This window comes from Homarus americanus, unplaced genomic scaffold, assembly GCF_018991925.1.
Source record: "Homarus americanus isolate GMGI-L3 unplaced genomic scaffold, GMGI_Hamer_2.0 scaffold36504, whole genome shotgun sequence".
NCBI classification, from domain to species: Eukaryota; Metazoa; Arthropoda; class Malacostraca; order Decapoda; family Nephropidae; genus Homarus; species Homarus americanus.
In genome coordinates, this window is record NW_024737088.1 from 98,783 (window position 1) to 242,961 (window position 144,179).

At 45.5% G+C, this 144,179-nt stretch overlaps 1 protein-coding gene across 1 annotated transcript; it reads right to left on the minus strand.

The window, feature by feature from the left end:
• Positions 1–26,089: 26,089 nt before the first annotated feature.
• On the minus strand, positions 26,090–61,729 carry LOC121873083 (flocculation protein FLO11-like). The gene is made up of 2 exons (XM_042376393.1): positions 61,698–61,729; positions 26,090–27,860 (listed from the first exon to the last, which is right to left on the minus strand). Exons 1-2 carry the CDS (start codon positions 61,727–61,729, stop codon positions 26,090–26,092), a joined length of 1,803 nt encoding a protein of 600 aa, XP_042232327.1.
• Between the last annotated feature and the right edge of the window lie 82,450 nt (positions 61,730–144,179).

Sequence of the window (144,179 nt, forward strand, 5' to 3'; positions counted from 1 at the left end):
TAAAACAAATAATATTTTAGAACAACATTATTATATAGCTCAGACATCACGTTTTTCGTCTAATATTGGAGAGGAAATGTGGCTTCGTTCACCGACTTTTTCTCGATTTTAATATAAAATCGACGAACAGCATTATAAAATATTCGACTTTTCAACATTGGACGCCGCGTTCCTACTAATGAAAAGGTAACAAAACGCTTTTTCCTGTAATGTGTAATTTTACAGATATTTTAATTGCCGTACAAAGGGAAAGTACAGTATTACATAATGATAATACTGTACTATAATAATAATAATAATAAGAAGAAGAAGAAGAAGAATAATAATAGTAATAAGAATGATAATAGTAATAAGAATGATGATGATAACGACAACAACAATAATAAGAAATCATTAATAATAACTATACAACTGACAGAGACAAAACAATAACATCTCTTCACTTGAATTATCACGCACCGTTAGGAATCCGGGAACACAACGGAAACTCACAAATGGAAGGCGGGGATGGTTGAGTTAGGTTAGGAAATTCACATCCGGAGTTCTCGACCACCCCAGCGAAGTGGTTCGGGTAGGTTAGTGATGGGTTAGGTTAGGTTAGGTTATTGTTAGTGTTGGGCTAATGTTTAGTTAGGTTAGTGTTTCTTTAGGTTAGGTTATTGTTAGATTAAGTTATTGTTAAATTATATAAACATTAGGTTAGGTTAGTGTTAGATTAGAATAGGTTAGTTGTAGATTAGGTTAGTTTGTTTTTAGATTAGGTTAAGTTTGTGTTAGATTAGATTAAATTAATGTTAGGCTAGGTTAGTGTTTCGTTACGTTAGGTTAGTGTTATATTTGGCAAGCCGACAGAAAACATAGACGCTCCCCGAAGAAAATAAAAATAAAAACAAGAGTGACTTGACACCTAGTGAAGCGGAGAGTCGAAACAACACGAGTCGTACTGATACGGAGACCAACATTCAAAGGCCCACACAACCACAGTGTAGGACAACAGACAAAACCTTCCCAATGTTTTAGTTTTTTGGGTGGGGGGGGTGGGGGAAGGTCGTTATTTTCTTGGTATTATATATGGGTGGTAGTGGTCGTGTTATATATTTTTTAGGGGAAGAACAGAAAGAACGCAGTTGTTATTGGAAAGAGCGGGAAAAACAAATTTTATCCTCTTCATCATATTTCCATTTTCATCCTCCTCCAATCCTCCGTTCTCCTTCTCATTCTATTATTAATCATCTTGTTCTCGTTATTCCTACTCCTCCATCATCATCATCCGCATATTCTCTCTCTCGACTATTCTAGCCCGGAACACAGAAAATTGACAACAATAGCCAGTCTCTCTCTCTCTCTCTCTCTCTCAAAATGAACTGACAACTGAATTTTCTGTACCGTACCGTCACTCAGCTGAGTAGTGTCACGCGTTGCCTTGATGATGTTGACGTATGGCTTGAAGGCAATTGGTGGAAATTGTCGACGTCACTAATGATGCTGCTAATGATCAAAATCCGATCTCCTGATTGGTTATGGAAATGTATGTCGTTAAGGATTGGTGGAGATTATTGAAGTCACTGGTGATGCTGATAGTGACATAAGGAAAATACGAACAACTGATTGGTCGTGGAAATGTACAAGCAGTTCGTTAATGATAATCTTGGCATTAAAGTTACGATTAGTGCTGTGAAGATTTGAAATAGGTTTTACGTAGAGAAAGAATTACCCAATATAGAAAATTAACACTAAAAGATCTGGGGGAAATGAATGTAAGAATATTTTGAGAAACGGGAGTGACATCACAGGTGGATGACGTCAGAAAATTGTTACTCACAAGGGAAACGACGAAGCTCACTCAGAGAAAGGAAGGATGTGAGATCATTGTGTTATCATTGCTGTTTCTACACGTCTCGCCATGTCCCTCCTTGTGTAACCGTGGTCTCGCATCCTGTCTTTTATTACATCAAACTTTGTATATATATTTACTAACAGATGACGTCACCTTGTTGTGTCATGTCAGGGGTAAAAACAAAGAGGGTTAAAGGGGTTATTTAAGGGTTAAAGGGGTTATTTAAAGGGTTGAGAGACGCTACGATACGGTTTAAGGGAGTGATGTGTGTATGCAGGAGATGTTAACAGTATTTATGTATGTATGTATGTATGTATGTATGTATGTATGTATGTATGTATGTATGTATGGAGAGGATGGGAGACGCAATTAGTGTGTATGTATGTATGTATGCACGTACGTATGTATGTATGTATATATGTATGTATGTATGTATGGAGAGGATGGGAGACGTTATTAGTATGTATGCATGTATGTATGTATGTATGTATGTATGTATGTATGTATGTATGTATGTATGTACAGGAGACGTTAACAGTGAACTCATGAACCTAGCAGTTGTGTCCCTTTAAGGTGACCCCGTAAATAATGTAAACAAAAAACAAACAACCACTCACCAGAGGCAGGCACCTGTACATTACCCCAGCCAGGTGAAATTTTGTGCCGGGGGTCACCTTAAAGGTTCACAGTTGACGGGACAAGATTAACGTCTCCTGCACACACACACACACACACACACACACACACACAATTAACGTCTTCTGTACACAAGTCGCTCTGAAAACAATATCGCGCCAAAGTTGATCATATGACTTGACTATTAAACATGTGACGCCATTGTATTTGATGTACAACAGCCAACAGTGAACATGTACAACACCCAACAGTGAACATGTACAACACCCAACAGTGAACATGTACAACACCCAACAGTGAACATGTACAACAGCCAACAGTGAACATGTACAACACCCAACAGTGAACATGTACAACAGCCAACAGTGAACATGTACAACACCCAACAGCCAACAGTGAACATGTACAACACCCAACAGTGAACATGTACAACAGTGAACATGTACAACAGTGAACATGTACAACACCCAACAGTGAACATGTACAACACCCAAACATGTGAACATGTACAACAGCCAACAGTGAACATGTACAACACCCAACAGTGAACATGTACAACACCCAACAGTGAACATGTACAACAGCCAACAGTGAACATGTACAACAGCCAACAGTGAACATGTACAACAGCCAACAGTGAACATGTACAACACCCAACAGTGAACATGGACAACACCCAACAGTGAACATGTACAACAGCCAACAGTGAACATGTACAACAACCAACAGTGAACATGTACAACAGCCAACAGTGAACATGTACAACACCCAACAGTGAACATGTACAACAGCCAACATGTACAACAGCCAACATGTACAACAGCCAACATGTACAACAGCCAACAGTGAACATGTACAACACCCAACAGTGAACATGTACAACACCCAACAGTGAACATGTACAACAGCCAACAGCCAACATGTACAACAGCCAACAGGGAACATGTACAACACCCAACAGTGAACATGTACAACAGCCAACATGTACAACAGCCAACAGGGAACATGTACAACAGCCAACAGGGAACATGTACAACACCCAACAGTGAACATGTACAACAGCCAACATGTACAACAGCCAACAGTGAACATGTACATCAGCCAAGAGTGTACAGTAGATGTCAGAAGATAATCGTGGCGGCACAGACGGGTAATTAGTAAGTCTTGTTAATTTAGCTCCATTACTGAACACTGATAAAATGAGAAACGAAATTATAACCACTTTACGAACTGTTACGGAATCTGTGCGAATTTTAGTGAATCTATGCGAACTTTAGTGAATCTATGCGAACTTTAGTGAATCTATGCTAAATTTAGTAAAGATATGCGATCTGTTGAATTATATATGAGCCTGAAATACTGTACATATATACGTATATATCTGCTCCTGGGTTTCGTCTCCCAGCGGGATGAGTGACTCATTAGTGTCGCGAGGCTCAAGTAGCGTTAATTGTGGTCGCCTCTGTCCTTCCTAGAAAAACAAGAGTCACTGTATTTGATAAGAGTTGCGTTTACTCAGTGTTGATAAGAAAATGTTGATGCAAGTGTTTTGGTAATGGTAGGGTGTGTGTGTGTGTGTGTGTGTGTGTGTGTGTGTGTGTGTGTGTGTGTGTGTGTGTGTGTGTGTGTGAGATTGTACAGTATATATGTTTTGTGTTTTATAAGAGTAATAAGAGTATTAATGACAGTAATAGTAGTAGTATAGTAGTAGGAATAGTACGTTAGTAGTAGTACTCGTATAATAGTAGTAGTAGTAGTAATAATAGTTTGTAAAGAATAATAGAAAAATAGTATTAGTAGCAGAGTAGCAGTAACAGCAGTAGTAGTAATGATAGCAGTAGTAATAGTTGTAATAGCAGTAGTAGCGATGATAATACAATAACCAAATCAAGTGATAATAATAATAATGGTAATACAAAATAATGCTGGTAATGAATATGAGAAGAAGACGAATTACTAAAAAGACTTGTTTAGGACACGTACTACACAGGGCCATTACAATACACGTACTAAACAGGGCCATTACAAGACACGTACTGCACAGGGCCATTACAGGACACGTACTGTACAGGGCCATTACAGGACACGTACTGCACAGGGCCATTACACAACACGTACTGTACAGGGCCATTACACGTACTGTACTTAGACAAGGGCCATTATACGCACTGGACAACACGTACTGCACAGGGCCATTGCAGGACACGTACAGGGCCATTACGTGAGATACTTACAGGTGCACGTACTGCTGTACAGGGCCATTACAGTGTTAAGGAGACTGGTTACGTACTGCACAGGGCCATTACAGGACACGTACTGCACAGGGCCATTACAGGACACGTACTGTACAGGGCCACAGGACTACTGACAGGGCCATACACACGTACACACCATTACAGGACACGTACTGCACAGGGCCATTACAGGACACGTACTGCACAGGGCCATTACAGACACGTACTGCAGATACTGTTACAGGACACACGTTACACAGGGCCATTACAGGACAGTGACTTAGAGGACACTATTACAGGACACGTACTGCAGTTACACATTCAGGACTGTTTACTGTACTGCACAGGGCCTGTTCACCTTACAGGACACGTTTACATTGGACAAGAATTGGACAACGCAATAATGACGTGATACTTGGTTAGAGATGGTATGATACTGAAGCCGGGTAGTGACAGCTAGACTACACACACACACACTGTTCTATTTAAGAGAGAGATACTGTTCTTCCTTCCAGTGACTCATATCTTGAGTTATTCGCTGTTTTGTTCACCCTGTTCACCTTTTTCATTGACTTGTTGACGATTTATTATGAGACTAGCGAGGTTATCCTAAAACTATATCTTGCGGCGCTTATGAGACCTCACTTGGATTATGCAGTTCAGAGTGGATATTGAATTCCTAGAAAACATACAGAGGAGGATGACAAGACTAATCCCGGGCATTAGGAACCTTGGGGATAGAGACAGATTAAAACATCTGAATTTGCACTCCCTCGAGAGACGTAGAGTGAGGGGCGACATGATAGAGGTGTGTAATTGGAAGTCAGGGCTAAACAAAAGTGATATAACAAAGGTACTCAGACTATCCAACCAGGAGCCAACTCGTAGCAATTTAGATTTAGGCACGAGGTAGGTAAACATTGGTTTGGAAATAGAGTAGTGGATAAGTGGAACAAGTTACCAAACATCATCATTAACTCGAACAATCTGGATAGCTTCAAACATAGGTTGGGTGGATGTATGAGCGATAGGGGTTGGGTGTAAATGGGACTGCCCAGTATGGGCCAATAGGCCCGCTGCAGTTTCCTCCATTCTTATGTTTACTGTCTTGTTCATTTTGTTCAATATGTTTACTTTGTTCATTGAATTTTTCATTTTATCCACTTATTCATTTACTTGGTTTCTATTCACTGGTTTCTTCATTGCTTACTAATTTGTTCACTGTTTGTTCTCTATGTTCAAGGAATTGTTCATGATGTTCACTGACTAAGCTCCCTAATTTCTGTTCATTAACTTGTTCACTGACTACTTATGTTCACTATATCCACTTAGTTGTTCATTGACTTGTTCACTGAGTTCATCTTCACTTGTTACGTTATAACCGGCGTCTAGAGAGTTTTGCTCGCTGTTGACTTATAATTATCTATCTGACTGACACATAATTATCTATCTGACTGACAGGAAAGAGAGATAGAGAGAGACAGGCAAAATAAGATCTCGGAATAAACAGACAGAGACAGGCAGACAATGGGACGGATGGACAGACAGACAGACGTAGGAAGGGACGGAGGGACAGACAGATAGACGGAGGGACAGACACAGACAGACAGACAGGGAGGGAGGGAGGGGGAGGGACAGTTAGGAAATAGCCTTTTAAAAGTTGAGAAGGGAGGCGCGGCTATGGAGACTTCCCCTGAGAATGATATGTCTTGTCTCAAGCTACGAGTGTGTGTCAGGTGGAAATGTGGTTGTCATACCGGTGTGATGTATAGCCTGGCTCCTCTCCCTCCCTCCCTCCCTCCCTGCTCCCTCCCTCCCTCCCTCCTCCTCCTCCCTCCCTCCCTCTCTCCCTCTCCCACTCGCTCTTATTCGTCCCTCTATTACTTAACTTCCCTCTCTCTCTCTCTCTCTCTCAAACACACCTTCTACCTCCTCCCTCTCTCTCTCTCTTATAACCCACCTTCTCCATCTTCTCCTCCATCTCCTCTAACCCACCTCCCCTCCACCCCACCTCCCCCTCCACCCACCTCCCCCTCCACTCCACCCCCTCATACTCCACCACACACCCCTCCCCCCCCATCCAAAATTCGCACTTTGGACTCAGTAAAACAAGTACGAAGTGTTTTTCTCTCGTCACGTGGAAACAGGAGGAGGTTGGATCTCAAAAGTTCTGTACGATAATTTCTTCTCATAATTTCCTACAAGAGAATTTATTTGGTTAACTGAATTTCCAAAGGTCTTTCCGTATTTACCTGACTCACATGAATTTTCCTCCCGTCAATTTATTTTATCAGAAATGTTAATCATCCTAACGTTAAGCTAACCTATCCTAACCTACTGTACCCTAACTTATCCTAATCTGATATATCCTACCCAAGCATAACCTGGTTTAAACTAACTTAACCTAATCAAACCAAACCTGACCTAACCTAACCTAGAATGTATCTTAAACTAATCTAACCTAACTTTTCTTAACCTCCATGTAGCGTTATGGTGTTTAATCATCAGTTGAAATAAGTTGGTGGCGTTAATCTGCAAGTAATTCAATTTTCTTTTCCTAACTCATTTACGTACAATAAGATTCACAAAGGTTCGTATATTAGTGTTAATCTGATTTTCAAAGATTTTTACATTCATTTATATTCCCTTAACTGGATGCAAGAGAATGATAGAGTTACAGCGTAATGTCAATGCCATTTGGAAAGTTATTTTTAGTGTCATGGGTTAAGTGAGACGACTAGTTACTCTTTGGTATCTCACATTAGAAGGAATAAATAATGTCACGGGCCTCTGAGAATCCATCTGTGTCAGAGCTTAAGTTAAATTCGTTTTATGCCATACGAGGAGAAATTCAACATACACTACGACGAACAGCTAAGGATTCTCGGTTGGATGGGGGTGGAGTGGGCGTGGGCGTGGGTGGAAGGGGTGTGGGTGGGGATGGAGATGGGTGGGGGTGGAGAGGGGTGGGGATGGAGGGCGTGGGTGGGGATGGAGGGGGTGGGTGGGGATGGAAGGGGCGTGGGTGGGAGTGGGAGGGAGTAACTGGTGGGTGTTGTACAGTACAGGTGTTGGCTGGTGACCTGGGGCATCGGTCTTTGATCAATAGTGCACAAAGTCATTTACTGTATGTGGTTGAGAGAGGGGAGGTTAACACACACACACACACACACATACACACACACACACACATACACACACACACATACACATACACACACATACACACACACACACACACACACACACACACACACACACACACACACACACACACACACACACACATACATCGTACCAACTCTTAACCTCTACAATACTATTGATTTTAGGATAGGTCATTGTAGTATTTTTGACTTTTCATTATATTACAACAATCCACCACGTGCCACACATCGATAGGTCAGGTCAGGTTAGGTGAGGGTGAATTAAGGTAAGTTAGGTTGGGTAAATTTGGTTAAGTTAAGGTATATTAAATTAGGTTAGGTTAAGTTTGGTTAGGTTAGATTAGATTAGATTAGATTAGATTAGGTTAGATTAGGTCAGGTTAGGTTAGATTAGGTTGGATCAGGTTAGGTTAGATTAGGTTGGATCAGGTTAGGTTAGATTAGGTTGGATCAGGTCACATTAGGTCAGATTGGGTTGGATCAGGTCAGTTCAGGTCAAGTTAGGTCATTATATTTGGTTAAGGTAAATAAGTTTAGGTTTGATTAAGTTAGGACAAGGAAGGTTAGTTTAGGTTAAGTGAAATCAAAGTGTTTAACAGGATAGGTTTAATCGGTGAAGAAATTTGTCTGGGTTACACGGGATAGGACAGGATAGAACAGACAAGGATAGGTTAGGATAAATTAGCAGATAGAGCATGGCAGGTTAAACAATGGCTTGGACGCTAATTGACACCACGACGGTCGAGAGCCAATCACGACTCGGTTATGCCCAGGAACGCGGGAATTCAACCAGAATCACATGTGTGTGTGTGTGTGTGTGGGGGATGGTATTGCTATGACCCCTGTGTGTGTGTGTTGAAGAGATATGTAAGGTCCTCCACTTAGCCATTGTTGTGTGTGGGAGAGAGAGAGAGAGAGAGAGAGAGAGAGAGAGAGAGTCATCACCAGGAGATTATCGTAAGCCTTTGCCATGGTCCTCCCGCCACCATAACGACTGTGTAAGTCTTTGCTTGAGCTGCCGCAACACAGGTAACTACGGTTCACATGGGGTAACCACACACACACACACACACACACACACACACACACACACACCAGATATGATCCTTCAAGAAGCATAATAGAATCAGAGGAACCTTATCATGACCTGCTTAATATCTTACCGAAGGTGTTGTGTCCTGGCTAGTGTGAAGACCACCTCAAGGACACGGAAGGGAAGCTGTGGAAGAATACAAGGTCTGGTTTTGTTGACAATACAGAAATTAATTTTTGGAATTCACTTAAATAAACGTACATGTGTGTTGCTCTCTCTCTCTCTCTCTCTCTCTCTCTCTCTCTCTCTCTCTCTCTCTCTCTCTCTCTCTCTCTCTCTCTCTCTCTCTCTCTCTCTCTCTCTCTCTCTCACAACAATGGCTATGCGGAGGACCTTGTACATAACTCTCTCTTCAACACAGGGGTCACAACAATAGCATCCACCCCCAACACACACACACAAACTTTCAATTTAATATTCAGTGGGAAAAAATACCTGTTGAAACAAAAACACGTCTTTGTCAGGGGTCGTTCACTGTTCGTACTGGGACTCTGACACAAATTGGTGGACAGGAAAAATATGTAGAATAGTCCTCCGTGTACCTATTGTTGTGAGAGAGAGAGAGAGAGAGAGAGAGAGAGAAGAAGAATACTTTCCCATTCATCAAACACACAGAATGATCCAACCTTGTTTTGAAAAATTTATCTTAACACACACACACACACACACACACACACACACACACACACACACACACACACACACACACACACACACACACACATACACACACCACACACACACACACTACACACAACTGAAATACGGGTAGACAACATCTTACAACCTCTACACCACAACACGGGACCACCACCACTACCACCTTCATCCTCCCCTAGTAATAATGGGTCAGTTCTTGTGGGGTCTCATAGTTCTATCGGAGGTGAAATACGGGTTAATGATACCAGCGGGGATTTGTGATTCTCGTAACATTGAAAAAGTTTATGTCGTAAAGTTTGACGTGAGGGAAGTGTTAATGTTTGGCCAGGTGGTGAGGGCCAGGTGATAGACTCTTTCTGATGTGTTGGCCTGTTCATTTAGGTTGTGAATGTGTTACGAGTTGTTTTTGTGTGAGCGCGTGTGTTTTTGTGTTAAGTGTTTGTGGGTATTTGTTAAGACATATAAATACATCAGGGGAAATCTTTTTACCTGCATTGTATACGTAATTGTATTTCTATCTGTTTCGTGAATAAACTCTCTATCCAATTCTGAGTTTGTACCTGATGATGGAGGAGGCAAAATCGTGACATCATCCCCTTAATCTACACAAACAAGAGAAACATGTGTGTGATTCCCACTGGCTAGATTGAAACCATTTTGTACAACACAGAAGAGAGAGAGGCTGCAACTTTTTCACTTGTCTATTGTAAAATATTTTATTTAGTAAGGGAGAAATATTGGAGCAGTTTTAAAATATTGGTTGGCGGATTGTTGTGAGGGTAATGGTTTAACCCCTTGAGGAGGATGGTTTATAACCCCTTGATGAGGATGGTTTAACCCCTTCAGGAGGATGGTTTAAACGGGTAATGATTTAACCCCTTTGAGGATGAAAACTTAAACCCTCATCCTCAATGGTTTAATTTTAAGTGTTGAAAGTTGTCATACACTTATATTCATTTTTTATTCTCAGTATAAATATGTTTAGTTGTGACATTTCCCTTGGATGGAGTTTATTAATTTATCTGTTTGGTAAAAATGTTACAAATTCCACTTTACGGTAAAAAGATGAAGAATGTGTTAGTGTGCTCTCTCTCTCTCTCTCTCTCTCTCTCTCTCTCTCTCTCTCTCTCTCTCTCTCTCTCTCTCTCTCTCTCTCTCTCTCTCTCTCTCTGTTTTTTTACGCTAAAGTTTCTAAATATAAATTAAGCAGAGTTACATATACGGTGTCCTTGAATGGGAAGCGCAGTGTTTTGGTGACTTTGCAATATTAAAAGACAACTTTGTAACTGCTCAGTTTTGATATACAGATGCCCTTCTGCGCAGTAAAACAAATACATTCACAACTGCTCACTAATGTTGAAGAGAATCCCACCTGCGCAGTATATTTACATCATAAGTATAATATGCGATCTTCTTAGATAAGCGTATAACTGCGCAGTGAAGGGAGTTTTGATGTTGGTGTGCTGTATTCGTTGGCGCACCTGGAACTACGCAGTGCAGCACGCGGAGAAGCGCTCATCTTAATATACAGTATTGACAAGATATAATAATTATTTACACGTGCTTGTATCTATACCTGTAGTAATGCATGTAACTATATACACCTGCACAAATACTGTATCATTTCCTTGTACTCTTGTGTCTGTAACTGTACCTGTACCACCTTTACCTGTAACCCATAACGTTGGTTCTAAATTGATATAAATCGATTGAAATGAATCAAACGAATTTTGCCCCAATCTCTCCCCTCCCACCACCACCAGGGAGACCCCACCCCACCCCACCCCACCCCGCAGGATTTAGGGAAATCCAGGGGAATTACGGAGCTGCAGGGGGAAAAATGTTAGTCCTGAGAAAATTAGGGAAAAGTTTGGGGGAAGAAAAGATGTGGAGTTAGGTCAGGGGTGAGGAGGATGGGAGGGGATGAAGGGGAGGGAAGGTAGGGGATGAGGGGAAGGGGGAGAAAGTCGGGGGAGTTGGAGGAAGGTATGGGAGGTGAGGGCTGGGAGAAAGAGAGAGAGAGAGAGAGAGAGAGAGAGAGAGAGGTAAACCCATGAAATATAACAGTAAAAATATAAATATATCCATCGTAGTTTCAACCAAAAATAAATAATCTTGTTGTGAATAGAATTTTATTAATTGAGAATTGTTCAATCAAGGAATATGAACTAGAGAAGAAAAAGAAAAAAAAAAGTCTGCAAATGATTTATAAAAAAAAAATAAAAAATAAATAAATCACAATATTTTATTTCCATGTAGATGAAGGTTTGAAGCTGAACACCAGACTGGGTAAACCAAAGTCTTCTGGCTTAGAAAAAGTATATAGAAATAAATATGTCTGAAGGTCGCGATATTACCTGGTGTAGACGTGGAGTGTAAAGGTTAATTGTGTTGAATGGGGTAAACTGACAGACAGATGACAGACAGACAGAAAGAAAGATTGACAAAAAAAAGACGGACAGAAAGATGTTGAAGCCAGACAGACAGCAAGAGAGATACATGACAAGCAGACTACACAGATTGACGCCAGACAGGTCACAGACATAGTTACGAAGACAGATGGACAGACAGACAAACAGATAAACGTTAGAGAGACAGGAAGACAGACAGACAGACACCAAGACAGATAGACAGACAAGCAGATAGACGTTATAAAAACAGTCACGAAGACAGACAGACACATACATACACACAGACACGTACACACGAGGGGTAACTAAACAAGACCCCTTCCACTGTTGGTTGCGGGACATAAACAGAGTCAAGGGTGTATGGAGGTAATGTGGCAACACTCGGGGTAATTATTCATTCAGTAAAAAATGGAATGAAATAAATTGTCTATATTTTATATCCATTTATATGAAGGTCAAGGGTGAAGCCGCAATACCGGGGTCTTTTAACGAAATGGAAATACCGTAGCGTAGTCTTTAATATATATATATATACCGGCCTTTAAAGGGGAACTACGGTATAGTCTTTTAAGAGGAAACTACCATAATCTTCAAAAAATATACAGATTTAAAAATATATCTATCCTGCCTTTAAAGAAAAAACATTCAAAATTTATTAAAAAAAATCCTCTTTAAAACTACAAATCAAAAAATTAAGAAAAATAATCAGCATCACAAGAACTTTAAATTCCGATTTTTTTCATTATTATTTTTGGTTTTGATTTTTTTGTGAATAATTATAAGTGAACGTTGATAAAGAGGGGGGGGGGTGATAGGTAGGGAGTGAATGATGGAAAAATTATAGATAGTGAATGATGAATGATTGATTATAGGTAGTATAGAGAAGGTTAGGGGAAATAGAGGGTAATTGTAGGTATTGTTGGGGAGGTGGCGGAAAGTAGGGGTAATTACAGGAGAATTATATTAGTGTAGAGGAGGGAAAAGGTAATTAGGAGGTGATAATTTTAGAAGAGTATAGTATAATATGGAAGGATGCGGGAATAAATATGGGTTTTAATTATAGGGAATTATAGCCAGTGTAAGGGAGGCTAGGGAGACAAATGGAAGAACAAGAATTATAGTAGCATAAGGAAGGATTATAGCCAGTGGGTAGGTGGGTTACAATGAATAAAGGATTTAGAACAAAAAAAAAATTATAAATGGCCTAGTCAGTCAGGGCCAGTTGGAGAGTGGCCTATAATTGGGTAAGCATCAAAGGGTTAATTGGACACGTCCCCAGAGGCCAGGGCAATTCTAGACAGTTATAGGCAGTCGGTGCTGGCTATATGATATTACTCTCAGGTGAAAGGCAAGTCGATTATAGTACTGAAATATATTAATTAAGAATCTGTTATAGTACTTTGGGGTAAAATTTATGGCGATTATACATGTAGTAAGTTATGAAACACTCACTCTTGTAACAGGTGGGGAGGGGTAGAGGTGATGTAGAGGTGTGGGAAGTGGGTGTGAGGTGGGTGGAGGGCAGGTGGGGTGAAGACATGAGGGTGAAGGTGGAGGGAGGGCAGGAGGAAGCTCTCTGAATAGTGGCCTGATGGACGCTAACACCGCCACTCCCACCCTGTCCCTTGTGACTCCTGGGGGGGGACTGGGGAGATGGAATGGAGATTTTGGGAGGAGGGAGAGGAAAGGGAGGCAGGGGGTGAGGAGATGGAGGAAGAGGAGTGGAGAGACGATGGGGGAGTTTAATGGGTATTGTGAACTGGGTTGAACAGGATGGTTGAGAGAGAGACTGGTGTACATCACTCACTCACACAGACACAAGCGTCTTTATCTGTGTGTGTGTGTGTGTGTGTGTGTGTGTGTAATAGGGCAAGCATGAACTCCGCTGCTTCCCTGTTTGACGCTGTAGTGCCTTTGTCTTACACTAGATGTAAGGGGGTGCCCAATAAACTAGGTGAGGGTCGTGGGGTGGTGAGGGAGGGAGGTGTGCAATGGGTCTCGAGTGAGCAGGTGTTGATGTCAGTCTATCTGGGTACATCTTGACTCACCTGTGTGGACGCCTTCCACCTCTGCCTCTTCCACTTCCCTCCCCAGCTACCAAACAGGGAGGTACTACCGCCTGGGAAGATATTGGAAGCATAATGTGTTGTCTAATGGTAGACCCTGCTGCCATATGGCATCACGAAAATTGTGACCAAGTCCCAGGTTGGTGATCTGACTTCTGCCACATTCACACACAGTTGCAGGGTCTCAATTGTTTCTCTTACTTTGACATCACAACATACATATATTGTTTCTCACTCTTGATCTATTTTAAATGTTGTATTTCTTTATGGTTCTTTATTATTATTATTATTATTATTATTATTATTATTATTATTATTATTATTATTATTATTATTATTATTATCAGTGTTATTATTATTATTATTTTATTATTTTTTATTATAATTTTTATTTATAATGAACAAATTATTATTATTGTTATTATTATTATTACATTTTCGCCCCCCAGGCCCCGACGTGGGTCAGTGACCTGTGCATGGGTGGCTTAATCCCCGTAAAAAAAAAAAAGCCTCCCTCTTCCACCTCCCACCCCAACTTCCACTTCCCACCTCCCTTCCACTCCCTATTCAGAATTTCCCCAATGTTTCCTATGTCCCAGGCCAGCTTGTGGTAGGGTTGGGTATGTGGACATTAGCTCCTCCCCCCTCCTGTACCCTCTTCCCTTCCCTTTGTTGTTCTGAAGCCGTTTGAGGACCGAGATTAAGAGATGATTGTTTGTGTGACTGTGTGTGTGTGTGTGTGTGTGTGTGTGTGTGTGTGTGTGTGTGTGTGTGTGTGCCTTGTTATGGTCACCACTAAGGTTCTCAAGTGACTCATAAATCATCTTAGTTCAAGGTTGTGAAATTCCCTGAACTCTAATAAGATTCACTGTGGATGTGCGTGCGTGTGTGTATAGTGTATATGAGAGAGAGAGAGAGAGAGAGAGAGAGAGAGAGAGAGTAACGTACAACGAACAGCTCAAAAGTGTCAGTGTTGGAGAAGCTCAGAACAACGAGATTTACTGAGGCATTAGATGAGATTTGTGTGTATATGGTCTGGCATCCTTATATGTGTGTGTCGGCAGGATTCTTGAGTGACACGTAACATAGTCTCCAAGGCCGTGAAAATCAGTCAACCTCCCCCGACCAGGGTGTGTGTGTGTGTATGTGTGTGTGTGGTCTGTCAGCCATGAGCCTCGTAACATATTCATGACTGTGTTGGTCTGACAAGTTGCCGGGATGTGTTGCTATATTTATAACATGTCTCGCCATTCCTGCACTCATCTTGGTTCAAAGAGAATGTGATGAAGTCTATATATATATATATATGTGTGTGTGTACTTTCATGAATGGTGTCAGCCTCCTTTGTCAGCTACACCTTGAGTCCAGGAAGTAGAGCGATCATCACGAGGGTGTTGTGGGTGACGGAGGGGTCGACACCGCTCCCTGTTATGTTGTCAGTTACTGGATGTGCCAGCTGACTCACGCTCTGGCGGACAGCTGGGGCAGGCGGTGCTGGACTGGCTGGCTGTCTTAGCTCGTTGGTGCAGATGTTGTTGTGTGTGTTAGGGCCGTGTCATCACTCTTATTGCTTTCACAGGCTATTACGTCATGTTCCCGCCATCGTGAGGGATGCTGACCCATCCTCTCTGACCGTATGTTGTGTGTGTGTGTGTGTGTGTGTGCGCGCGCGTCTCATTTACTATCCCTGGGGGAGTGGGGAGGTAGGTAGTGAGGAGGGTATTAGAGGCTGCGGGGAGGAGGAGGAGGAGGAGGATGAAAAACAAGAAACAGCTGACGACGGCCAATAACACTGGTTGATTACATCTCATCAAGGCTCCGTGAACACCCTCTACCCCCCTCCCCCCACCTTAAGTCATTGTTTTCGAGTGAGGGCGAGGAAGAGGGAGGCGGGCGGGGGGTGAGAGTGCAATGAGTAAAGAGGGTACTGGAGGGAAGATAAGAGAGAATCAGTAGATTTTCCTTCTTCACCACCCCACCCCACACACACGCCCCTCCCTCATATCATCTCCCCCCCAGCCTCCCCCGACCCCTCAACTATACAATGTTACTGGGCAGGAAGTATCTAAGTGTTGTCGTGGGGAGGAAGGGAGGGTTTAATCAGGGGAGGTCTGGTGTCACGATTCACCCCTCCCCACCCCTCATTTATCTTCTCACACACTCAACATCACACTCAACACACACACACACACTTGAAAAGTTGTGTGTGTGTGTGTGTGTGTGTGTGTGTGTGTGTGTGTGTGTGTGTGTGTATGAGGTAGAGGTATGACCGTTTCACAGTGGCCTCAGACAGGACCTGAACACCACAGATCTTCAGGGGCTGATGATCTGTGTGGTGATACTGATGGGTGGTGTGGTGGTGGCGGCGGTGTGGTGGTGGTGGTGGCGGTGGTGTGTCGGCGTGGTGGCGGTGGTGGTGGTGGTGGGCGGTGGTGGTGGTGGTGGTGGCGGTGGTGCGTGGTGGTGGCGGTGGTAGTGTGGTGGTGGTGGCGGTGGTGTCGGCGGTGGTGGTGGTGGTGGTGGCGGTGGTGGCGGTGGTGGTGGCGGCGGTGGTGGTGGTGGTGAGTGGGAGGGTCTGGAAGGGGAACTCAGGAGGATTGGAATACTGTGCCATGGGAAAGATGATGATATGAGGAGGTATAAATGAACCCGAAAAGACGAGAGAAACAAAAGATAGATGGAGTGAAGAAAGATACATGACGTCACTTCTATCTTCTTTTTTTTTTCTTCTATAGGTCTGAATAAAAGGATGAGGTGTGTTGTTGACCCCGTGGAGATGTTTACCTGTGTGATGCTGCCGCTGCCACCCCACCAAATTCTCTCTCTCTCTCTCTCTCAATTTTACCTGTTGCCTAGTGAATCTATTTAGTTAACGTAGAGTCTCGGTATAATATTATTGTTCTTTCTGTACCATGTTTCTATATTTTTAGCTCAAATGAAACACTTAAGTGCATCCGTATATCATTCACTTAGGGAGAAAATATTCATCTTATAAACCTTTGTAAACTCGACTTGAGATCTTAAGAGATATTAAGGCTTCTGAAACGTTGCCCTCGTCTGGGTATTTTATGAGCTAGTGAAGGGAGTGTAATTTGTTTTCTTTGAGTGGCCGTTTTGTAACTCAACAATTTCCAAGGCAATAAATTATGAGATAGCTAACAGCAGGGCAATATTCCTGGCCTGGAGTTATAGGCGGTATAAGATATATTAAAATTGGTTCTCTCGTTCCACACGATATATCGCTCTAGTTATAGTAGCAGATAGTCTTTTTATCATAGAAAGCAGAGTGATCGACTGATATTGTCATCTTAGTAGTTGTTCTTCGTTTTAAGCTCCTCCTAATTCGACAGCAGTGGTGTGTGTGTGTGTGTGTGTGTGTGTGTGTGTGTGTGTGTGTGATAATAATAATAATTAACGGTTTATTGAAAGAGCATGGCAGCCGGAAGGCTGAAAATATACAATTACATAATCGGGGAATGGTTCTCTTGATTTACAAATGATGTACAGGTAACATAAGTAATACAAATATGATATATAATAATTAGGTGTTGATAATTTGTACAATGGTTGGGACTGGGCTGTTCTTGTAGCAATCAGTTCGTGCTCGTATGGGCTAGATGCGGTTGGGCAGGTGTGTGTGTGTGTGTGTGTGTGTGTGTGTGTGTGTGTATGTATGTATGTATGTATGTATGTATGTATGTATGTATGTGTGTGTGTGTGTGTGTGTGTGTGTGTGTGTGTCATTCTGCACACGACGCACACGACCCTCTTCAGTAACTACACATAGCACAGGTGTGAAACTTTTTATACCAGGTGAACTATACTAGAACTATTACCATCTCGATGTTTGGCCGTGATTGTTTATATCATTCGTGAGTTAAGGTCCCATGAAGTTTGTAAAGGTAGATATTGACACAGCTCATTTTTTTTACAGGTATTCCAGAAATTACAAATAAGTGGTATGAATTTATACACGCTTTATCATCGATCTCAGAACTATTTCCTCACCATATTATTCTGACTTACTGAATATACCACACAGGAATTATTTATGCCTCTTGATAATTGAGAGAATTGAATTACATATTTTTCAATCGAATCTCAATAATCACCAACAGTAGAAGTTCATTGATACTTGAGTTATTGCCTCACAAAGTTTGCGCAGGAGAGAGTAAACCACAGATGAATTATATCCCTTTAAATTTTTAGAAAGTGCAAATCAGTATTTTTAGAAAGGTCAAATTCTGTGTTTGGTAGAGCTTGCCACACTTGGTATATGTCTTAGGGAGTTTGAGATGGTGAGTGTTTTGTTTTGGGTCACGATAGGAGTTGGGATTCACTGGATTTACTGTCAATGTTTTGTTACCAATCTTGTTTCTTTTGTTTTTTTTTTGTTTTTTTTATGTTTACCTTTTTGTTTGTTTTTGTTGTGATTTGTGGTTGTTTTGTTGCCTGAGTTTTGTTTGTTTTTCTCTCGTTTGTTTGTTTGTTATCTTCTTTGTGCTTTTTGTCAGTCAAATTTCTCTTGTTTATAATTGATTTTTCCCTATTTTTTTCTTGTATTTATCTCTGTTGTGTTATGTTTTTTGTAATATTATTTTCCTGACTTACCTGTATGTTACCTGTGTTAAGGGTAATTGCCCTTCACAGCCAAAACGAGTATTCAGCTTCATCATAATTAAGGCCTCAAGGTGTTGGTTCGTTCCTCGTAAAACTTAATTCACGTTCAGGTGTAGGCGGGTGAGTGATGATGATGGTAATGGTGGTAATAATGGTGGTAGTGATGGCGGTAATAGTGGTGGTGATGATGGTGGTTGTTGTGGTGGTAATGGTGTCGTTAGTAGTGGTAATGGTGGTGGTTGGTGGTTGTAATGGTGGTTCTAGCAATGGTGGTAGTCGTGTTGTTGGTGGTGTATGTGATGGTGGCGCGAGTGTTGGTGTTGAAGGTGTTAATAACGGTGGTGATAATAAAAGTGATAGTGGTGGTGTTGGAGGTGGTGATAGTGGTGGTGTTGGAGGTGGTGATAGTGGTGGTGTTGGAGGTGGTGATAGTGGTGGTGTTGGAGGTAGTGATAGTGGTGGTGTTGGAGGTGGTGATAGTGGTGGTGTTGGAGGTGTGATAGTGGTGGTGTTGGAGGTGGTGATAGTGGTGGTGTTGGAGGTGGTGATAGTGGTGGTGTTGGAGGTGGTGATAGTGGTGGTGTTGGAGGTAGTGATAGTGGTGGTGTTGGAGGTGGTGATAGTGGTGGTGTTGGGGGGTTGGTGATAATGTTAAAGGTGTGGCGTGTTGTCATGACGATCTAAAGTTGTGAATGTGGCATTGCGTGGTGTGGTGACGACCTGATATGGCGAGACATGGCGTGGTGACGACTCGGGGATGTGGTGAGGTGAGGCGCGGGGATGATAGAGGATCAGGAAATACATCCCCCCCTCCCCTCCCCACCTCCTCCTCCCCCCACCGTTGAGGGTGTGGTCACCTTGCTCTGGGCCACACACCATGACCTCCTCCTCCTCCTTCTTCACCACCCCATGTCGAGAAGCAGAGAGTGGGGAGGGTATTGTAATATGCGCATGAGTAAACTGCGTCAGTCAAAAGGCTCACAATGAACCCCCAGATGGTGTAATAGTCGCTAAACTCTACGGTCTGAGCAGCCATTGTCTCACCCGTCCTAACTCACTCTTTATTGGTTCTTAAGAGACATAGAAACTCCTTTAGAGGACTGTTGATATATACCTGTTGGATCAGACAAAGGGAGTTTTGTTTTTCCCTTCTCGCTACATTTCCTTTGTTCTTCTCACTCCTCTTTTTATTTCTCTTTCTTCATTATTTACCCCATCTCTCCCGTGTTCGAGCGTCCTGTTCCTCCACCTCTTCATCTCCCTGTTCTCCCTCGCGTACACTTCTCCCTGACCGCCAGTTGTAAACAATAACATTACAATGCCGGCGCCCTGGACCAACCACGCCATACATCACACGGTGGTTGGCCTCCTCCCCCTTTTCTTTCTCCCTTTCCTCCGTTTTCTTCTCTGTTTCTGTCCCCCTCCTCCTTTTATTTCTCTCTCTCCCCTTTCCTTCTCCTCCTTCTTCTCTCTGTCTCTTTCCTTTTTTTTTTATCTTTGTCTCATCCTCTCCTCCTCCCTCTTCTATCTCTCTTTTTCCTCCACCTCCTCCTTACCTCTCTTTATCTTTCTTTCCTTCTCCTTTCTCTCTCTCCCCCCCCCTTCTCTACTCCTCTCTCACTTCTTTTTTCCTCCCCCCTCCTCCTCCTCTCCTCCTCCTCCCTCCTCCTCCTCCTTCCACACCCACAAATCCTCCTTTGCCGATTCCGTTTTGTGGTGCCTGCCCTGTGAGGTGGACCCTCCCTCCCTCCCCCTCCCTCCCTCCCCTGTACCCAACCCACGTCTCAGGAGTCCACCACCACCGCCTCAGGTTGTGTGTGTGATGAATTCAATAAGAGGTTTTATCCTGGTGGAGTTCTTGTATTATTTTCCTTGGTCATTTTACTCGTTTATGGGATGTGTTGAAGATGTGCTGTTTTGATGTGTTGAAGATGTGCTGTTTTGATGTGTTGAAGATGTGTTGTTTTGATGTGTTTTGAAGATGTGCTGTTTTGATGAGTTTTAAAGTTATTTGGTGTTGAATTTTTTTTTTGGGGGTGTTTTTTTAAGGATAACCTGAATATTAGCTCTTATAGTTTAGTTCATCTGGTGATTAAATATGTTTTTGATACCTAGTGAAGGGGTATTAGGTGGGGTTAGGTTAGTGCTAGATTAGGTTTTAGGTTAGGTTAGTGTTAAGTTAGGTTCGTGTTAGGTTAGGTTAGCATTAAATTAGGTTGGATCAGTTCATGTTTGGTTTGTTTAGGTTAGTTTGGTTTACGGTGGTTAATCATTAGGTGAAATCAACTAGGGTGTCTAATCTTCAGGTGATTTGATTTTTAACCCCCTCCCCCCCAAACTTTGACAAATACCAAATATCTATGGTGACGCTTATCAATATTGACATAGGTTCTACTTTTCACCAGGAGCCAATATCTCTCTTCCTGGCAAATGATTCATGCTGCTTTTAAATCCTCCCAACATCACTCTTCTGTCTACAACCTTTATCATTGTTTATTTTATCCATGACTGGGATAGATTGTACCAGCTTCCCCAGTAATTGTTTAACCACGTCCTTATTTTATCTGGTGATTAAAGTTACGTTAAATTGGGCTTGGCTGGGCTGGGTTAGGTTAGGTTAGGTTAGGTTAGGTTAGGTTAGGTTAGGTTAGGTTAGGTTAGGTTAGGTTAGGTTAGGTTAGGTTAGGCTGGGTTAGGTTAGGTTAGGTTAGGTTAGGTTAGGTTATTCTTGAGGTTAAATAAGCAGGGGGACTAATCCTCAGGTGATCTTGATTAACTTGGTAAATAGGAATTAACTGAAAGACAAACGTAAGTTGTGATGAACTTTTACACTTAGGTTATGGTGAACCATTTAATGTGTGACTTATTTCTCTTATGTCTCCTTCTTTTCTCTCCTTCTCATCTCCTTTCTCTTCTCTTCCATCTCCTTTCTCTTCTCTTCCATCTCCTTTCTCTTCTCTTCCATCTCCTTTCTCTTCTCTCCCGTCTTCTTTTTATTCTTTTCCATCTCCTTCCGTCTCTCTATTTTCTATCCCATGTAATTTCTCTTCTTCTCCTTCAACATTTTCCCACCTCCAGAAACTCACCTCCGCTTCCCTCCCTTCTTCCCTTCCCTCCCTTCTCCCCTTCCCTCCCTTCTCCCCTTCTATCTTCTTTCCCTCATCCCCCTCACTACCCTTTTCAACACTCTCCTTCTTTCTACCCCCCCTCCCACAAGGCCCCAGGGAGCAGTGGCCTCACTCAACTGGCCACTTCAACTTGTTGCTGTGGTAATTATGTGGTGGTGATAGTTGACCCACGCGCCACGCCGAACTGCCTGTCACCCTCGTTATAGTGATCAACCTGACTACACCTCCTCCCACACCTTCACCCGTCTCACAGAAAACGGGAGGGTGGAGCGTAGCTGTCTGTTTCCGGGTTATATAATGTTTGTTTGTTGTCGTGGGGATACAGCGTTCGCCTGTTCCTTGGGTCGGTGGTTCGATCCCCTGGCACCTCTCTCCTTGTGTACCGAAGGCTTAGTATACAGTGTGTTGTATCCACACACTGTTCCTAGCGGGCTGTCTTGCCTATGGGACCCACTTTCTTTTCTTTGCTTGTTTATGCTGCCATCAAATGTTTTATGATTACAATATATGTAAATGATTGAAAATAAGAAGAAATATAGACCACCTGAAGATTAGACACACCTGCCTTAATCTATCTAAACATTATTATTTAGATGACTCGAATAATTGGATTTCTATGTTTATTTGTGTATCTCTATGGCAGGTGTGAGGTGTGTGTAGGGGTGGAATATTTAGCCAAGAATAAATGTGGGCTGGTGATGGGTGGTGTGGGCTGACGATGGGTGGGTGTGGGCTGACGATGGAAGGTGTGGGGTGATAAGAAATGGCCCAGATGAATATTTATGAGTCTTGTGAGGGGTGGGGGTACCACAGCTGAATACTTCTTTCACAACAGTTAGAGCGAGGATGAATGACAGTGAATGTTAAGAGAATGAATGATAGTGAATGAAGAGAGATTCAATGGTAGTGAATTAAGGCCTAGAGAGAAACATTGAAACAGTGAATAAAGATAGAATATAAATAATGGTGAATGAAAAACGCTCGTGGGAGATAATTAAGAGTAAGAATGAATGACAGTGAATAGAGCGAGAGAGAGAGAATTAATGAAGAGAATCCTAGAGAGAGAGAGAGAATGAATAACAGTGAATGAATAGTCACATCTGTGTTTGTGGCTGACTGCGACCATCATAGCGGAGAAAAAATTCATAGGATTAAAAAAATATGATGGAAAAATATATCCCGGTATATATACAGTATATAAAAACAGGAGACATTGAAGAGACCATTGGTAAGAGTTATCGCGGGAGGGGGAATTGAGGGCGTGTGGCGAGGCTCGGTGGTACACGCCTCCTACCACCCTCCCCTTTACCCTCCCCCTACCCCCTCCTCGTGAATATATAATTGTTTTCACCAGCGAATTTTGCCCCGAAAAATACCTCGTTTTCATTCTGTCTGTATTGATAGGATAATAGACACGTTCTTTTTTTTATAATATAAGAATAATTATATATATATTTTTTAAGAACCTCCGTAGTAATTGTAGCTATCATTAAGGAATCATTTGATATCATAAGTTCATCAAACCTTATGTAAATTAGTTACCTAGCTTTACTTAAGATAGGTTAGGTCAGGCTTGATGAGCTGATCAACTTGGTGTTTAAAGTAAATGTAAGTATATCTTTTATTATGGGAAAAAATATTGATATTCATTATTTTAATTTATTCCTGAAAAAGTTACCATCACAAGCCGCCATATAACACCGCTACCATCACAAGCCGCCATAACACGCACATCACAAGCCGCCATAACACCGCTACCATCACAAGCCGCCATAACACCGCTACCATCACAGCCACCATAACACCGCTACCACAAGCCGCCATAACACCGCTACCATCACAAGCCGCCAACACCGCTACCACCACAAACCGCCATAACACCGCTACCATCACAAGCCGCCATAACACCGCTACCATCACAAGCCACCATAACACCGCTACCATCACAAGCCGCCATAACACCGCTACCATCACAAGCCACCATAACACCGCTACCATCACAAGCCGCCATAACACCGCTACCACCACAAGCCGCCATAACACCGCTACCATCACAAGCCGCCATAACACCGCTACCATCACAAGCCACCATAACACCGCTACCATCACAAGCCGCCATAACACCGCTACCATCACAAGCCACCATAACACCGCTACCATCAAAGCCACCATAACACCGCTACCATCACAAGCCGCCATAACACCGCTACCATCACAATCCGCCATAACACCGCTACCATCACAAGCCGCCATAACACCGCTACCATCACAATCCGCCATAACACCCCTACCATCACAAGCCACCATAACACCGCTACGATCACAAGCCGCCATAACACCGCTACCATCACAAGCCGCAATAACACCGCTACCATCACAAGCCGCCATAACACCGCTACATCACAACCGCCATAACACCGCTACCATCACAAGCCGCCATAACACCGCTACCATCACAAGCCGCCATAACACCGCTACCATCACAAGCCGCCATAACACCGCTACCATCACAAGCCGCCATAACACCGCTACCATCACAAGCCGCCATAACACCGCTACCATCACAAGCCACCATAACACCGCTACCATCAAAAGCCACCATAACACCGCTACCATCACAAAGCCGCCATAACACCGCTACCATCACAATCCGCCATAACACCGCTACCATCACAAGCCGCCATAACACCGCTACCATCACAATCCGCCATAACACCCCTACCATCACAAGCCACCATAACACCGCTACGATCACAACCGCCATAACACCGCTACCACCACTAGCCGCCATAACACCGCTACCATCACAAGCCGCCATAACACCGCTACCATCACAAGCCGCCATAACACCGCTACCACCACTAGCCGCCATAACACCGCTACCATCACAAGCCGCCATAACACCGCTACCATCACAAGCCGCCCCATACCGCTACCATCATAAGCCGCCATAACACCGCTACCATCACAAGCCACCATAACACGCTACCATCACAAGCCGCCATAACACCGCTACCATCACAAGCCGCCATAACACCGCTACCATCATAAGCCGCCATAACACCGCTCTGTTAACGAGTATACAGCCATGTCAGTATTGTTGTTATAATTCACTGTATTTCCTGGCTAAATAAATTGTCAATATCACCTCCGTCACGGGACACAGTTGATGGTTACAGTTTCACCTTTATCACAGGATACAGTCGTCACGTGGTACCATTAGGATGTTAATGGTAGTGTGGTGGTGATAGTAGTGGTGATTGTGGTGGTGTGGAGGAACAAAGACAGTAATACCTGCCTTATGCAATAGTCTTGTTTACTTTGCTATTTTTTACACCTGCCTCATATACCAGGTTGTTTGCATTAATTATCTATCAACACCTGCCACATATACCAAGTTGTTTACATTAATTATCTATCAACACCTGCCTCATATACCAAGTTGTTTACATTAATTATCTATCAACACCTGCCTCATATACCAGGTTGTTTACATTAATTATCTATCAACACCTGCCTCATATACCAGGTTGTTTACATTAATTGTAACATTATCAACACTGCCTCATACACTATCCATATTTTCACAGGTAATGGCCAGGTATTCACCAGAGAGACGCTGGTCATTATTTATTGTTAATTTGGGCCATAAAGTAATGGAAATATTTGTTTATATAAATTGACTTGTTTATTAACGTTTTTTGTCATTTATTTAGTTAATCTCTCTCTCTCTCTCTCTTTAGCTTAACAGAGGAAGCTGTGGTCTGTACTAACATGCTCTTTTCTCTCCCGCAGGTTAGTATGCGACTGACGACTTGGACGATGAGCTGTATCGTGTGTGAGTACGTTTTGTGTGTGTGTGTGTGTCTCTTTGTTTGCTTTTTGTGTGTGCGTGTGTGTGTTCTGTGTTTGCTTTGGGGTGTGTGTGTACGTTAGAGTTGGTTAGGTTAGGCTAGTAGACTTGGTAGACCCCGGCACTGTTAGACCTGGCACTGGTTGACCTGGCACTGGTAGACCTAACACTGGTTGACCCTGGCACTGGTTGACTGGCACTGTTAGACCCTGGCACTGGTTGACCCTGGCACTGGTTGACCCTGGCACTGGTTGACCCTGGCACTGTTAGACCCTGGCACTGGTTGACCCTAACACTGGTTGACCCTGGCACTGGTTGACCCTGGCACTGTTAGACCTAACACTGGTTGACCCTGGCACTGGTTGACCCTGGCACTGGTAGACCCTAACACTGGTTGACCCTGGCACTGTTAGACCCTGGCACTGGTTGACCCTGGCACTGGTTGACCCTGGCACTGGTAGACCCTAACACTGGTTGACCCTGGCACTGGTTGACCCTAACACTGGTTGACCTGGCACTGGTTGACCCTGGGACTGTTAGACCCTGGCACTGGTTGACCCTGGCACTGGTTTGACCCTGGCACTGGTTGACCCTAACACTGGTTGACCCTGGCACTGGTTGACTAACACTGGTTGACCCTGGCACTGGTTGACCCTGGCACTGGTAGACCCTGGCACTGGTTGACCCTGGCACTGGTTGACCCTGGCACTGGTAGACCCTAACACTGGTTGACCCTGGCACTGCTTGACCTTGGCACTGGTAGACCTTGGCACTGGTAGAACCTGCCCTGGTAGACCTTGACTGGTAGACCCTGGCACTGGTAGACCTTGACACTGGTTGACCCTGGCACTGGTTGACCCTGGCACTGCTTGACCTTGGCACTGGTAGACCCTGGCGCTGCTTGACCTTGGCACTGGTAGACCTTGGCACTGGTTGACCCTGGCACTGCTTGACCTTGGCACTTGTAGACCTTGGCACTGGTAGAACCTGCCCTTGTAGACCTTGGCACTGGTTGACCCTGGCACTGGTTGACCCTGGCACTGCTTGACCCTGGCACTGCTTGACCTTGGCACTGGTAGACCTTGGCACTGGTAGAACCTGCCCTGGTAGACCTTGGCACTGGTTGACCCTGGCACTGGTTGACCCTGGCACTGCTTGACCTTGGCACTGGTTGACCCTGGCACTGGTTGACCCTGGCACTGGTTGACCCTGGCACTGCTTGACCCTGGCACTGCTTGACCTTGGCACTGGTTGACTTGGCACTGGTAGACCTTGGCACTGGTTGACCCTGGCACTGCTTGACCTTGGCACTGGTAGACCTTGGCACTGGTAGAACCTGCCCTGGTAGACCTTGGCACTGGTTGACCCTGGCACTGCTTGACCCTGGCACTGCTTGACCTTGGCACTGGTTGACCCTGGCACTGGTTGACCCTGGCACTGGTTGACCCTGGCATTGCTTGACCCTGGCACTGCTTGACCTTGGCACTGGTTGACCTTGGCACTGGTAGACCTTGGCACTGGTTGACCCTGGCACTGCTTGACCTTGGCACTGGTAGACCTTGGCACTGGTAGAACCTGCCCTGGTAGACCTTGGCACTGGTTGACCCTGGCACTGGTTGACCCTGGCACTGCTTGACCCTGGCACTGGTAGACCTTGGCACTGGTTGACCCTGGCACTGGTAGACCTTGGCACTGGTTAACCCTTTCGCTGGTTGACCTGGCACTGCTTGACCTTGGCACTGGTAGACCTTGGCACTGGTTGACCCTGGCACTGCTTGACCTTGGCACTGGTGACCTTGGCACTGGTAGAACCTGCCCTGGTAGACCTTGGCACTGGTTGACCCTGGCACTGGTTGACCCTGGCACTGCTTGACCTTGGCACTGGTAGACCTTGGCACTGGTTGACCCTGGCACTGGTTGACCCTGGCACTGGTTGGCCTTGGCACTGGTAGACCTTGGCACTGGTTGACCCTGGCACTGGTTGACCCTGGCACTGCTTGACCTTGGCACTGGTTGACCTGGCACTGGTTGACCCTGGCACTGGTTGACCTTGGCACTGGTAGACCTTGGCACTGGTTGATCCTGGCACTTGTTGATCCTGGCACTGGCAGTAAAGGCACTCAACACGGCCAGAGCAGTAGGAAAATTGGTGGCACTGGCGGGGTTTCATGCCCTCGTGAATTATTGACCCTGTGTCGACCAGCCGTCCTCTCCTACCACCAATGTCCACTCGGCCACGGCTCCCTCCCACTATCCACTCGGCCACGGCTCCCTCCCACCACCACTATCCACTCGGCCACGGCTCCTACCCACCACCACTATCCCTCAGGCACGGCCACACGTCCAGGGTTCCCCACCTCCACTATCCACTCCTGCCAGGGCTCCACCCACCTCCACTATCCACTCGGCCACGGCTCCACCCCACTTCACTTATCCACTCGGCCAGGGCTCCCACCCACCACCACTATCCACTCGCACGCTCCCACCCACCTCCACTATCCACTCGGCCAGGGCTCCCACCCACCTCCACTATCCACTCGGCCACGGCTCCATCCACCTCCACTATCCACTCGCAGGGCTCCACCACCTCCACTATCCCTCGGCCACGCTCCCCAACCACCTCCACTATCCACTCGGCCAGGGCTCCCACCCACCACCACTATCCACTCGGCCAGGGCTCCTTCCCACCACTACTGTCCACTCGCCCATGGCTCCCACCCCCACCACTATCCACTCGCCCATGGCTCCCACCCACCACCACTATCCACTCGGCCCGCCCCCCCCCCCAGGCCCACCCACCCCATCCACTCGGCAGGCTCCCCCACACGTCCACTCGCCCAGCCCCACCCACCACCACTATCCACTCGCCCATGGCTCCCACCCACCACCACTATCCACTCGGCCACGGCTCCCATCCACCTCCACTATCCACTCGCCCATGGCTCCCACCCACCTCCCATCCACTCGGCCACGGCTCCCACCCACCCCACTATCCCGCAGGCCCCACCCCTCCACATCCACCGCGCCACCCATCCACTGGCACCCACCACCCACCCAACTACATCCTCGCAGGGCTCCCACCCACCACCACTATCCACTCGCCCATGGCTCCCTCCCACCTCCACACACTCGCCCATGCCACCACCACCACTATCCACTGCCCATCCCCACCACCACCTATCCACTCGCCGCTCCCCCTCACTCCCCCACCACCACTATCCACTCGCCCATGCCCCACCACCACCACTATACACTCGCCCATGGCTCCTCCACCACCACTATCCACGCCCATGGCTCCCTCCCACCACCACTATCCACTCGCCCATGGCTCCCTCCCACCACTACTATCCACTCGCCCATGGCTCCCTCCCACCACTACTATCCACTCGCCCATGGCTCCCACACGCCGCATTGTAGACAAAATCAGTTTAAATTTGGGGAAATTGTTTCTGATAGCTGTAGATTTCTTTCTATTTGTTTCCCTCTGCCTTATAACACACCTGTATATCTCACCCTTCCCTCCACCTGTCTGTCTATATGTCCTACTACAGTATCTATCTATCTATCTATCTATCTATCTATCTATCTATCTATCTATCTTTAGCTATATATCACCTATGTTATGTATCTGTTCTTAGGCAGCTACCAAACAGGGAGGTACTACCGCCTGGGAAGATATTGGAAGCATAATGTGTTGTCTAATGGTAGACCCTGCTGCCATATTATGTGACCAGGTCCCAGGTTGCTGATCTGACTTTCTGCCTCATTTACACACAATTGCAGGGTCTCAATTGTTTCTCTTTCCTGGACAACACAACATATATATCGTTTCTCACTTTTTCCTTTTTTTTTCATTTCAATATTTATTTTTGGTTCAATTTTGTTTTTATTATTTCTCCTCCCGGGCCCTGATGTGGGTCTGTGACCTTTGTCTGGGTGGGATAATCCCTGTATCTATTAATCTAACTATTTTCTCTACTCCCCGTTGACTCTTTTAGATATAATTATGGAAAATTAAAATTTAAATATTTAACACAAAAAGTGATCCACCAGCCACTGAACCCCAATAAAGAGATAAACACACACACACACACACACACACACACACACATTATTTCTCTACGGTAACTGCCCTACTGACTGTTACAAGTGAACATATACGGTGTAGGGTTGTATTAAGTTATCCAGTTAGTGCGTTCTTATATCTTCACTTACAAGGGAATTATTTAAACTTACGAGCATTCAGAATTTCTGCTTGGTATTGTTAGGTAAGGTAGTATGTACTGTATATAACATTGCAAGGTATTCACATTATTCTAACCATTGTAAACAAGACCGTATATGAAGTTATTGTGTTGTATTTTAAGTGTACATTTTTTACGGGGATTAGCCGACCCGGCACTGGTCACCGACCCATAGCGGGGCCTGGGGGCCAGAACAAACAAAACATAGATAAATACAAAATAAAACAGGTAAAGAGTGAGAAACGATATGTTGTTGTGTTGTCAAAGGAAACAATTGAGACCCTGCAATTGTGTGTAAATGAGGCAGAAAGTCAGATCAGCAACCTGGGACTTCGTCACAATTTTCGTGATGCCATATGGCAGCAGGGTCTACCATTAGACAACATTATGCTTCCAATATCTTGCCAAGCGGTAGTACCTTCCTGTTTGATAGCTGCATTGGTGACTACGTAGTGTTTCATCGTGAAGATGTTTTAAACCATCCGTTCCAAAAGCAGATTTAAAGTAGCCTACACATTTACACTGCAGTTACCTTTATTTTAGCTGATGAATCTTGAGGTGAAGGACGGTAGAGGCTGCCTACACCTAAGGCGCAGTCACACTTGTCAAGTATCGGTTAGAAATTAACAATTCCAGCAACTTCGACTGTCAGAACAGACAAACACCCAGTCGCCGCAGCGACAGTTGGTGCTCAGACTAGTCAAAGATTCTCATCGTTCGAAAGTTGCCAATTCAGACGAATCTCCGTCGCCCGTATTGATCTTTAGAATTCTAAAGTATTATTTCAGAAAATATCCACAACAAATTATTCACGTTTATGCCTGAAACGTGTTAGTTTGAGTCTTCTTTTCTATATTACATGTATGAAATACAAACTAAAATTATGAAAGTGTTGTTAAAATAGAAATCACGACCAGGCGACATTTGAGACGACGATTCGGCGACGCGGGAATCTGATCTTCAACTGACATTCTCCAAATATGATTTCTTGGCTGTGAGTGGCATCACTAGGCGTACTAATTCCTGAAACGTGGCCTTGCTCATGCTTTAACAATCATAGAATGATTGGAGGTGTTCCAGACCGACTTCTTATACTAGATTATGGTAAACACTCTTGCTGTCTCTTCCTGCCAACCAGGAACGTGTCCATACCCGATTTTTCTTGTTTTAACCTTCTTTAAGCTGTAGCCTCCTCCTACTAATGGGAGTCTCCGACTTAGAGGGGTCTTATCCGTTTGTTATTTATTTTTATTTTCGGTTTGTTTAGTGAGTTTTGAGTATATACTCTCTCTCTCTCTCTCTCTCTCTCTCTCTCTCTCTCTCTCTCTCTCTCTCTATCTCTCTATCGTTCAGAACGATTAAAATCAGTTCATTTGGTGTTTATGTTTTAAGATTATGGGTTAAAAAGGACGTACCGCTTTATTTATTTTAGAATTTCATAAGTTTATGTAATACCACAGCATTCATACTTTTTCGTGGATATTTGTTCACTCTTTTCTTATATAATACTCGTAAAAGATTTTCCTACTGTACCTGAGAGCCTTCAACAACAATTAATTATATTTGGCATCGGCATCAGTTGGTTTCTTTATTTATATTACCTGAATATTACAGTAGACTTCCTAGCTTATTTCGCCTGATGATTAATAACCCTAATGTTACCTTTTTATTGGGGTATAGCCCACCTGGGCATGGGTCACCCGCAACATGGGGGAAAAAAAATTGAGGAAAAAAAAATGTTAACCTACATCACGAAAATTCCGGAAAACCAGCTTTTTGAATTGTAAGAGGATGGAAACACAGAAGGCAAATAATTCCACTGTTTGGCTGTGTGAGGAAAGGAGCTACTGTAACGGGTTAGTGGCCGACATCCGCGCAGAAACGGTGGTGGTACACAAGATGCCAAATCCACTGAACATTGTCCGCGAAAGTACCTGGAAAGAGAGAGTGAAGCAACATTGCGGCGAAGAGAAAGGGAAGACAGATTATCAACTAAAGGAGGAGAGTTAATAACACGAAATGCCTTTGATTCCACCCTCTCTAACAGTTGGACAGAAGAAGAGCCACCCCAGATATGAGAGCAGTACTCTTAAGTTAGGACGAATAAATCCCTTATAAACTTGAAGCAATTGCTCAGGAGTGAAGTAGCTACGGCATCTGTACAACCTGGGGGGTAGACTCGTTTAAGTGATGTTAGGTTAAGTTAGATTAGGTTAGGTTCGGGTAGGTTGACGTTAGGTTAGGTTAGGTTAGGTTAGATTAGGTTAGGTTCGGGTAGGTTGACGTTAGGTTAAATTAATATAGATTATCTTGGGTTGAGTAACGTTAGGATATGCTAGGTTTGGTAATTTAATCATCAGGTGAAATAATCGCCAGGTGAGTTGTGTCGAGGCTGACCGCACTCGAGGTCTTCCGTGTTCGACACAGCTCAACCCCGAGTAACACTATACTGTATGTTGCTACCTGGGTTATTTAGTCTAACTTGGTGGTCTGTTATGCTGGCCTGGCTGAACTTGTGCCTTTGTGAACTTCTGTGTCTCTCTAAACTTAGTGTCTCTGTAAACTTTGTCTCTGTTTAAACTAAGACTGTTAAAGAAGTAAACTTAGTATCTGTAAATTCAAGGATAAACTTACCGTCTGTGTAAACTTAGTATCTGTGTAAACTCTAGAATGAACTAATCGTCCGTGTAAACTCTGGCCCAAAGGCTCTATGGTCTGAGTAGAGTTAGTGTCTTTGTAAACTGAAGCAAATACCTTAATGTTCAAGTAAACTTACAATGTATTTATAATCCCAATAAACTTCGCATCTATGTAAACTCTGTAGCTAAAAAAAAATATCGATGAACCGTGACGTCACTAGCAGTTAGGGGTCAAAGGTTTACACTAAAGGAATATTTCGTGTCGACCAATTTAAACATGACCCCGGGGTTAAGACCTTTGTGCGAACATCATTGTCCGGCAGGATGGTATATTGCTGTGTCCATCTGTCGCTGTCTGTCTCTCTATCCCATTCTCTGTCTGTCATTCCTTACAATTTTGTCTCTCTCTTTCCTTACCAGTTGGCGTCTGTCTGCCTGTCTATTTAATTTCTGTCTTTCTTCCTGTGTATCTGTCTGTCTTTCCCAAATTCTGTCTATCTGCCTGACTATTTTTCATTCCCAATTTCTGTCTGTCTGTCATTGTGTGTGTGTCTGTCCGTCCGTCCGTCCTTTCCAAATTCACTTTAATACGACTGTGTAAAAATCTGTTCCGTGTTGGTAAATGAAATAATTGAGAGTCCCGTGTACCTGAGCCTAATAACATTTCAGTATTGTTTTAGCTGGGGGAAAAAGTGACCAAATTTGGGCTATTTATGGATATTTATTAACTCAATGTTCTTTTTTGATACAACACACAAAAATAATTTGACTTGGGTGGTGTGGGGGCGCGTCCGTCGTCTATAAGTGGTGATACGATTATGATTTTAGTGTTTTTGCAGCTGCTGTTTTTCGCCGTAATGTTCAGCGAGATGTATACCATGTTTTACCACTTGTGTTTCTGTGTCATTGGCGCGAAATGTTGTTTGAAATATTTCGTTAGTGGACGTTCGTGTTTTATTGCCCGAGTCCTGTGTGTGTGTGTGTGTGTGTGTGTGTGTGTGTGTGGTGTGTGTGTGTGTGTTGTTGTTGTTGTGTGTGTTGTTGTGTTGTTTGTTGTTGTTGTTGTTTGTGTGTGTGTGTGTGTGTGTGTGTGTGTGTGTGTGTGTGTGTGTGTGTGTGTGTGTGTGTGTGAGATACTAACATTCCGGTTTATTGAATGAACATAGCAGCCAAATGAAGGTACACGAGTACAGTCAGCAGAGATGATGAAAGTTGCATCATTGGGGAATGGCTCACTTGTTTGACGTATATTATACAAGTAACGTAAGTGGTACAAAATGTCATATAATAACAAGGGAAGGAGAAGGTCATTCAACCAAAGTTAGATTGGCTCGGTGTGAACTCACTGGTTAACTACGAGTTGCTGATAATTTTTACCATACTGTGGATCGGCCTGTTCTTATAGCGATCATTATGTGGTCGCATGGGCTGGATGCGTAGGATTTGACAACTGCTCTGACATGTGCTTTCTAATTTGGATATGTGATCTATAGTGACTCCGAGGAGCTTGGTGGAGTTCACAACAGGTGTGTTGGAGCCCAAACTAATGAAGGGAGGTGGGACAAGGTCGGAGGAGAGTTTGATAAGCATAACCATGGTCTTGGTATAGTTGATGGTGACGTGGTTGTTGTTGGCCCAATTTTGGAGACTATTCAATATATTTTGGAGGGCGGTTTAGAATGGGAGCCGAGTTGTTGACGCTGATCACAATGGTGGAGTCGTCGACATATTTCCAGCGGGCGGGAGTTTATCTCAGGCACCATTGATAAGCATGAGGAAGCAGAGCGGTCCCTTAGTACCCTGGGTGAGTGACTGAAAGGTGGAGACAGCCCCTCGGAAGCGTACGGCTTGGCGTCGGTCACTAAGGAAGTCTGTAACCCGAGGTCAGTAGCTTTTTTATTAATTTGTGGTTGACTAAGTTAAATGCCTTGGTGAAGTCAATGAAGTGTGTGTGGATGTCGTGTGTGCGTGTGTCTGTGTGTGGATGGATGTCGTGCGTGTCTATGTGTGGATGTCGTGTGTGCGTGTGTGGATGTGTGTGTCGCGTGTGTGTGTGTGTGTTTAGGGGACTGCTAATTTTACCCCCGTTTGTAAAATACATCATTTTTTTGTTTGGTTTTAATATCTAACAAGAGTTGCGACTCGTTCCGTTCATTTTTTCTTTTAATCATTGACTCAAATTACGTTTCGGCTCAACATTACGTCAGATGTTTTATATTATTGTGATTTTGTTGTCCAAAGTGTTGCGTTAATATTTTTGTTTTGCATCAGATGTTTAATATTTACTTTTTTAATGTTTTCTCCAGTTACATGAATTACAGTTTGGTTGTAATATTGAACAAGTTATAGCTTAACCCGTTCTTGTATTTTTGTAACGTTGACACAAAATTAAGCCTCAGTTCTGTATTACGTTACAGCACAGATGTCTTTATCATTAGTAATCTTTATTACCCACTACAGTTTATGTAACATCCAGCAAACCTATATTTTTTTTAACACTTGACGTCAAATTGCTCTTTAGTTCAACATTCCATTACAATACAGATGGATGTTACAGCAAAAGTTTTTGTATTTTTACTTCACATGTGTAAATAATAAAAAATATATGCAATGTTTGACAAGAGTAAGTTACAGTTTTATGTATTCCCTCGTGTGTTTTACAGCGCCCTGTCCCTCGTGTGAGTAAGTTACAGTTTTATGTATTCTCAGGTGTTCAGTTTTTGTAAGGTCGTCTTTGTGTTGTCTGAGTTACGGTTATTGATATTTTATGGCCACAGCGATTTGGTGTGTGTGTGTGTGTGTGTTTTTTATGGTGTTTGATATTTTTTGTGTGTATGCGTTTGTGTGTGCGCGCGTTTGTTTGTTACTTTTAGCATTTGTGTATCAGGTTAAATGGCACCAGAGACTGGAGTGTTTAACAGAACCTTCCAATACAAGAAAGAGACTTGGAGTTATCTATGAATCACTGATAATTTGGTGTTGTGGAGGATAACACGTGGTTGTAGTACTTCCCTCTCTGGTGGTGTTGTGGAGGATAACACGTGGTTGTAGTACTTCCCTCTCGGTGGTGTTGGAGGATAACACGTGGTTGTAGTACTTCCCTCTCTGGTGGTGTTGTGAAGGATAACACGTGGTTGTTGTATTTCCCTCTCTGGTGGTGTTGTGAAGGATAACACGTGGTTGTTGTACTTCTGTCTCTGGTGGTGTTGTGAAGGATAACTCGTGGTTGTAGTACTTCCCTCTCTGGTGGTGTTGTGAAGGATAACACGTGGTTGTTGTATTTCCCTCTCTGGTGGTGTTGTGAAGGATAACACGTGGTTGTTGTACTTCTGTCTCTGGTGGTGTTGTGAAGGATAACACGTGGTTGTAGTACTTCCCTCTCTGGTGGTGTTGTGAAGGATAACATGTGGTTGTAGTACTTTCCTCTCTGGTGGTGTTGTGAAGGATAACACGTGGTTGTTGTATTTCCCTCTCTGGTGGTGTTGTGAAGGATAACATGTGGTTGTAGTACTTCCCTCTCTGGTGGTGTTGTGAAGGATAACACGTGGTTGTTGTATTTCCCTCTCTGGTGGTGTTGTGAAGGATAACATGTGGTTGTAGTACTTTCCTCTCTGGTGGTGTTGTGAAGGATAACACGTGGTTGTTGTATTTCCCTCTCTGGTGGTGTTGTGAAGGATAACTCGTGGTTGTAGTACTTCCCTCTCTGGTGGTGTTGTGAAGGATAACACGTGGTTGTAGTACTTCCCTCTCTGGTGGTGTTGTGAAGGATAACACGTGGTTGTAGTACTTCCCTCCCTGGTGGTGTTGTGGAGGATAACACGTGGTTGTAGTACTTCCCTCCCTGGTGGTGTTGTGAAGGATAACACGTGGTTGTAGTACTTCCCTCTCTGATGGTGTTGTGGAGGATAACACGTGGTTGTAGTACTTCCCTCTCGGTGTGCATTAAACATTATAAACACACACCACTCACCGTGATAATATAGTGTGGCCGCCGACCACTTCACTGTTTCAGCACCATTTCATTCCTTTTTTAATCGAAGCTGTCATTTTCACATTAGTCATAAATTGATCGTCAATCCTTACACTGTTGCCTTGGTGGGAGTTTGCTGGTAAATGGAAAGTAGTTGAAGCGAGGGAGGAGGGTGGAGTCGACAAGTGACTCACTACGGCAGGCAACTCGAGCACTCGGAGGGAGCACCCAAAACGGTATGGGCTCACAGCATGGTAGTCAGACACCTAGTGTGTTATGCTATGTTAACTTATGTTATATATTCGACAACCAGATGAGGAGGTTTATATGATCAAAATGTGCAGTTGTGGACAGGAATTCCCTGAACATTTTGTCAGTGTCTGGCATCATCTACTTGAGGGTCATGTAGGTAAGGGAGGACTGTGATTTTATCGTTTATTTACTCAGATATTTCCTCGTATTATAGTATGTAATTTCATTTTAATATTCCTACCACAGAAATTGCCGAAAATGTGCAAGGAATTTTGGCCGTAACTGTACAGGGTCGCGGACAGAGGAGGGGGTATTGTGGTGTCGTTAGTGTTGCCCTCCTCCTTGTTTGTTGACTCAGCAATATCAGTCGTGGCATCTTACTGACTCCTGTCTACCCTCCTGCTGATAACACACTCGATATGGCTGGCTGTCACATGCTAACAGACAGCAGGGGGTAAGGGGGTAAGGGGGTAAGAGAATGGAAGGAAAGGGAGGAAGATTGGATGGGAGGGAAGGGTAGGGAAAGAAGGACGGAATGGGATGGGGAGGGAGGAGGAGGAAGATGGAAAAGGAGGGAATAAAAGACAAAAGGAGGAGAGGGGAAGAAGAGTAGGAAGGAAACTCATATAAACACTTCATGTTCTGAAAATAAGAGTAAAAATAAGATCGTATTTTGTAAAGTAAAAAACAAAAGTTGAAACATTATGGTTTAAAAAGTAGTAAGTTTAAAGGGCTGTAAAAAAAAGTAGTAAGGTTATCGCCTGTTAATTAGAAAAAAAAATAGTAAGATGGAAAGTTTGTAAAGTAAGGTTATTACGAAAGTCTACAGTAGGGGGGGGGAGACGAGGGGTTGGAAGGAGGAAAGGACGGAGAAGAGTGGAAAGTAGGAGACAAAGAAGATTGGAGGAGAGTAGGAAGGAAAGAGAGTAGGAAGACGGAGGAGGGAGGAGGAAGACGGTAGGAGGAGGGGGAGGAAAGGACGGAAAAAGTAGGATGGAAGAGAATAGGAAGACGGGGGAAGGACAGGAGGAGGAGGAGGAGGAGGAGGAGGAGGAGGAGGAAGGAGGAGGAGGAAGACGGAGGAGGAGACGGAGGGAAGAGCTAGGGGGGAGGAGGAAGAGAGGAAGAAGGTAATGATAAAGGGTGTAATATGAGGAGGTGAGCCTATAAAACACTGGGGGATACCTAAAGGTGATGATGGTCGAAGAAGAGAGGTGATGATGATGTGAGAGAGAGGGGTGATGATGAAGTGAAGAGAGAGATGATGATGATGATGGTGATGATGAATGAGATGCTTGGAGGGGGTGATGATGGTGGAGAGAGGATGATATTGATGGTGATGATGATGAAGATGAGAGGGGATGATGGTGAGGATGAAGTGAGAGAGAGAGGGATGATGGTGATGATGATGAGTGAGAGAGAGAGAGATGATGATGATGATGGTGATGATGAGGTGAGCAGGAGTGATGATGAAGTGTGGAGGTGGAGGTGATGATGGTGGAGTGAGAGATGAGATGATGATGGTGATGATGAAGTGAAGAGAGAGGCGATGGTGAGAGGGGGTGATGATGATGAGAGGAGAGAAGTGAGATGGTGGAGGTGATGATGAAGTGAAGAATGAGAGGTGATGATGAGGAAGGGGGGTGATGATGAGTGATGAGTGAGATGGGTGATGATGGGCGGGAGATGATGATGATGAGTGAGAAGATATTGATGATGATGGAAGATGATAGGCAGGAGGTGATGAGGAGGTGATGATGGAGTGGGAGAGAGGGGTGATGATGAAGTGAGAGAGATGATGATGATGATGGTGGATGTGTGGGAGGTGATGATGTGAGTGATGATGGTGAGGAGAGATGATGATGGATGATGTGAGAGAGAGAGGGGGTGATGAAGTGAGAGATGATGATGATGATGGTGATGATGGTGAGGAGGAGATGATGATGAAGTGAGAGAGTGATGATGAAGTGAGAGGGAGGTGATGATGATGATGATGGTGATGATGAAGTGAGAGAGAGAGATGAGATGATGAAGTGAGAGGGGAGGTGATGATGGATGATGAGAGGGTGATGATGGGTGAGAGGGATGATGATGAAGTGAGAGGGAGGGTGATGATTGATGATGATGTGGGGAGACAGAGATGATGATGATGGGAGGGAGATGAGGAGGAGCAAAGAAATTGAGAGAGAGAGAGACTAATTAATGATAAATTAAATATTAGAATAATGGAAATAATAAATTCATTAATAAATACAGAAAATGAATGGATAATAAAAATACCGATAAGGGATAAAGATAGGAGACGAAGTATAGTTAAATAAATCAAATATAATGTAAAGAGACGGACACGATATAAAGAAGATAGAGAATTGATAAAAGGTGATAAAAGCGACTTCATGTAAGGATAATTATTGATAATGGTGGTGGAAGAGAAGGTAATTAATAACGATTGAGGTAGAAGGAAATAATCGATAAAGATGGAAGGAGGAGATAATTGATAAAGATGGAAGGAGGAGATAATTGATAAAGATGGGAAACTTAGATAATTGATAAAGATGGAAGGAGATAACTGATAAAGATGGGAAACTTAGATAATTGATAAAGATGGAAGGAGATAATTGATAAAGATGGGAGACTTAGATAATTGATAAAGATGGAAGGAGACACTGTGATGGATAAATGGACAGTTAAGATTGAGGCTTTGTGGTACATACATAACGAACATAAGAAAGGGAGGAAGGAGGAGGAAGAGGAAGCGGAGCAGAAGGTAATGGAGAGAAAAGGAGAATATGAGGAGACAGGATAATTAGAGAAATAGGAGGAGGAAAGGCAAAAGAAGAAAAGAGGAAGATAGATGAGAGAGGAAAGTAAAGAAAAGAGAGAAAAGATAACAAGAGAAAGGAAGATGGGAGATGGAGAAGAGGAAATATGAAGCGAGAGAGAAGAATGAGAAAGGTGGAATAGACGAAAGATATGATGAGAGATAAAGGGCGATGAGAGAAGAGGAGGTAAGAGACAAGAGAGAAGGGCAGTTGAGAGTGAGAGGGAGGAAGAGTGAGAGGGAAGGAGAGGTGTTCCCACTCGTAGTGAATGAGACACAAGGGTGATGAGAGTGATAAAGTGGCAGGAGGAGGAGGGGGGGGTGGGAGACGGAACGTGTCAAGCATCGTAAAGAAAACATAGGAGGTGCGTCGAAAAAGAAGGAAAATTGTCGAAACGAAGGAAATTTGTCGAAAAAGAAGGACAATGGTCGAAAAAGAAGGAAAATTGTCGAAAAAGAAGAAAATTTGTCGAAAAAGAAGGAAATTTGTCGAAATAATAATGAAATGTGACTAGAAACAGAGAGCAGACACATTTAATGCTTCTTGTTACACCGAATTATTTTTCATTTATATTTAATTCACAGGAAGATTACCCCCCCCCCTCCCCCCCTCATCCCAGCTTATTTCATCTGTTGATTAAAACATACTTAGCGCTACTTGAGAGGGTTTAAGTTAGGTTAGGTTAGGTTAGATTAAGTTAGGTTAGTGTAAAGGTGGTTAATCTTAAGGTGAAATAACCCGAGGTGGCTAATGGTGATCCTACACAGTAAACATCAAGTGGATGATGTCGTAGTGTCGTCCTTCACTCTGTTTCAGCTCCAACACTTGACTGAAGGAGCACGTGTTGTAACAGACGCAGTGCTGGTGCTAATTTTAGCTCTCCTCCGCGAGAGAGAGAGAGACGTATTATTTTACTTTGGTTTACGACGTCGGCTTTGGTTAGAGAGAGAGAGAGAGAGAGAGAGATAGATTCATTTACTCCAGGATTAAACGTCGGTTCTGGATGTTGCTTTTATTGTTGACGTTCACAGTCCAGGTTAACGTTGGCGTCAGTGGGAGATAGAGACTGTGATACACCAGGATATACTCTCGAGGTTTATGTGGATTGACCTCCGTTGGTGTCATAAACTGGAGGATTGTTTAATAGTGTACATCCTCAGGTCTTATGTTGGTTTATAACAAATGTCAAACACAATAACACTGATTGCTGTTGACATTTAGAGGCGCATCCTGCTTGTGTTTTGTTACAGGAGGGAGGAAGGCAAGCATGAACTACACATGCCTCCCAGATGTGCGCTGTAAACGCTGCTGCGCTTCACCTTGCACAGGATGTAAGGGGGTGCCCAATAAACTAGCTCCTTCAGGGGGCGGCACCCAACCGGACGGGCTAACGCTACCATCAATGTTATGACCAATATAACCTCCCGTCAGTATCCCCCCCCCTCCCTCCCCCTCCCTCCATCGTGTACCTACAGTATATTTAAAATGTGTTTATAATACAGGTTTCAATTCTCTAAACAGAACTGTAAATATTTTGTCGAAACCATTTCTCTTCTGGTGGACGGATGGACGGAGGAGAGCATGTATTCTATAGCATAATGTACAGTATATCCCCATATTTTTTCTGTACCTTCGAGGGGCGTGTTAAGTTAAGCTATCTCAGGTTAGAGTAGGTTAGGTTAGGTTAGGTTAGGTTAGTTAATCTCCCGGTTAAATAATCCCGAGGTGTGTAAATTGCTTGACTATTTTCTTCAATACCTTTTAAATATATACACCTTTATTATCCTCTTCAGAGTGAGATTATTTACATTGTTGGTGAGGTGTAGTAAACTGATCCTTGAATATCGTATTGAATAACTGGTGTTCACATGTTTGGTCTTCAAGGTTAAAAAAAAAGAACACATCTAACCTTGAGATAAAACACTCTTGTTTTTTTTTACCCCTTCAGGTGGTATCTGAACCGTCTCGAACTGTCATCTGAACCAATCCGAATCCTGTGAACCATGAAGCCCATTTATCGAGTTATTCCTTTTATTTTTGTTATTTAATATTGGTTTATGTGCTGCCAGTGTGTTGAACCTGATGTAACTTAGACAACTATGGTGAGGTGAGGTGAGGTGAGATGAGGTGAGGTGAGGTGAGGTGAGGTGAGATGAGGTGAGGTGAGGTGAGGTGGGAGGTGGGAGGAGATGAGGTGGAGGTGAGGTGAGGTGAGGTGGAGATGAGGGAGGTGAGGTGAGGTGAGGTGAGGTGAGATGAGGTGAGGTGGGGGATGGTGAGGTGTGTGGAGAAAACCTGGGGAGTCAGGGCAACATGTCATACAAATATCATACACACCGCTCTGATTGTATTGACATTTAAAACCCTTACACACACATACACATACATAACCTGTAACTGTATCTGTCTGTCTGTCTGTCTGTCTGTCTGTGCTGTCTGTCTGTCTCTAGGCTATATATATACGTTGTGGTCCTTTGGTACCACTATGCTACATTTGTTAAAGATTTTTTATTGTTGCGATAGTCCGGTGCTACAAAAAGAGTCGGTGCTTTAAGAAGTCCGGTCATTTAAAAAGAATCCAGTGCTAAAGTCAGTGCTTTAAAAAGTCCAGTGCTTTAAAAAGTCGACGCTTTAAAATCCAGTGCTAAAGTCAGTCTTTTAAAGTCGTGCATTAAAGTCCAGTCCTTTAAAAGTCCAGCGCTTTAAGAATCAGTGCTTTAAAAGGCAGCGCTTCAAAAATAGTGCTTTAAAAGTCAGTGCTAAAACCCACAGTGCATAAAGTCAGTGTTATAAGAGTCTAATATTTGACTAGGTACAAAATATAAAAATTAATTAATGCTATTCTCCAACCAGCCAAACTCTCACTATCTCTCACCCCAACTCTGAGGACCAGGAAGTAAGTTTAAATGTACACTATACAAACAGTAGGAGCGTTAGAAATAAAATAGACTTGCTGAGAGGGTTGTATGTACTGAGAATGTAAGACGCCAGCAATCCTGAAACTTGGATGAATCTTGAATCATGGCGAGCAAAATTTTTTTATCAGGAGTACCCACATAGGAGAGGTACAACCTTTTTCACAAAGACAAGGAAGGCAAGGAAGGGGGGAAGGGGGTCCTCGTCGGAATACATTAAAATGTTGTAATAATAATTCAATAAAGAACGAAATAAAGGAACCGAGTCTGTGTGGGTAGAAATCACGGAAGGAAGAAAAAACTAATTATGGGAGTGATTTACAGGCCCCAAGTCTTGTAAAAACGAAAGCTCAGCCCATACGGCAAGAAATGGTAGAGACAGCAAAAATATAACAACCTATGCATTATGGGGGATTTCAACTGATATTGACTGGGACAACATTGTAGGCGACTATGAATCTGAAACCTAGACGCAGTGGGACATGAATTTTTGAAACAGCTAATTACAAGGGCCTACTAGAGGTGATAATATATTAGACCTGAAGTATTAACAAATAAAGAAAAATATTATCAGAGATATCACAGTAGGGAAGAACTGGGTAACAGTGAAGTCACAGAAAATCAGGTTCACCCTAAAATGGGAAACGAAAAACAATGACAATATGGTCAGAGTCCCAAATTTTCGGTTGGCGGATTATCGGGGAGTTAGAAGGTACCTAGGTGAAGTCTATGAGAACAATCAAATCGGTCCCCCAGTAGGAAGGTGAGGTGCAGGCCAGCAACAATTGATCGTGACCATACTACATAAAGCACAAGAACAAAATATACCATACAGAAAAATTAGGTCAAGTAAAGAATGAGCCAAGGTGGGTGATAGAAACTTAGAAAGCATGACATAGGAATAAAGAAAGAGAATATATAAGGGAAATTAAAAAGGGAGGGAGGAGCAGCTCAGAAATAGGTATAATGAACTATCTAGGAATGCGTAAGAAAATGTAAGAAAGCAAAAGAGAGACATGAAATCAAAATAACCAAAGAAGAATCCAGGAGGCGAATCCAAAAGGTTTTCAGGTATATGGGACAAAAGGTCAGGACTAAAGTTGGGCCCCCAAGTCAGGGAGGGAAGTAAAATGGCAGTGAAGAAATAAGCAAAGCGTGAACAACTACTTACCTTATCAATTTTCACAGAAGAAATTTGCTATGAAATTCAGGAGTGGAAGTGATGTTAAGGAAAGGAAAGAAGTCGTTGAAATATGCTATCAGAAAGAGGATGTTCTTAAGAAGATAAATATTCAAAAAGCAAAGTCAGGGCCGGATGAAATTTTCCTCGAGTCTTGAAAGAATAATAAAGGAACAGATTAAGCGGACCCCTCGTAAACTTATTTACAAAATCATTGGAGCCTTGATTTGTGCCAGACTTGTGGAAACAGGCAAATGTGAACATATTAAAAAAGAGACAACATCAGCATCAGTACCGGCAGATCCAGTTTTGACGTCAGTAGTGGGGAAATTTCTTGAATCAATTATAGCAGATAGCATCCGGTCGCATATAGAAAGCAAATTAATCACCGGCTCTCAACATGGAGTTTACAAAGGGAAGATCATCTAATAAGTGCCGCTAACGTTTTTAGGAAGAGTCTTCGAGGTAGTAGATAATGACGAAAAGTACGATGTTATGTACTTAGACTTTAGCAAAAGCATTTGACAAGTACCGCATCAGAGGCTTCTGAAAAAATTAAGGTTCATGGTATCGAGGAGAAAGTTTTAAATTGGATAAAATGTGGCTCACGATGATAGAACGCCAGAGGGTCAGCGTAGATAATTGTTAAATCTGAGTGGGGCCGTGGCAGTGGGGATTCCCCAGGGGGTCGAAAATGCTGACCCACTCTTGTTCATAATCTACATTAACGATCTAGATACTGGGATCCTTGATGACATAAAGCAAGGATTTGCTGATGACACACCAAATAGGGCAACAATTAATTCAGAGCAGGATGCAAATGCATTACAGGAGGTCTAAATAAACTGTAAGAATCAATTTGAAAAATGGCAAATGAAATTCAACACCAGCAAATGCAGCGTGCTTAATGGTAGGAAGAACAAATGCTTATAATGTATACAGCCTTAACAACATCAACCTAGAAGTCATGTGAAAGAGACCTAAAGTACTTGTAAGCCAGACCTACGGCCTGAAAACAGTGCGTTAATGTTCGAAATAAGGCAAACAGAGTATTGGGTTTTATATATCTAGAAGTGTAAGTAACAAGAGTGCAGAATCTTATTGCAACTATATCTTGCGCTAGATCAGGCCGCACCTCGATTATGCCAGTTCAGTTCTGGTGCCCTTATTATAGAATGGATATAAATTCACTAGAGTCAGTGCAGCGAAGAGGCCAGCAAAATGATTCAGGACTTGAAGCAACTGCATATCAGGGATAGGTTAAAGAAACGCTTGCATTCCTAGAAGACAGAAAGTACGGGAGATATGATAGAAGTATTCAAGTGGGTGAAAAAGGAATCAATAAAGGGTAAAGGGGATATAGATAAAGTTCTTATAATATCCGAGCAGAATAGGACTCGAGCAACAGATTCAAGTTGGATAAGTTTAGGTTTAGGAGGAATAGGAAGAAACTGGTTCATAAATAGGGTGGTGGACGAGTGGAAACTTAGCAACTTTGTAGTAAGTGGTCCTGGAAAGTTTCAAAAGGAGGCTAGATAGATTGATGGATGATAGAGATGGTAGTAACTCTCGACAGGAGCTACCATGCACAGCCAACCGGCCTTTGCAGACTCCTTTTTTTCTTATGTTCTTATGTTCACCCCATCTCTCCCACCCCAACTCTCCACCCCATCTCCCACCCCATCTCCCCCACCCCATCTCCCCACCCCATCTCCCCCACCCCATCTCCCCCACCCCATCTCCACCCCATCTCTCCCACCCCATCTCTCCACCCCCCACCCCACCCCCCCACCCCCACCCCCACCCCCCACCCATCTCCCCACCCCATCTCCCACCCCATCTCCCACCCCATCTCCTCTCTCACCCCATCTCCCCCACCCATCTCCCCACCCCATCTCTCCCCCCATCTCCCACCCCATCTCTCCCACCCCCATCTCCCCCACCCCATCTCTCCCACCCATCTCCCCCACCCCATCTCTCCCACCCCATCTCCCCCACCCCATCTCTCCTTGAAATGACTCATAAATCCACAGCACAAGAGGGAGGCGTCGTGTGTAGTGGGATTTGCGGATAATTTGGTAAGTCGTGTTTACGTCAGGTTTTAGTCGTGTTTACGTCGTGTAGAAATAGCCTTGAATCTTCATAAGATGGTGGTGGTGGCCCGGGAGACAAGATACTGCTGGATCTTGTTGCTACGTGCGACTGTTATTACTCATCGTGTGTGTGTGTGTGTTATTTATTTTTTGGTGTGTGTGTGTGTGTATTTGGTTTTTCGCAGTGTGTGTGTGTGTGTGTTTTTAGTGTGTGTGTATTTAGTTTTTCGTGTGTGTGTGTTGTGTTTTTTAGTGTGTGTGTATTTAGTTTTTTCATGGTGTGTGTGTGTGTGTGTTTTTTAGTGTGTGTGTATTTGTTTTCGTGTGTGTGTGTGTTTGTTTTTTAGTGTGTGTGTATTTAGTTTTTCGTAGTGTGTGTGTGTGTGTGTGTGTGTGTGTGTGTGTGTGTGTTTGTTTCTGAGTGTGTGTGTGTGTGTTTAGTTTTTTTCATGTGTATATTGTGTGTGTGTGTGTGTGTTTGTTTTGTTTTGGGTGTTATTGTGTATTTAGTTTTTCATGTGTGTGTGTGTGTGTGTGTGTGTGTGTGTTTGTTTCCTAGTGTGTGTGTGTGTATTTAGTTTTTCGTAGTGTGTGTGTGTGTGTGTATGATATCGATTTCTGTACGTCATTAATACAATCAAGAATGGAACCAAAAAAAAAATCGCATTCGTGTCATAACCCTGAGAGTGGCCTACTGTACCATCAGGCACTAGTACTGCCCACACTCATGAGAGAGTACCTGACAGTAACTTAGTAGTGTGTGGGGTCAAGTACTGTCCCGTCCTATAGCTGCTACAATACATGACTTAAATACACGGGTTTCTGTCTTTCACTGTCCCGTCCCACAGCTGCTATGAGACATGACAGAGATAGACGGGTTTCTGTCACACAGCGATTTCCTTATTGTTATTTTAGATTCTCGAGGGTGAAACACCAGTGATAAAGTAGACAGTGTTATTGTAAGTACAGCTGAGTGTATCATTGTGTTGTGACAGGCAGTACAGGAGGAGATGGAGAACAGGAGGATTGGGGAGAGAAGACTGTTTGGTCAGGAGTAGGGGCTGGGGTGTGGTAGATGGAGGAGGTGGGAGGAGATGATGTGAAACAGAGGAGGAGGGAAGGACTGTTGGGGTTTGGGAGGAGAAAAGAGTGTTGGGGTGCAGGAGAAAGGTGTTGGGGTGCAGGAGGAAAGAGTGTTAGAATGCTGGAGGAGAAAGTGTTGGGTGCAGGAGAGAAAGGTGTTGTGGTGCAGGGAGGAGAAAGTGTTGGGGTGTGAGGAGAAGTGTTGGGGTGCGTGAGGAGAAGTGTTGGGGTGCAGGAGGAAAGTGTTGGGTGCAGGAGGAGAAGTGTTGGGGGTGCGGAGAAAAGTGTTGGGGTGCGGGAGGATGTGAGGGAGGGTTGGGGTGCTAGGTAGAGATTTTAGTGACCGCTGTCATCAAGCAGTGACACTATCCACCGTAAGTACACTATTGTAACGTAGAGTCAGTAGCGTGTGAGGGCCAGACACCGCGTGCCAGTGTGTCATGTCAGGGGAATGTGGAGTGGCCGGCATGTGACACACCCACTACCATGTTGGACTCGTGTGTGTGTGTGTGTGTGTGTGTGTGTGTGTGTGTGTGTGTGTGTGTGTGTGTGTGTGTGTGTGTGTTTGAAGGCTAGCCGGGTTTCAGGGCAGCATCTCAAGGTCCATTTAAGAAGTAATAACTAAGTGTGTGGCGGGAACATGAGTGTTGGTACCCGAGGCAGCCAACACACACACTGACAGGGCATGACAGACAGCATCCTGACTGGTGATTAGCGTGGAGAATTCACCATTAAAAGTCATGATACTCACTCACTCTCTTGCAACACTCCCTTGGTAAATGTGTGACGATTTTGTTGTCTTGAAATATTGTGAATTCGACACATGACGATCTTGTATTTATATATTGTGAATTACTATCCTAAACTATATTATTTAATACGGCTATGAATCAATTGTTATTCAAGACCATCCCATACGTATATTAAACGACTCACGCATGTGTTTTGCCTTTAATCAAACACACGATCTCTCCCGAACATCCACAGGCCCTTCACTTCACACACTCAGAGGCGCTGTATACGAACACTCCCTAACAAAACTTATTAATAATAATATCTTGTATTTGTTTTCGGAGACACCCAAGACCTCACAAGGGTACGTATCCCCGACAGGCCAAGTTTTAACAAGAGCTCTCCACCCGTTCAAAGGATTGTGTTCCCTCTCATCACAGTACACGACTATTGATGATATACCTATTTTTTTCTATAAAAGTTTTGATGTTATTCTCTCTCTCTTTCTCTCTCTCTTTCTATCTTTATTTTGTATCTGTTTCTTCATCCATCCATCCGTCTCTCTCTCTCTCTCTCTCTCTCTCTCTCTCTCTCTCTCTCTCTCTCTCTCTCTCTCTCTCTCTCTCTCTCGGCAGGTAGGGTAGGTGAATGTGTGGATCAGTACCCCTCCCCTCCAGGCCCAGATTTTTACCCCCAGATTAAAATGGATTTTAGTGTGGTATCATATAATGAGGTGGGTGAATGGGGTGTAGGGGCGGGGAAGTACTTTGAGGAGGTCCCAGCTTTAGGGACTTTTATTTTATTTTTTATTATTGCTGAACCTCATTTGTTTTTCCCTAGCCTCCGAGAGAGAGGAAAAATATTTGAGGAAAAAGGTGGAGAGAGGGAAAGGAGACAGATGGACAAGAAGAGGGAGGGAGAGAGAGGAGATAAGAGAGAAGGAAGTAAGGGGAAACTCAATATGAGAGAGAGAGAGAGAGAGAGAGAGATAGATTTAATAAGTAAGAGAAAATGAGTTAAAGAGAAGAAAATAGTGCAAGAGAAACCATTTGGCTGACTTTTTTTTTTTTACACAATTCCATGTTTTTTCTACACAATAATAACACTTTCTAACATTTTTACACCATAATCACACACAATCTCTTATTTTTTACAAAAAAGTCTATTGTATTTCCACTTTGTTACCACTTACCACACAGTTTATTAATGCTTTACACAATTTATTTCCTTTTTTTGCATTATAATCTCACAATTTCCAAATTAAGAAAATAATCTTACTTTTTCCATTTTACACAATTTTTTCGCCAATAAACTCACAATTTTTCATTTTTTTTGCACTTGGTATTTTTTTTTACACCATAGTCCAGCAATTTCATACTCTTTAATACCATGATGTAAGTACCCCCCCTCCTCTTCCTCCCCCAGCTTCCCCTTCCCCCAGCCTCCCCCCCCCCCCCCCCCAGCCTCCCTCTCCCCGGCTGAGTGTGCTGGGCGTGAGAGCAGTTAGTTAGGGGGGCGCCGCCGTTGTGTGGGGCAATATAGTGTCACAATTACTGTTGCTGTCTTCATTAATACCGCCCGGGGCTCCTGACTCCTGCCCAATTCAGGCGCTCCATAAAGTCCAAGGGTCCAGACTTTCACACTTGCCTTAAACCACAGGAGGGGTCCAGACTTTCACACTCGCCTTAAAGCCCAGGAGGGGTCCAGACTTCCACACTCGCCGTAAACCACAGGAGAGGTCCAGACTTCGACACTCTCCCTAAAGTTCTGGTGTTCAAACTTCCCACACTCTCCACCATCAACATCCCTCGTAAGTGAAGATGAGAGAGTATACACGACTAATTATCTTAGGCTAAAATGCCATAATAACATCATGGGTGTCTCAAAAAAATATATGTACATCGTTTTTACATTTTCATGTAGATTGCGTGGATGTTTATAGTACAACACCAACATTGTCCTCAATTGTAAGAGACTTCACATGTCAACAAGTAAGCACAATGTTGCTGTTGTAACTCAATATTCACGTAATCTCCTCGAAAATTAGTAAAGCAGTGTGTATATATTTTTGAGACACCCTATACTGTATATATTGTCAAAAATATATATAGTGAGATTTTTCGGTTAATTTCATATATGTTCACTTTAACCATGAGGCCATATTAACCTTAATTAATGGAATACTATTATGGAAATTATTCTGTATGCTAATTTTGGTCTGGGGTTTAACTCAGCGTTTCTGGTTAAGGTAGAGTCTTAACTGTGATGTTGGGATTGTTTTATTTGTTTTATTTATATATATTTATCATTATTATTGTTGTTATTGTTATTACAGTATTATTAATGTTTTTTTTTTATTTATTTACACTAGTCAGCTGCACTGTTACATTCTCCACATACAAGGAAGATTCAATGTAAGAAATACTGTTAATCTGGACCCCAAGTTGGACAGTTTAGGATACGTTTCATAATTGCCAGCAGTAGGTCTTATAACTCACCTCCGTCTTGGTGCCTGTACAGTGTCTTGCCTCCCTCCTGTCCTTCCCCTTACCTCCCTCACACACACACATACCGTCATATGTGCGTGCGTGCGTGCGTGCGTGCATCATCTCTCCTCCCCTAGGTGTTTGGCCCTAAGGGAGGTGCCTTTAGGGCTCTCTGGTCCTTCATGATGTTGTCAAAGGTTATACTCCTCCTCCGACTACTTGTCCTTGCTGTTAGTCCTCCTCCATTGCCTTCTTTCTCCCATACTGCACAAAAGAGAGCTGTACGGACAATGACCTACTTGAAAAAAAAACAGATCACACAAACGAAAAATTTGCTATATTGAAATTTTTTAAATTCGAGGATATTAACACTTACTGCGGTACCCTCTTTGTTTACAACTCTATCAATCACTTGCTTGACAATAATTACTTCCAGTTCCGGAATAATCAGAGATACAACTTAAGGCACCCAGAGCTACTAAGACCACCCCCCATGCGCTCCTCTCAGTCCCAGACCTCCATAAAATATCATGGTGTGAAGGTGTGGAACAACTTACCCCCACACATCCTAGCAAAGACTACGCTCCCTTCCTTTAAATCATCTCTAAAAAAATATCTATTGTCAAAGTATTAATATTTCTTGTAACACTTACTATATTTACAGTACCTGCTTTTATTGTACCATCAAATCCGTTTTATCGGAAATTATCATGTAAATAAATAAGATATTACCATTGCAATAAACATAATTGCCAACTAGACATAATCCTGAAAGCTCTGTCCTCTTGTTCAACCTTATTATTTAGGTTAATAAAAATCATAGGTTGTACTGTTCTCCATTATATTTTATAAGCTTTTTCATTCTACCTAATATATATATATATATATATATATATATATATATATATATATATATATATATATATATATATATATATATATATATATATATATATATATATATATGTGTGTGTGTGTGTGTATATGCATAGGTATGTGTATATGTATGTATAAATAAATAAATAAAAAATAAAAATAATAAATAATAAAATAAATAAATATTGAAGTGATAACCGTGGTAACATTATGAGATGTACTTATTACTACCATGCTATTGTACTATTCCAGATGATACTTAATGTTACATAATACTTCCTTGAGATAAATGTATAGTATATATCAGGTGCCTCAAAGAGAGCTCAGGTTCTCAACTGGCTCAGCCATGTTAATATTGTTATTAATTATCCACACTCTTGTATCTGTATTTTCTGGCAAAATAAAATGTCTCAATCAATCAACCTCTACCTCCCCTCCTCCCCATCCTCTCCTCCTCCTCTCTCTCTACCCCTCCTCTATCTCTCCTCCCCTAACTTTCCTCCTCCTCTACCTCTCTCTCCTCCCTCCTCTCCTCTCTCCCTCCTCTCGATAATAGAAAGGAGAAAGAGATCACCATCGCCACCCGCATAACGTGCCGCCAGCCCCTCCTGCTGTGACCACTTGACACTACCCTAGCACCGACCACCCACCCACCTGACCTACACCACCCATCCGACCTACACCTCACCCAGGCCATCACTATACACCACCCAGGCCACCCACTATACAATCACCCGGCTACCTTAATTACAGACCATACCACTCACTATACACCACCCAAGCCACCCACTATACACCACCCAGGCCACCCACTATACACCACCAGCCACCCACCATACACCACCCAGGCCACCCACCACACCACCCAGGCCACCCACCACACACCCCACCCAGGGCCACCACCACACCACCCAGGCCACCCACCATACAACACCACCCAGGCCACCCACCACACACCACCCAGGCCACCCACCACACCACCCAGGCCACCACCACACCACCCAGGCCACCCACCATACACCACCCAGGGCACCCACTATACACCACACCCAGGCCACCACTATACACCACCCAGGCTACCCAATTATACACCACCGAGGCCACCCACCACACCACCCAGGCCACCCACTATACACCACCCAGGGCCACCCACCATACACCACCCAGGCCCACCCACCACACACCACCCAGGCCACCCACCATACACACCCAGGCCACCCACCACACACCACCCAGGCCACCCACTATACACCACCCAGGCCACCCACACTATACACCACCCAGGCACCACCACACCACCCAGGCCACCCACCATACACCACCCAGGCCACCCACTACACCAACGCAGGCCACTCCACCATACACCACCCAGGCCACCCACTATACACCACCCAGGCCACCCACTATACACCACCCAGGCCACCCACTATACACCACCCAGGCCACCCACCATACACCACCCAGGCCACCCACTATACACCACCCAGGCCACCCACTATACACCACCCAGGCCACCCACTATACACACCACCCAGGCCACCCACTCATACACCACCCAGGCCACCACCACACACACCACCCAGGCCACCCACCACACACCACCCAGGCCACCCACTATACAACACTCCAGGCCACTCCACTATACACCACCCAGGCCACTTCCACTATACACCACCCAGGCCACCCACCATACACCACCTGTGTTACCCACTCAAACACCACTCAGGCCACCCACTCATACACACCCAGGCCACCCACTATACACCACCCTTGTGCCACTCCACCATACACTACCCAGGCCACTCCACTATACACACTCCAGGCCACCTTAATTACACACCACTCCAGGCCACCCACTATACACCACCCAGGCCACCACCATAATAATTACTCCAGGCCACCACTATACACCAATTCAGGCCACTCCACTATACACACACTAGGCTACTCACCATACACCACCCAGGCCACCACTACACCACCCAGGCCACCCACTACACACCACCCAGGCCACCCACCATACACTGACTCCAGGCCACCCACCATACACCACTTCCAGGCCACTCCACCACACCACCCACACCCACCACACCACTCCAGGCCACCCACCATACACCACTCAGGCCACCCACCACACTACTCCAGCCACCCACCACACACTACCCAGGCCACTCCACCATACACCACTCAGGCCACTCACCACACCACTCAGGCTGCCTGACCATACACCACCAGGCTACCCACCATACACCACTCAGGCCACTCCACCATACACCACCTAGGCCACTCCACCACACAATTACCCAGGCCACTCCACCACACCACCCAGGCCACCACACTACACACCACCCAGGCCACTCCACCACACCACCCAGGCCACTCCAATCATACACCACCCAGGCCACTCCACTCACACCACCCAGGCCACTCCACTATACACCACTCCAGGCCACTCCACTATACACACCCAGGCCACTCCACTACACACACCACTCCAGGCCACCCACTATACACCACCCAGGCCACTCCACCATACACCACTCCAGCCACCTGACTATACACCACCCACTCAGCTCTGCCCATTGTTGATGTCTTCTGCTTCACGTAGGAGGTCTTTGTTGTGGTTTTGATGCTGATGAGTGTTGTGGTTGTTTTGGTGGATGAGTGTTGTGGTTATGGTGAATGAGTGTTGTGGGTTGTGATGCTGGATGAGGTTGTGGTTGTTTTGGTGGATGAGCGTTGTGGTTGTGATGGTGGATGAGTGTTGTGGTGTTTTGGTGGATGAGTGTTGTGGTTGTGATGCCGACGAGTGTTGTGGTGTTTTGGGTGGATGAGTGTTGTGGTTGTGGATGCTGGATGAGTGTTGTGGTTGGATTTGGTGGATGAGTGTTGTGGTTGTTATGGTGATGAGTGTTGTGGGTTATGGTGGATGAGTGTTGTGGTTGTTTGGTGGATGAGTGTTGTGGTTGTTTTGGTGGATGAGTGTTGTGGTTGTTATGGTGGATGACTGTTGTGGTTGTTATGGTGATGAGTGTTGTGGTTATGGTGATGAGTTTTGTGGTTGTTATGGTGGATGAGTTGTGGTTGTTATGGTGGATGAGTTGTAGTTGTGTGATGAGTGTTGTGGTTGTTGTGGTGGATGAGATAAGGTTGTTATGGTGATGAGTGTTGTGGTTGTTTTGGTGGATGAGTTGTGGTTGTTATGGTGATGAGTTGTGGTTGTTATGGTGGATGAGTTGTGCTGTTATGGTGGATGAGTTTTAGTTGTTATGGTGATGAGTGTTGTTGTTATGGTGATGCACAGGTTATGGTGGATGAGTTGTGGTTGTTATGGTGGATGAGTTGTGGTTGTTATGGTGGATGAGTGTTGTGGTTGTTATGGTAGATGAGGTGTGGTTGTTATGGTGGATGAGTGTTGTGGTTGTTATGGTGGATGAGTTGTGGTTGTTATGGTGAATGAGTGTTGTGGTTGTTATGGTAGATGAGGTGTGGTTGTTATGGTGGATGAGTGTTGTGGTTGTTATGGTGGATGAGTTGTGGTAGACAATGAGTCGACCGGTACAGGTGTTTGTACTAGTTTACTTCGGATTCATCATTTAAGTTCCTTCCTGGTTACAGTTTTTAAAGACATTGGTTTTATAGGTTAGGTTAGGTTTAGTTAAGTTGGGTTAGGTTGAGATGATAATGTTAAGTTAGGTTGGGATAGGCGAGGTCAGGTCATGCTAGGTCAGGTCAGATTAGATTAGGTTGGTTAGGTTAGGTTAGGCTAGGCCAGGTTAAGCTAGGGTAGATTAGTTAGGCCTACATGAGGGCAGATCCATTAAAAGCAAGAGGTATAAGCCGGTGTAGGAGCCAGCTAGGAGACATCCGGCACCACGCTCCCTCACACAAAGCCAGATCCCCCCCCCCACTCCTCCCCCCCTTGACTTCCTTCCCTCCCCGTTTCCTCTCTACTTGTCTCTCTCTCTCCGTTCTTTATTTGCTTTTTTTGGGGGGGAAGAGATATATTGTTTTTATGAGCGTTTCTTGTTGTCTTTGGCCTCTTGTAGTGTGTGTGTGTCTGTCTGTGTGTGTGTGTGTGTGTGTGTGTGTGTGTGTGTGTGTTAACTAAATGGCGTGTTAAACAGTGGTCGTAGGGAGGTGGTGCTGGGTAACGAGGGAAGATATAAGAAAGTATTCACGTTGTACATACGTAAATAAATAGTTAATATATTTATTATATTTGAGTTAATTTATTTATGTGTGTTTATATGAAAAGATTATATATATATAGTGTATTTATCATACTTATTTTATATACACCCTATGTCATACCGATTTTGACACCCTACTCTTGATTACGACACACCGATTTTGACTCCATATCCGATTTTGACCATCCTTTTCCCCTCCCTCTCATTTATTTTTTCTTGTGCTTCTTTCCTCCCTTACCGTCAAGCACCTGGTGAACGTAGATAGCTCGGGTATATGAGAGGTGCGACCTACAAGCACTGTGTCCCGGGTCTTCCCCTCTTGAGTCTACCTTGTACCTTTTCCTGTTTACATAATTCGTGCGTTAATTAATTAGTTGTATATTTCGTTCGTTTTTGTGTATTTGGTAAACTTAAAGATATATTTATTAAATTGCTATGATAGTCTGTATCAGGTACGTAATTATCTTAGTTAAAATAGTTTTTTATTTGTTTTGTAATATATTATGTTTTTGTCCTGTATAATGTGTTTGTTTTTAATTGGTTGTGTTCTGGGTTTTTTTTCTTAATTTGCTACGTATTTATGATGAATTTTATTTTATGTTCTAATGGGTTGTTCTTTTGTTTGTTTTCAGGTGAGATGCGTCAACAGATGTTAGGATCAGCTGACTTATGTTTACAGTGTGGTGAGTGTTGACTCGTGTACAGGTGATGTGATCAGCTGAGATTGTTCTCTCTCTCTCTCTCTCTCTCTCTCTCTCTCTCTCTCTCTCACAGTAAAGAAACTACCTCACATATAACATGACTTTTGTGTACACGTATTATTACCCGTAAATATTCTAGTGACCTCGTCCATTGTGTTACAGTCCCACGGAGACAAAAAATGGGAATTAATTCGTTTTGTGTGTAGTGTAGTGAACTGCCCACCCGTGTGTCCGTCCGTCCCCTGCAGTGTTGTGTCCTCACAGTAGCTAGAGAAAGGGTGTGAAGAATGTGATGGTTATCTGGGTAGAGTTGAGTAGTCATTATTTACCATCTTGATCTGCTTGAATAATGTTCTTGTTTAGACTTAGAATTTTAGAATGGTGGAGGGCTGGTTTTGTGTATATGTGTGTGTGTAATAATAATAATAATAATAATAATAATAATAATAATAATAATAATAATAATAATAATAATAATAATAATTAACGGTTTATTGACAAAGCTCTGCAGCCTGAAGGCTGAAAATATACATTGGACAAAAATGACTTATTGCATACAAAGACATGGGGTGGGTGGGTCGCTTATAACAAAAGCTTTCATTACTGAAAGAAGAAGGAGTATGAATTGAACATACAAATTATTGTCGTTTACAGTTGATGGCCTGGGCCTGGACTGGTCATGGAAATACCAGGTGGTGTGGTGTTCACGTGGTGCAGTAACTCGTCCTCGGGTGTTGATATGAAGGACCTCACGTGGTCATGGGGACACCTGGGCCTGGACTGGTCATGGAAATACCAGGTGGTGTGGTGTTCACGTGGTGCAGTAACTCGTCCTCGGGTGTTGATATGAAGGACCTCACGTGGTCATGGGGACACCGGGTGGTGTGGTGTTCACGTGGTGTGGTGTTCATGTGGTGCAGTAACTCGTCCTCGGGTGTTGATATGAAGGACCTCACGTAGTCATGGGGACACCGGGTGGTGTGTGTGTGTGTGTGTGTGTGTTAAGAAACTCCTTAAAAGGTACGGCACCACTAAAATAGGACCTTATTCACAGCCTCAAACTGGCCATCACGGGGCGTGAGTCACCCCTCACTGTCTCTGACATAACCTCCCTAGGCCCGCCCTCACCCTTACTCCCGCCCTCACCCTTACACCCGCCCTCACCCCGACTGTCCAGCCCTCACCCTTACTCCCGCCATTACCCTTACTCTCTCGCCCTCACTCTTAACTGTCTTACCCTGTCCCTTACTGTCCACCCCTCACCCTTACTCTCTCGCCCTCACCCTTACTGTCCACCCCTCACCCTTACTGTATCGGCCTCACTCTCATTCCTTACCTCGCCCTCACTACCTCGCCCTCACTCCCTGCCCCATCCTTGTCGATGAGCTGTTGTTGTTCTGTGATTGTTTTCTTCGTTACATTGTTGTTTATGTTGTTGTTTGGGGCCTTTCTTGCTCGTCTTGTTTTTGTTCTAAGATTTTTTTGTTTTGTCCATGTTACTTGTTATATTTTGTTCTTTTCTAGATGCTCATTCTTAATTGTCTTTGTTTCTTGTTGTTTTTGTCGTACCTACATGACCCTCAGTCACTTGAGGTGTTTATTGCTTTAGGCCTACACAGTTCTCCCTAAGCCTATGGTAGACGGCGGGCCCTCAGGTACAGTGATATGAGAGTGACGACCACGTGTTATTAATTCAGGTTTCCAGTGACTCGATAATTAAAATAAAGGAAGATAATTAAACTCGTGTACTGTACTGTACCTGTATATGTAACCTGTATTGTATTTGTATCTGCACCTGTACTTTTACCTGCATCTGTACCTTTACCACTAGTAACTGTCTTTACATGTGCACCTCTAAATATACCTACGCTATTACCGTCTTTCCCGTACCTGAACAGTTATTGACGATACTAATTAATATATTCGCACGCGTTTATTAATTACCAAGACCACCAGGTAGCCTTAATTAGCCAACTTCTTCTTGTCATTGTGAAGACGCACCTGTTGACGCCGTGTGTGTGTGTGCGTGCGTGCGTGCGTGCGCACAGGGTGGTGAAATGCGCTTAGTGCGGCAGCATTATGTTAGTGTTAAGGTACAAGCACTGCTTGCTCCCTCTCGCTTTCAGTTGCCGCCGCTGGCTAGCCCTCGTGGCGAACAGGGAAGCAACTTGCCTTAGTCTTCCCCAGCCAGTACACAGCTTTTTCACCATCAAGACTCTGCTGTGCCTCCTCGTGGCAACACACGGTAACTGGGTGCCTCGTGGGCCCAGGCTAAACCAGCAGGGGATCTCGGAGTAACAGTGGGCCCCAGAGGGACGGTGCATAGGTCCACTGGCATGTGAACACGTTCTGGCACCTACCAACCAATGCCCTGCTGCCTTGCGGATTAACCTTAGTAGGTATAAGGCTACGGGAGTAAACCCCGAGAGAAAAATCTGCGGTGGAGCCCAGCATCAGGCAGACATGCTTACAGAGCTCCAACAAAACCCCAACGGCAGTATAGGCGGAAGAGGTGACCACCATGGGAACCCAACAGCTACACCAGCAGACGAAGGCAATGCATGATGAACAGGCTACTAAGGCAAAACCCAACAAACTGGGCTATCGGCAGTCCATTGCAACTCTCCCTCTCCCCAGTCGTTGCAACACCTGCACCACTGGATCAGGAAAAAGGAGAGCCAAGATGTGTGGTTGCAGCCTGCGGTCCTACCTCACCACATAAATCAACTCACGCACAGCCATCATCCAGCTCTTCATACCTCTCATCATCAAAACCCCTAAACCCCCAAAAGTCCTATGGCGACGGACGAGTGGTGATGGGGACAGGTAGAGATGACTGCCGGGAGTCTCTAGTCACAACTCTGCTCATGGGCGGCACAGATAAGATGGTCGCTTATGCACTGGTATCTAGGCAACAGTGCACTCCAGTCCTGTCTGTGCAACTGAGCAGCCCTTTCGAGGAGCCACACTGCTCACCCCACATCGGTAGGGGGCTAGAAAAGGTGCCCTAAACATAGCCTGCCTAAAAAAACAACCTGACTGGGCAATCGCACCCAGTAAGGTCATTCTTATGCGGTCGAAAACACAATCAAAATCACAGATCCAAACTGAAAGAAGAACCGCCCTTGTAGCAAAAGAGTTGGCTTCATATAACATCTACATTACAGCCATCAGTGAGTCCCGGCTCCCAGGCGAAGGTCAACTCACAGAACGGGGTTCTGGCTATACCTTCTTCTGGAAGGGTAAGCCTGCTGCGAAGACGCATTTATGGAGTTGTCTTTGCCGTCAGCCAACGCAAAGTGAAATGCCTATTAAATGCCTATTGGGATCAACAAACGCCTCATGACGCTCCTAGTCCGTCTGAATCACTCACGCCATGCCCTTTTCATCAGTGCATACGCCCCAACACCGGATGCAGAGGATGACCTCGACAGAGTGCTAACCTCTATCCCCAGAAAAGATGAGGTTGTGCTCCTTGATGACTTCAATGCCAGAGTTGGCAGAGATGCTGACAATTGGCAGGGAACCATAGGGAGAAATGGACTAGGCAAATGTAATCCCAACGGCCTACTCCTCCTCAGTAAGTGTGCTGCACACAACCTCACTATTACTAATACCTTGTTTAGGCAGGACTGACAAGTTCAAGGGTTCGTGGCAACACCCACGATCCAAACACTGGCATCTCATTGACTACATCATTGTCAAAGAAAGAGATTGTCGAGATGTCCTCATCACCCGAGCCATGCATGGCTCAGACCACTGCGATACTGATCATCGGCTCGTCATAGCCAAACTCTCACTTCACGTCGCTCCAAAACGGTGAAGGCAGCAAGCCTCCAGAAGAGGTTTTAACACTAAGTGTCTGGAGGATCCAGCAGTAGCACGTTTCAGAGAGCAGCTCGTACATGGGCTGATATTCAACCCGACAGCAAACGACCCAAATCCCATTGCCGAATGGAATATTCTCGACAGTCATGACAAAAACCTGCAAAGACTCCCTCGGCCAGATCGAAAGAACACACCAGGAATGGTTTGATGAAAATGACCCGGCAGTCAATGTACTTGTCGACGATAAACTTGCTACTTTAACTAACTGGCAGAACAACCCTCAGTCTCGGACCAAAGCTGACACCTTCTGCAGAAGAAAGCGGGCCCAGTGGGAACTTCGCAATCTAAAGAATGACTGGTTTAAAAATAAAGCATGTGAAACACAAAACTTTGCAAATCAGCACAAGATGCGCGACTTTTTCAATTCCACTAAAACATTTTATGGGCCAATCACTCGTGGCGCAGCCCCCCCTCTGCTCATCCGACGGTAACTCCATAATTAAAGAGGATAAAGGCCTCTTTCAGCTCTGAAAAGAGCACTACCATTCAGGTCCCTCAGTATCTAGAGTTGATCCACCTCAGCTATCCTCCATCCCTGGATGAGGTAGCTGCTGCCATCAAATTACTAGGTAGGAGGCAGCTACCAAACAGGGAGGTACTACCACCTGGGAAGATATTGGAAGCATAATGTGTTGTCTAATGGTAGACCCTGCTGCCATATGGCATCGCAAAAATTGTGACCAGGTCCCAGGTTGCTCATCTGACTTTCTGCCTCATTTACACACAATTACAGGGTCTCAATTGTTTCTCTTACCATTGACAACACAACATACATATATTGTTTCTCACTCTTGATCTTTTTTTTTCATTTGTGTATTTATTATTATTATTATTATTATTATTATTATTATTATTATTATTATTATTATTATTATTATTATTATTATTGTTATTGTTGTTGTTGTTGTTGTTGTTGTTGTTGTTGTTGTTGTTGTTGTTGTTGCATTTCGCCCCCCAGGCTCCGATGTGGGTCAATGACCTGTGCCCGGGTGGGCTAATCCGCATAGAAAAAAAAAAAATAAAATAAATCAAAGCCTCAGGAATCCCAGCCGAGGTGTATAAAGCAGGAGAACCTCTGCTTACCAACCATTTCCACTTTCTCCTGGAGAATATATGGGGAAAGGACTAAATCCCCCAAGCTCTTAAAGACACCTCCATCGTCAATATTTATAAGAAAAAGGGAGACCGGTCAGACTGTGGCAACTACCGCGGGATCTCGCTGCTGTCCGTAGCTGGCAAGATTATCGCTCGAGTCCTCCTAAACAGAGGCGGAAATCTTCCTTCCATAATCTCAATGTGCCTTTAGACCATCACGTGGCAACACTGTCATGATATTTGCTGCCCGTCAGATACAGAGAAAGTGCTGAGAACAGCGTCGTGACCTGTACATGGCTTTCATTGACCTAACCAAGGCCTTCGACTCTGTCAACAGGAAAGCCCTCTGGTAGACCCTCATCTGTTTTGCCTGCCCACCAAAATTCATCGCCATTTTGAGGCAACTCCACATGGCATGAACGGCAGTGTCCTGCACAATGGCACCCAGTCTGAGTTCTTCCCCATCCAAACGGGGGTTAAACAAGGGTGTGTACTGACACCAACTCTCTTTTCCATTTTCTTGGCTGCCTTCCTTACTCGTGGCAGTGCACATTTAGGGTACCGGCTGAAGCGTCTTTTCACCATAAGACGACTCCAGATAGGAAGAAAGGTGTCGGCAGCTTATGCAGACGACCTCACCCTTGTTGCTCACACTAAACGCGACCTACAGGAGATCCTGAACACCTACGCCGATGTTTATGCACACTTCGGCCTTGAGGTGAATGTGCGTGAGAATCAGATTCTCTTTCAGCCTGCCTCTGGTTCAGCCACACCTCCACCTTCCATCCAGCTTAACGGTACTACCCTCACTAATGTTACCCACTTTCGGTATCTTGGCTCCCGCCTGTCCACCATTGCGGACATCGATGAAGAGATTCAGCATCGGATCAGATGTGCATCTCAAGCCTTTGGCAGACTCCGAAACCGTGTCTTCAGCTGTCGGGAGCTTAAATGATCTACAAAGTTACACGTATATCGAGCAGTGGTCCTCCCCACCCTGCTATATGGCAGCGAGACACGGGTCACATACAGGAGTCACATCAAGGGACTTGAAAACTTTCACCTAAGTAGTCTACGTTCCATCCTCCGAGTTCGCTGGGAAGACAAGAAAACAAATGCCAGTATTCTTGCTGACACCAACTGTAGAAGCATCGAGACTACCATTATCCATGAACAACTACGCTGGACGACAGTAGACTTCCAAAGCAGGTACTTTACATACACCTAACGAATAGTAAATGTAACGTTGGCGGGCAACTGAAAAGGTATAAGGATAGTCTTCACACAAACCTGAAAAAGTGCCAAATCGACCCCCTCACATGGAAGACAATTACTCCACACCGTAACACCTGGAGGAGCACCAGACAAGAAGGTGTCAATACTTTAGATTTTGCCCGACTGCATAACGAGGCAGACAAGCGCCAACGCCGTAAAGACGCTGCCGCCGCCCCTCCCGCCGCCCCTCCCACACTAGATGTAGCCCCCACATGTGGAACATCTGTGATCGACCCTGCCGGTCCCGTATCGGCCTCTTTAATCACCTCAGAACTCACCATCATAGCTGGATGATCGTCATACTCGATTCCGAGTGACAGCGAAGTAGTAGTAGTAGTAGTAGTAGTATGTGTGTGTGTGTAAAAGAAGTTATTTCATAAAGATGATTCTAATTTCTGAGGTGTAATTAGTCCCGCACAGGTGTTAATTGAGTTCGTGCAACAACGAGTTGGCTGGAAGGTCCTGGCTTAATGCATTGAGATAGGGAGGGGGGGGAGGGTGAGTGAGGAAAAAAGGGAGAGACGATAAGACAGATAGATAGACGCACAGAAGAGGGAGACGGCGGATGGACAGAGTGTGAAATAAGATATAGACAGGGAAGGAAAGAGTAGATAAGCATAGACTTAGAGAGAGAGAGCCAGACTGATAATGCAAATATTGTACACTCGTTACTCAGTTGAACACTTTACGCAACAACAGTAGTAGTAATAATAATAATAATAATAATAATAATAATAATAATAATAATAATAATAATAATAATAATAATAATAATAATAATAATAATAATAATAATAATAATAATAATAATAATAATTCAACCTGTTCAACAAAACAATGCACGATAATGATTTAGATGACAATAACACAGACTCCTCCTCCTCCTCCTCCCTCCCTCCCTCCCTCCCTCAAATGGAATATAAAGCGATACAAAGTGTTCGATATTCAGATAAGTTTGTGTATTTTTACCCTGACTAAAACACGCTGCGGCCGAATTGTTATTGTAAACCCGAATATATAATGTTATTTAAGATAATTCTTTGTTTAAACGGGCGACAGGTAAGCCTCTATATAAACGATATAAAATGGAAAATGTTTTTGTTTGTATATGTTAAAAACAATGTTGTTTTGGTCGTATATAGTAGTAGAGTGTGTTTGGTTATTAAATGTTTGTGTTTATTGTAATGTGTTTGTTTATCTCTTCGTAACGTAGATGTTTGTCCTGGAAAATGGATGATAATGTAAGTTGGTGAGCGAACTGATTATTATCGTCAGGATCCCGACAGTATGTTACTCCGTGTTTACTGAGGAAAAGTTAAAACATTGGAAAAGCGTTTAAATATTTTGTGTGTTTTTTAGCTCGGTTTAATATTGTGATTTTTGGGGAATAAAATGTTTATTGGATTATTATACATTTTAAAGCGTCACTGAGTGTGTAATAGTAATTTATTATATGAATTTTATGGGTGAAATCGTCATACTCAAGGGGTTAAATCTTCATATTCAAGGGGTTAAGTCTTCATACTCAAGGGGTTAAGTCATCATTCTCAGGGGTTAAACTATCATGCTCAAGGGGTTACATCGTCATACTCAAGGAGTCAACTCATTATACTTGAGGGGTTAAGTCTTCATACTGAAGGGGTAAATGTCAAAGCAGGTTAATTATCATGCCTTACGGAGATATTCCCAGCCTCAGTTTACACGGCAGACGTAGCGTCACACACAGTATAATGCGTCCCTATACCTCACGATTTACAGCGAGATGCCAGTTGGCGGTAATGGTAAACACACATCTTGAAAACTCTCTCCATGTTGTTGACAAATATGATAGCCGTGTTGTGTGTATTGCGTCCGATACCACACACACTACGACTACTTTGCTGTCACTCGGAATCGAGTATGATGATCATCCAGCTAGGATACAATGATATGAGTTATTAATGATGTTACCTTCGTTGGTGAGCTCTGAGGTGACTAAAGAGGTCGAGACGGGATCAACAGGGCCGTTCACAGATGTTGCACGTGTGGAGGGCTACATCTAGTGCGGGAGGGGCGGCGGTAGCGTCTTTCCGGTGCTGGCGCTTGTGTGCCTCGGTATGCAGTTGGGCAAACTCGATAGTATTGACACCTTTCTCGTGTGGTGCTCCTCCTATCATTACAGTATGGAGTGATCGTCTCCTAGGTGAGGGGGTCAATTTGGCACTTTTCAGGTTTGTCTAGACCACTCTTGAGTCTAGACTATCCTTATACCTTTCTCGTTGCTCGCCAGCGCTACATTTACTATTCGTTAGGTTACTGTAAAGGTAGCTGCTTTGGCAGTTTACTGTCGTCCATGTGGGTAACATGAACAGTCCAGCGTAGTTGTTCATGGATAATGGTAGCCTCAATGCTCCTACAGTTGTGTGTCGGCAAAAATTCTGGCAGTTTTTCTCTTGTCTTCCCAGCATGGAATGTAGACAATGTTGGTGAAAGTTCTCAAGTGCTTTGAGGTGCCTCCTGTATGTGACCCATGTCTCGCTGCCATACAGCAGGGTAGGGAGAACCACTGCTCTATATACGAGCAGCTTTGTAAATAATTTCAGCTCCCTGCAGCTGAAGACACGGGTACGGACTCTACCAAAGACTTGGGACGCACATCTGATCCGATGTTGAATTTTTTCATCGATATGCGGTGCTGGCCAAAGTACTGAAAATGGTTATCATTAGAGAGGGTAGTACCGTTAACCTGGATGGATGGTGGAGGTGTGGCTGAACCAGGGGCAGGCTGAAAGAAAATCTGAGTCTTGCATATGTTCCCCTCAAGGTCGATGTGTGCAAACTCATCGTAGGTGTTCAGGATCCCTGTAGGTCGCGTTCAGTGTGAGTGACCAGGGTGGGGTTGTCTGCAAACTGAAGTTTAGTGATGGAAGCAGCTGTCACTTTGTTCCTGCCTGGAGTCGTCTTATGCTGAAAAGTCTTTTCATCCGGTATTGGATGTCCACCCCGCCGGCTAAATTAGCACTGACACGAGTAAGGAAGGCAGCCAAGAAAATGGAAAAGAGAGTTGGTGTCGGTACACATCCTTGTTTTACCCCTGTTTGGATGGGGGAAGAACTAAGACTAGGTGCCATTGTGTAGAACACTTCAGTTGATTCCATCGAGGAGTTGCCGAATAATGACAACAAATTTGGTGGGCAACCAAAACGACTGAGGGTCCGCCAGAAGGCTTCCCTCTTGACCGAGTCAAAGGCCTTAGTATGGACGGTGAGGGCACTGTACAAGTCACGATGCTGTTATCTGCACTTTTCATGTATCTGGCGGGAGCAATGATCATATCAGTGATGCCACATGATGGTCTAAAGCCACATTAAGATTCTGGGAGGATGTTTGACGCCTCAGGAAGAAGTCTGTTTAGGAGGACTCGAGCGATAATTTTGCCAGCTATGGACAGCAGCGAGATCCCGCTGTTGTTGCCACAGTTTGAACAGTCACCCTTGTTCTTATGAATATGGACGATGGAGACGTCTTTAAGATCTTGGGGGAATTTTCTCCTCCCATATATTCTCCAAGAGAGAGAGCGTTGAGACGGCTGGTAAGCAGAGGTCCTCCTGCTTTATACACCTTGACTGGGATTCCGTCGGACCCTGTGTCTTTGTTATTTTTCATCTGCTTGATAGCAGTAACTACCTCGTCACGGGATGGAGGAGAGTCGAGTTGGGTCGGATCCGGGTGCTGAGGGACCTGCTGGGTATAGTTAGGACATTCACATCGGTGTTTCGGTTGAGCTGACGGATGCCTTCTTCGTCTTTAATTAGGGAGTTACCTCGGATGAGCGGAGGGGCTGCGCTATGAGTAGTTGGGCCATGCATTGTTTTAGTGGAATTCATGCATCTTGTGTTTCACACGCTTATTTTTCCACCATTCATCCCTTAGATCGTGAAGTTTACATTGGATCATCGCTTTCTTCTGGCTGAAGGTATCAGCTGTGGTTGTTCTGCCAGTTGGTGAAGGCGTGTTTACCGTTGATTAGTACGTCGATTTCCTGGTCATTTTCATCAAACCAATTCTGGTGTTTTCTTTTAATCTGACCGAGTGTCTTGCTGCAGGTTTTTGTGAACACACACAAACACACTGTGCACTGAGGTGCGTTTGTTTGTTTTGTATGATTGTAATTTGTTTTTATATTTGTTCGTCAGCGTCGATGTTCAGCAGGTGTTGCAGGCTGTAGGTATTGTAGTGAAGGCTGCACGTGTTGTTGGCTGTATATGTTGTAGGTTACAGGAGCTGCAGGCTGTTGTGTGTTGTAGGCTACGGGTGCTGTAGGCTACAGGTGCTGTAGGCTACAAGTGCTGTAAGCTGTAGGTATTGTACTGTAGACTACAGGTGTTGTAGGCTACAGTTGTTGTAGGTTACAGTTGTTGTAGGCTGCAGGTGTTGTAGGCTACAGTTGTTGTAGGCTGCAGGTGCTGTAGGCTACAGGTGTTTCAAGCTACAGGTGTTGTAGGCTACAGGTGTTCTAGGCTACAGGTGTAGTAGGCTACAGGTGTTGTAGGCTGTAGGTATTGTACTGTAGGCTGTAGGAGTTGTATTCTACAGGTTTTATAGGCTACAGGTGTTGCAGGCTACAGATGTAGGCTGCAAATGTTGAAGGCTACAGGTGTTGTGGGCTGCAGGTGTTGTAAGCTGCAGGTGTTGTAGGCTGCAGGTGTTGTAGGCTGCAAATTTTGTAGGCTGCAGGTGTTGTAGGCTACAGGTGTTGTAGGCTACAGGTGCTTGCAGGTGCTGTAAGCTAGGTATTGTACTGTAGACTACAGGTGTTGCAGGCTACAGATGTAGGCTGCAAATGTTGTAGGCTACAGGTGTTGTAGGCTGCAGGTGTTGTAGGCTGCAGGTGTTGTAGGCTGCAAGTTTTGTAGGCTGCAGGTGTTGTAGGCTACAGGAGTTGTAGGCTGCAGGTGTTGTAGGCTACAGGTGTTGTAGACTACAGTTGTTGTAGGCTGCAGGTGTTGTAGACTGCAGGTGCTGTAAGCTACAAGTGTTGTAGGATACAGGCGTTGCAGGCAGTAGGTGTTCTAGGTTGTACGTGCTGTAGGCTGCAGGTGTTGTACGCTGCAAGTGTTATAGGCTACAGGTGTTTAGGCTGCAGGTGTTATAGGTTTCAAGTGTTGTAGGTATTGTTGGCTGTAGGTGTTGTAGGTATTGCAGGCTGCAGTAGTGATGTAGGCTGCAGTAGTGTTGTAGGCTGCAGTAGTGTTGTAGGCTGCAGTAGTGTTGTAGGCTGCAGTTGTGTTGTAGGCTGCAGTAGTGTTGTAAGCTGCAGTAGTGTTGCAGGCCGGGTAGTGCTGCAGGCCGCAGTAGTGACGTAGGCCGCAGCAGTGATGTAGGCTGCAGTAGTGTTGTAGGCCGCATGCTGTGTTGTAGGCCGCAGTAGTGTTGCAGGCCGCAGTGTGTTGGAAGCTGCAGTGTTGTAGGCCGCAGTAGTGTTGTAGGCTGGCAGTAGTGTTGCAGGCTGCAGAAAGTTGTAGGCCGCAGTAGTGTTGTAGGCTGCAGCAGTGTTGTAGGCCGCAGAAAAGGTAGGCTGCAGTAGTGTTGTAGGCCGCAGTAGTGCTGTAGGCTGCAGTAGTGTTGTAGGCTGCAGTAGTGTTGTAGGCCGTGGTAGTGTTGCAGGCTGCAGTAGTGTTGCAGGCCGCAATAGCGTTGCAGGCTGCAGAAAAGTAGGCTGCAGTGCTGCAGGCCGTAGTGTTGGTAGGTCAGTAGCGTTGTAGGGCTGCAGGGTGTTGTAGGCCGCAGTAGTGTTGTAGGCCGCAGTAGTGTTGCAGGCCGCGCAGTAGTGTTGTAGGCTGCAGTAGCAAGCCAGGTAGGTCGCAGCAGTGTTGCAGGCCGCAGTAGTGTTGCAGGCCGCAGTGTTGCAGGCTGCAGTAGTGTTGCAGGGCTGCAGTGTTGCAGGGGCTGCAGCAGTGTTGCAGGCCGCCAGTAGTGCTGTAGGCTGCAGGTGTTGTACGCTGCAAATGTTATAGGCTACAGGTGTTTAGGCTGCAGGTGTTATAGGTTTCAAGTGTTGTAGGTATTGTTGGCTGTAGGTGTTGTAGGTATTGCAGGGTGCAGTAGTGATGTAGGCTGCAGTAGTGTTGTAGGCTGCAGTAGTGTTGTAGGCTGCAGTAGTGTTGTAGGCTGCAGTAGTGTTGTAGGCTGCAGTAGTGTTGTAGGCTGCAGTAGTGTTGTAGGCTGCAGTAGTGTTGTAGGCTGCAGTAGTGTTGTAGGCTGCAGTAGTGTTGTAGGCTGCAGTAGTGTTGTAGGCTGCAGAAGTGTTGTAGGCTGCAGTAGTGTTGCAGGTCGCAGTAGTGTTGTTGTAGGCTGCAGTAGTGTTGTAGGCCGCAGTAGTGCTGTTTGGCTGCAGTAGTGCTGCAGGCTGCAGTAGTGTTGTAGGCCGCAGTAGTGTTGTAGGCTGCAGTAGTGCTGTAGGCTGCAGTAGTGTTGCAGGCTGCAGTAGTGTTGTAGGCTGCAGTAGTGCCGAGGCTGCAGTAGTGCTGTCGGCTGCAGTAGTGTTGCAGGCTGCAGTAGTGTTGTAGGCTGTAGGCTGCAGTATGTTGTAGGCTGCAGTAGTGTTGTAGGCTACAGTAGTGCTGTAGAGAGAGCCTCCATCTATATATATATATGGCTAATGGTAGATGCCTGTCATCGTCTCCCCTCCCTCACTACTACTATATATTGAAGGAAATTGACCATCTACTCTACTCCTCCTTCATCACCTTCCTCCTATATGTTGGAGAAGGAAACTGACCATCATTCTCCCCTCCACCTCCTTCACTACTCCCTCTCTACATTGATAATCCCTCTTCAAGGCTTATGAATGGTCCCAATTTATTACTTTCCTTCCCTCCTCTTCCCTCCTTCCCCACTCCGTCCTTCCTTCACCACTCCCTCCATCCATCTCCTCTCCCTCCCTTCTTCCCCACTCCCTCCCTCCTTCCCCACTCCCTCCCTCCTTCCCCACTCACGCCATCCATCTCCTCCCCCTGCCACTCCTTCCTCTTTATTAATAGATAAACTTTATTGACAACCTCTACTCCCACTTCACTTGAGAATGAATGAGATGCCAAATTGATTCCGGTTTATTTATATGTATGTATGTATGTACAGTATGTATGTATGTATGTTTTGTGTGTGTGTGTGTGTGTGTGTGTGTGTGTGTGTGTGTGTGTGTGTGTGTGTGTGTGTGTGTACATCTGCCCGTCACCGTCTCTGCGTTACTGCTGATAGTAGAGGTATAGAATTTACTCAGTTAACGTCACTTTGTGTGTTGAGTTAATGCGTTCCGCAGGGTCAGGGTGGTGTGACGGTGGTGCTTCTCAGGGGTGTGGCGGTGGTGCTCTCAGGGGTGTGGCGGTGGTGCTTCTCAGGGGTGTGAGACGGGAGCTCAGGGGGTGTGACGGTGGTGCTGCTCAGGGGTGTGACGGGGGTGCTTCTCAGGGGTGTGACGGTGGTGCTTCTCAGGGTGGTGTGACGGTGGTGTTTCTCAGGGGTGAGACGGGGTGCTTCTCAAGGGGGTGTCGGTGGTGCTTCTCAGGGTGGTGTGACGGGGGTGCTTCTCAGGGGGTGTGATGGCTGTGCTTCTCAGGGGGTATGACGTTGGTGGTGCTTAATGCGTCACGTCTGTGGGGTGTGTGGCCTAGACGAATGTGACGCAGAGTTGGCTAGAAGCTACGTTAACGCGGGATGGACAAAGGAATAGATTCTTCCAACCATTCAGTCAGTGAGGCAAGATTGACGGTCAGTGAACTGTGTAACGCCTCTGGGAAAAAATGGGGTGTTGAACTTGGCGTTGGGGAGACTTGCAGACGGACTTGCAGGCGGTGGGACTTGCAGGCGGTGGGACTTGCAGGCGGTGGGACTTGGTCAAGGTGGGATGTGGCGTGGTTCCTGTGGCTGTTGCATTAAATGTGTTAGAAATTGAGGTAGGCAACTCATTGTAGATCTGTCGAGTGAGAGGTGTGTGGGGAGGAAGGGGAATAGAAAGAGGAGAAGGAGGAGGAAAATGGGAGAAAGAGGAGGAGGAGGAAAAAGGGAGAAACAGGAGGAGTAGGAATAAGTGGAGGATGAGAAGGAAAAAGAAGGGGAGGAAGAGGAGAGGTTCATTTAGTGTGTGACCAACCCAGGGTGTGGAAATGTCCTTTTAGTGTCCTGTGTGTTACTTAGGACACCAGAACAAGACGATGAAACATGTGTAAGAATAACAAATAAAAAGACGTGAGAAAGAAGAACAAGGAAGAAAAAAGGAGAGACGTCTGGCATTTTTTACCCAGAATTTTTTACAAATAAAATATTTGGACACCAGGAAATTGTGGCAGTACACTTCTTATAATCAGACTCTGACTATCACTGAGAGAGAGAGAGAGAGAGAGAGAGAGAGAGAGACACACACACACACCTGACACGACTCACTCACTCAAGATGACGACAAAAAATGGCGCCTAAACTACACAGAAACTGTACAAGTGAAAGGGACGAACTGTAACAAAGGCTGGATTGGGAGGAGGAATCGACGCCAGGCGAAAGTCAGGCGAACATAATGACTGGGAGGAACATTGGAAACAAAGAGTGAGTGAATTACCAACAGCAAGGTGAAGTGGAGTCTAGGTGAGGAGAGGCAATGTGAGGTTGGGTTTGGGGGAGGAGGGGCAGTGTGAGGTTGGGTTTGTATGAGGAGCGGCAGTGTGAGGCTGAATTTGGGGGAGGAGGGGCAGTGTGAGGTTGAGTGTTGGTAACAGATGCAGGTCGGGTCGGGAGGTTGGGTGGTAGAGTGTAGCACGTGAGTGGGCGGGGAAGGGCAGTGGGCGGGGAGAGGCAGCGGGCAGTGAGGTGCAAGGTGCGGGAAGGTGTCGATGAGGCTCAGTATTGATGACAGTGACCCCGCACGTCGCGCCGTCGCCATTGACAGACTCGACGGGAGGAGGAGGAGGAGGAGTAGGTGCACGGGAGGAGTAGGATGGGGAAGAGGAGGTGCAAGGGAGGGGGAAGAGGAGGTGCAAAGGAGGGGAAGAGGAGGTGCACGGGAGGAGGTTAAGAGGGAGGAGGACACCACGGGTCACCCACCTGCCCTCGGGGTCCTTCCACCACAAAAGGGCACAAATCACATGACTTTTTTATCGCGAAATTAAATTATAACGTTTGGCAGACTCAGTCTATCAAAGTACATATAATAAGACTGAAGACTAACGCACAAAAGACGTCTCACAGGCAAGTAATTAGCCTGCCAAAAAGGGGCAAATGTTCAGTCTTTGTGAGTTTGTGAGAAAAATCAGATTTTGTCTCGTTACTCAAAAGTCTCTGGAATGTCACTTGTGTCCTTATGTCTTGGAAGGGCAACACAAATATAATGTTTATTTTTTGTGTTTGTTTACGTGGGGGGGGAGGGAGGGGGTGATTAGTGTAGGGAGAAGTGAGAGTAGGTTGGGGGTGATAATGGCCAGGGACTTATACAGAGAGAGAAGAAGAAGAGAACAGAGAGACGAGAAGAGAATATAGACAGCGAAAAGAAAGAGAACATCTCCCGTCGATGATGGTCATTCTCGTATCTCAGCCTCTGTCCGCTGTCTCCTCTCTCCTCCATCTTCTCTCTCTCTCCTCTGTCTCTCTCTCTCTCTCTCTCTCTCTCCCTCTCTCTCTCTCTCTCTCTCTCTCTCTCTCTCCTCTCTCTCTCTCTCTCTCTCTCTCTCTCTCTCTCTCTCTCATCCTCCTCCTCCCTCCACTCTTCCTTCCTTTCTCTTTGTCTCCTCACTTTTCTCCCCACGCTCAACCTCCTCCATCTTCTCACCTCCTTTCCCTCCTTCCCACTTCTTCCACCCAATCCAGTCTCCTCCCCTTTCCCCCTCCCTTTAACCCCTTCCTACTACCATTCCATCCCTCCCACCACCCCCCACCCCCCACCCCCACACACGGAGGAAGACATCGCGCCGAGTAGTTCTGTTGGACCATCATTCTTCCTCGAAATTGGAGCAAGGTTCAGTGGTGATGCTTTGAGTGGGAGGAGAGTGGGATGAGAGGAGTAGGCAGGATAGGAAGGTGGATAGAATGGAAGGCAGAGAGATTGGGATGGGATGGGAGAGGTAGATAGATAGGAGAGGTAATTAAGAAGGAGGAAGAAAGAAAGAAAGGTGAATGATCTTTGCTTGATTGGTCGACCATTACCTGTGTGTGTGTGTGTGTGTGTGTGTGTGTGTGTGTGTGTGTGTGTGTGTGTGTGTGTGTGTGTGTGTGTGTGTGTGTGTGTGTGTGTAGATAGATAGATAGACGAGTAGACGAGTAGATAGATAGATAGTAGATAGATAGAGGACGAGTAGATAGAGTAGATAGACGAGTAGATAGATAGAGGGAGATAGACGAGTAGATAGATAGAGGATAGATAGAGGGAGATAGACGAGTAGATAGATAGAGTAGATAGATAGATAGACGAGTAGATAGATAGAGGGAGACGAGTAGATAGATAGATAGATGAGAGGGAGATAGACGAGTAGATAGATAGAGGAGATAGACGAGAGTAGATAGAGGGAGATAGACGAGTAGATAGATAGAGGGAGATAGTATAGAGAGAGTAGATAGATAGAGGAGATAGAGTAGATAGATAGGGAGATAGAGTAGATAGATAGGGAGATAGAGAGTTAGATAGATATAGGGAGATAGACGAGTAGACGAGATAGACGAGTAGATAGATAGAGGGAGATAGACGAGTAGATAGATAGAGGGAGATAGACGAGTAGATAGATAGAGGGAGATAGACGAGTAGATAGATAGAGGGATATAGACGAGTAGATAGATAGAACACGACGTAGATTGTTTCCTGGTTGAGATATATGGCTGGCGTAACTTCCTTCTGGGTGGAGATGGAATTATTCAGTAGACGGAAGAGTATAGAGGGGTCGACCTAGTGATGGGTTATTGACCTGGTGTTATTTACAACGAGGGAGAGGTGGTGATGGTGGTAGTGTGGTGGTGGTGGTGGTGGTAGTGTAGTGTAGTGGTGGATGGTGGTTGGTGGTGATGGTGGAGAGTGGGTGGTGATGGTGGAGAGTGGGTGGTGATGGTGGTGGTAGATGGTGGTTGGTGATGATGGTGGAGAGTGGGTGGTGATGGTGAGTGGGTGGTGATGGTGGTGGAGTGTAGTGTAGTGGTGGATGGTGGTTGGTGGTGATGGTGGAGAGTGGGTGGTGATGGTGGAGAGTGGGTGCTGATGGTGGTGGTAGATGGTGGTTGGTGATGATGGTGGAGAGTGGGTGGTGATGGTGGAGAGTGGGTGGTGTGGTGGTGGTAGATGGTGGTTGGTGATGATGGTGGAGAGTGGGTGGTGATGGTGGTGGTAGATGGTGGTGATGGTGGTGGTAGTGGGTGGTGATGGTAGTACATGGTGGTAATTGGGGGTGGGGTGATGGTGGTAAACGAGGAGCTGGTGGGGATGGTGGTAGAGGGGAAGGGTGGTGGGAAAGAGGTAAAAGTGGTGGGGAAGGGGTGCAGGTGATGGGAGGGGGCAATGTGGAGGGGAGGGCGATGGATTAGGGGGCGGGGGATGGTGGGGGAAGAGGAGTAAGGCGGGAGGGGTGAAGGGGGAAGGGAAGGATGGCTGTGGATTGGGAAGGGGTGAAGGTGGAGGATGGCGGGGAGGGAGGGATGGTAGGGAATGGTGGGAGGGGTAAGGGGAGGGGGGCGCCGATACTCTACCATGCCTGAAGTTCAAGACTTTGGAAATTATCATACAAATGATCTTTATATGTTGAAGACGCACCCAGGGAAGAGCCTAATGTGTTGTTTCCTCCTCCTCCTCCCTCACCTTCCTCTTCTTCCCCTCGTTTCCTCCTCCTTCCCCTCCCTCCCTTCTGCCTCCTCCCTCTCTCCCTCCCTTCCCCCTCCCCTTCCTCTTCTTCCCCTCCTTTCCCTCCTTTTCCCCTCCTTCCCCTCCCTCCCTCTTTTTCCCTATCCCTTCCTCCTCCTGCCCCTCCCTTCCTCCTTTCACCCTCCCTTCCTCTTCTTCCCCACCTTCCTCCCTCCCTTTCCTCCTCCTACCTGTGCCTTTATCTTCCTGCTCTTCCTCATTTCCTCCATCTTCCTACTCTTCGTTGCTCCCATACCTGCCATTACCTCCCATTTTCGCCTTCCTCTCCTCCCCCCTCCACCCCTACAACTTTACCACTCCCTCTTCCTCCCTTTCCACCTCCTCATCCTCTTCTTTTCCCCACACCTCCTCTTCCTTATCGTCTTCTCTTCCTCATACCCTCACTCCCCCTCCACCTCTTTATCATCTCCTCCTCCTCCTCCCAAGCGCCCTCCCACCTCCAACAAAATTAGGAAACGAGGAAATCATGTGGCCAGGTGACATTACTCAAATAACAACACCAGGAGGAAAATAGAAAGGATGTTCAATAGTGATAACCTTAACCCAACGCCCTGATAGATTATGGGCCTAAACAGATCCTCAACAGGCTGCTATAATTATACTTTTATCTTGTCCATAACATAAAAGTAACAGCAAGGAGAGAGCTGCATAAACTACACCGGTTCAATTGTCTGCCCGAGTAAAGAAAACTACGCCTGTTTAAATCATTCATCTGACCGACATCAAACCAGTCAGCATTACCTCTACTGAGATGCGTCACAGGTGATAGATTCCCTTATAATAGAACCACAGCCGATGTACACAGAGACCTGGGAGTAAGACCCATCACCCAGCAGCTACACACCTTGGCCAGAAGAATATGACATAAAGTAGAGTGATGCGAGCAACAACTCCCACAAAGACTCCCACCAGAGGATGATAACAACCAAAGAGTCACCAAACCTCAAGGAGTCCATCACCACCCCTGATCTTCACGGCCAGGCAATAGACCAGAAGCCGCTAGTAAGGTCGGCGGAATACGAAATACTGTATAGCCTTAAACCACAGAATACAGGATAGGGTAAGTTGTCTCGTGCCAGTGTCGACATGTGGGCAGCCAACCAGACGAACAACTCTTAAACTACCTACTCATGCATATATTCACCCACATTATCAGCTTATTTCATTATTAACAAGGTAGTTAGCCCGACATCTGTCACTTCCTCCTCCAAGTCTTCAATTTCCGAACCATAAATACTCTTCCTCCACCACTAACCTTCTCTCACCCTCTCTTTCTCTACCTCCCCCCCAAAAAAAATCTATTCCCCTTCCTCAATTCCATCACGCCTCCTCCTCCTTTTCTCCTCTCCCTCCCCCTCCTCTTCTCTCCCTCCCCTACACCCACTTCACTTCCCCATTCGCCCTTACTTCTTTCTCTTCTCTCCCCCACTCACTTCGTAACCTAATCCTCCTCTTCTCCTTCCCTTCCACCTAACCTCCTACCCTTCCTCACCTTCCCCTGCTCCTTCCCTCCTTCCCCACCCCTCCCCTTTCTCCTCCCTCCCTCATTCCTTCTCCCTCCCCCTTCCCTTTTCCCCTCCCTCCTCCTCCCTCCCTCCCTCCCTCCCTGCCTCTTCATCACTCCTAGAAAACTTGGGGACCATCAAAGGCAAATTTGCAGGAGCCCTAAGATTGATCTCTGTCCCCGGGTTTCGACTCCAATTGACTTGAGCCTCTACCGCCCCTCCTCCCCCCCTTTACTCCCTCCTCCCCCACCCCCGCGAGAGTGTGTGGTGGCGACATCCGTTCATCCGTCCGACCGGTGCATTCATCCGCGTTCCCTTTATTGATCCATATGTTAATTTCTCTACCTGGTCATTCCTACGTTCCGTCTGTTCATCTGTTTGTCTGTATGTATGTTGTATGTATGTGTGTGTGTGTGTGTAATATGTAGGTATGTGTGTGTAATGTGTTGGTATGTGTGTGTAATATGTAGGTATGTGTGTGTAATATGTAGGTATGTGTGTGTAATATGTAGGTATGTGTGTGTAATATGTTGGTATGTGTGTGTAATATGTTGGTATGTGTGTGTAATATATAGGTATGTGTGTGTAATATGTAGGTATGTGTGTGTAATATGTAGGTATGTGTGTGTAATATGTAGGTATGTGTGTGTAATATGTAGGTATGTGTGTGTATTATGTAGGTATGTGTGTGTAATATGTAGGTATGTGTGTGTAATATATAGGTATGTGTGTGTAATATGTAGGTATGTGTGTGTAATATGTAGGTATGTGTGTGTAATATGTAGGTATGAGTATGTAATAAGTATGTATGAAAAATAATAATAATAATAACAATAACAATAATAATAATAATAATAATAATAATAATAATAATATCTATTGGGAGAAAAAGTAGCCAAGGGCAGAAAATACACAATGAACATAAATTATATAACTTACATAATTATGGTGTTAACGGGCCATTTAACAACATTTTCAATACAAAAGAGAAAACATTCAGTGAACATACAAGTTAACTAGATACAGTGTGTATGTATGTATGTATGCGTGTATGTGTATGTATGTATGTATGCGTGTATGTATGTATGTATGCGTGTATGTGTATGTATGTATAGTGTGTGTGTGTGTGTGTGTGTGTGTGTGCGTCACCATGATAGCCGGGGTTGGGTTACCGTGATGTGTGGGAGTTGCCTCACACGCACCGCGGTTCCCAGCAGCTGAGTTGACTGGCTGCTCCACACTCTTAGGTGCTTCAGCTACTGCCTCCCTGATCTGCGGTCTTTGTGAATCGTGTCTGTCTGTCTGCCATGCCTTTGTATTAGCTTCAACCAAAAACTTAGTGAACGCGAATTGAAAATTTTTCGTCTTTTTTTAAATTCTATTCACACACACACACACACACACACACACACACACACACACACACGAGACAGAGAGAGAGTGTGTGTGTGTTTACTGGTTTAGAATCGTCCGCTTCTCGTGTCCGTGGCCGATTACTTGTGTGCGTCAAATAACTGGTGAAGGAGGTGAACGGATGCTGCTGAAACTTGGTAGAAAAGTTACTTCCTGCGAGAGCTCGAGTCTGTTACATAAGAGACAAGTTCGGATCATTTTTAACCCGCGGATTGAAGGTGTTCGGGGATATACTGCTTATTCGACTTCAGGTGAACGATTACAGGCGGACATTATGTTGTATTGGTAATGTTTTGTTTTTGTGTTGAAGCAGAGTAACACCCCCAACACAACATAGTAACAGTAATACTACAACACAATACAGTAACACAGTAATATCACAACACAACACAGCAACACCCTACCACTTAGTAACACAGATATACCACAACACAATACAGTAACACACAGCACCACCTAACAACACAGAAACACCAGCACTAACACAACACAGTAACCAGCAACACCCCAACACAACACAGTAACACACAGCACCCCAACACAACACAGTAACACACAGCAACACCCCAACACAACACAATAACACACAGCAACCCCTAACACCACTTAGTAACACAGTAATACCCACAACACAATACAGTTACATAGCACCACCCTAACAACACACAGCAACACCCAACACAACACAGTAACACACAGCAATACAATACAGTAACACACAGCACCACCCTAACACCTTACAGTAACACCACAACACAATACAGTAACACACAGCACCACCTAACACAACACAGTAACACCACAACACAATACAGTAACCACAGCACCACCCCTAACACACAGTAACACACGGCCAATACAGTAACACAACAACACCCCAACACAACACAAGTACACAGCAACACCCCAACACAACACAATAACACACACAACACCCTAACACCACTTAGTAACACAGTAATACCACAACACAATACAGTAACACAGCACCACCCTAACAACACACAGCACCACCTAACACACAACACAAGTACACAGCAATACCAATGCAGTAACACACAGCAACACCCCAACACAACACAGTAACACACGGCAATACAATGCAGTAACACACAGCAACACCCCCACAACACAGTAACACACAACAACCCAAACAACACAGTAACCACAGCAACACCCCAACCTGTACAATAACACACAGCAACACCCCAACACCATTTAGTAACACCAGCAACACCCCAACACAACACAATAACACAGCAACACCCCAACAACAGTAACACACAGCAACACCCCAACGCAACACAGTAACACACAGCAACACCTGACACCTCACACCTCAGGCTTGTGTTTACGCAGTCGACCTTATTAAATGTATTTATTGACCTGTGTTACTCGTTGAGGTGTTGCTGTCTGACTCATAATAGCTTTCCCTTTTATTTGAGAGAGATAGAGAGAAGTAGAGCGTCTCATAAGAGTTTGAGCCCCTCCCTTTAAGACCGGTCTAAGCTGTGATCATATTATAAAACACGACTTAGGTGAATTACTAAAGGCGTGCATCAACTAAAGCTTAGGCACCCCAGCTTAGATTTTACCTGATGATTAAACGCCCCTAATAGTAACCTAACCTAACCTAATCCAGCTTAATTTAATCTAATGTAACTTAACCTAACTTTAATCCTCAGGTGAAATAGGTTGGGGTGTCTAATGTTCAGGTGATCCCATGACTTGTATATTACTGAATTGCTGAGACAAAAAAATCGTAAAGATGTTTATAGTAGAAAACAACAACAACAACAACAACAACAACAACAACTAAACACAACAAGGTTTATTTATTTGTGTTTGTGTTATTTTATGTAAATTTCTCTCATAACTTTTTTTTCGAAACTAATTTTATTGTTTTGAATTTGAGTTTTTGTGTTTTTGTTTGTTTAAGTTTGTGTTTAATTTGTTTTGACAGTGAAGTCCTGTGCGTGCCTGAGCCCTCTTGTTATGAGGACGGCAGCAGGAAGGAGAACAGGGACGGAGGCAGGGAGAGAGGGAGGGAGGGAGGGAGGAGGAAAGGGACGGAGCAGGGAGAGGGAGGGAGGGAAGGAGAAAAGGACGGAGGCAGGAGAGAGGGAGAAAGGGACGGAGGCAGGAGAGGGTAGAAAGGGACGGAGGCAGGGAGAGGGAGGGAGGGAAGGAGAAAAGGACGGAGCAGGGAGAGAGGGGGAGAGAGGACTCTGTGTGTGTGTGTGTGTGTGTGTGTGTGTGTGTGTAAATTCACCCCCCCTCCCACCACCATCTTCTCAGTCTTTTAGTAAGTTCAACCTGATTATTTAATTTATTTATTTTTTTTTTTGCGTTTCTCAGCATGCAGAATTTGAAACATACATACATACAGTACATACATAAATATATACATACAAGCATACATACATGCATACATGCATGCATACATATACATACATACATACATACATACATACATACATACATACATACATACATACATACAAACTTGTACATACTTGTACATACATAATACTATACATACAAGCATACATACTTGTACATACATACATACATACATACTTGTACATACATACATACATACACACATACATACATACATACATGGTTTAATGTTTACACATAGACTGTTGATCTGAAACAAACAAACACACACACACACACACACACACATGGTCTGTGGTACAGAGAACACACTTGTATAAACACAAGATCTTTCTCATCACACACCTCTCTCTCTCTCTCTCTCCTCTCTCTCTCTCTCTCTCTCTCTCTCTCTCTCTCTCTCTCTCTCCTTGAACCAGCAGACGTGGGGGGAGAAGGGAGGAAATGAAAGAAAGAAAGATGGCGAGGATAATGAAGGAAAGAAAGAGATGGAAAGAAGAAGAGTGGAAGACAGAAAGGGAAGAGAAGATAAGTAAAAGAGGAGAAAAGGGTGGAGAGGGGGGAGGAGAATGAATGCAGAAAAGGAAGGGAAGAAGGTGGAGAGGGAAGAAGAAAGCGGGATGAGAAAGGAGAAAGTGAGAAGGGAATAGGGGAGAGAAGGAAGGATAAGCAAAGTGAAAGAAGAGGAAGGAGGAGTGAGTTGATGGAAGTAGGGTGAATGGAGTAGAGAAATAGGATGGAAGGAAAGGAGGAGAGTAAAGTAGGAGTGGGGGCGAGAGAGTGAGGGGAGGTAAATGAAAAGAAGAGGGAGGGAGGAGAGAGGGGGGTGCGAGAAGGTGAGGGTGAGGCAAAAGATCAAATAAAAAAGTTTATTGACCAAGATCATTGACTCGTGAATATTGTCTTTCTTAGCAGTCATGTGTCCCCCGCCCCCCCTCCCCCCGCCTTCCTCTCCCCTCTTCCTTCACGCTTTGGGAAGGAAAGAGGGAGGGGGAGTGGATTGGATGGGAGGAAAGAGTGAGTGTGGTGGAGGGAGAATGGGGTGGGGAGTTAGGTTGGGGGGAGATTAGAGTGTGAAGAGGAGAGGAAGGTTTGGTTCTGTACTTTCCAAAACACATACATACATACATACATACATACATACATACATACATACATACATACATACATACAGAGGTCTGATATCGTGTATTGAGTAAATTATGTGTGTTTAAACTTTGAGATCTATCCTATGTCTGTATGTCAGTCAGTCAGTCAATCGATCATCCATTAAACCGTATCAGTGAAGATTAACAGTCATAGAGCTAGCAGACGCAGCTAAGAAATAAACTACTAAGTCCTTTTTGAGAGAATTTCCCACCAGAAGACCCCAGTGTTTGTGCCGGGGGGCGGTGAAAGGGTTAAGAGCTTTCAAGACACTGTATCTACTTGGCACTGTTTGTTCCTGTTGGTGTCATGGATTAGTGGTACTGTTTGTTCCTGTTGGTGTCATGGTTTAGTGGTACTGTTTGTTCCTGTTGGTGTCATGGTTTAGTGCTACTGTTTGTTCCTGTTGGTGTCATGGTTTAGCGGTACTGTTTGTTCCTGTTGGTGTCATGGATTAGTGGTACTGTTTGTTCCTGTTAGGGTCATGGTTTAGTGCTACTGTTTGTTCCTGTTGGTGTCATGGTTTAGTGCTACTGTTTGTTCTGTTGGTGTCATGGTTTAGCGGTACTGTTTGTTCCTGTTAGTGTCATGGTTTAGTGCCACTGTTTGTTCCTGTTAGTGTCATGGTTTAGTGCCACTGTTTGTTCCTGTTAGTGTCATGATTTAGTGCCACTGTTTGTTCCTGTTAGTGTCGCAGTTTAGTGCCACTGTTTGTTCCTGTTAGTGTCATGGTTTAATGCTACTGTTTGTTCCTGCTAGTATGTCTGGTTCAGGATATCATGGTTTAGTGCTACTGTTTGTTCCTGTTGGTGTCATGGATTAGTGGTACTGTTTGTTCCTGTTAGTGTCATGGTTTAGTGGTACTGTTTGTTCCTGTTAGTGCCATGGTTTAGTGCTACTGTTTGTTCCTGTTAGTGTCATGGTTTAGTGCTACTGTTTGTTCCTGTTAGTGTCATGGTTTAGTGCTACTGTTTGTTCCTGTTAGTGTCATGGTTTAGTGCTACTGTTTGTTCCTGTTAGTGTCATGGTTTAGTGCTACTGTTTGTTCCTGTTAGTGTCATGGTTTAGTGCCACTGTTTGTTCCCTGTTGGTGTCATGGTTTAGTGCCATTGTTTGTTCCTAGGTGTCGGTTTTAGTGCCACTGTTTGTTCCCTGTTGGTGTCATGGTTTGGTGCCACTGTTTGTTCCTGTTAGTGTCATGGTTTAGTGCTACTGTTTGTTCTATTAATGTCATGGTTTAGTGCCACTGTTTGTTCCTGTTAGTGTCATGGTTTAGTGCTACTGTTTGTTCCTGTTAGTGTCATGGTTTAGTGCCACTGTTTGTTCCTGTTAGTGTCATGGTTTAGTGCTACTGTTTGTTCCTGTTGGTGTCATGGTTTAGTGCCACTGTTTGTTCCTGTTAGTGTCATGGTTTAGTGCCACTGTTTGTTCCTGTTAGTGCCATGATACTGTATGTAATATACTAGTAATATATAGAGGATTCAAAAGTCCAAAATAATAGAATAATATATTTTTCAACTTTATCATAATAATTACTCAGACAGACAGACAGACAGACAGACAGAAACCAGCAGACAGTGGACATGCAAAACTAAAGAATGTACAAACTGGAATCAGAATTGAATGTGTTTAAAGTGGCTATGTCCGTGTCAGCGTTGGGAAAGTTCAGCGACATCTACGTGTAACATTTGATACGTGTGTGTGTGTGTTAGATAAAGGCTCCAGCTACAGAAGTATTTATATCAAGACTGAAAACAAAATACTCCTCTGATTTGGGACTTCTGAATTACCATGATACATTGACCCTGTGTATTGATGATGTGAGTTTATGTATACAACGGGATGTGATGTATGAAATGTAAAGTAATGAATACGTTTGAGAAATAAGTTTTAATCTTAAGAAATAAGAACTAAGTAAGTATAGTTACTAAATAAACTCGGTAAGGAAACGTTTGTATTTGTTTTAAGTACAGTAGTTGTTACTAAATAAAGTAAATAAGGAAACGTGTATAAGGGTTGGCTGAGTGTGGTGGTGAAGACAAGGATCATGAGAGTTGATCTGTATCTCCTGATGACAAAAGCCATGAGTGGGGAGATGGTGCTGAGGAGTGGGGGGGAGAGAGGGGGGGAGGTTAGTGTCCGGGGCCACTCACCTCTCACACTAAACCCACCCCACCCAACCATACCCACCCCACTCACTCCTCTCTCCCCACCACACTCACCAACCCCCCCTGCACGCTCTCCCTTGGGGGCAGCAGAGTGAGGGAAGCAGGGATATGGTGGAGTGAGACTTTAGGACAAGTCTGAGAATATTTGCTTAACCAGAATAATAACAGATGTAGACTATTACAATATCACTTGAGTTATACTTGGCTGAACCTTTTGAGAGATGCACTTCTCTTGATGAAGGCCTTTAAAATATGTAGGACACCTCGAATGTTAAGTTAGTAAATGAGATAAACAGACACCCACAAATGCATAGTAAACGGTGTACAATTGTGACTAGAAATTCCTGGACATTGAGTCATGTAATAAATACTCTAATACGAAGAAAATCATATTAAATAGATATTAATTTATCCTCTTCTTCTTTCCCTTCTTGACAACCTTATTAACAAACACATCCAGGTTAGTTTGGTCTGCAGCTCGACTTGGGAAATGTAGGTTTGTGGTAAGAGTTGATCGAGTTGCGGACAAATAGCTGTCTGTGTGTGTGTGTGTGTGTGTGTGTGTGTGTGTGTGTGTGTGTGTGCGTGTGCGTGTGTGTGTATAATAAATAATAATAATAATACTAAATGGTTGGTTTGAAAAGTTCTGCAGCCCGAAGGCTAAAAATATACATTGGGCATAAATGACTTATTACATACATTGGTGGTTTAACAAAAGCCTTCATTAGAGAAAGGTAAAGGAACATACAGTGAACATACAGATTAATGTAGGTGTTGAACAGCAAAAACGTAGTGTAGTAACTCCCTCCCAGATGGTGTTAGGAGGGACCTCACGTGGTGTAGTAGTTCCCTCACAGATGGTGTTATGAGGGGCCTCACGTGGTGTAGTAATTCCCTCACAGATGGTATTATGAGGGGCCTCACGTGGTGTAGTAATTCCCTCATAGATGGTGTGTTATGAGGGCTCACGTAGTAATTCCCCACAGATGGTGTTATGAGGGCCCTCATGTGGTCTAGTAATTCCCTCACAGATGGTGTTATGAGGGGCTTCACGTGGTGTAGTAATTCCCTCACAGATGGTGTTATGAGGGGCCTCACATGGCGTAGTAATTCCCTCACAGATGGTGTTATGAGGGGCCTCACGTGGTGTAGTAATTCCCTCACAGATGGTGTTATGAGGGGCCTCACGTGGTGTAGTAACTCCTTCACATATGGTGTTATGAGGGGCCTCACGTGGTGTAGTAATTCCCTCACAGATGGTGTTATGAGGGGCCTCACGTGGTGTAGTAATTCCCTCACAGATGGTGTTATATGAGTGAGGTGTGGTTCCAGGCCTTCCTATCGTAGACGGATTAACACATCGCTGGTAGTTGGGTCTCACGGGCCGTTATCACTGGGTACCTGGGACCTCACTGTGTGAAAGGTCAACTTGGGTACCACTGTTACTGTTGAGTTGTTCTCACTGACTTGAGCACTGTTCACCACTGTTCACCTCTGTTTAACACTGGTTCCATTTCTTTCCTAAATGAAATAGTAACTTCTGGCGTGAACTTGTTGATATTCCGGTGGGGAGGAGGGTTCAGGGGAGGGAGTTGGTATGGGCCAACATAACAGTTGACCTGGCTGCTCCGAGAGGAGCGCCAGGTACGTCTTGACCCTTCGGTGGTCAAGGATGTGTGTGTGTGTGTGTGTGTGTGTGTGTGTGTGTGTGTGTGTGTGTGTGCGTGTGCGTGCTGGGGATAACACTCAAGGGTTGATTATTACCTTCACCTTTCCCTCATCCTCTTCCAACAATAACAGTGTTGGTAAATTATAATAATAATAACAACAACAACAGCGATAATAATATTTAATATATGATAATAGTTGTAATGATGGTGATAATGGTAATTAATATTCTGACAGTAATGGAAGAAGAACAAGAAGAAAGAGAAGAAGAATTCTCCTCCCTTAAACCGGCCAATATATCCTCTCAAATCTATCTCAATAAATCTTGTTTACACTCTTCCTAGTCATATATTTTCCTCCCAATAGTTAGATCTCCTTCAAAACCTCTCCTTATCTCGCCAATAGATCGCCATTAGTTCTATCTCGCCAATAGTTCCATCTCGCCAATAGATCGCCATTAGTTATATCTCGCCAATAGATCGCCAATAGTTCTATCTCGCCAATAGATCGCCATTAGTTCTATCTCGCCAATAGATCGCCATTAGTTATATCTCGCCAATAGAACGCCATTAGTTATATCTCGCCAATAGATCGCCATTAATTATATCTCGGCAATCGATCGCCATTAGTTATATCTCGCCAATAGATCGCCATTAATTATATCTCGGCAATCGATCGCCCAGTGATGTTTACGTGGTCGCCATCCACTCTCTCTCCCAAGGACCACTCACTACACAGCTGCTCCTCCAAATTCACTTTAGTCGTCCTCGAGAAAAATTTGACTTCATCTTCATAAAACCCTCAGATCTCCTCGTACGGTAAGGAAAAAAAATTATTTCGAACTGCATAAAAAAAATTCGTACTTTAGAAAAAAAATGCTAAATAGAATACAGTATCCTGATGTATTATTATATAGAATACAGTACCCTGATGTATTATAAAACACACAGTAGCCTTATATCACATAAATTACATATATGAAGAGACTCGGCAACCTGTAGCGTGTCGGGGAGAAGGTACAGTGCTGTTGTAAATTATACCAGGAGGCGGCAGAAAACATGGAGCACCTCCACCACTAGGGAGTACAAGTTGTGGCCAGGATGAGGGTACACTAGTGAGCCTCCAGGTATATATATATATTAGTGGAGGAACAGGGTACACTAGTGAGCCTCCAGGTATATATATTTGTGGAAGGACAGGGTACACTAGTGAGCCTCCAGGTATATATATTAGTGGAGGAACAGGGTACACTAGTGAGCCTCCAGGTATATATATTTGTGGAAGGACAGGGTACACTAGTGAGCCTCCAGGTATATATATTAGTGGAGGAACAGGGTACACTAGTGAGCCTCCAGGTATATATATTAGTGGAGGAACAGGGTACACTAGTGAGCCTCCAGGTATATATAGTGGAGGAACAGGGTACACTAGTGAGCCTCCAGGTATATATATATTAGTGGAGAAACACCTCCACCCCCCCCCCCCCCCCCCAACAGGTAGCGTTTAATCATCAGGTGAAATAAGCTGGAGGGGGGGGGGGCAATCTTCAGGTGATCCTTGACGCTTACTAAGTTTGGTGGAGCTGGTGAGACCGGACCACAGTTATGAGAGAGATTCCTTGATCCTGGTGCTGTGGTCTTCCCTCCTTCCCTCACCTCCCTCGTTTCTTCTTTCTTTCCCTCCCTCCTACTTTCCTTCCTTCCCTCCCCCTTACTTTCCTTCCTTTCCTCCTCCTTAATTTCCTTCCCTCCCTCATTCCTTCCGTCCCTTCCTCATTCCTTTCTTCCTTCCATTCCTCCTTTCCTCTTTCTTTCCTTCCATCCCTCCTTTCCTCTTTCTTTCCTTCCCTCCCACCCTCATTTATTTCTACCTTCTTCCCCCCTCCTTCCTTCGTTCCCTCCTTCACCTTCTCTCCTTTTCTGGTTCCTCCTCTACTCCCTTGCCACCTTCTCTCCCTATTTCCCTTCCTTCAAGCCTCGCACGTTCTTTCTGATTCCTTCCTTCCTTCCCTCTCTCTCCTTCTTTTGACGCTTCTTGCTTCTTCCCCTTTCCCTCTCTTATTCCCTTTCACTCCTTCCCTCTCTCTCTCCTCCTGCCCACACCACCCCTCCACCACAGCAACAGACCAGAAGCAATGTGGTGTTCTTCTGCTATAATGATCTTGGGGAGGAACTGTAGCACCTCACCTCCTCCTCACCTCCTCCTCACCCTCCCCACCTCACCCTCCTCTCACCTCCCTGTGTAGGCTAATCTTCAGGTGACCCCTAATTTTGTTTACTATGCTAGTTTACTATTTACAGGTAACAGGTGGGTGACAGATCAGCTTCACTAACATTTAAAAAGTAAATGGCTCAATAGAATGTCTTTGTTTTGTAATATATTTTTTTGTGAGTTACAAGTCAAAGTGATCACATGAATGTTCTTTTTATACTTTAATGAAAGACTTAGTGATATATTTATTTATTTTTTATTATTATTGTAGAAAGACGCAGCGGGTAAAGTTAAGTGACGAGTATAGGATAGCTACGTTATTTTGGGTTAGGGAGTAGTTAGGTTAGGTTACAATAGGTTTGGTTAGGTTGGGTATTGTTGTGTTAGGTTATGTCACGTCAGACTAGTCGCCAATCCCATTCTAGGATTAGCCAGTCCCCCCCCCCCCTCTTTGTATATGGGGGGGTCAGTGTGACGTCATCCACCCAGCCAGCACATTTACCCAGTACAGGATAAGTTAAACTTTTTATTCCGACGACACTGGAGGACATCTTGGTATCCGCTACAATCAGCAAGTTCCGCTCCACCGTGATATTAACAACCGCTAGAGTAGTTACTGTGAGGCCGCCGTAATTTGCTAATGGCTTAACCCAATGTAAAAAGAAAAAGGTAATTCTGTCATGATTTTTTGTTTTATTTTATCTTGTCTCTCTTGTTTGTACACGCTAAGCCTATCAGTGTGGTTGACTGTATGGGATTTATTATCGATTCTATTTTTTGAGGGAAAGGAATAATATATTGATTTTGAGGTTCTGGGTTGATTCTTGAGGTGCAGTTGTTGTCGATTCTGAGAGGGTTAAGCTTTACTCTTTAAGATTCTGAGTTGATTCTGAGGTGGTTTGTGTTGATTCTGGTTTTAGTTTTAAGTTTGACGAGGGACTACTTACTTCTCCTGTGGTTGCACGACCTGTGAGACGCCCCGCCGTCTAAAGATGTTGATAAGTTACCTGTCGAGGAGTACACTGATGACGTCACACCTCGCTCTCCATGATGAGTTTAGTTTCCGTTTTCCTTCTTTTTTTATTAATTTATTTGTTATATATTTATGAAAAAATAAATAAATAACTTCCATTTTCTTTCAGTTTATGGAGAGTTTCAACAGTAACTCATAAAAAGGATCATCTGAAGATTAGGTTAGATTAGCAATAGATTAGGTTACGGTACCTTAGATTACCTGTAGTGTACATTAAGTTAGCTTAGGTTAGCGTTAGGATGGATAATCTTAGGTGAAATATGTTCATCTTTAGGTGAGTCGGATATATAGAATTAGTGTATAGATATGATACGAGGAAAGTGATCAGGTGTGTGTGTGTGTGTGTGTGTGTGTGTGTGTGTGTGTGTGTGTGTGTGTGTGTGTGTGAAGGCTGATCAAAGGGGTGCTCTTCATCACTCAGTCAAGTTTGGTATTCAGAGAGCTGACTAACGCAGCTAATGATGAAATTTTCTTGATCAGTGAGAGAGAAAGAAGGGGACGGCTGATGAGTGTAGCAGAGAGAGAGAGAGAGAGAGAGAGAGGTGGTGGTGTGGTGGGGGTGTACCTGTATCGTTCATCAGGGAGAGTGGGTGGCTGCACCTTCGCTCAATTATGGATTACACGTTCACCTGAGTTGGAGCCTGCAGTCTTGTGGCTCTCTCTCTCTCTCTCTCTCTCTCTCTCTCTCTGCAGCCAACTCTTCTCACATTTCACTCTTTCCACCTCCATTTCGTTCTTTCCTTCCTTCACTTATTCATTCTTTCCTCTCTCCCTCCTTTCTTCTTTTCTTCCTTCCCTCGCCCTGCTTCATTCCTTTCTTCTCCCCTCCTTTCTTCATTTCTCCTTCCCTCCCCTCCTTTCTCCTTCCCTCCCCTCCTTTCTTCCTTTCTCCTTCCCTTCACCTCCCTCCCTCACTACAGACATCAGAGTAGGCCGGGATGGGCGGGGCATTTCCCAGTGACGTCACGATTCGAAACGCCAATGATTATCTCTGATGTTATGACGTCATAGTAGGCAGGAGTGGGCGGGCCTAAGTGGTAATGACGTCATGCCTGGGAACGTTAATCATCATCTTGTTTTTCTCTCTATTTTTCGCTCTTCCTCCTCCTCCCCTGATTGCTTGTGTCCTTATTATCCCCCATATCAGGAAGGAGACATTTCCTCACTTGTAGTTGTTTGTTTTCATTCTCCTCGCGTGTCTCTCTCCTACGTACGTGTCTTACTTGAAAGATATTATTGTTGTTGTTTTTATTGATGTTATTGTTGTTGTTGTTGTTGTTGTTGTTTAAGTCATTAATGAATGCTAAATAATTCTCCTACCATCATTATCCCTGGGTGGTGCCGAGCCAGGTGTGTGGTGGTTACGCCCTTCATGCACGACTAGCTGACCAGGGGGGTATACCCTCCTCTCTCTCTCTCTCTCTCTCTCTCTCTCTCTCTCTCTCAAAATGCGCTAGAAGTACCATCTCATTTTACACACTAGAGTACAATAATTTAAACCCCTTGAGTACCATGTCACTGTAATCAGGAACACAATTCATTATATTGAAAGCTAAAACTACACTCATTCCTAAAGTCATTATACACCATTATCCTCAAGACCTTAAATCATTATACTCAAGCTGTTAAGTTATCGTACTTAAGGGGGTGTTAGCCTTGTGCTGGTTAAATTCAACATAGATAGATAGATTCGATTTACCTACTCGGGAAAATCAATAACTTTCTAAACTTAGAAACTCGTTGCGTGAGGTGAGGAGGTGAGGAAGACGATGTGGTGAAATACCTGGAACCCAACGTTATAAAAGAGACACATGTGGTATCCCGACCATTGATCTGAGGTTGACTGTGTGGGTGGGATAGAACGAGGGGTAGTCTGGATAAAATCAGAGCTAGTCCGGTTAAAACGATATATAGTCCGGTTAAAACGATATATAGTCCGGTTAAAACGATATATAGTCCGGTTAAAACGATATATAGTCCGGTTAAAACGATATATAGTCTGAATAAAACGAGATATAGTCTGGATAAAACTATAGTTAGTCCGGATAAAAGGAGATATAATCCAACTAAAATGATATTTAGTCCGGATAAAACGAAATATAGATTGAAATGAAAACTTAGATAAAATACCCCAAACAAAAGTTACATGGAAAAATGGACGAAACAAAAGAATATACAATAAATACCAAATAAATCAATATATAAATAAAAATACAAAATTTGACCACAAGTAAAACTACAGAAATAAACTTAGTATTTCTGCATGAACACACACACACACACGCACACACACACACACACACACACACACCGTCACGGAACTGGGAGAGCATATCGACCTCCCCCACTGATTAACCCCCTCCCTACCACACCAACAGGTCTAGCAGCAGTAGTCGTGGTGGGAGGAGGCATTTACTGAGTGAAACGTTGCACTTGGGAATGGAGTGTTGTGGTGGGAGGCGGGAGGAGAGGGGTGTGGTGTGTGTGGAGGGGGAGGGGGTGGGTGGTGGTGTGTGTGGGAGGGGAGAGGGGTGGTGGTGTGTGGTGTGTGGGAGGGGAGAGGGGTGTGGTGTGTGGAGGGGGGAGAGGGGGTGTGTAGAGGTGTGTGGAGGGGGAGGGGTGGTGGTAGGTGTGTGTGGAGGGAGGAGAGGGGGGTGGTAGTGGTGTGTGGAGGGGGGGAGAGGGTAGCGGTGTGTGGAGAGAAGGTGGGGAAGCTGATTTAGGTATATTGAAGGAGGGGAGGTTATGTGTTAAAGGAGGAGGGTGATGTTTGCAGGGAGGGGAGATGGTGTGTGGAGGATGGGGAGGCTTAGGGGTAGAGATGTATGGAGGGAACTATGCGTGTTGGGAGGGGCAGGACGGTTGGTGGGAGCGTGGGAGAGGGTAGCGCTTGGAGGGGTATACACGTGGGTGCATAGGTGTGGGAGGTGTTCATAACGAGACCTTAAGGCGTGTATGATGGATCTTGAGAAAGAACGGGGGAGCGTGTGCGTGTAGGCGTGGCGGGGATGCAGGGCGTGTAGGTGGTAGCGAGTTGGGGGGGGGAGGAGGAAGTGCGTGCCAGGTGGTAATTGTCAGTGCACACCGTGTCATGCACGAGGCTCGTGTGACCCGCTCTGTGGTCCACCCTTGTCAAAAATAATTTGTATTACAACATTAGTTATGATGGAGAGGGAATGGGGGGGGGGGCAGGGGGGATCCCAGTGAAGGAGAGGGGGAGTTGTGTGCATTGGGGGAGGTAAAGGTGGGTATTAATGGTGCTGGGGGAGGTTGTGTGTGTGAATAACGATAATATTCATAATAGTTTATTGGAATACTCAGCAGTCATAATATAAAAATATACAGAAGACATGGTGGTGAATATATAACGTATAGCGACAAAAATGAGGAAGAAGCATGGGGTGAACACACAGTATATCTGAGAATGGATGATTTATGTAGTGGTTAGAATGGACCCTTTCTCAACGAGGTCATGTTGGGTTTATATAGATGTGATGCCAAACAGAAACTCGTGGACGAGGAATTTCAGTTGGCAGGTGGCGGCAGCAGCGAGGATTGTGTAGCATCTTTGTCTCTAAATGACAAGTATACCCATTGCTTCTTGATATATGGTGTAAGAAAGATAGAGAATAATCTTGCTCGCTCTCTTCTGCGCTCTTTCTAGGAGTCGTTGTTGTGTAACCGTTAAAGAAGAAGATCAGACAGGGGAAGTATAAGAAGTATGAAGATTGTGTAAATATTCTTGAGCTCAGAATCAGGAAGTCCAAGGATTTTGAGACGACGAAGAGTGTGGAGACGATAAGTGGAAGATTTGACGATAGTTCTGACGTGTACAGTACTTTCCACCTCAGTTTGTCATATGAAGTGGTACCGAGGAGCTTAGTAGAATCCACAACCTGGAAGTTGTCGGGACCCAGTGTGATGGAGGGAGGTAAAACCTGATCGGAGGAGAGGTTAATGTGGATAACCATTAACCATTAGAGAATATACTGTAGGTTGGTGGATGCCAATGTACATTAGATGGAGGGGTATTATGTAAATTAAGGGCAACAAATAGGTGGGTGGAGAGAATTATCTAGTATTTCGTCACCATAGCATTAAAGGTCAGACGATTAGATGGTTATCGTATTATTAGTGATAGTCTGAGTCAGTCCAGGGTAGTGACAGTGATATCCTCGAGGCGCGCGCGCACACACACACACACACACACACACACACCAACTCTCGCCAAAGTTAAGACTCTCCACCCACCCACCACCACCACCACCACCACCACCACCATCAACTTGTCAGAAAGCCACCACCGCTGACACGCTTAACTTTGTGTCACGGCTTCCCCAGCCCGGCTCAGCGCCCCGAGTTGAGGGAGAGCCAAGCCACGGAGTCCTGTGCGACACGAGTCTGGTCTGCCACGGGATTAAGTCCGCTCACTGACACAGGCCAGCTAGGGTTAAACTTGATTGTCAGGAGCGAGAACCGTATGTCCGGACTGCCAGGTATGAACAATGTTGATCCAATGTTTCAACGTGTGTATCCTCACCAGTGTTTTGTGTACTGTTGTGAGGTTGAAGAATGTGTACGTGTTCTTTTATGTGTACGTGTTCTTTTATGTGTACGTGTTCCTGTAGTGTGTACGTGTTCTTGTATGTGTACGTGTTCCTGTAGTGTGTATGTGTTCTTTTATGTGTGTACGTGTTCTTGTATGTGTACGTGTTCTTTTTATGCATGTACGTGTTCTTGTATGTGTAATGTGTTCTGTATGTGTACGTGTTCTTGTGTGTACGTGTTCTTTATGTGTACGTGTTCTTTTATGTACGTGTTCTGTGTATGTGTACGTGTTCTTTTATGTGTACGTGTTTGTATGTGTACGTGTTCTTTTTATGTGTACGTGTTCTTTTATGTGTACGTGTTCTTTTATGTGTACGTGTTCCTGTAGTGTGTACGTGTTCTTGTATGTGTACGTGTTCCTGTAGTGTGTGCGTGTGTGTGCGCGCGCGTTCATGTACTTTTGTTTAGGATTACCGAGAAAAGGAGAAAGAAAGTATTTTTACACGAAATCTATGATACTAATAATAATAATAATAATAATAATAATAATAATAATATTAATAATACTTAACTGTTGTATATACGTTTCTCCTGCCCCAGTAGACAGAATCAAGCCCCTCCCCCGCCGTCTCCCCCACAGCCACCCTCCGGCAGGTCACTGTACCGTCAACACATCTGAAGAAAAAAGTTTTACAATATATCTGTTCTGTGTGCGTGCGTGTGCGTGCGTGCGTGCGCTGTTAACCTTCTCCCCTCACACGTGAATGGCCCTGGGTTCGATTCCCGAGTTGGATGAAACTATGGAAAAGTTCCTTTGTATCATTAGGGTCTAACAATCCGGGAGTAATGGTTAGCTGGTGTAGTTCACTAGTTGTCCCGTTTTCCTGGGCTTCTCCCTGACGCTGGGCCCTACACTCCCTGACTCAGGGTGTAGTGGTTGTGTTGTCACAGCTTCTACGGTCTACACCTTTAATAATTTAGTCTGGTTTATTTTAGTGGTCCAGGGAACAGCCAGGATGATGACGAATTATTATTATTATTATTATCATTATTATTATTATTATTATCATTATTATTATTATTATTATCATTATTATTATTATTATTTATTATTATTATATTGTATTATTTTTATTAGTATTAGTATTGTTATAGTTTTTATTTTAGTTTTGTTATTACGAGTATTAGTAGTATTGCGTGTGTGTAAGCAGGGGAGGTTATTTGAAAGACCCTCAGGTGAGCACTACAGAGTTTGGTATTAATTGGTTTATTTTGTCTCCTTCCACAGGTGAGAGTGACGAGTATGTGATGTGTCCTGCCCTATGGTGAGTAACTGCCCCCCCCCCTCCCCCCGTCTCTCTCTCTCGACCACTCTCCTTCCTCTCCTTCCTCCTTTCTTCCTATGCTTTCCCCAACAATCTCACCCACCCTCTCCTTCCTGCTTTCTTGCTTAATGAATTGAGGGAGGGTGTGGACGGGCAGACTTCAGTAATAATTAAGAACTTGAGCTGTCAAAACATCGCCCTCACCTGCGGACAAACTTCGCTAAAAGACGCCACACACGCCACTGCTGATAGGTCATTGACTGCAGGCGCTCCACCAACCACAGAACAGGTGATGACTGCCCACCAATCAGAGGCCACGTTACAAGACATATTCCATGGATCAGCTGTTCAATGTTTACGTTTTTATACCCCCGGAAATTGTCACTAAGGGTGGAAGGCATTTTTCACCTTTCCGTCCGTCCTTCCGTCCCAATGTAGAGGCCCCGTCCATTCATTAACTTGAGAAAGGCTTCGCAGATTAAAAATAAAATTGTTGTTTATGATGGTGCCGTTGATAGCCAGACAAAACTCACTAATTTACATGTTTTATAGGTTCTTTATACCACATTTACATACCCCTGATGGTCCGGGAAGCTCTTAATGGGGCCTAACATTATCTTCAAATCTGTCTAGTTCTTTATTAAAGGGTCATAGCAGAGTTGTTACTGTGTGTGTGTGTGTGTGTGTGTGTGTGTGTGTGTGTGTGTGTAAGACCTTTATAGAGCACGTATGGACGCCTGAATTTTTTATGTTTAAGTTAACATGACGCGAACTTTTCAGCCCTTAGACAAGAGCCATTAACGTTTTGTAAAAGTCTTCTCCACACACACACACACACACACACACACACTCTCTCTGGCTATGACCCCTTAATTTTGATGTACAATTTGAATAATAAAAATACCTTATAACTCTTAGTTTGCTTTATAAAAATCATTAATGTTTCCGTTTTTTTGTGAATTTTCACCTGAAATTCCGGTCATGAAGTAATAAGTTTAAAGGTAAGATACGAACACGGAGGATTTAGGTGTTCACAGGTACTTTAATTAGATTAGTAGCAGGTGTTAAGTTAATTACCGAGCCCTGGGTGGTGGTGGGGGATGGTGGAGGAGGCGTAGTGAAGGGGATGGAGGAGAGTGGGTGGTGGGGGGGAGGAGAGGGAGGAATGGTGGAGGAGGCAGTGGAATGAAGGATGGAGGAGAGTGGGTGGTGGTGGGGGAGAGGGAGGAATGGTGGAGGAGGCGGTGGAGTGAAGGGGGATGGAGGAGAGGGTGTGGTGGGGGGAGGAGAGGGAGGGAATGGTGGAGGAGAGGCGGTGGAATGAAGGGGGATGGAGAAGAGTGGGTGGTGGTGGGTAGAATAGAGTAGAGCTATCCTCTCAGATACGGAGGGCAGCCCGAGCTCTTCCCTCATGTTTACAATTCTGGTTGATTTTGGTCATCCTAGAATGATGCGCATGGCTTCATTTTGCACTACATCAAGGCTGTTGAGTTGCTTAGAGGGAATAATCACAAGATGGAGAGCATGATAGTCAACTACAGAGCGAATAAAGTGAAGATAGAAAGTACGAGCATAGGTGAACGGGGAGGGGAAGGAGTGGGGGTAGAGTAGAGGGGATGATGAAGGAGAAAGAAGAAGAACAGAGGGATGATGGGAATGGAGGTGGCGGGTAAGAAAATGGAGAACACGAGGAGATCAATGGAGACGGGGGGGAAGAGAAGGAGGGAGGGCCATTACTAGGGTGCATGTTGTAGCTCAGTCCTCCCACTCATTAGTTACTAACCAACGGGAAGGTATACGAGGAAGAGGAAAAGGTCAACAAGAAAAGGAAGAAAGAGGAGGAAGAGTAGGAGGATGGATAAAAGAGGAAGAGGAACGAATGTGGCGGGTAGGAGTAATGGATGATAATATTAATACTGACCTTTGTTGCTATATCACTACTGCAATTCTTGATAGGATGGTGGTAGTGTAGGTAGGTGTGATGGTGTTAGTACAGGTAAATGTAGTGGTGGGGGTTGTGTTGGTAGGTTTGGTGGTAGTGACGATAGGTGTAGTGGTACTGGTGGTGGTGAGTTGGTGTAGTGGTGTTGGTGTTGGTGGAGGTGAATGGGTGGAGTGGTGGTGGTGTTGGTGGAGGTGAGTGGGTGTAGTGGTGGTGGTGTTGGCGGAGGTGAGTGGGTGTAGTGGTGGTGGTGTTGGTGGAGGTGAGTGGGTGTAGTGGTGGTGGTGTTGGGTGGTGGGTGTGGTGGTGTGTTGGTGGGTGGGTTGGTGTGGTGGTGTGGTGGTGTTGGTGGAGGTGAGTGGGTGTAGTGGTGGTGGTGTTGGTGGAGGTGAGTGGGTGTAGTGGTGGTGGTGTTGGTGGAGGTAAGTGGGTGCAGTGATGATGGTGATTGTGATGCACGGCGATGCAACAGCAGGTGTCAGGCTTTTGAAATTAACAGCGGCCTCGACGTGGTGATGACAGGTGAAATTACTCCTGTCACAGATGAATTAGACCCTCGGGAACCTGAAAACATTGCTGTGTTGTACTGTATAGGTGACTCATACACACACACACACACACGCACACACACACACACTCACTCACTCTTCCTCACGATGTTGGATAATGAGTGTGTTTTAGGTCGTAGTCGTAGGTGGTGGTAGTGTAGGTGCATGTGGTGGTGGTGATGTAGGTGGTGGTGTGGACACTGGTGGTGGTGTAGGTGGTGTTGGTGTAGGTGGTGCGAGTGTAGATATTGCTGGTGGTGTAGGTGGCGGTGTTGGTATAGGTGATGGTCTAGGCTAGGTGGTGCAGCAGGTGATGGGGGGGAGGGAGTCGTTTCTGCTTCTTGGTCCACATAAAAACTCTGGCAAGGCCTCGAGTTCCTATCTACTGCTGCTTATTTTTTTTGCTGCATTCCTCCACCAAGTCTCACAGATTATATATATATATATATATATATATATATACACACACACACACACACACACACACACACGAGTATATTCACCTGAAGATTAGCTACCCCAGCTTATTTCATCTTAGGTGTAAACACCTGCACTGTGTATGGGGGGGGGGTCGATTAGATCAGGTTATGTTACATCAGATTAGATTAAATTAGGTTAGGTTTGGTTAGCTTACGTTTGGGTAGGTTAACAGTCGGTGGGTTAATCTTAAGGTAAAATAAGCTAGGGATAATCTTCAGGTTATCATATTTACCTCTGACTACCATGTAGTACATGCGTTAACAAGAGCGCCTGGCGTAGTGAACAAGTAGGAGCGTGTGGTCACCCCAGCTGGTGTGAGGAGGACAACAGGTGGCCAGCGATGAAACACGACCACCTACTCCATCTGTGTTTACTTTTTGGACAATACGAACCGAACCTTACCTTGCTTATCTTAACCTAACCAATTCTTACTTAGCCTAACCTTAACTAACCAAACTTTACCCTACCCTAACGTACCATAACCTAACCTAACCATGGATAGCTATAGGTCTATTTTAGGTTAAGTTAGATTTGGTCGTGTCGTCTGAGAGATAAATTGACGTTGTTGGTCAGGAACTTTGCTTCGCTGCAGGTGCTGTCGGTCTTACCAGCGCAGTCAGTAGGAAGGGAAGGGGAAGAGAGGGAGGGATAGAAGGAAGGAGGGAGGGGCCCGGAGTTGTGTTAAGGGCATCACACTCTTTCAAGATTTATTGTCCCCTTAATCACCGCTGTGTTAATCCGCCCTGCCTGTGTGTTGCTCGGTGGCGGCAGTAGTGATGGTGGTGGTGGTGCTGATGGAAGTGGAGTGCGTGGAAGGGAAAGAGAGTGGGGGCAGGATGGAGGAGAAGGAAGAAGAGGGGTGGAGGATGAGGGTTGTGGGAGAGATAGGAAGAGGAAAGAAAAAAGAGGAAGGTGAGGATTGATGAAAAAAAGAATGGCTCCTAGCCCTATTCCGTTCTTCCTCTCTTCCTCCTCTTCTCCCTCCCAGGCCTCCTCTCTCCCTCATCTTCTCCCACCCACCCCCCCTCTCCTCCTACCAGCCATCTTCTCTTTCCCTTCCCAGTCCTCCACTCATCCCCCTCTTCCTCCTTCCACTCTTCATTTTCTCTCTTCCTCTACCCTCTCCCCGCCCTCCTCTTACCCTCCTTTTTCCCGCACCCAGTCCTTCTCTCACCCTCCTTCCCCCTCCCAGCCCTCCCCTTTTCCCCCCTCCCAGTCCTCTTCCTCCTCCTCTCTTCCTTTGACATATTTATCTTAACATGATTATGACTTAAACAATTAATGAATATGATCTATTCCTTTGTGTATGAACCTTTGTCCTGTGTGGCAGTGAGAAGTGATCCCACCCTCAGTGTCAAGACCTGACTGAATTACTCAGAATAGGCAAACTGTACTCCAAGCTTTGTCAATAAATTTGTTAACCGTTAAAATGAAAATTTCCGGATTTATATGAGCCGCGAGCTTATTTACGTCGGCTTTTTCTTCTTCTTCTTCTTCTTGTTTATTCCATTCATGCAGTTCCTAGTTTTATCATCAGTATTATTTCACTTTATCTATACAGTGCTATTATTTTTATTCGTATTGATATTATTATTATTATTATTATTATTATTATTATTATTATTATTATTATTATTATTATTATTATTATTATTATTATTATTATTATTATTATTATTATTATATTATTTTGAACCTAAGTTAAAAGAATAAATAATTAAGAAGTAAAATTAATTATTACTAATCTTTCTATTTCATGCGACGTTTTAATTAATTACGTGTCATTATGGAAAATTAATTCTTCGTTATTATAATTAATTAGACTCATTATTGTAGATGGTTATTTTTGTTTAGTGAGGTTGACTGTTTGTTAATTTAAATAATGATAATAATAATAATAATAATAATAATAATAATAATAATAATAATAATGATAGAAATAATAATAATGACAACAATGATAATAACGATAATAATAAGAAGAAGAAGAAGAAAAAAAGATTTGAATGGTTGGTGGAACAAAGGCGGTTTCTTGTTGATTACGACAGGTGTTCCCAGGGTTTAATTAGGTGCAGGTGTTATGTTGGCTGTATCGATGTTTATCTGAAAGACCTTTGTTGAAGAGGAAATCAAGGGGTCAAGTCATCGTACTCAAGGGTTAAGTCGTCGTACTCAAGGGTTAAGTCGTCGTACTCAAGGGTTAAGTCATCGTACTCAAGGGTTAAGTTACCGTACAGAAGGGGTTAAGTCATCTTACTGAAAGGGTTAAGTTATCGTAATTAAGGGTGAAGTCGTCGTATTCAGGGGTTAAACCCTACCCTTGTACTCAAGAGGTTAAACCATTATAATCAAGGGGGTTAAGTCGTCGTTCTCAAGTGGTTAAACCATCGTACACAGAGGGTTACGTCATCGTACTCATATTAAGATATCAACTTATAAGGTTATTTGTACCTTAAGGGCAAAGTTATCGTACTCAAGGGGCAAAGTTATCGTACCCAAGGGGATAAGTTGGTCGTACTCATGGGGATAAGTTATCGTACTCAAGGGGCTAAGTTATCGTACTAAAAACAAAAAGATGGAACAAGTATTTCCTTTGTTAGGTTAAAGAAATAGTCCCTTGGTAATTACTGAAGAAAAATATACCCATGAGCATTAAGAGGAAAAAAAATAATTGTGACGTTCCAGGAAATGTTTGCCAAGAGTTGTGTTGACTGTCCCTCCTCCTCCTCCTCTTTCGCCTCCTCCTCTTTCGCCTTCTCCTCTTTCTCCTCCTTCTCCTCCGACTTCTCCCCCTTCTCTGTCTCCTCCTCCTTCCTCCTCTGCTTTTTCCGACACCTCCACTCCTATCCTCCTCGTCTACTCCTCCACTCCTCCTCTTCCACTCCTATTCCACCTCCTCTACTCCTCTTCTAATCATCTTCATCCTCCTCCTCCTCCTCCCCCGGACTGCCAATACCACCCTGCACACAAACCTTTGTTTACTATGATGAGATGTATCAAGTGAAACATGTATATGGAGCAAGTAACAAGATCACTAGATTACAAGATGATGTAACCGCTAGACTAAGGTTAGGATATAAGTACCTCTGGCAGTATGTTCCTCAAGCAGGTGTGAACAAAACTAAATGTAAAGTGTGTGGCCAGACATATGGCCACACACTCGAACACTACGTCCTCGACTGTGTGAAGATAGAACCTTTTAGGGACAGGTCCAAGCACACTGTGTGAAATGACACAACACGTATCTCTAATGGCAAGATAGCTGACGTATTACGATTGTATCCACTTTTTTGCACTTAGTAGCGATATCAGTTCCCATGTATAGAATCAAACACACATCGTACTTGAATACCTCTCACGAAAATGTGAATAACAAAGTGTGCGGCCAGACATACTGCCTCACACTCCTGTACTCACGCAGTTGCGAATAAGTTAGCCTTCATGTATAGAACCAAACAAAGAATTTATTTGAAATACTCTGTAACAGTCAATGCCATAATATCCTGACCACGGGGGTTAGTTATACTGACCCTTTGTGAACTCTATTCTGTAATCCTTTTTCCACTACCTTCACAGGATGAGTATGGGGTGCACAATAAACTAGCCGCTGTAAGTGGCAAAATTAACACACACACACAGGTCTCCAAGAGGGTGTTTTTCAGACCCTGGCGCACGTTATAAGTCACCCAGGTGTTTTCTCGTCTCTGCCTTTTCCTATGCACCTGGAAGTCGGTGTAATTCCCACGAGTCTTAATTAACGGAAGGTGAACTAAAGATTGGAGGGTTGAATGTAAGACCGCTGGTGTATTTGAAGACCTATCACAACACACATCATTATGCTTTATTTTTCTGGTCATTAAAAGCCAAAGGTAAATTGGATCATCTGAATATTAGCTTCTCCCCCCCCCTCCCCCACCTCCCCCCCACATCCCACCTCAGCTTAATTCACCTGATGGTTAAACACCCTAACGTTGCTTGGGGGTTAGGTTAGATTAGGTTGTTACGTTAGCGTTAGTTAGATTACCTTTAGAATGGGTTAGCGTTAGGTTAGGTTAGCTTAGCGTGGTTAAACTTCAGGTGAAATTAGCTGAGGGTTAACCTTCAGGTGACCCGATAACTGTTTCTTGAGAACTCTGTACCACAACACGTTCTTACGCACATTTTCTTAATCTTTTTGGTTCCGTGGCTGAGGTAAATGACCACAGCTTCTCCTGATACTAGTGACCACAGCTTAACTTGATGCAGGTAACCACAGCTTCTCTTGATACTAGTGACCACAGCTTGACTTGATACAGGTGACCACAGCTTGAATTGATACAGGTGACCACAGTTTATCTTGATACTAGTGCCCACAGCTTGACTTGATACTATTGACCACAGCTTCTCTTGATACTAGTGACCGCAGTTTGACTTGATACTAGTGACCACAGCTTGACCTGATACTAGCTAGTGACGACAGCTTAACTTGATACTAGCTAGTGACCACAGCTTGACCTGATACTAACGACCACAGCTTGACCTGATACTAACGACCACAGCTTGACCTGATATTAGCTAGTGACGACAGCTTGACGTGATATTAGCTAGTGACGACAGCTTGACTTGATACTAGTGACCACAGCTTGACCTGATACTAGCTAGTGACCACAGCTTGACTTGACACTGTCCCTGGGAAGCATTTAGTCCCTCATTGTGTCATAATCACGGTCGGAGGTAAGTTATGGCCAATTAAAGGTCATCTCTCTTTACCAGTCACCAGTAGTTGTTGCTTGTTTGTGATGCGTGGTCAAGTTTGTGGTGGTGGTCATGGTGGTAGCAGTTGTGGAGTGTTGTTGGGAATAGCGGTAGTAGTAGTAGTAGTGGTGGTGGTGGTGGAGGTGTTGGTGCTATTATTATTAGTAGTAGTAGTAGTTGGTAAGGAGAATATGGTGCTAGTAGTGGTAGGGAGGATTTGTTGCTCGTAATAGTAGTGGTGGGGGTGTTAGTGCTATTATTATTATTATTATTATTATTAGTAGTAGTAGTAGTAGTAGTAGTAGTAGTAGTAGTAGTAGTAGTAGTGGTGGTAGTAGCAGTGGTAGCGGACAGGTGGAGTGTGTGAAAAAAGACAAAATGAGGTAAGTGTCACGTAAAGGTCATATCTCTTGTTTCATATACCATGAGCCTATGGTTTTATACGGGTGAAGTGAACATCTTTAGGTATGGGATTATACCATAGAACTATACTCACTAAGGTTAGGTTAGGTTAGCTTGAGGGTAGGGTAGGTTAGGTTAGATTGAGGGTAGTTTTGGTTAGGTTAGGTTAGAGTGAGGGTAGTTTAGGTTAGGTTAGATTGAGGGTAGGTTTGGTTAGGTTAGGTTTGGTTAGGTTAGGTTAGGTTAGGTTAGGTTAGGTTAGATTGAGGGTAGGTTAGGTTTGGTTAGGTTAGATTGAAGGTAGGTTTGGTTAGTTTAGGTTAGGTTAGATTGGGGAGTAAACTTGGCTTCGTTTATGTTCAGTTCCGGGTATTTGCTAGTCCTGATAAATTGTCAGAGATGAAAATTTCACTGAATTTGGTTGTAGACGTAACTAATATGTTTTACCGTATATTACTGCCTCACTCAACACAACTCTACCAGTAATTGACTTACTTTTCTGTCAGTGAAGTTTATAGGCAAGTAAAAGTATTCTGTTGGTTGTGTTTTTGTTACCGTTCCCACACGTGTTTTTGTTACTGTTCACACACGTGTTTTTGTTACCGTTCCCACACACGTGTTTTTCTTACTGTTCCCTCACGTGTTTTTGTTACCGTTCCCACACACGTGTTTTTCTTACTGTTCCCACACGTGTTTTTGTTACTGTTCCCACACACGTGTTTTTCTTACTGTTCCCACACGTGTTTTTATTACTGTTCCCACACTCGTGTTTTTGTTACCGTTCCCACACACGTGTTTTTGTTACTGTTCCCCCACTCGTGTTTTTGTTACTGTTCCCCCACTATGTTTTTTGTTACCGTTCCACACGTGTTTTTGTTACTCTTCCGCACATAGTTTTTTGTTACCGTTCCCCACGTGTTTTTGTTACTCTTCCCGCACATTTTTTTGTTACCGTTCCCGCACACGAGTTTTTGTTACCGTTCCCACACACACAGTTTTTGTTACCGTTCCCACACACGTGTTTTTGTTACCGTTCTCCCACACGTGTTTTTGTTACCGTTCCCACACATGTTTTTGTTACCGTTCCCACACACGTTTTTTTGTTATTGTTCCCGCACACGTGTTTTTGTTACCGTTCCCACACACGAGTTTTTTGTTACCGTTCCCACACGCGTGTTTTTGTTACTGTTCCCCCACACGTGTTTTTGTTACCGTTCCCACACACGTGTTTTTGTGCTTCATTCTAACTTGTGTTTGTTTTCTCTGGATTATATAAGGGGTCTTGGGAGTAACTCGGACCTTAATTACGACTGTATATGATGTAGAGAACTTTATAAAAATCATTAACGATAATACCAGTTTTAACGAGGAGAACAAGTGTGTGTGTGTGTGTGTGTGTGTGTGTGTGTGTGTGTGTGTGTGGTCCAGGGAAGTGTGTGTGTGTGTGTGTGTGTGTGTGTGGGGGGGGGATGCAGTAGGAGGATGAGAGTGAATGTGAGGCACCAAGAGACGGGTGATGGCTTAACCAAGTTGAGGAATGTCCACCACTTGGCTCCTGCCTGGGTCAATGTTCGCCCCGCCAGACGCCGCCGTCGTGTCAACACAGACATTTGATTCACCAGGTGACGAGGGAAGCATTAACCTGAGACTTTCATTAAAACGGGAAATGAAAGAGATAAAAGTTGATGAATCGTGAAGGTGATGGTTTAGTGAGCGAAAATTGTACATAAAAGCCTTTTGTTAACCTCTTCGCTCCGATGACTTGATCTTCCACCCAGAGTACAACATTATCGTACCGAAGGAATAAGTTATCGTATTCAAAGGGTTAAGACTGTGAGTACTTAGGGGATTAAGTCAGTGTGTTGGAGGATTAGGTCATGGTATTCAAAAGGGAAAAAAGACACCTTACTCAAGGGATTATGGCAAGGCACTAAAGAGGTCAAGTTATTGTATATTAGACGAAGGAGGTGTGATAAAGAGCTGTCACTTGAAGCTTACATTAAAAGAAGGAGATATGAGTTGAAGAAAGGTGGAAGAAGAAGAAGAAGAAGAAGAAGAAGAAGAAGAAGAAGAAGAAGAAGAAGAAGAAGAAGAATTCCTCGGAGCATAACTCAAAGTCCGTCTCAAATATTCTTATAAAACTCGGTATGCAAATTTGTGTTATATGGACATTCAAAACATTTCTACTCGTGTCAGGGGAGAACCGTTCACGATTATAGGTGTTAGTTTTAGCTGCTTCAATTGCCAGGGTAATTAAGCACCGTTCAGTAGGTCATTAAGTCATTGGTATCTAGGGAGGAGACCTAAGGGGAAAGGGATATGTAAGCCTCTATTTCCCCCCACTGAGGAGGAAGGGGGAGGGAGGGAGAGATGGGGAGGGGATTATAAGCCTCCCATCCCCTACCTACCAATGAGGAGGAGGGAGGGGGCTGAGCCAGAGAGAGTTAGGACAACATTATGTAGTCAGCTCATTATCACCTTCCTCGTTTGTTCTTAACTAATTACGGCAGTCTTACCTCCTCCCTCCCTCCTTCCACTTCTCCTTCACTGCCCTGCTACTCTCTCCTTCACTGCCCTGCTACTCTCTCTCTCTCTCTCTCTCTCTCTCTCTCTCTCTCTCTCTCTCTCTCTCTCTCTCTCTCTCTCTCTCTCTCTCTCTCTCTCTCTCTCTCTCTCACCCACACCTTTCACCCTAACCCTAACTCCTACCCAACACCCAAGCTCTGACACCCTCACTCCCCACCCCCTCTCACTCCATTCCCTACCCCCTCCTCCCTCCCTACCCCTCCTCCACCCTACCCCTCCCTCCTCCCACCCCTCCTCCAACCCCTCCTCCCTCCCTACCCCCCCCTCCCTCCCACCCCTCCTCCCCCCTACCCCTCCTCCCTCCCCCCCTCCTCCCTCCCCTACCCCTCCTCCCCACTCCCCTACCCCTCCCCTCCCTCCCCTCCCCTCCTCCCTCCCTACCCCTCCTCCTCCCAACCCCTCCTCCCTCCCCTACCCCTCATCCCTCCCTACCCCTCCTCCCTCCCAACCCCTCCTCCCTCCCAACCCCTCATTCCCTCCCACCCCTCCCTCCCTCCCACCCCTCCTCCCTCCCCACCCCTCACTCCCTCCTACCCCTCACCCACCCACCCCTCCCCTCCCAACCCCTCCCTCCCTCCCACCCTCCTCAACCCCTCACTCCACTCCCAACCCTCCTCCCTCCCCACCCCCTCCCTCCCTCCTACCCCTCCTCCACTCCCCCCCACTCCACCCCCCCCCCCATCCCAGGGAAAGAACTCCAAAAGTCATTAGATGAGAAATTATGGAAGGACGAGGCTGTGAGAGGCAATAATAGATGTTGTATTTGTTTATTTGTTCTTTTCCTCGACAGTTTGACCTTGTGTGTGTGTGTGTGTGTGTGTGTGTGTGTGTGTGTGTGTGTGTGTGTGTGTGTGTGTGTGTGTGTGTGTGTGTGTGTGTGTGTGTGTGTGTGTGTGTGTGTGTGTGTGTGTGTGTTTTCCTCATTTTATTGATATATCTTTCCACCATTCTATAAAATACAAAGAATACAGTTACTACAACACTGCACACAGCTACAACACTGGACACAACTACAACACTGGACACAGCTACAACACTGGCTACAACAGCTACAACACTGGACACAGCTACAACACTGGACACAGCTACAACACTGGACACAGCTACAACACTGGGACACAACTACAACACTGGACACAGCTACAACACTGGACACAGCTACAACACTGGACACAGCTACAACACTGGACACAACTACAACACTGGACACAGCTACAACACTGGACACAGCTACAACACTGCACACAGCTACAACACTGGACACAGCTACAACACTGGACACAGCTACAACACTGGACACAGCTACAACACTGGACACAACTACAACAAACAGTGAGGCTAGACACTATACAAGTCAGCTGTGTTATGTCAATATTTACCAAAGCTTTTAACTGTCTCACCCGTGGCCGTACCACAGTCAGGAGATTGCACGGTACTTGGCTATTTTGGTGTTAAATGATGTTGATGGAACGTATCTAGTTGGGTTAGGTTAAGTTAGGTTTGGTTTGTGTTAGGGTAGGGTAGTTTGGTTTGGTTTGGTTTGGTTTGATTTCGGGTTGGTTAGGTTGAGTTAGGTTTTGCGTTAAGATACGTTAGGTTATGTTAATTTAGGGGACGGTTAGGTTAGGTTAATTTAGGGGAAGGTTAGGTTAGGTTAGGTTAGGTTAGGTTAGGTTAGGTTAGGTTAGGTTACGTTAATTTAGGGGAAGGTTAGGTTAGGTTAGTTTAGGTTTCGGGTAGGTTAGGGATGGTCCGATTATCTTAACTAGAACTATAGGTTAAGGTATGTCACGTTAGGTCACCTTCCTTGGGCTCTCCTTGGTTAAATCGACATTCTATTAGACTTTCTGTCTGTGTACAGGTATATGCTGAACCTGTGTGAATCTAATTATAACCTAACCAAACTATAACGTAACCTAACCAAAGGGGAATGGGAGGAGGGAAGAAAGGGAAGGTAGGAGAGAGGTAGGGAAGGGGAGGGAGGGGGAGGGGAGCGCTCAATAACATAAGATATGAATAATCATGACTTAATCACAGGCTGTTCTATGGCTCGGGGAGATGAGGTGGGGTGAGGTGTAGACGGGGAGAGGTATGAAGGTGGGGAGGTATATTGGGAAGGAGAAGAGTCGATGGGGCAATATGGGGGAGAAAAGTATATGGGGAGATGATATATGGAGAGAGAGAGAGAGAGAGAGAGAGAGGAGATAGTTGGGGAGAAAATGAAGAAGGAGAAGAGGAGTAGATGGGGAGGAATATTAGATGAGGGGGAGATGATGGCTGATGGGGAGAATATTAGAGGTAAGAGTGTTGAATAAAAGATTATCCCACTAACCTCTTGAGACTGTTTGGTGACCTGGAAGCTCCTCAAGTCTTACAGGTGAACTCGTAACTTTTCATAAACTCGAAGCCGTGTGAGTGTTATTGTCACCAAGGTACTCCAGCCCACGACACTCGAGTGAAGTTAGAGTGCAGGTGACGAGTTGGAGTGACCAGGATGTTGTTGATTATTTTTTTTTGGAGAGTGAAAATTGATATTGAGTGAACCTGACGCAAGTATAGTGAAAGATTGTGTTCTATAACTGACACAACCAAAAGAGTGAAAGTTCGTAACGTATAGATGACGTAAATAGAGTGAATGGTTGTGTTTTATAGACGACACAACCAAAAGAGTGAAAGTTTATAAAGTATAGATGACATAAAGTGAAAGGTTCTGTTCTATAGACGACACAACCAAAAGAGTGAAAGTTTATAAAGTATAGATGACATAAAGTGAAAGGTTCTGTTCTATAGACGACATAACCAAAAGAGTGAAAGTTTATAAAGTATAGATGACATAAATCTCCAAATAATAATTCTTTACTTGGTTGTTTACTTTTAGATCGGATAGTTTTTAAACCAGATTTTTCATGACTTTTTACACCAGATTTTGATGACATTTTACACCAGATTTTGATGATTTTCACACCAGATTTTTTTTTTTATTTACTCTCTTAAATGGACTCAGTCTTAGTGTATCAAATAATTTGTCATTTAGTCATATCCAAGTACACTCAGAGACCAGATTTTCCTTGACTCTCTCTCTCTCTCTCTCTCTCTCTCTCTCTCTCTCTCTCTCTCTCCACAGCTCGGTTACGTTGTTCTCTCCGTGTTATTGTCTGTGTGTCTGACTGCCTGTACGTGTCACCTTCCTTTTGTTTGTGTGTATCTGTCCGTGTTTCCGTCCTTTTGTTCTTGTTTGTCTGTCCGTGTTTTTGTTTGTTTGTTTTGAACCCCCCAGCACGGGAGAGGAAGGGGGTAAAGGGGGGGGGGCACTGCTGGGAGGAGGAAGGGGAGATACTACTAGGGAGCGAGAGTTGGTGGGGCGGGAGGAGGGGCTAATCCAGGCCAGTGTTTCTACATATTCCACATAAATGACCAACTTCCTGTCTCAGTTGTATTTTTTTTTCTCTCCTTCCTTCCCTCAGGTTGTTCGTCGTCTGTCACCTCTGTTTCTTCTCCTCCTTCCTTCTCCTTCTTCCTCCTCCTCGTTGTCCTCTTTATTTTCCTTCTTCTACTCCTTCTCCCTCCTCTTAATATTTTTTTCTATTTCTCCTCCTCTTCCTGCTATTTGATTCCTCCTCTTTCTCCTCCTCTTCTTACTTTCCTTCTCCTCCCCCTCCTCCTTGCCATTATGCTGGGCTACCGGGTAATGGAAATGAGCGTGTGGGAGGGACGAGACGGGGAGAATGAATATGGGGGAGGGTAAAAAGGGTGAGAGGGGGAGAGGTAGCGTGACGGGTGTGTGGGTGTGTGTAGTAAAAGTGTAATCCAAGACCCGTGACGCCTTTGAGGGTGTAGTTTCCACCTTTCTCCACCCACCCCCACCCACCTCCTACACACATACACACCTGTGAGCAATGCGTGAGGGTCTGACTGTGTGGGTGTACAGTACGTGAGTCTGGTCTCTATGTAATACCCTATCGAGTATGACTGGGTATAGGTTGGGTAGTGGTAGCTGGTGGTAGTGGTAAGTGGCGGGGTTAAGGGTGGTGTTGGGGGTAGTAGTAGCTCGTGGTAATGGTGGTGATGTTAGTAGTGGTGGGTGTCGTTGTGGTCTTGGTGGATGTAGGGGTTGGTGGTGGTGGTCGTGGTAGGTGTAGCAGTTGTCGGTGAAGGAGTGACTAAGGTTTAAACTGTTGATGGTGGTCAAGAGACACGAAGGGGTCAAATCCCTATTTATCTCATACACACAATCAGTCAATTTCTCTCTCTCTCTCTCTCTCTCTCTCTCTCTCTCTCTCTCTCTCTCTCTCTCTCTCTCTCTCTCTCTCTCTCTCTCTCAGAACATTCCAAGCTGTGTTACATAAGACAGGTTAGACACAAGTGACCTCACACGTCCACACACCATCCCTGTCATCACTCTAACGACGTTCACTACACGAGCCGGAGTCCTTAAACGTGACGGTCACACTGGGTAATGACTCTAGCAGGTCCGTGTGGTTTATTGTGGTTCATTCGGTGATATCAATACAAAGGCCTGTTTATATTGAAGTGCAGATGCAAATGCGGGTTTATTTAGAAAGTACAGGTGCAAATGCGGGTTTATTTAGAAAGTACAGGTGCAAATGCGGGTTTATTTAGAAAGTGTAGGTGTAAATGCGGGTTTATTTAGAAAGTACAGGTGTAAATGCGGGTTTATTTAGAAAGTGCAGGTGCAAATGCGGGTTTATTTAGGAAGTACAGGTGTAAGTACGGGTTTATTTAGAAAGTACAGGTGCAAATGCGGGTTTATTTAGAAAGTACAGGTGCAAATGCGGGTTTATTTAGAAAGTACAGTTATTGTGTTATTTTTTCTACATGGTCAGAAAGTTAGTGTCTATTAAGGTAACATAAATCATATAGTTGGTGAAGTGACACACATAAGTATACAGGAAGCTTCATTTCAGTTACAAAGTTGACTAAATAATACATATCAATACAGGAATTTCTTTTGGTGACACATAGTCCTCAAAGTGGTGTTTAAATTAGATAAAATATTGAAAAAGTGCCAAGAAATATATACTTCATCATCACTCAATTGCATGAGGACAATTTACACTTGTAGCCCAAATTCCCTGAACGTCTGGCAATATCTGGCAATATCTGGCATCTACTTTGAAGCCTTACACGTGATTGGTTCATAGCTCTTGAATGTTGCTTTTCGTAACTGATGACGTCACAGTAATATCTGATTGGCTTATAAATTACGTCCGGATTACAACACGGAAACAAAAAATAATAAGCCACACTATAACACACACACAAAAGTTTCAGTAAATAGTTACCTACACTACCCTTAAGTAGATGACGTCACATAATACGAAAAGTGTCAAGAGAATTTATGTCCGTAATCGCAGACACGAGGCTTTGTAAATCCCCCGAAACACAAACACACACACACACACACACACTCTCTCTCTCTCTCTCTCTCTCTCTCTCTCTCTCTCTCTCTCTCTCTCTCTCTCTCTCTCTCTTTCTCTCTCTCTCCTCTCTCTCTCTCTCTCTCTCTCTCTCTCTCTCTCTCTCAAAACAGTGCAGGTTAGTGGCGCTGGTGCAGGTTAGTGGCGCTGGTGCAGGTTAGTGGCGCTGGTGCAAGACTGATGGCGCTGGTGCAGGTTACCCCAGCGTTGGTGTATGTTGTGGGGCTGGTACTGGTTAATGGGGCTGGAACAGACCTACGAATAAGAAAGACTTAAACCAGACCTGCGAGTCAGACCTAAACCAGATCTAATAATATAAGACCTAAACCTAACGTAACGAGTGAAAGAGGCCGATAATCTGAGACCATCCTACCTGTGCCCCGGGTAAGGTGGATCAGGGTCAGGTGGGTGGATCACGTACCCTGACTGACGTAAACACAAGCCATCTCCTCCACTTCTCCCATGTACTGAGTGACATAAACCTGAGGCAGAGGGCGTGGTGAGTACCATTACCTGAGGCACTGAGGGCGTGGTGAGTGCCATTATCCGAAGCACTGAGGGCGTGGTGAGTGCCATTAACCTGTGGCACTGGGGGCGTGGTTAATGCCATTACCTGAGGCACTGAGGCCGTAGTGAGTGAAGGGTAGCTGTGTAATGGCTAAGAAGACGAGAATATGAGTTGCTGTGTAGGTGTGGCTGGCCCAGGTAGTGAGGCTGGCCCAGGTAGTGAGGCTGGCCCAGGTAGTGAGGCTGGCCCAGGTAGTGAGGCTGGCCCAGGTAGTGAGGCTGGCCCAGGTAGTGAGGCTGGCCCAGGTAGTGAGGCTGGCCCAGGTAGTGAGGCTGGCCCAGGTAGTGAGCTGGCCCGGAAGTGGTGAGGCTGACCCAGGAAGCCAGTGAGGCTGGCCCAGATCAGTGAGCTTGGCCCAAATGGTGAGGCTGGCCCAAATGGTGAGGCTGGCCCAGGTAGTGAGGCTGGCCCAGGTAGTGAGGCTGGCCCAGGTAGTGAGGCTGGCCCAGGTAGTGAGGCTGGCCCAGGTAGTGAGGCTGGCCCAGGTAGTGAGGCTGGCCCAGGTAGTGCCAAGTGTTTTTTGAGTGGCAGGAGATGTCAGTTAGTGATAATTGGTGTGAGAAAGAGGCAAATAATGTCAGATATATATAGTTGGCAGGTGATGTCAAGAGGTATCAGACAGTGGCAAGTGTTTTGTGACGTTGTAAGGTGATGTCAGATGATGTTAATTCACGATAAAGGGTGTCAGATAGCAGCAGATGGTGGAAAATAATGCCAACTGATGTCAGACGATGGTAGGTTAGGCAGAGGTGGTTTTAGGTTATGGGAGTCAATAACAGGTGATGGCAGGTAGATGGGCGGTGCTGGTCACAGGTATTGTAGTGAGCGGAGGTAATCAAGTCTAAGGTTCACAGCATGACCTTACACAGCATGACCATACACAGCATGACCTTACACAGCATGACCTTACACAGCACGACCCAACATAATACGACCCAACATAGTACAACCTACACTGCACTACAGCACTACTCGTCTGTAGGTAGGCAAGTAGGTAGGAGAATACACAACACGGCCCCTATACAACAAAAACCCAGCGACCCAGCACGACGCGTCGGTCGGTATTTGAGCAGCACAGCACGACACGTCGGCAGGAAGGTTGGGCCGCTCAAGCACAATGGAAAACAATGGTACAGGGTAAAATGGACTGGCGCCTTTGTGGGTGTGTAAGAGAATGTTGGGATAACAAATACAGCCAAGGCTTCCCTCAGACGGTCATTACTCGCCCCGCCTGACTCACTGCTACACCCCCCTACACTCCTTCACCCCTACACTCCCTTCACCACCTACACTCCCTTCACCACCCCCTACACTCCTTCACCCCCCTACACTCCCTTCACCACCCCCACCACCCCTACACTCCTTCACCCACCCCCTACCTCTCTTCACCCCCTACTCACCCATCCCCTACCTCCCCCCGACCTCTCCTATACCCCCTACACTCCCCCTACACCCCTTCACTCCCCCTACATCCCCTTCCTCCCTTCACTCCCTACCCCCTTCACTCCCACTACACCCCCATCACTTCCCCCTACACCCCATCACTTCCCTACACCTTCACTTCCCCTACACCTTCACTCCCCATTCCTTATTCCCCTACCCTCCCTACATACTCTCTCCACCCCTCACCACCCCCCCTCCTACACCCCCCTCACTCACTACACCCCCCCTCCTCCTACCCCCCCTCCCCTCCCTCCACCCCCCCTCACTCTACACCCTCCCCTTACCCCCTCCCTCCCCACCCCTCCTCCCTACCCCCCCCTCCTCTTCCCCCCCCTCCTCACTACACCCCCTCCTCCCTACACCCCCTCACTCACTACACCCCCCTCCCTCTACCCCCTCCTCCTCCCACCCCCTCACTCCCCTACACCCCCCTCCTCCCACACACCCCCTCCTCCCTCCCACCCCCCTCTCCCACTCCCACCCCTCCTCCCCACCCCCTCCTCCCAACACCCCCCTCACTCCTACACCCCTCCTCCCCTACACCCCTCCTCCCACCCCCTCCTCCCTACACCCCCTCCTCCCTACACCCCCTCCCTCCCTCCCCACCCCCCTCCCTCCCTCCCACCCCCTCCTCCACTACACCCCCTCCTCCCTCCCCCCTCCTCCCCTACACCCCCCTCCTCACACCCCACACACCTCACCACTACACCCCCCTCACTCCCTCACATACCTCCTACACCCCTCACCACCACCCCCTCCTCCCACTACACCCCTCACTCACTACCCCTCACTCACTAAACCCCCCTACCACTTCCCTCACTCCCACACCCCCCTCACCACCCCCCCTCCTCCCCACACCCCTCCCCACCACAGCCCCCTCTCCCTGCCCCTCCTCACCACCCCCTCCTCCTACACCCCCCTCCCCCACTACACCCCCTCCTCACACCCCCCTCCTCCTACACCCCCTCCCTCCTACCCCCCCCTCCCCTCCCTACCCCCCCTCACTCCCCACACCCCCCTCCCCCACACCCCCTCCTCCTCACCCCCCCCTCCTCCCCCACCCCCCCTCCTCCCTACACCCCCACCCCTCCCCCCTCACTCACTACACCCCCCTCCCCTCACTACACACCCCCTCCTCCACCCCCTCCTCCCCCCTACACACCCCACCCCCTACTCCTCACACCTCTCACTACACCCCCTCCTCACTACACCCCCCCTCCTCCTCACCCCTCCTCTCCACTACCCCCCCATCCTCACTACCCCTCCTCCCTACACCCCTCACTCACCACACCCCCCTCACTCCTACACCCCTCACTCCCTACACCCCCTCCTCACTACCCCCTCACTCACTACACCCCCCTCACTCCCTCACCCCCCTCCCTACACCCCCTCCTCACTACCCCCCTCTCTCCACACACCCTGCTTGCACATCACATGCAAATGATGTTGGTGTGATGAATCCTGAGGAGTAGTAGTAGTTGTTGTTGTTGTTGTTTTGTTGTTGTTGTTGTTCAATATAGTAAGTGTGTGTGTGTGTGTGTGTGTGTGTGTGTGTGTGTGTGTGTGTGTGTGTGTGTGTGTGTGTGTGTGTGCTGCGCTTAACAAATCAGATATTTTTCTTACATTATAATCTAGAAAACAACTACAGTCTCTCTCTCTCTCTCTCTCTCTCTCTCTCTCTCTCTCTCTCTCTCTCTCTCTCTCTCTCTCTCTCTCTCTCTCTCTCTCCCCTCTCTCCCCCCTCTCTCTCTCCACACTAGAGAAAATATTATGATGTAGCCTAATGTATATTTACTGACATAAATATTAGTGTTACCCAAACTCTGTCCCCCCCCCCCCACACACACACACGCACACACACACACACACACACACACACACACACACACACACACACACACACACACACACACACACACACACACACACTTGTATGAGTAATAAGTAATAACATCATCAATAAAGAATAAGAAAGAACAACAAGAGGATACACTCAGAGGACAACCAATGGTCACCACTTTAATAAGGACTTAAGTTCTTCTCAAGGATACACTTAATACACATGGGAGGGGGGGTCGCCGCGCTGTCCCCTCCCCTCTCCTCCCCCTCTCCCTCTCCCTCCCCCCGTCTATCATCTCCTCCTCCCTTCTTATCTCCTCCCTCCTTCCCCTTTCCTCCTCTCCTTCTTCCCTCTTCCTCCTTCCTCCTCCCCTTCTCCCCCCTTCTTCCCTCCTCTACCCTCTCTCCTCCTCCTCCACCTTCTTCCCTCCTCACTCTCCTCCCATCCCTCCCTCCAATCCCTCTCCTCACCTCCTATGACCATCCTCTCCCTTCTTTCCTATTCCCTCTCTTCCCTCTCTCATCCGTATCCCTCTCTCCCTCTCACCTCCTCTTTCCCTCCCCCATTCCTCCTCCCATCACCCCTTCCCCTCCCACCACCATCTGCAAGGAGTCATGAACATATGCCTGATGACTCTAGCAGGCAAGCAGACGAGGGCAAGCTAGCAGGTGAACAAGACAGGGCAGGCTAGCAGGTGAACAAGCAGACGAGGGCTGGCTAGCAGGTGAACAAGCAGACGAGGGCAGGCTAGCAGGGTGAACAAGCAGACGAGGGGCAGGCAAGCAGGGTGAACAAGCAGACGAGGGCAGGCTAGCAGGGGTGAACAAGCAGACGAGGGGCAGGAAGCAGGGGTGAACAAGCAGACGAGGGGCAGGCTAGCAGGGGTGAACAAGCAGACGAGGGGCAGGCTAGCAGGGGTGAACAAACAGACTGGGGCAGGCTAGCAGGGTGAACAAGCAGACGAGGGGCAGGCTAGCAGGGGTGAACAAGCAGACGAGGGCAGGCAAGCAGGTGAACAAGCAGACGAGGGGTTGGCTAGCAGGGTGAACAAACAGACCTGGGGCAGGCTAGCAGGGGTGAACAAGCAGACGAGGGGCAGGCTAGCAGGGTGAACAAGCAGACGAGGGCAGGCTACAGGGTGAACAAGCAGACGAGGGGCAGGCTAGCAGGGTGAACAAGCAGACGAGGGTCAGTCATCCCAGTAAACATCCCCAGCAGACACCCAAGCAGGCTCTCAAGCAGGCCCCCAAGCAGGCCCCTCAGTAATCACTCCCCCAGTAAGCACCCCAGCAAGCACCCCAGCAAGCACCGCCAGCATGAACACCCCGCATGAACACCCCAGCATGAACACCTCCAGCATGAACACCCTCCAGCATGAACACCCCAGCATGAACACCCCAGCATGAACACCCCAGCATGAACACCTCCAGCATGAACACCCCAGCATGAACACCCCAGCATGAACACCCTCCAGCATGAACACCCCAGCATGAACACCTCCAGCATGAACACCCCAGCATGAACACCCCCAGCATGAACACCCCTCCAGCATGAACACCCCCAGCATGAACACACCCCAGCATGAACACCTCCAGCATGAACACCTCCAGCATGAACACCCTCCAGCATGAACACCCTCCAGCATGAACACCCCCATGAACCCCAGCATGAACACCCCCAGCATGAACACCCTCCAGCATGAACACCCTCCAGCATGAACACCTCCAGCATGAACACCCCCAGCATGAACACCCTCCAGCATGAACACCTCCAGCATGAACACCCTCCAGCATGAACACCCGCATGAACACCCTCCAGCATGAACACCCCCAGCATGAACACCCTCCAGCATGAACACCCAGCATGAACACCCCCAGCATGAACACCTCCAGCATGAACACCCCCAGCATGAACACCCTCCAGCATGAACACCCCAGCATGAACACCTCAGCATGAACACCTCCAGCATGAACACCCCAGCATGACCCTCCAGCATGAACACCCCCAGCATACACCACATGAAACCCCAGCATGAACACCCCAGCATAACACCTCCAGCATGAACACCCTCCAGCATGAACACCCCCAGCATGAACACCCTCCAGCATGAACACCCTCCAGCATGAACACCTCCAGCATGAACACCCCCAGCATGAACACCCTCCAGCATGAACACCCCAGCATGAACACCCTCCAGCATGAACACCCAGCAAACCCCAGCATGAACACCCCCAGCATGCCCCCATGAACACCTCAGCATGAACACCCTCCAGCAGACAGCACAGACACACAGCTGTAAGAGGGTGTCACTCACTCCTCCCTCCCTCCAGTCACCATCTTCTCTCACCTCTTAAAACCCTTACCAGGTCCACCCCACCCTCCCCCCCCCCACCCCGTCACCAAGAGGTACAGCTGGCGCGATGGTGATAAGAAGGTGGTGTTATACAGGTGGTGGTGTACAGGTGATATACAGGTGGTGTTATACAGGTGTGTACAGGTGTTATACAGGTGGTGGTGTACAGGTGGTGTTATACAGGTGGTTATGTACAGCTGGTGTACAGGTGGTGTTATACAGGTGGTTATGTACAGGTGCTGTATACAGGTGGTGTTATACAGGTGGTGGTGTACAGGTGGTGTTATATATGTCGTCTTAACACTAGACATATATTGTTAAAATTTGTCGGAAAGATTAGGTTAGGTTAGGTTAGGTGGCGCTGCTAAGGCTACTCAGCTGCTACTAGGTTAGGTTAGGTTAGGCTAGTTGGATTAAGGGGATCGTCCAAGTGATTTTTTTTTATAATGGCCCGATGTATGAGATTATTACACAATATTTACCCTTACCAAGAACTGTTCCCACCCAAGTTTCAGATCAGTTAGGTTAAGTTGGAGTAGGTTAGGTTAGGTTAAGTTAAGTAAAATTAGGTTTAGGTTAATATTAAGGTGTAATAAATGGGGTAGGTAATGTTCTCGTGATCCGGGGCGTCGTTATCCCCATGCTTCACGACCTCACCAGGGCTCCACCTCGTCTGGCCTCACCATCACGTGTATGCATTATAAGCTCCTCTCCCCCTCCCTCTACCCCTCTTTCTCCTTCCCCATACCCCTCCCCTCCCCTTTACCCTCCCCCTCCCCCTTACCCTTCCCCTTACCCTCCCCCTCCCCTTACCCTTCCCCCTACCCCCTCCCTCTCCTTCCCACTACCCCTTACCATCCTGCCCGTTCTCTGATTCCCTACTACCCTCCCCTACCACCCTCCCCCTACCTTTCTTCCCAACCCCTCCAACCATCTCCCCAGTCCTCACCATCTTCTTCTGCCCCTCCCCTGTCTAAGACGGCTCTTGCTACCACCACCACCACCACTTACGCCCGCCTGCCCTGGACAGACAGACAGACAGATAAACAGATAATGAAAAACAGACTTGTGGACGGAGACAGACTGACACAGCTACAGGCAGGCAATGACAGACAGACGCAGAGAGACAGGGAAAAACGATCAAATAAAGAGAGAGAGAGAGAGAGAGAGAGAGAGAAAAAAAGAGAAGGAATATCTACGATCACACCATAACACCATTCAAGATATCAATCACCACTGCAACTCTGTATCAACAAACCTCTCGACCAATCAGGAACCACGGAAGGATGAAACACTCAACAGAGGATACACGTCGGACGTTCTCTCTGGACGGACGCCTAGACGCACGCACGGGTTGTCGCATCCCATCGTCGTAAAGGCTTGTAAGACTCGTGCCGTCAGGGTGAACGGAAGAGCGAGGATAATGACAAAGATTATTCGAAGATATGAACAGGATAAGACACGCGGGGGGGAGGAAGGACTTTTGATGCGACAGAAGATAAGTGAAGTGAGAGTGAGGGAAAAGTAGTGTTGAGAGTGAATGTGAGAAGGGTGTTGTAAGAGTGAATATGACTGAAAATAGCGATTAGGAAGAGTGAGAGAGTGGTGGAGAGAGAGAGAGAGAGAGAGAGAGAGAGGCCATAAACAACACTGGTACAGCATAGTTCGTTGTAATGACCAATTTTTTTTTGTAGATTTAATGCATTTGAAATTAGTACATTATTTGTTAGCAGGTGATCAACTAGTCCCTGACCACCTCTGATAAAAAAAACCAGTATAATTGTTCTTTGTTATACCTACAGTGTTATAGACCTTGTAGTTATAACACGGTATATAACACTGTAGGTATAACAAGGAACAGCTCTATTGTTAATTATTACACGTGTTTAGGGACACTTACTTCGCCTCGAGACTACGTGTTGATTTACTCATGTTAAGTGATGTTTGCGTGTTGCTGATAATATTGTCCCTGTATATTCGTGTTTTGAGTTAGTAATACCTCTGTATTTGTATTTTCACCTGTACCTATGCTTGCACCTGTACCTATACTTGCACTTGCATTCATACGTACCTGTACCTGCATCGATGTTTTTTTTTGGGGTGGGGGGGCACCTCACATCCTGTAAGGTGAAGCGCAGAAGGTTTACAGCGCCCAACAGGAAGCATGCTAAGTTCATGCTTGCCTTTATGTCTCATGAGTTAAGGGCGGCAAGCCGAAGGGTCATGTAGAAGCCTGAAGAGTCAATCGTTTTTGTCATCAAGTATGGAAGCTCCAACAACTTTCCTGAATACGAATTCGCAACTTTCGATTTTACAACAGGTACCTACTTTACTGCTAGGTGAACAGGGACCAAGGGGACTAGGATTATGAGTTAATGGGAAGAAAAAGACATAACTAGTGGCATTCGTGAGGGCCCCGGGCGGGTTCGCTGGCAGAGGAGGCGCTTACCACCACTTGGCCGGTTTAGCCCAAGTTGGAAAAACGATTAAGACAACACCCACTTTTCCTAGAAGTTAATTTTAGCTTTGGGAAATAGCTTTGGTGTGTGAGAAAGAAAGAGAGATGCTGTGGTAGTCAGACAGACAGACAGACAGACAGACAGACAGAAGAGTGACAGACAGACAGACAGATAGATAGATAGATAGATAGATAAAGAACGTATAATTATGGTTTATATACCGTCAGTCTCGGTACAATCTCTTCAGCTCTTTCCCTGTCCGTTAAGTAAGTGTGAGTCGACCGGCGCTCTCCACCTCACCAGCTTAAGGGTGAAGACAAGTTACTAACCGTCCATGGCGCTTGTCTGATGAACTGGCATGATTCCTGTATTGTGAGCTATCCTTGAACCCCTGCCACCGATGACCCGAGTAAACTATCTTGGATAATTAAGAGACTGGAGTAATTAGGAGGTGGATGAGTCGGTTCTTTGTGAGGGAAGAAACTCCCTCCCTCACACCCCTCCCTCCCTCCTCCCTCCCTCCCTCCCCTCCCTCCCTCCCTCACGCCTCTTTCTCCTCCCTCACGCCTTTTCCCTCCTCCTTCACGCCCCTTGCTCTCTCTTGCCCCCCTCCCTCCCTCCCTCACGCCCCTTGCTCCCTCTCTCACGCCCTCCTCCCTCCCTCACGCCCCTTCCTCCCTCCCTCACGCCTTTTCCTCCCTCACGTCCCTCCCTCTCTCACCCCCACGGCTCATTACTGTCCGTTCTGGGAATAACATTGACTCAACACACTACTACTGTACATCCACTAGCCGGATGCCCCTCTGACCACCATGGTACAGTATATCCTATTCTCTCTCTCGTTATTTATATCTTTCCTTCTCTTTCGTTATCTTTCCCATTCTCTCTATATCGATAATTTTGCGCCTGAAGGTGGAAATATTGTTCATGTTGACGGGGATTGGCGACGCCGTTCGTTCTGTTACTGCTGTAGGTGGGGCTGTTAACGGTTTGACGCTTACTAATGTTACTGCTGCAGGTGCTGTGGCTGCGGTAGGTGCCGGCATCTTCCTCTGCCCATGGTAGCTGCAGCGTTGTGTGTTGGGAGGTGTTGCTGTGGTTGGATGTTGTTTCAAGAACCTTTCAACTCCGCAGCTGCTGCTGTTCTTACACAATCACCTTTCAACTTGCTGGTTACTGTACAAAACCTTTCCTGCTGCTGATGCATGCTGTTCACTATGACTGTTGGTACGTATAAATAGGAACAGAAGCAGCTGGTGCGGCAATTACACCACGTTACTGCTAAAGATGTAATGACATCTTTTACTTAAGGATACGCTGTGAATTCGGGTGTGTGTGTGTGTGATGGGCTGGGTTGGTATATGGTTGCTAGGTGGGTGAATGGATTACGGTGGTGGGTGGATGGGTGTGTTAGGTAATGGGTGGGTGGATAGAGTTAAACTGATAATGTGGGTGAATATATGCATGAGTAGGTAGTTTAAGAGTTGTTCGTCTGGTTGGCTGCCCACATGTCGACACTGGCACGAGACAACTTACCCTATCCTGTATTCTGTGGTTTAAGGCTATACAGTATTTCGTATTCCGCCGACCTTACTAGCGGCTTCTGGTCTATTGCCTGGCCGTGAAGATCAGGGGTGGTGATGGATTCCTTGAGGTTTGGTGACTCTTTGGTTGTCATCATCCTCTGGTGGGAGTCTTTGTGGGAGTTGTTGCTCGCATCACTCTACTTTATGTCATATTCTTCTGGCCAAGGTGTGTAGCTGCTGGGTGATGGGTCTTACTCCCAGGTCTCTGTGTACATCGCCTGTGGTTCTATTATAAGGGAATCTTTCACCTGTGACGCATCTCAGGGCTTCGTTCTGGACCACCTGTAGTTTCAGTGTTTGGGAGCAGTTCATAAGATGTAGAGGTACTGCTGGCTGGGTTAATGTCGGTCTGATGAATGATTTAAACAGGCGTAGTTTCTTTTACTCGGGCAGAAACAAGGGTGTAGTTTATTCAGCTTTCTCCTTGCTGTTTCCTTCCTGGAGTAAACATTATGTGAGTGGGATGGTGGATGGGGTGAATGAATGGCAGGTGGGTGGGTGGGTGGATGTAGGTGCAGTGGAGGTATGATGGCAGGGAGGTGGATGGAATAGGGTGGGTAGTGGTGGGTGGTAGCTGGTAGGGTAAGTCTAGTCCACTCAGTATGGGGAAGAGATTAAGAGCGTCACTCCTCATGCAGTGGCTCTCAGTCTCCCTCCCTTACACTAACACTCAAGCAGAGGCGGCGCTTGTTGTTCCTCTGTGGTGGTGAGGGAAGAGTTAACTGGTGTACCCTTCTTGAATGTCTTTGACTGGGTAGTTCTCTTTGTCTAACTGTCTTCAACAAGTTTTATAATCCGACTGTCTCCTGACTGTTGAGATTGGTTGTTTTCTGACGTTCTGACTGTCTGTTGCCTCTAGACAAGACAAGCTGACTGTGTCATAACATCTTAACAGTCTGACAGAAACCAAAATGGCGCATTGAATGTAAGGAAAACTGTCTTCTCTAACTGTTAAAGCCGCCACCTGACTGTGTTGTGACTGTGGCTGGCCCGACTCAATCAACAGTTAACGAAGGTGTGAAAACAATCCAGTCTTGGGAGTTGTTTTGCTCGAGTCGAGAATGATGGTAGTAGTCTGGTAATACAACCTCCTCTCAGCCCTACCTCCAGCCCCTCTACCCTCAGCCTCACCCTGCATTCCAAGTCCTTACCTCAGCCCTCATCCCTCACCTCTCATCCTGCAGCCTCACCCCTTATCCTGCAGCCCCCACTCCCCATCCTCACAGCCCTACCTCACCTCACAGCCCTCAGCCGTTTACCGCCCCCCCGCCTACACACACCCACACCCCAGGTCTCACCTCGTCCTCTGTCCCTTTTCTCCCGACCCTTGTCCCACTCACTCAAGACCCCTCAACCCTAACCCCAAACCTTTACCTCCCAGGATTAAGGGATTAAGTATTCAGGCTTTAGGGATTAAGTCATCGTAATTTTCAGATATGTCATCGTGCTTTAGGGATTAAGTCACCGTACTTTAGGGATTAAGTCATCAGACTTTAGGGTTTAAGTCATCGTACTTTAGGGATTAAATCATCTTGCTTTAGGGATTAAATCATGTGCTTTAGGGATTAAGTCATCATACTTTAGGGTTTAAGTCATCGTACTTTAGGAATTAAATCATCGTGTTTTATGGATTAAGTCATCGTACTAGCTAGTTCTGCACACTCCTAGCTAGTACTACACACGCCTAGCTAGTTCTACACGCCTTCTACACACGCCTCGCTAGTACTACACACGCCTAGCTAGTTCCACACGCGCCTAGTTAGTTCTACAGGCGCCTAGTTAGTTCTACACACGCCTCGCTAGTACTACACACGCCTAGCTAGTTCCACACGCGCTCAGTTAGTTCTACACACGCCGCAGTCCCGCATTCGACACCGCCCTAGTACTACACACGCCTAGCTAGTTCCACACGCGCCTAGTTAGTTCTACACGCCTAGTTAGTACCACACCCTACCCACACGCCCAGCTAGTACACACGCCAGCAGTCTACACGCCTAGTTAGTACACGCCCGCTAGTACTAACACACCTACCACGCCTAGCTAGTTCACACGCGCCTAGTTAGTTCTACATGCCCGTTAGTACTACACACGCCTCGCTAGTACTACACGCCTCGCTATTACTACACACGCCTCGCTATTCTACACACGCCTGCTAGTACTACACACCTAGCTAGTTCTACACGCGCCTAGTTAGTTCTATACACGCCTCGCTAGTACTACACACGCCTCGCTAGTACTACACACGCCTCGCTAGTACTACACACGCCTAGCTAGTTCTAACACACGCCTAGCTAGTTCACACACGCCTAGCTAGTTCACACGCATCTGTATTCTATTTTGTTTTCGTAGAGCGCGTCTCTAGACTAACTTAAGACAGACAACGGGAAGTTCCTAAATGACTCAACTACTCAATTCCCTAGGTGGTTCCCCGTTATTACGCTTGTTGATGGTGCACGCGAGGGTGTGTTGGGGTTGGTGTGTATATGAGGGAGAATGTGTGTGTTTGTGGGGGGCGAAGATGGGTTTGTGTATGTGTGTGTACTTGTATGTATGTATGTTTATGTGTGTATGTGTAGGTGCAGAGAAAATAAATAAAAAACGCGATAGGAGAGAGAGAGAGAGAGAGAGAGAGAGAGAGAGAGAGAGAGCTTGCTAAATAAAATCTCTTAACTCTGAGATCAAATTCCCACTCAACAGGCGTAACACACTAACAAAATTCTGTGGACACTTGTGGCACCATCTGGCTCCATCTACTTGAGGGTCATGTAGGTAAGGGACGCATTACGATTTCTATCATCTAGTTATTACAATTTTTCTTTGTTATGCTGTGTTTTTTTTCATTGTTATTTACACTGGAAAAGCATCGTTCACCATCTGTTATACCAATCTTACATACGACCTCTAAAGTGTCCAGGGAATTCTGTACGCAGCTGTGCTCTTCTGGACAAATTAATCTAACACAGACATTACGTAACTTGAGGTAACATTTTTCAGTACGTGGATTAACCTAATGTAACCTGATCTGAGCCTAGAAGATTGTGGTGGGGGGTGGTGGTAGTGATTGTGGTGGGGGGTGGTGGTAGTGATTGCGGTGGCTGTTCCGTTGATGTTTATTAAAGGAGGTGGTAGTTTGGGTGGTTGTGGTAGTCTTTGTGTGCTGGTAGTGGTAGTGGCAGCAGTCAACCAGAGTAGTTGTGGTAGTAGTGGTGGTGGGGGCAGTCCGGTTTGAACATTGTATCTTCTCGTTACCTGTGAAGGCAATAATTGGCTCCAGAAAGTTGAAATCGGCTCCATATTTTCCCGGGGAAATGTAGCGTGTTCCAGTGTGGTGACAGTGATAGTGATGGTGTGTAATGGTGATAGCGATGGTGTGTGATAGTGGTGGTGGTGGTGTGTGATTGTGGTGTTGGTGTGTGATAGTGATGGTGGTGATGTGTGATAGTGATGGTGTGTAATGGTGATAGCGATGGTGTGTGATAGCGGTGGTGGTGGTGTGTGATGTATGGTGGTGAGTGATAGTGATGTGTATGTGATGGTGATGGTGGTGGTGTGTGAGTGATGTCATGTGATGGTGTGTGGTGGAAATATTGATGGTGATGATGGTGATATAATAAAATGGTTGTATGGTGACGTGCTGTGACCTAAATGATAGTTATCGATGGTGATGATGGTGTTGATGTGGTGGCGGTGAGCATAGGGAGGATATAATGAGGAGGAGGAGGACTACAGAGACCAGAATAAAGAAGGAATCCAGTCAAGATATATATGTGTGTGTGTGTGTGTGTGTGTGTGTGTGTGTGTGTGTGTGTGTGTGTGTGTGTGTGTGTGTGTGTGTCAGAGTGTCTCTCAGTACCACCCAGCAACCTCATGACACACACACACTATTGGGCTCTAAGAGGAGATGGAAGAAGAGTTGGGGGGGTGGGGGGTGTCTTGTCTGGCATCCACTCAGTAGCACGAGGGGTGAGGCGGAGGGGGGGAGGTAGGAGGGGGTCCAGCGTCACGGTCCCCTCCCGACAGCTCAAGAGCCAGATCAATTTTCACGTAATCGTTGTGTTTTTTCCTGTATAAACGACCAAAGCTCATCTGTGGCCGAGTGGTCTGTGGTGGTCTTATTGGTGTCTGGTAGTGATGGTGTGTGGTGATGGTGTCTAGTACTGATGGTGATGATGGTCTGTGGTGGTCCTATTGGTGTTTAGTAGTGATGGTGTGTGGTGGTGGTGGTGATGGTCTGTGGTCTTATTGGTGTCTGGTAGTGATGGTGTGTGGTGATGGTGTCTAGTAGTGATGGTGTGTGGTTACGTTTAAAGATGGTAGTAGAAGAGATTGATAGTAGTGATGGTAGTTATGGTCATGATGTTGCTGTTAGTAATAGTACAAGTAATAGTAGTAATTGTGGTTTTGGTGGAGTTAGTGATGGTGATAATGGTGGTGGCAGTGGTTGTTGCGATGATGGTGGTGGTGGTGGTGGTGAAAGAGTGAGAATGGGAACAGTGAGGATTATGGTGAAGGAGGAGGGCAGTGGGGTTATGATAGAGGTGAGGGTAAGGGGGAGAGAGGCAGTGGGGAGGGGCAGTGGGAGGGAGGAGAGGAGGCAGGGAGGGAGGGGGGAGGAGGAGAAGGAGAGGCAGTGGGGAGAGTTAACGGCACAGTCAGTCATGCAAGGGTTTACGGCTGGCCACCTTCTTATCGCCTTATGTTACACTGTGAACACTTTTACAGCACCCTCATCTGATCTCCCTCCTGACGCGCCCGTTTATCTCCTGACGATGCCCGCTGTATCTCCTGACGACGTCCTGTAGTTCCTGATGACAACGCTGTATCTCCTGATGACACCCTGTATGCTGACTTCTGACGACTCCCGGTGTACCTTCTGAGAACACCTGTTGTACCTCCTGCCGCGCATTGTACTCTCTGACCTACTTGTGAATCACGTCGTCCCTCGCCTCGTGTGGATCACGTCAACAGAACCAAAATCATGGCCCTGGTAAACGTCACACATACGAGGGTTACATTTCACATTAGTTCTCATTCCTGGTTAAATAGAAGGAAGAGTTCAGATATTATTCACCCTCAGAGTCAAGCGTTAATACAGAAATAATAATAATAATAATAATAATAATAATAATAATAATAATTCAGTTGATTGTCATACAGGTTTACAATTGGATAGACATGTTGCAAGAATTTGTGTAACCAGTGACTTTAATCACTGGTTACACAAATTCCCTGTAACATATATAAACTATGCAGGTAAACAGTTCAGCAGGAATAGACACAATGTAGGTATGAGGTGTACGTCGGCCGTTAGTTTCCCTAGTCAGTGTAGGTAAACATCAGTGGTAAACAGCAAGGCAATTTGACCAAGGATAACGATAAAGCTGACAGATGTTTATTTCCAGGAGGGTCCTTAGTTTAGGCTTAAGCTTGGTCTTTAATCTGTAATAATATATTTACAGAAGTAGTGATTTTTTTTTATATAAATTCAACAAACGTTACATTGCGCTTCGACTATCCGAGGTTGGCGGATCACTTCAACAATACAGTAGTAACAACTTTCTGTGGTTAGTAATATAGAAACTCACTCTCTTTTCTTTGTTGTAGCTTCATCTGTTATGTATTTTTTTAGTTTTAGCTTTAAATTGTTTCATACCTTCACTGATTTTGATGTACAGTAGTCATATAAATTGTCACAGGCCGTTATAGCTGTAAAGAATAAAGTGTTTTTCGCTTGACCGCAGACACCAGGTACCATTTAATTGTGTTCACTCCTGCAGCTGTGTCCTGTCGGTTCGTATTCCTATTCCTTACCAAGTTTGTTGTTACTAGGGCGCAGGCCGTTGAGAATCCTGTAAGTTAACGCTACTCATGATGTGTTCGTTTACACTTCAACTTTATCGTCTCAAGAAAGCAGTACAGTGAGATAGTACAGTAAGGCGGTACAGTGAGGCGGTATAGGGAGGCGGTACAGTGAGGTGAGTGCAGTGAGACAGTACAGTGAGGTCATGAGCAGTTATTGTGACAAAGAGAATATTGTGTAACATAGACCAGTGTATTATGTTGCAAGTTTCCGTTTGACCATTTTTCCAGTTCTTATAATGGATGTTGAGTTCTGTGAAGACTTGAGGACCGTGGGGTGTTGGTGGTGAGATGGTGTTGGTGATATTGGTGGTGGTAGTTGTGGTGGTGATGGTGGTTGGTGATGGAAGAGGTGGTAGAGGTGGTAGTGTTGGTGGTGGTGGTGGTGATGGTGGTGATGGATGTATGTGGTGGTGATGGTGGTTGGTGATGGAGTGATGGAGGTGATAGTGTTGTTGGTGGTGGTGATGTTGGTGGTGATGGATGTGGTAGTGTTGGTGGTGATGGTGGAAATGGTAGTGTTGAAGGTGGTGGTGAAGATGGAGGTGGTAGTGTTGGTAGTGGTGATGATATTGGTGGCAGTGGTGGTAGTTGTGGTGGTGATGTTGGTGGCAATGGTGATGGTGGTGATGATGGAGATGGTGATGTTGGTGGTGGTGATGTTGGTGGCAGTGGGGGTGGAGGTAGTATAGTAGTGGTGGTGGCGGTGGTGATAGTTGTGGTGGTGATGTTGGTAGTGGTGGTAGTTGTGGTGGGGGTGATGTTGGTGGCAGTGGTGGAGGAAATAATGTTGGTGGTGGTAATGTTGGCGGTAGTGGTGGTGGTGGAGGAAGTATTGTTGGTGGTGATAGTTGTTGTGGTGGTAATGTTGGTGGTAGTGGTTGTACCTCTGACCGACATTTCCCTCAAGAGGAGTTAACAGAAGGTCAGAAGGAGCCAGCGGGGCCAAGATGATGGTGAGGGAGACGACCGAGGGGGGGAGGACATGCCAGGGCAAGAAGTTAGATATTCCCTCCCTCCCTCACCCCCCTCCCTCCCCCTTACCCCGAGGGAACAGTACATATCGGAGACAAAATCTTAAAAAATAATTCTGAAAAATATTCAGGAAAATATAAAAACCTTGAGCACAAGTTTCAGTGCCGTGTAGTGTTGAGGGGCGTCCTGAAATGATGGTTGTGACTGTGGTTGGTTGATGTCCAGTGTATGGATCGTCTGCAGCCACCCCCAGGACACAAAGGAACCAGGACACCTCCAGGAAACTGTCAGGACTGCCACCCTAACAGGACACCCACCTGCACACCCCAGATGTACCTCGCCAGCAGCAGGAGGGTCGCGTGCCTTCATCGTCATGTGAGCTGCATAAGAACAACACAAGGGAGTTGCGTACCCTGGGGTGATGAGGCCCCCTCTTGTGTGTGTGTGTGTGTGTGTGTGTCAAGTAAGTGGGTGACTGTAGACACGGTCATACCTGGCTGGTACACACGAGTCTTGGTGTTGACTTTAGCATATACACACATCATTTAAGTCACGTATACATATACATAGGTAAGTCTGATGAACGAGTAACCCCCTCCACACCCACACCCACACGAGGGACACAGGGGGATGTTACTGGATCCCCACAGTGACTTAACCTGCTTGAGTCGGATTCAAGGTGTCAGAAGTATAAATATTAACAAGATTTAGTTATAGAAAGGATAACCCAATCTAACCAAGCCAAGCCAAACCATGCCAAGCCAAACCATGCCAAGCTAAACCTAACGTAACCTAACCATGTTTTAACTGCCGGGACGATAAAGTTTCGCTATCATAACATTAAACGCCTCGTGAATTATGTTTATATTTTGCAATCGTTAAGCGACTTAGTGTATACAACATATTGTACCCATCTTTTAATTGATAAATGTTTGTGTTTCAGGTGAGTGGGTGGTGAGGCCAGGAAGCAACAGTGAGGGAGTTATGATGGTGGTAAGTGCTGGTCTTCTTGTTCCTCCTCCTCTTCTCTATCCTCCCCTACTCCCTACTCCCTCTTCTTTTCTCCCACTCATCTTTTTCTTCTTCTTAGCCTCTCCTTCTTCTCGTCCTCTTCTTCTCGCCTCCTTCCTCCTCCTCCTCCTCCTCCTCCTCCTCCCCCCTCTCTCTCTCTCCCTCCTCCTCCTCCTCCTCCTCCTCCTCCTCCTCCTCTTCCTCTCTCTTCCTCCTCCTCTCTCTCTTCTCCTCCTCCCCTCTTCTCCTCCTCCTTCTCTCTCCTCCTTCTCTTCTCCTCCTATTCTTTTTTATCTTCTTCTTCTTCTTCTAGAGCTCTTTTATCTCTTACCCATTATATTTTCTCCGCTCCTACCTTTATGTGGGAAGGGGTCAAGGAAACCAACAACATCAAGAGAGACAGACAGACAGACAGACAGACAGACAGACAGACAGACAGACCCATACGCTCTACTTACGGGGGAATTTCTGAAAGACAAATTTTATTATTATTATTATTATTATTATTATTATTATTATTATTATTATTATTATTATTATTATTATTATTATTATTATTATTGTTATTGTTGTTGTTGTTTATTTATTTGTTGTTGTTTGTTGTTGTTGTCAGGAACCAATATAGTAGCATCGTCCCTGAAGAAAAACATGAAGCAGAAAAAGACTGAAAACAGAAACAAAACAGAAGCAACAGAAGGTCGCCATCAGCATGAAGGCACCCCAAGGAATCGCTCATAACAGCAACAACAGCAGGAAAAGTAACAGAGGAACAGCAGGAACAACAACAGTAGCAGGAACAGCAACAGTAGCAGCAGGAACAGCAACAATAACAGAAGCATAACACGGAACAGCAACAGTAGGAACACACAGTACAGGAACAGTAACAGAAGTAGTAACAGCAGGAACAGCAACAGTAGCAAGACAGCAACAGTAGCAGCAGGAACAGCAACAGTAGCAGCAGGAACAGCAACAATAACAAACAGTAACAAGGAACACAACAGGAAACAAAAGAAAGTAACAAGTAGTAACAGCAACAACAGTAGCACAGGAACACAACAAAGCAGGACAACAGCACAGCGGAACAGCAACAATAACAGAAGCAGTAACAGCAGGAACAGCAACAGTAGCAGTAGGAACAGCAACAGTAGCAGCAAGAACAGCAACAGTAGCAGGAACAGCAACAATAACAGAACCAGTAACACAGGAACAGCAACAGTAGCAGTAGGAACAGCAACAGTAGCAGCAGGAACAGCAACAGAAGCAGCAGGAACAGCAACAGTAGCAGCAGGAACAGCAACAGTGCAGCAGGAACAGCAATAGTAGCAGCAGGAACAGCAACAGTAGCTGCAGGAACAGCAACAGTAGCAGCAGGAACAGTAACAGAAGCAGTAACAGCAGGAACAGCAACAGTAGCAGCAGGCACAGCAACTGTAGCAGCAGGAACAGCAACAGTAGCAGCAGGAACAGCAACATTAATAGCAGGAACAGCAACAGTAACAGAAGGAACAGTAACAGCAACAGTAGCAGCAGTAACAGCAACAGTAACAGCAGCAGGTGGCAGGAAGCACTAAGCCCTGGTGGTGGTGGCGACTCACGCACTAACATCAGCGTCTCAACATACACCTTCTTCAGATTTTTCTGGGCTGAGGTTTTTCAGGGAAGGTTTAATGCGTTTGTGGTGTTGCTCGTTTTGTTTGTTTTTGTGTTTTGTGGAAAACTGGTACATATTATGAGATGTTTTGGTGTGAGAGAGAGAGAGAGAGAGAGAGAGAGAGAGAGATCCACTCACTCACCTGAATTGACTACCTAGGGGAGGTGAGGCAGGTGATCATCCTCTTTTCCTCGCTGTGTGGTCTGTGTACCAGTTGGTCCTTTACCACAAGGGGGATACAGTACTGTACCTGTATTCTAACTTGTATACGCATTTGTATCAACCTTGTATCTGTACTGTAGCAATATCTGTTATTTTGTTTATACTGTGTTTTAGTTAATATTGAGTTACTACAGGTGTAAATAAGGGTGTAACGGGTGTTGGAGGGTGAGTGGGTGTAGGGGAGAGAGGGTGTTCATCCTCCACCACTCGTGTTAACACCACCAAATTTTTTCACCTCGCTCACCATCAACAACCAGAATTCTTGAGACAACTTCTTCTTCCCAAACTTGTATAAAACGAGGGATTGTGCGTCTGCCTTCATGAGTACCGTCTTGTGTGTGTGTGTGTGTGTGTGTGTGTGTGTGTGTTTTATTTAAGTAAGACGATTGTGGCAGTAGTAAATGGTCAGCTAGTGTCAAATGACAACGTTACAGCCCCCTCTCTCTCTCTCTCTCTCTCTCTCTCTCTCTCACACACACACACACACACACACACACACAATCTCTCCTTTCACAGAAACTTGGTGTTCAACGTCCAGACTCAGCAGGGGGAACACAACACTACCCACACGATAAAGAAGAAGAAGAAAAAACAGTGGAGGTAGGGGAGGGTGGGAGAGGAGGGAGGGAGGAGGGTGGGGAGAGGTGGGGGGAGGGGAGGAAGGGAAGGGTGGTGTGGGGAGGGGTGGTGAGAGGAGAGGAGGAGAAGAGTCGGGGAGAGGCGGGAAGGAGGGAAAGTGATGGGGGAGGCGAGGAAGAGTTGGGGAAGAGGCAGGGAAGAGTTGGGGGAGAGGCGGGGAAGACGTGGGGAAGAGGCAGAGTCACTGAAGGAAAACTGGGAAGTGGGGTGAGTAGTAGAAGTGTAGACAGAGATAACAAGAGTTTATTGAAGGCTGTGTGACTGTCTTGGGTGAGGGGGGGACACAACGTGGCCAGATTTTAAGACACTTCTTCCCAGACCTTAATTAATCACTGTTAAGAGTTAGGAGGAAGAGATCAAGATTTGGCGGGAAGAAAAGGGGAAGAAAGTTCACGGATTGGTGGGCGGTACACAAAGATGGACGGACATTTGTACCCTCCGTTAAATCGGTTGGTTTAATATCGGTTAGAACAAAAATCGGATTAAAGAAAAGAAAAAAAATTATTTTAGCCCTTAGACAAGACCATCCAGAAATTTGTCTTGATATTAGGACATTGGAAGAATCACCAAGCCCCGCCCACTTTTGTCACCAGCCAATCAGATCCCTTGAAATCGACACACCCTCCTCGCTCATGATTCGCCCTCCTCCCCCACTTTGCAGTGTGATAAGACTCGGGGGGAAGTTTCTCACCACTGAAAATATGAACTCTTTCAGCACGACCTTCAATTTTCAGTGTGTTGACCTGTACGACCTTCAATTGTGAGTGTGTTGACCTGTACGACCTTCAATGGAGTGTGTTGACCTGTACGACCTTCAATTGTGAGTGTGTTGACCTGTACGACCTTCAATTGTGAGTGTGTTGACCTGTACGACCTTCAATTGTGAGTGTGTTGACCTGTACGACCTTCAATTGTGAGTGTGTTGACCTGTATGACCTTCAATTGTGAGTGTGTTGACCTGTACGACTCACTAGTGTAGGTGTGTTGACCTGTACGACCTTCAATTGTGAGGTGTGTTGACCTGTACGACCTTCAATTGTGAGTGTGTTGATGTACGACCTTCAATTGTGAGTGTGTTGACCTGTACGACCTTCATTTGTAGTGTTGACCTGTACGACCTTCAATTGTGAGTGTGTTGATCTGTATGACTAATTGTGAGTGTGTTGACCTGTACGACCTTCACTTGTGAGTGTGTTGACCTGTACGACCTTCTTGTGAGTGTGTTGACCTGTATGACCTTCAATTGTGAGTGTGTTGACCTGTATGACCTTCAATTGTGAGTGTGTTGACCTGTATGACCTTCACTGGTGAGTGTGCTGGCCTGCACTAGCCTGTATGTGTTGACTTGGTTGTGGGGGTTGGCGGAGGCAATCACTCTTTTATCACTGCACACACCCGCCTTGACTCACACTGCCTCACAAGACACCCACACTGCCCCACACTGCCCACAATACACCCACACTGCCCCACAATACACCCACACTGCAATACACCCACACTGCCCCTGCCTCAACACACCCACACTGCCTCACACTGCCTCTAATACACACCCCTGCCCCAAACACCCACACTGCCCCACTGCCCCACAATACACCCACACTGCCCCACAATACACCCACACCCCCTCCACAATACCCACACTGCCTAATACACCCACACTGCCCACACTGCCCACAATACACCCCACACTGCCCCCACACTGCCCCACACTGCCCCAATACACCCACACTGCCCCACTGCCAATACACCCACACTGCCCAATACACCCCACACTGCCCCACAATACACCCACTGCCCCACAATACACCACACTGCCCCACAATACACCCACACTGCCCCACAATACACCCACACCCCTGTCACCCACACTGCCCCAATACACCCACTGCCCCACAATACACCCCTGCCCAATACACCCACACGCCCCCCCCACTGCCCCCAATACACCCACTGCCCCAACACGATACACCACACTGCCCCACAATACACCCACACTGCCCCACAATACACCCACACTGCCATTTAATATCAATATCGCATTCATTAAATAATAATAAAAATGACTTGCAGAAAAAGTCACTAGAGGAGGGAACTACTCGACGACTCTCTCTCTCTCTCTCTCTCTCTCTCTCTCTCTCTCTCTCCCCAACCAAGCCAACAGCAGACGAAATATTACAGACCGGAACAGAAAAGACAGAAGGATACAGACAGATGAATTGACAGGGAACACCAAGGACACTCACAGTATAACAAGGTCATTGACAATATAACAAGGACACTAACAATATATCAAGGACACTGACAGTATAACAAGGACATTGACAGTATAACAAAGACACTGACAGTATAACAAGGACACTGACAGTTTAGCATGTACATTGACAGTATAACAAGGACATTGACAGTTAACAAGGACATTGACAGTATAACAGGACACTGACAGTATAACATGTACATTGACAGTATAACAAGGACATTGACAGTAAGGACATTAGTATAACAAGGACACTGACAGTATACAAGGACACTGACAGTATAACATGTACATTGACAGTATAACAAGGACATTGACAGTATAACAAGGACACTGACAGTATAACAAGGACACTGACAGTATAACAAGGACACTGACAGTTTAGCATGTACATTGACAGTATAACAAGGACACTGACAGTATAACAAGGACACTGACAGTATAACAAAGACACTGACAGTATAACAAGGAAACTGACAGTATAACAAGGACACTGACAGTTTAGCATGTACATTGACAGTATAACAAGGACATTGACAGTATAACAAGGACACTGACAGTATAACAAAGGACACTGACAGTTTAGCATGTACATTGACAGTATAACAAGGACACTGACAGTATAACAAGGACACTGACAGTATAACAAGGACACTGACGTATAGCATGTACATTGACGGTATAACAAGGACACTGACAGTATAACAGGACACTGACGGTATAACAAAAGGACACTGACAGTTTAGCATGTACATTGACGGTATAACAAGGACACTGACAGTAACAAGGACATTGACAGTATAACAAGGAACACTGACGATATAACAAGGAAACTGACAGTATAACAAGGACACTGACAGTTTAGCATGTACATTGACAGTATAACAAGGACATTGACAGTATAACAAGGACATTGACGATATAACAAGGACATTGACAGTATAACAAGGACATTGACAGTATAACAAGGGCACTGACAGTAGAACATGGAAACTGACAATTATAACAAAGACACTGACAGTATAACAAGGACCTTGACAGTATAACAGAAGTAAACACTGAGGAGTTCGTATGCAGGAACTCGAGGGACTTTAGTCGGCGGAGGAGGTGGAGACGGAAACTGGAATTTGACAACTTCACTGACGTGTGGTTTCCAATTTAGTTTGTTGCCTATGGTGACGCCGAGCTTCGTGGAATCTACAACCTGGAGTGTGTTCGGACCTAGAGTAATGGAAGGAGGTGGGACAATGTCGGAGGGTTGATGAGCATAACCATGGTCTTGAGTATGGTTGATGGTGACATGGTTGTTGGTGGCCCAGTTTTGGAGACTGTTCAATAAATCCTGAAGGGCGGTATAGTTGGGAGCAGAATTGTTGACGCTGAACCCAATGGTGGAGTCGTCGACATATTTCAGCGAGCAGGGGTTTCTCTTAGGGCATCATTGATGAGCATAAAGGAAGCAGAGTGGTCCCATTTTGGTGGCTTGGGGACGCCACAGGTGAGTGACTGAAAGGTGGAGACAGCCCCTCGGAAGCGTACAGCTTGGCGTCGGTCACTGAGAGTCTGTAAACCATGGTATAAGACTTCTCCGAAGCCAAGGTCAATAGCTTTGTTGATGATTATATTGTGGTCGACTAGGTCGAACGCTTTAGTGAAATCAATGAAGGCGACAGCTACAGACGTTTTCGTTTCTCGAGATGGCGGTATATGTAATCGAGAAGCTGACAAGACAGTGGGTGGTGGAGGAAGTTTTCATGTTGCCAAATTGCTGAGGGTCTACGACTCCTGCAATATCAGCATAAGCCCAGTCGAACACAAAACTTTCACAGATTAGGCTGGGTATTGGGGTGATTGCAATAGGTCGTAGCTGATTTAAGTTGTGGGCTGGTTGACTTGGGCACTGGTGATACATAAGAGTTCTGTCAGCTGGGCATCTGGCTTGACTGAGAGAAGCATTGATGATGGAGCAGGGTTTACAACCAGGGAGAACTCATGAAGAGTTTCATTGGTAAGTCAATGGGGTGGAAAGAGCGTTTTAATTTAGTTTGTCCAGGCGTTTTGCTACGTCAAATTCTTCTACTAAGTCAGTGGGAAGGGGGCTGGTAAGTAAGCAGGGAGAGTGGTTGTGTCAAGCCGTGAGCGTCTGGCATATAGTAGTGAAATGGTTATTTGTCTGCTCAGCTGCGTCAACATTAGTGAGAATGGCTAAGGAAGAGGGTGTCTTATTGTTTAGTCCACAGAGTTCTTAAGCAACATACCACTGACTGATGTTGGTCTGCTTCAGGTGTTGTAATTTGGTTGGGTAGTGGGACTTCTTTGCAGTGCGTATTTCGCTGGATGACTCAGTTGTGTGTGTGTGTGTGTGTGTGTGTGTGTGTGTGTGTGTGTGTGTGTGTGTGTGTGTGTGGTTGTGCGTTTGTGTGTGTGTTTGTGCGTTTGTGCGTTTGTTGGTGGTGGTTGTGTGCTTGTTGGTTGCTGTTGTGTGTCTACAGTGTGTTTGTTGGTTGGTGTTGTGTGTTTACTGTGTGCTTCTTGTTGTGGTGTTGGTTATGGCGCGGTTGTTATAACCTGGTGCACGTGTCATAACAGTATTGATCTTGGTGAATGATTTAAACCCCGAGATATTATTTAACCTTTACGACCAACTTTCTGTCTTCCTCCTCCCCCCTCTTTCTGTTCTTCTTTCTCCTCTTCTATTCTCTCCTCCTCCCTCTTTCTTGTCCTCCTGTTCCTTTCCTCCTTCTCTTCCCCTTCCTCCTCATCCCTCTTCTTGTCCCTCCCTCCTCCTCTCCTTTCCCCCACTCCCCACTCTCTTCCCCCTTTTCTCCTGCTGTGCTTACTCTTTCCTCTTTTCATCTTCCCTCCTTTTGCTCCTCCCTCCTTATCATCCTCGTCTTCTTATTCTTCTTCTTATTGTTGTTGCAGGAATACTGTATCTCTTTATTCTTCTTCTTCGTCTTTTCTTTCACCTTCTTTCATCCCTTTTCTCTTTTCCAGGACATAAATTCTCTCTTTCTTCCTCTTTTTTTCTTTTCTTGTATTGTTTTCTCTGTCATTGTATCTCCTTTCTACTTGTATATATTATGCCTCCGTTCTTCTTCTTCTTCTTCTTCTTCTTCTTCTTCTTCTTCTTCTTCTTCTTCTTCTTCTTCTTCTTTCTTCTTCTTCTTCTTCTTCTTCTTCTTCTTCTTCTTCTTCTTCTTCTTCTTCTTCTTCTTCTTCTTCTTCTTCTTCTTCTTCTTCTTCTTTCTTCTTCCTTCTTTTTTCTTCTTCTTCTTCTTCTTCTTCTTCTTCTTCTTCTTCTTCTTCTTCTTCTTTATTTCCTTCTTCTTCTTCTTCTTCTTCCTTCCTTCTTCTTCCTTTCTTCTTCTTCTTCTTCTTCTTCCTTCTTCTTCTACTTTACTTTTTTCAACTTTTTCTTTCTTCTTCTTCTTTCTTTCTTCTTCTTCCTTCTTTCTTTCTTCCTTTTCTTCTTCTTCTTCTTCTTCTTCTTCTTCTTCTTCACTTATTTCTTTCTTTCTTTCTTCTTCTTCTCCTTCTTCAACTATTTTCTTTTCTTCTTTTCTTTCTTTCTTCTTTCTTTCTTCTTCTTCTTCCTTCTTCTTCTTCTTTCTTCTTCTTCTTCTTCTTCTTCTTCTTCTTCTTCTTCTTCTTCTTCTTCTTCTTCTTCTTCTTCTTCTTCTCGTCCTCCTCCTCCTCGTGTTTGTTGACGCAGTCTTCGCCTCATAAAAGTGCGCCATTTATTGGTGGGAAACTTCGCCTCCTTCCAAAGTTTGTTGTAGCTGATACTTGATGCCCCCCCCTTCCTCTCCTTGATACTCGAGTTTCAAGTGTGACCTCTGTAACTTGTCTCTTCTCATACTCGAGCTTAAGTGTGACCTTCCTGTAATTTGTCTCCCCTCATACTCAAGCAAAGTGTGACCTCTAACTTGTCTTTTCTCATACTCGAGCTCCAAGTGTGACCTGCATGGAGTTTGACCCCCTGACACTTATGTCAGTGTCACGCCACGGGAGGAACTTCACCTTGAGGAGTCTGTATATCTTGTCCTTAACTCTCTCAGCAATACTGGTTTACAGGTCTTCCTCCAACACCCGGCAATCTGTCTCCAACATCACCTCCAACATCCCCACCAAGACAGCTTCCTCCTCCAACACCCCCAACAAGACAGCCTCCTCCTCTTCCATCACCACCCTCTCACATCGCCGCCACCTCCTCCAACATCCCCACCAACACCAATTCCCTCTCAGCACCCTCCTACTGTTGCCTCCCCCTCTTTCTCCTCCTCCTCCTTCACCGCCTGTCACTGGAATATCCGGAAGGCCCTCATACATCAGAGAAGGGACTCACTATTTTGCCCAAGTCTACCCATAAAGCTCTCAGTTTTATGTCCATTTTCTGTTGTCGAGTCAAGAGTTGGCAAGTTTCCTCCCTCGGGACCAATTTTACGTCTCAGATATAACACACATTTGGAACTTTTGACTTTTGTCTTTATACCCATACTGTTTAGTGTGTGTGTGTGTGTGTGTGTGTGTGTGTGTGTTGTAACATCCACGATTCAAACTTTGGCATCTCATTGGATACATCATTGTCAGAAAGGGGCCGCATAGAGCCCTAGACGTCCTCATCACCAGAGCCATGCGTGGCTCAGACCACTGTGAGATAATCATCGGCTCATCAGAGAAAACGCTCCTTTCACGTCGCCCCAAAATGACGAGAGCAACAAGCCGCTAAAAGGGGTTTCAACACCTAGCGACTTTAGGACCAGGAGGTGGAACACGCTCTCAAGGAGCAGCTCGACAAGGGACTGATGGACAATCCGACAGTTAACAACTTGAATCCGGTTGGCAAATGAGGTACGGTAAACCTAAGGCTGTCATCACAAAGACCTGCAGCGAGACCCTCGGCCACTTCACTTAAATGTAGCCCTCCACACGTGCAACATCTGCGGACGACCCTACCAGTCCAGTATCTGCCGCTTGAGTCATCTCAGACCTCACCAACGAAGGTTACATCATTAAAATCTCACATCATTCTGTGATCTTCGTATGATCAGCATACTTTATTTCGAGTGACATCAAAGTAGTAGTAGTAGTAGTGTGGCCAGTGGTACCAAGTAAGCAAACGGACCCTTGTGGTGTCGCCTTCCCGCTGATGGATAGTCGGAAATGGCGGTGCTAAATAAGCCGAAATTTAAGCCCGCTGGACCGTGACCTCTGACCTGGTCTCCGTAGAGCCTGGAACCTGGTTCAGGGACTTACAGTGGCAGTAGAGGGACACGAAGAAGACTTGCCCAGGTCACCTTCTAGACCAGGCTACCCTCTAACACAGGTCACCCTCTAACACAGGTCACCCTCTAACACAGGTCACCCCTCTAACACAGGTCACCCTCTAGACCAGGCCACCCTTTAACACAGGTCATCCTCTGGACTAGGCCACCCTCTAACACAGGTCACCCTCTAGACCAGGCCACCACCCTTTAACACAGGCCACCCTCCAGAACCAGGCCACCCCTCTAACAAGGGTCACCCTCTGAACCAGGCCACCCTCTAACACAGGCCACTCTCTAGACCAGGCCACCCTCTAACACAGGTCACCCTCCAGACCAGGCCACCCTCTACAGGTCACCCTCTGGGCCGACCACTCTAACACAGGTCACCCTCTGACCAGGCCACCCCTCTAACACAGGCCACCCCTCTAACACAGGTCACCCTCTAGACCAGGCCACCCTCTACAGGTCACCCCTCTAGACCAGGCCACCCTCTAACACAGGGTACCCCTCTAGACTAGGCCACCCTCTAACACAGGTCACCCTCTAGACCAGGCCACCCTCTAACACTGGTCACCCTCTAGACCAGGCCACCCTCTAACACAGGTCACCCTCTGACTAGGCCACCCTCTAGCACAGGACACCCTCTAGACCAGGCCACCCTCTAACACAGGTCACCCTCTAGACTGAGCCACACCCTCTAACAGGTCACCCTCTAGACCAGGCCACCCTCTAAGCCACCCTCTCATCCAGGTCCTCCCTCTCATCCAGGTCTCCCCTTCTCATCCAGGTCTCCCCTCTCATCCAGGTCTCCCCTCTCATCCAGGTCTCCCCTCTCATCAGGTCTCCCCTCTCATCCAGGTCTCCCCCTCTCATCCAGGCCTCCCCTCTCATTCAGGCCTCCCCTCTCATCCAGGCCTCCCCTCTCATCCAGGCCTCCCCTCTCATCAGGCCTCCCTCTCTTCAGGTCTCCCCTCTCATCCAGGTCTCCCCTCTCATCCGGCCCCCTCTCTTCCAGGTCTCCCCTCTCATCCAGGTCTCCCCTCTCATCCAGGCCTCGCCTCTCATCCGAGCCTCTCCTCTCATCCAGGTCTTCCTCATCAGGTCTCCCCTCTCATCCAGGTCTCCCCTCTCCCCATCCAGGTCTCCCCCTCTCATCCAGGTCTCCCCTCCTCATCCAGTCTCCCCTCTCATCCAGGTCTCCCTCTCATCCAGGTCTCCCCCTCCCATCCAGGTCTCCCTCTCATCCAGGTCTCCCCTCTCCTCCTCATCCAGGCCTCCCTCTCATCCAGGTCTCCCCTCTCATCCAGGTCTCCCCTCTCATCCAGGCCTCCCTTCATCCAGGTCTCCCTCTCATCCAGGTCTCCTCTCATCCAGGTCTCCCCTCCATCCAGGTCTCGCCTCTCATCCAGGTCTCCCTCCTCAGGTCTCCTCTCTCATCCAGGTCTCCCCCTCTCATCCAGGTCTCCCCTCTCATCCAGGTCTCCCCTCTCATCCAGGTCTCCCTCATCCAGGTCTTTACATCATCGTGTTTCTCCCCCGTCCCCAACATAGTCATTGTCCCCCATTTCTTCTCATCCATGTAGAGTTTTTGTGTACTCGTGTGAATCTACACGTCACTGTGTTTTGGTGGGGGGAGGGGTAGGCCATCACGCAGTAAACCTTCCAGCACTTCTCTGATGTCTCTCTCCTTTTCCTCCTCCCGGAGTGATTTCTCTCTATACCTTCACTTTAACATCATTCCTTGGTGTTTCCTCTCTCACGCTCACTCTCCTCTCCTTTGTCCCCATTTACTCTTCTCGCTCTTCCCCTCTTGCCCTCATTCTCACTCTTCCCTCTTCTCACCCTCGGTCTTACTTTCCCTGCCTCTTACTCGCAGTCTCTTACCCCTAGTCTCACACTTTCCCTGTCTCTCACCCCACACTCTCTCACCTTCACACACTGTCACCCTTAGTCTCACACTCACCCCGTCTCTCACCCTCAGTCTCCTACACTCTCCCTGCCTTCACACCTCCCTGCTCTCACACCCTCCTTCCCCATCCAACTGTGTAAGTGGCGAAGGGTCACATCAACAGGGCGTCTCTCTCTCTCTCTCTCTCTCTCTTCCACTGCCACACACTCTGGAAACTGTAACCGATTCAATCCTGGTTTGTGTGGCGACCAGCACTGAGGCATGGAGGGGAGGTGAAGGGCGTGGAGGGGAGGTGAAGGGGTGGAGGGGGAGGTGAAGGGGCGTGGAGGGGAGGTGAAGGGCGTGGAGGAGGGAAGGTGGAGGGAGGGAAGGGCAGGAGAGGACGGAAGGTGAAGGGTGGAGGGAAGGAGAAGGGCGGACGGAAGGGGTGGGGAGGGAAGAGTGGAGGGGGAAGGGTGCTATACGTAGATGTAGGAAGCCTTGAAAGTTGGGGAAGGAGAAGAGGGTGTACAGAGGAAAGGGGAGGATGTGGGCGGAGGAGAGAGGATGTGGGCGGAGGAGAGAGAAGGTGGGCGGAGGAGAGAGAGGGGTGTGGGCGGAGGAGAGAGGGGTGGGCGGAGGAGAGAGTGTGGACGTAGGAGAGAGGGAGTGTAAACGGAGAATAGAGGAGCGTGTGGGCGGAGGAAAGATGAGGGTGTGGGCGGAGGTTTAGAAACTATGGTGATGAACTGCTCTTTAACATTTGCTTTCGTTACTGTAGCAGATTCAGTCCTCTCTCTCTCTCTCTCTCTCTCTCTCTCTCTCTCTCTCTCTCTCTCTCTCGCTTTTCCACTTTTCTCTGATCTTAGTTTATCCGATTTGGGAAACACGAGCTGTTTGTCGCAGAGGCCTGACCCTGACAGCTGACCCACCGTCACTGGACCCACACGAACCCATGTCGGACTGAACCCACATCATCACCGACCAACGGTGGGTCGTAGTAAGAGTCACGAATGTGTCAGAAATATCAGGTTTTATAGTATAGTAACACGTTGAAGTATCTCTTTCTCTTTATATTATCGTCCTCCATATCCCCTTATTTTTCTTCTCTCCTTCTCCTCTTCTTCTTCTTTCACTTCTTCTTTGTCTTCTCTTTTTCTCCATCCTTCGCCTCCTTTCCTCATCTCTTGCATCCATCCCATCCTCTTTTCTTCCCTCCTCCTCTTCCTTCTTTTATCGTCATCACCATCAATCTATATTTCGCCTCTTTTATTTCGTCTTTCCTCCTCCCCCCCCCCTCACTCCCCAGTACTCCCCGGGGGGTGATTCAGTTCGGCTAAGACAGAAACTATTGAAGAATGTCGATAAGGAGACGGGCAAGGCTGATGCATTGAGCTGACTCGGGGAGCACTACCACTATTGTTACCATTCTTACCACTATTACCACTACCACCATTGTGACCACTAGTAACACTACCCCTATTCTTACCACTTTTACCACTACCACCATTGTTACCATTCTTACCACTATTACCACCATTCTTACCACTATTACCACTATCACCATTGTGACCACTAGTAACACTACCCCTATTCTTACCACTTTTACAACTACCACCATTGTTACCACTATTACCACCACTATTTTTCTCATATTTTTTTTTTGACAATTTAATCTTTGGAAATAATTTTTTGTTTTAATATCTGACATATATTAATTTACTGTAATATTACAGTGATGTTCCTTCTGTATTTTGTAGTCGTGTTAGTTTTGTATCTTATAGGAAAGGTTTAGTAAGATACAGTATAGAGTAAGTCTTCCTCTTATATATAAATATTTTAGTGTGGTGTATTTTTCTGTATTATGAATTCCCCTTTATTGTGTCCTTCCCGTTTTCTGTATTTTGTATTTCACCTGAAGATTAAACACCCTAAGGCTACCTCGCGCTTAGGTTAGCTTAGACTAGACTAGAATTAGGATGGTGAATCTTTAGGTGAAATAAGCTGGGGGTCTAATCTTCAGGTGATACCATTTTATAACTAATATTTTTGTATCTTGGAAGTTTGTTTTACTAAGGCACAATGTAGAGAAAATTCCTCACAAGGTTTGAGTTCCTGTGGCAGGGAAAAATTACCCCCGGGCGGGAAAAAGTCGGGGAAATTTGTCAGGATTCTTCTGTTCGATCCCTGAGAGAGAGAGAGAGAGGGGGGGTGAAAATGTGAGCGTAAGAGAGAGAGAGAGAGAGAGAGAGAGAGAGAACATATGAGGTTGAGAGAATGAAGAAATCACACACACACACACACACACATTGCCAACTTAACAAGTGTACATAATACATATAGAGCTGTGCATTAACCAGAGCTGTGCATTAACCAGAGCTGAGTTTTAACCAGAGCTGAGCCTCGCATGACAACCAAAGGCAACAGAATTATCCTGTGGCATTGAGCGTTGTTGCCACAGAGTCTGGGACGTGCATGTGTGTGTGTGTGTGCATGTTTGTTTGTCTGTCTGTCTGCCTAGTAGTGCGTGTATGAGAGTATATTTATGTATGAAGGAGTGACTGTGCATGAATTTCTCGTACAACAACCGCCCGAACGGCTAGTAAGCTGATAAGGGGTGAAATTATTTATATAAAATGTGTGTGTGTGTGTGTGTGTGTGTGTGTGTGTGTGTGTGTGTGTGTGTGTGTGTGTGATTTGGTAAAGCATGTTTGGAATAAAGTCAATGTACCGTTAATGTTTCATGTTCACGGTACAGGAGCCATGTTCTAATGTATTATGTACTATAGTAGGGTCTGTTTCATGTATATGTTTCATGTGTTCTATGTATTACTGTAGTGTAAGTTTCATTAATTGTTCTCTCTACGTTTTCTATGTATTATTGGAGGTATAATTATACTGTTTCATATGTATTGTTTTATAACTTATTTTGTATATGTCTTAGGACTTATTTTACGTATTTTTATATTGTTCTATGTCGTCTTATATTGGATGATCAATTTATAATAATATATTTAGGGTAAGATTAATGATTGTATTGGTTCATGGAGCTTCATTATGGTTACGGGTACATGTTGGGAATATTGGGCATAGCGATGTTCACTTGTTTTGGGTGGTTGTCACACCTGCACCGTCGAGGTAAGGACCCAGCCGGGAGAACTCTCTCTTCCTTCACACGGAGCAGACGATACTGTTTTTCCCTTTAACTCCGGAATCCTTCCACTCCCTTCTTCTAACTGAGGAGCACCTGCGAGTTTTGTGTGATCCTACGTTTACGTACGCAGAGGTTCTAGATACGACTGTGTTCGCAGTAAGAGTGGTGGTGTCCCTGTTAGTGTAGGAACTTGTCCTAAGTGTGCGCTGGTAGATGTTTTTTTTGTTGTTCTTGACTTATTTCTTATTATATTCTATATTATACACATATAAATATGGAGTCTAAGTATTAATAATGTTTATATTGGTTTTTAAGTGTTGTATCTTTCACCACTGGACGATCTTTTAATATACGTTGTCCTATTAATTTAACTTAAATGGCAAATAACTACAACAGTAACCACATGGTCAGTTGATGCAGAGTTTTCTGGGAAACTTGTTGCATTTTTTGGGGGTGAAAATCATTATTTTTAGAATTCCAGTGCTTAGAGGGTCTACAAGTATCTCATAGGGACGTCACAGTGCGTGTGTGTTCTGCGCATCTTACATTACACGTGTCTTACCTGTATTTAATTGCTAATTTGTGTGTTGCAGGTGAGTGTTGTGGAGACACGAGCTCCCAGGTGTCTTCGAGATGCTGGTCGCTGTGAGTACCTCAACATCCCGCTGTAAAAGTATAGTGGGTCACCTGAATATTAGACACCCCGGCTTATTTCACCTGAAGATTAACCTAACCTAACCTAACCAAACCAAGCCAAACCACCAAACCTAACGTGACCTAACCTAACCCAATCCGAACCAACCTAACTTATCCTAACCCAATACTAGATTCACCCCAATGTCTTACAGGTGTTCTTTACATTAAATTGATGAACACGTATCAGTTTGCGTCTTGAATGGGGGTGAGCGGAGGGGGAAGAAGTAATGGGGAGGTGATTACCCCTTGACGACTTCTGTGGAGTAGCCGAGGAGGTGCGTCTCTTTTGTTCCCTCGTGGACTGTTGCCTCACGCTTCTCGTTCTTATGTGAGTTCTCGGAAAGTTCAAGATAGGAGATTTAGATAAACGGTGACACACACACACACACACACACACACACACACACACACACTACATCATTTTATATCTAGCGTTTCTGTAATGGCTGTCTCTGTGGTGGTCTTGAGACAAACACACGAGGCACGAGATGATCGATACATCATCTCTACATATGAAGGTCTCCTGATTATACTCTTCAATTTTACCGAGGAAAAGTGGACGAAAAATCCGAGTATAATATATTTTCCTCCCTGGCTGGTTCTTTGTTAAGACTTAGAAGGCCTCATTGTGGCTTCCTGGCTTGTCTGTGGGTCTAGGCTTCACTGTGCTCTAGGCTTCACCTTGGCTTTACGCTTCAGTTTGGTTCCTATAGTTTCACTGTGGCCAAAGGCTTCACTGGTTCCAGGCT

Bases quoted from the DNA above. Each gene is read 5' to 3' on its own strand.
- LOC121873083 (XM_042376393.1), bottom strand. From the start codon at position 61,729: ATGGTGGACAGGCGGGAGCCAAGATACCGAAA. The intron at 27,861-61,697 runs GTGGGTAACATT...AAACCCCGCCAG, and splicing joins CGGGAGCCAAGATACCGAAA to TGCCACCAATTTTCCTACTG.